The 117,585-nt window shown below is 36.7% G+C and overlaps 6 protein-coding genes across 6 annotated transcripts; 4 read left to right on the top strand and 2 right to left on the bottom strand.

The window, feature by feature from the left end:
• The first annotated feature begins 37,056 nt into the window (after positions 1–37,056).
• Positions 37,057–38,076, top strand: LOC108010271 (accessory gland protein Acp29AB-like). The gene has a single exon (XM_017075173.3). It carries the CDS (start codon positions 37,079–37,081, stop codon positions 37,976–37,978), a length of 900 nt encoding a protein of 299 aa, XP_016930662.3. The 5' UTR covers positions 37,057–37,078; the 3' UTR covers positions 37,979–38,076.
• A 14,411-nt stretch (positions 38,077–52,487) lies between these two features.
• On the top strand, positions 52,488–54,390 carry RFeSP (Rieske iron-sulfur protein). Its single transcript, XM_017090446.4, has 3 exons — positions 52,488–52,694; positions 53,575–53,954; positions 54,068–54,390. The coding sequence occupies exons 1-3, from the start codon at positions 52,601–52,603 to the stop codon at positions 54,284–54,286; spliced, it is 693 nt and encodes a 230-aa protein (XP_016945935.2). The 5' UTR covers positions 52,488–52,600; the 3' UTR covers positions 54,287–54,390.
• Positions 54,391–54,516: 126 nt separating this feature from the next.
• On the bottom strand, positions 54,517–55,743 carry LOC108021637 (myb/SANT-like DNA-binding domain-containing protein 4). The gene is made up of 2 exons (XM_017090444.4): positions 55,294–55,743; positions 54,517–55,061 (listed from the first exon to the last, which is right to left on the bottom strand). Exons 1-2 carry the CDS (start codon positions 55,655–55,657, stop codon positions 54,643–54,645), a joined length of 783 nt encoding a protein of 260 aa, XP_016945933.3. The 5' UTR covers positions 55,658–55,743; the 3' UTR covers positions 54,517–54,642.
• Positions 55,744–56,026: 283 nt separating this feature from the next.
• Rab3GAP1 (RAB3 GTPase activating protein subunit 1) lies at positions 56,027–75,495 on the top strand. Its single transcript, XM_017087433.4, has 5 exons — positions 56,027–57,431; positions 57,894–58,066; positions 73,738–74,279; positions 74,339–74,568; positions 74,624–75,495. Exons 1-5 carry the CDS (start codon positions 56,112–56,114, stop codon positions 75,122–75,124), a joined length of 2,766 nt encoding a protein of 921 aa, XP_016942922.3. The 5' UTR covers positions 56,027–56,111; the 3' UTR covers positions 75,125–75,495.
• haf (leucine-rich repeat and fibronectin type-III domain-containing protein hattifattener) lies at positions 59,130–117,252 on the bottom strand. The gene is given in 10 exon segments (XM_070995255.1): positions 59,130–61,212; positions 62,185–62,577; positions 62,814–62,938; positions 63,783–63,921; positions 64,809–65,494; positions 66,131–66,496; positions 67,355–68,305; positions 68,736–68,945; positions 115,226–115,599; positions 117,149–117,252. Coding segments are annotated over 8 exon segments (4,098 nt in total). The 5' UTR covers positions 68,928–68,945; positions 115,226–115,599; positions 117,149–117,252; the 3' UTR covers positions 59,130–59,966.
• On the top strand, positions 84,177–86,582 carry nis (no individualized sperm). The gene is made up of 2 exons (XM_017087445.4): positions 84,177–84,550; positions 84,778–86,582. The coding sequence occupies exons 1-2, from the start codon at positions 84,370–84,372 to the stop codon at positions 86,541–86,543; spliced, it is 1,947 nt and encodes a 648-aa protein (XP_016942934.3). The 5' UTR covers positions 84,177–84,369; the 3' UTR covers positions 86,544–86,582.
• Positions 117,253–117,585: the final 333 nt, after the last annotated feature.

The raw sequence follows: 117,585 nt of genomic DNA, 5'->3' as shown, positions 1-117,585 counted from the left end.
GGGAGAGAAAGAGAGAGAGAGAGAGCGCCGCTCTTTCGCTCTTCAAGAGAGGGAAAACCACTTGCGATTCCCGCTCCTTTTACGATATTAATCCAATTGGAATGCAACTTGCAATTGTCAAATTGGAGATGTGGATTTTTTTAGGTAAATGAAAGAAAATAGTTAGAAAATATATTATTTATTTTTAACAATTATTTTGCTTAGCATTCACTTGGTTTTAAAAGGATAATACCCGTTGCAATGCCTTTTTTGCATGTCTTTTTCTGTGTGTATGCACTGCCGCCCCAGGATAAAAATTACATATATCCTTATAATCCGGGGGTGAGTTTCTCTCACCCTTTCAGCTCTCTCTCTCTCTCTCTCTCTTGCTGCCGCTCTCTTTTGCAGGCGCAATTGCATAAGGCAAAGGACATGAGGTAATTTGGAGGAGCTCCGCTCAAGTGGAAAATGTTTAGGGAAATCTCGCCCAGAAATAGCAAAAGCAAACCTAAACTTGGTCTTAACCTATTCGAACAGCGGGGCATTTCCACCCAGGTGGTCCCTAAATACTAGATGCAATAGCAGTGGGGTTTGCATGAGGCGATTAGCGCATAATAGAAAGACCACTTTAAGACCGGCATAAACACACGATTGATTGAGTTAAGATGGGAATTCGATATGCAGTAATTATACAGAAATATTCGTAGAAAAAAGCCCAATCACAGTACAATTCATTTTTAATTTTCAATAAAAATAATTTGCATATCCCATGAGTTCTACGCGATTAAACAATTGAAATCCTAACAAAACCCCTCAAAATACTGGACATTTTACACCCAAAAAACTTCCCTTATTCCCACAAGTGTCACTATCCCTTTTTTGAATGCATTTCCCAGCAAAAATATCAAATTCCTAGACAATCGAAACAATTGTACTTCAAATTCAATGGAAATAAGAGTTGAAAAACTATTCTTTTGATAAATTAAAAGTTGATTCTTTACTGCCAGCAGGCATAGTAAAAAACCAACAAAAACAAAGCAAAAATTGGAAAGCCACACAGAAAAAATCCAAAATTTTAATGGAAATAAGTAAAACGCCGTGATAAGGTTACATTGCACAATCTTGTATTTTTTATATGATTTTTAAAAAGTTTTAAATAATAATAAATGTTTTGGAAGTTCTAAAAATGAAACGAAACTTTGATTAAAATGATTACTATCATATATCAAATTTTTTGCAGTGCAGCAATGCCAAAAACAATAACAATGCGCATTTGTTTTGCAGTGAGAAAAAGAGAGGGAGAGAGAGAGTGCTAAGCTTTTTGCGGCAGAACTTCCCCTCCCATCGCAAAAAATCTTAAGAAATGGAGAGCGCATGTCGTTCTCTCTCGCTCTCCCACGCTCTCTCTCCAGGAGAGCGGCTGCTGCTGCTGCCATTTTATGCACACACAACACAATGACAATTAAAGCTTGCTGGGTGGTTAAGGCGGTTGGGGGGTGGTGAGGGGGCCACCGAAAAATTTACGCAATTCAAGAAACACGTGGAGTGCCGACTGCGCTGCCGGCGTCGCTGCTTTTATGCTGCTGCCCAACAAAGCTTTTGCTTTTGCTGTTGTCTTTGCCTCTGCCGCACACCAATGCAACGCCTATGTGCATGCACGCATGTGTGTGTGAGAGTGCGTGTATTGCGTATTTTTGGCAGCATTCAATGGCCGCTCAGCCGACGCCGACTGCGACGCCGGCAGCGACGCATGACGCAGGGACGGAATTCCGATTGCAGGGCAATTAATGCCGAAATTGATTGGGGAGCGGATTTGGAGCCGCGGGCATACATTAAATTAATTACCAATAGGAAGTTTTAGGTGCACAGTTGGTTTTTAAGATAGCTTGGTCTTAGTTTTGTATACCACTTTTAGGATGAGATGTAATAATACTTTAAGTTTAGCTTCCTTAAAAATGTATTTGAAAACTAAATGGGCAACCATCCTTGAAAAAATCCCACACAATACATATATTTTTAAAACATTATGTTTTCAAATAATAGTTTTAAATGTTGCAACCATATGTTCTTCAAGAAAAAGGTGTGAAACTGGATCTAAATAAGAATCTTGGTAGTTGCATTTATTTTTATCAGTGAAATACATTTAAATGTAAATTCAAGATGAGATATTCAAAAACCCACTGTATATCTCAAGCCAAAACCCTTCTCATAACCAAGAATTTACTGCATTCTTTTGGTGGGGCGCCACTCGGACCACCTCCCACCCCCTAAATCCACCCCTGGGCATCCGCCCCGTTGGTTGTTGTTGCTTCTCTCTGTTTGGCTCTCCCTTTGCTTTTGCAGTACTGCACGCACTTTTTGGGCCTATCGCTCCCCCTTCCCCTTCATCACTCAACTTTTTGCTTAGCTACACAAGTTTTTGTTCAGCTCGGTACACTGAAAAAAATACTATAATCTTAATTTAAGAATTTTATAATTTTTCAATATTTTAAATTATAAATTTAAAAAAATATTATGCTTAAATAAATAAAATAAAATAAATAAATGAAATATTAGAATAAATTTATAGTAAATGCTATTAATTATATTTAAGGATTCATTTTAAATTTAAGTGACCATAATTCATTTATGTAGAATTCATTTTGATCATTGATTCATTCATTTGATCATTTTGAATTCATTTAAATTTTGTTTCGGTTAAATGAATTAAAAATGTACATATAAAACTTAATATTAAATTTGCTTTATTTTCAGTGCATTTTTGGGGGTGGTGGGTGGTAGGTGGTGCTGTGGGTGGTGGTCGTTGGGCGGTGGGAGTGGGTGGTTGTGCGTTATATGCTCCACTTTTTGGGCCTGCGACCACAGCCCCAAAATTCTGTTTTCGAACGCACTTTTGCAGCTTGCGTTTGTATGCTTTTGTATACACACACACACACACACTTGCAAACTTAGTATCTGTGTGTGTGGGGCGCGTGCGTTGTGGTTGTGTGGGTGTTTGCATTGGTGTGCGCGCATTTTTGGGTGTGCGTTTTTTGGTATTTCGTGAAAAATTTTAGCATTTATTTGTTATGTACTCAAACTGACGTCGCTGCAAAGTTGCTTTTGCTTTTGCTGCTGCTGCTGCGCTGCTTTTGCTGCCCTTTCTCCTTCTCTCACTCTCTCTCTTTCTCTCTCTCTTTCTACCACGTCTGTCTGTGTGCGTGAGTGCGTAGGCTCGCCTATGTACACTATTTGGCAATTACATTCGTCTATATATAAATATATACACTTGCACGGCTATATTTGTTTGTTTGTTTGTGTATTTTGTACATAAATATGTTTGCTTGTTTGTGCTTTTCGCTTCGGCTTTTTGGGGCCGCCAAAAAAAAATTCACTGTTTTATGTGTGTATACTGCATTTTTATGCCCCTGCAGAGGATATTACTTTTTTCGGGGTTATGCGATATGGTTGCATGGGGTAGAGAATCCTTATTAAAGGATTGTTCGCAGAGAAAAAATACTAGTTTTGATTACTGTGCAAAATAAGACAATAAAAACTTTGGTAGTTTCCGCCAAAAAAGATGTGCCTAGAATTACAAATGGTTGCCTTGTTCAACTTTTAAATAAAATAAATATATAATATATTTTAGAAACATCGTAATCTTAATATTTTTGTATCTTACAGCGGATATAAATCCAATATTAAATATTTAAACCCAAAATGTATGATATAGAAAATGGAAACCTTTGGGGTTTTCCAAAAATTGCAACATAAATAAATATTATGCTTGACTTTTGGCTTGATATTTGTGTTTCTGTACGTCAAACAAACAAATGTTCACACATTCGCCTCGCCTTTCATGGACATCCCACCCACTTGAGAAACCCACCTCCCCTAAAACACCCCACCCCTCCATTCTGCCATATCAATATGGTTGCGTTTTCAGATAAGATGATATCATTTGTTTTTGTAGCTTTGCCAGCAAATTCAATTCGCTTGTGTGAGTGTATGTATTTCAATGTGTTTGTTATTTTTCAGTTGTATTTTTTTATGTTGAGGCTGGAAATTCTATGTTTTTTGGACACTGCATTGAATAATGATATTCATTTGAATACAGTTTTATGGGGAAACTTGAGAAGTTAAACTCAAAATCGGCAGAAAAGTACCTTAAAATTGAAAACAATTAAAGTGTTTAATTTTACATCCCCGAACCGAAAATATATTACAATTGTTGTAAGTATTTTACCAAACTCAATAAAAAACTGTGACGCAGTCCCAGAACTTATTGCGTATTTAAGCCGGTCTTTATAGAAACCTCTTATTCATTCAAAAGTAAGGCGAAAATGAGCGAAAGAAAACAAACAATGCGGTGAAAAGGAAGACAGACAACAAAAGATAAAAAAAAGGGTTTCAAGGACATTTTACACATAATTTTTACTACCTTACAGGAGGGCCAGGGGGAAAAAGGAAAAGCCCCGGCTAATGTAATAATTTTTGCGCTCGTCTTTTGTGACCGGGTAACTCCTGTTGCTCTCGTCCTGATTTTGGGACCAAGTTGAATGCTCTATTACCCGCAAAAAAAGAAAGGGGGAAGTAGGGTGAAGGGACTTGGAAAGTAGAGAAGGAACCAGGATATAAGGCAAAGTTCTAGGACGACGACATTGATTGCCTTTTCACCTTCGACTCTTACCCATGCATATTATAAAGGTTTCTTTTTGTATACCCACTCTTTTTCCAACCTCATTTGTTTACCTAGCGCGACCCGGTGAATCGATTATTATGATTTGGGTGAATGAACTTGAGTGGGTTGACAACACTCATTTGCATATGAAAATTATATCAGCTTCCTTATTATTTGAAATTATATAAAACAGGGGATCTTTAAACCTTTTTAAATATATTATAAGGAATAACTGCAAATTCTTCTAGATTTGGTACCTACTCGTAATAGATATATTTGGGAATTTAGCAAATCAAAAATGGTTGTTCTTAGCACAATGTATTTTTCAAAAAGTTCTAAAATATTGCCATCCAATCCCAAAAAATCATGCAGTGATTACCACTTTTTCAAGTTCGTGCTAGGCACTTTAAAATGTAATACAATACTGGAACCCCATTAGAAATACATTCCATTTATTGTGCCGAAAAGAACACCCAATGTGTTCGATGTTAGCTGAATGAAATAGAGGGCTATGTGAATTAGAGCAAACAGCGGGTGGATGGATCCGTAGATGGGCAGGGGTAATGTAATTTAATGATGAGCGGCAAGGGAAACTGGGTCACTCACGCATGTTGTCGCTGCAGCAACAAAGCACACGCACTCCAACTAGATGAAGAGATACGTTAGACGTTCAGATACACATCATCAGCAATGCCAAACTACCAAACTACCGAACAACCAAACTAAATCCAACCCAAAAGACCCCAGACAATGCGACGCGATTGTGAAGAGAGGGGAAAGTGGTGCAGAGGTGAGGTTTTTTTTCGGGTGGTGGTGCATGCAAAATAGAATACAGGTACAGTGAGCTGTGGATTTGTAGAAAACCTTATAAAAAGAGAGTAAGAGGAGGTTTTTAAAGCCTTCACATTGTTCAAGAAAAAACAAGGAAATGCTGGATATTGCATTTATGCAATGCTAGAACCTATTGGGAATTATAATGCCACAGAAGGCATTTAAAATGAAACTAGTATTCTTGTGTCCTTTTTCTGAACTTATACTAACTTTTTGTGTAGCATTCTAATAGTACAGATACAGTAATCTCTGCATACGTAAAAAACCTATTAATATGAGAGTAAGAGGAGATTTTTAAAGCCTTCACAAAGTAAAACAAAAAACAAAGAAATACTGGATTTTGGATTTTTGGAACGCTAGAACCTATTAGGAATTATAATGCCAAAAAAGACATTTCAAATGATATTATTATTCCTTCGCCCGTTTTTTAAACTTATTCCACCTTTTTTTGTAGTATTCCAACAATAAAGATATTGTGATGTATGGATAAATATAAACTTAATAATAAAAGAGTAATAGGAGGATTTTGAAGCCTTTAATTGTACACCAAAAATAGTGAAATACTGTATATTGCATTTATGCGATGCTAGAACCCATTGGGAATTATAATGCCTTAGAAGACATTTCAAATGATAATGACATTTCGAATGACATAATTATTCTTGTGCCCATTTTCGTTTATATCATTTATGCAACGCTAGAACCTATTGGGAATTATAACGCCATATAAGACATTTTAAACGATATTATTATTTCTGTGCCCTTTTTCTCTTAGTTCATCATATGTAGTACCCACTGTTCTTCAATTTTGACTGCTTGTGACTGCTGCAGTCCCCTCGAGCTACCTTTCTCACTTCCTCCCCTTGATCAAATGCAATTCTAACGCACAACTTTTTGTAGTTCGCTTCTGGCTTTTTGTTGATGTCGTTTTCGTTGAGTGGAAAATTGGGTCACTTGCATATAATCCACATGTGAGTGCGTGTGTTTTTTTTTTCGGTGGATGTTGCAACGATGGCGCTGCTGCCTCAGCTGCTCACATTGATGATGTTGCTGCCGTTCTGCCTTTGATCTTTGGCCCGTTTGTTGTTTTTCTATTCGGGTTTGCCCTTGCCTCCCACTGGGCGGGTTGGGAAAGATTCTGAATGCAATCTATCAATCGCTGCTGTGTGCAACCACCGAGCGAGTTATGTAAGAGCCATATTTCAGAGGGGAAAAAGCTATTCAATGAAATATGTTAGTGGTAATTAGCAGAATGATCGCCACAATTAAAAGGTCGGTTTTAGTAATGGGTTTACTTGAAAGGCATTAATACAAATCCGGTAACTTAAAAACAAAGTGACTAATTAAAAAATAAAAACAATGTACATATATTTCTTCTAAAGTTTTCCTTATTCTCGCACTCTATATAAAATCAGCTTACCCGCAATTCCCTCAAAGCAAACGGAAAATCCTCTCAAGCTTGTCACATCATAAGAAAATCACATTATGTGGCCAAAAACAAGAACCTTCAACCCAATTAACCATAAATTAAATTAACTAAAAACCCAAAGAGGCTGAAACAAGAAGAAAAAAACCATTCGTATAATATGAAAGACCAGCGAATAACAATTTTAGCAGCCACAATTGTCAAAGGTTTTTCAGTTTTCCTTTTGGGTATTTTTGTTTTTCCGCTTTTCCTTTCCACTTTATTTATATTTATTTTATGCAGAAGAAAAGTTAAAAAGACTTGCACAATTTAATGGGCCCAAACAAAAAAAACGGCAGCCCAGGAAAACAGAAATACCGAATCAAAGACAGAGACACACAGAAATGTTCATAGGCAATTCTCAACATTTTCTTTATTTGTTTATTATGCATGAATTGTAAATGTTGAGCCAAATTGCTGGGTCCAAAGACTCGTAGAGGGGGTGGATGACGTAAAGTTTTGTGCTTGCAACAGCAACCGGAAGAATTCAATTGTGTGTCAGATGTTTAAGATATTGGCGAGGGGGTTTTGGGAATGGGGTTTATTTTTTGGGAAGGGGAGGGCAATCAGAAGGCAAAAGGCAATTGTGAATATTAAAATTTGGGCGGGAAAAACTGCTGAGAAAGGTATTATTTGCATGATGTTTTCACACAAAAATGGAAGATGCGGTAGTCAATATAATAAATATGGATTTCTGACCGGTAATCTGGACTTAATGCCTTAGAAATCAACAAAAATATTTTCAAACCCAAGATTAGATCTTAAAAAAATAAATAAAATAACACAACCAAAAAATAAGCAATTGAACTAATCTCATTTTACATCCTCTTCAAATATTCTTAAATACAATTTTATTTGTATTTTAATACTCATATTTTTAAAATAGAATGTATGTAAATTTTGATGATATCTGGTTAACTGCATTTCTTTATCATCATTATCATAGTCTTCATAAACAAAAAAATGAAAAAGTATATCAAAATGGATTAAGATATTTTCCAAAACATATCCCCTTAAATTACTCTCTTAAGATAAATGTACCTATTTAAAAGTAAATGTTAAATGACTTCCACTTCCCAGTTAAACTCAACCCACTGAGCAAATTGCTTTATTAATTTTTCCCTCACTATATGGTTAAGAAATTTCTCCGTTAAGTTCAGCTCATTTTAATATTTTCTGGGTTGGAGTTCGCCAAAAGATTCACTAAAAGTTTCACCGCGATTGGGGAAAATCGCAGGCAATTTCGATTCCCACGCGTGCACAGTTTACGCCTGCGAACTAATTGCAAATTAATGACTTTAGGCGAACGCAGAACTATGAGATACATATACATATTTGCGCATCTCAAAGATACTAGAGCCCTTGGGCTCGGGTTAATCAATCATTTTGTCTATTACATGCCTGGAGTAAGAGAAAAAAAAAGTATTTCTATCATATGTCTGTCAATTTGTGGTTAATTACTTTGGTTATTCTTTTCAGAGCGATCTTCAAGTGGTAGAAAGAGACAACTATAAAGTCCAGTATAATTGCAATTCTTTTTTTGCAACTTAATTGCTATCTCTTTCTGCCCTTCTTATCTCTGTGGGAATTGCATCTGTGTGTATGCGATTGATCGCGAGTGGATTGTGTGCGAAAGTATCTGTGTGAGAACCAGCTTTTTGCACATTTTCGCAACAACATGCGATTCTCATTGGATGCGCAAAAATGGCGATGGATCACGAGCCAAAAATATGCAAAAATATAACTTAACTGCAAAATGCATGGAAAATGTATAATTGGTAGTATATCTAAGTACTCTGAAGTAAATAAAATAAACTAATGTAATGTTTATAATATTACAAAATAACTAGTTTGTTCAATGAACATTAAACAGTTCAAAAATACTTGAATGTAGGTCAGGCCTAAAATATTTTCATTTTAATTTATGAATTCTGAAAAATGCTTTTAAAAAAATGTTTATGATAAGAAGTATCGAAATCTTTTACTGTGATTATTGTTTTTTTTATAAAAGATACTTTTCAGTTTAACATAAACAATAAGATACAATTTAAATTAAAAGTTATTATAAATCATATTTTTGCGAGCAGTATAAAAAATTTAAAAAAGGCAAGAAAATATATTCTTTGCAAATATAACCCAATATAACTACCTTGATCCTATGATCTGCAAAAATTAACAACTTAATCGAGTTAACAAATAAATGCCTCATTCACAAGCCTATTTGTATTTTTAAATCATTTATCAAATACTTTATTGAGATCGAGCAAAGCAAAACCAATAATATTTGCCGAAAAAAGGGAATATTTAATAAGGCGATATCCAAAAATACAAAAAGATGCGTGATCAAATCCAAAAACCTAAATTTAAACAGAATTTCCCGCAATGCAAAAATAGTGTTGAGCCCAACTGAAAAAATAAAACAAACACGTTTTCGACATTGTAAAAAAACAAAATCTTGGAAATTGTTGTAGCTGCTTGTCTTGTTGCTATTTTTGTTGTTTTTTTTTTGGTTAATCTTTGCCGACGAGCCGCGTGGACATGAAATTTATGGGATGTCAAAGGGCCATACAATCTGCTGGGGAGCGAGCGGGATGGGGCGATTGGGGGGCTTGGGGGACAGAGAGAGGTGCGTTGGATTTTTGGCGCGTGCAACGAGAGCCGCACTCTTTTCACGCATTCGCCCTCTCGCTTCGACTCACACATACGTAGCATACGCACACGCACGCACTTTGCCGATTACCTCATCGCAGCGAATGTCAGCACAAAAGCAGCAAGCAAAAGCACAAAGCACAAAGCAGAATAGCAACAGCAGCAAAGCACAGGCTTGGAATGCGTGCGCATTAATTTTGGAAAGGGGGAGGGGGTGGTGCCCAGCGATAGGGGGGGTATATACTCAAAGGCCATGCCCACAGTACTGCACATAGTTATAGGTGCTAGTAGTTTTCTTAATGCAGCACTACCTATTTTAGATAAACCTGAAAAACAAATTTTAAAAATTAAAAAAAATAACATTTTAAAATTAAAAAAAAATTAAAGTTTGATTTAATTTGAACTAACATGTAAGTAAAACTAAGATTTACAAACAGAAGTTAAAGAAAAACCCTATTTACGCACTAAAATTAAATAAAATAGTGTGCCCAAACCCACTTATTTTCTATGTTTCAAAAACAGTGTTTACTTAGCTTCCCGTTTTTAGTTGTCTTGTTATTTGCTCTAAAGCTAATTTACTTTACATCTTAATTAAATACTATTATACAAATAAATTAAAGAAAAATCCTACTTAAACTCTAAAATGATTAGCAACAGTGTGCCCAAACCCACTTATTTTCTATGTTTCAAAAAGAGTGTTAACTTAGTTTCCCGTTTTTAGTTGGCTTGATATTTGCTCTAAAGGTAATTTAATTTATACTTTAATTAAATACTACTGTACAAATAAATTAAAGAAAAATCCTATTTACACACTAATATGAATTGAAACAGTGTGCCCAAGCCCACTTATTTACTATGTTTCAAAAAGTTGTCTTGGTATTTGCTCCAAAGGTAATTTACTTCACATTTTAATTAAATTCTATTATACAAATATGTAAGCTATAAATATAAAATAATCCTAACTAATATAATCTACTAATCTTAACTAATTTCAACAGAATAAAGGATTGGTATACTTAAATATTTAAGAATTTTCAATAGTTTCTTTATTGGTTTATTAAAATTATTTAATAATTTATAGAACATGTATAATTCTTAGTATTTTCCCCATTTTTACCTCCTTGGTTGTACTATAATTTCTGCCTGCTGCGATCTTCATGTGGCTGGCTTCTGCCTTTTTCGATTTGCTTTCTGGCTTTGTTGTAAGTTTTGGAGCCCAAGAACTGGTTCGGGCAGCATTTGAATTAATGGTCCATTGTTGTTGCCGCAGCGGCGTCTTGTTCTTCATCATTTTGTGCTCAGTTCATGATGTTTATTATTTCGGTCTTTGTTTTTTTTTTTTTGGTTATGGGGTAGGTCATTCTGCCTGTCTTGTAAATGCCGGAAATGTAGCCAACTAGTTTTGTAATTTTTGATTACAAGACAAAGTTCCACTATTACACTGGCCTGGGTTTGACCATTTTGCATTTTACTACTTCTGGTTTTTTTTTTATTTTGCGGTTGAGGGCCAATTAATCAAAAGCGACTGAAGGCATAGAAATCCCATAAATCACACAACAAAAGGGTGTGTGTAAAAACAGCTGCACTCCTTGGCCACCTTTCATCGGCTGCTCTTTTCGGTTTATTTCACGCAATGCGGAAAGTATAACATAATTATACTAATTTGCATTTCTAGGACGGTTGACTATGAAATGTGGAAAATGTGCGTAAAAACTATTGTAATAATAAATCAAACAAGTGGGGACAAATCGAAAGCAAGAAATCTCTGATCGAATTTTTGTTACTCTTTGAAAAGTGGTTTAAAAAACTCCAAGCTCATGAAAAATATTTAAAAGCATAATGAACTTAAAATTCTAGCTTGATTACAAAGTTATCAAAATAAAAATGTATTTTTAAATTCTAATCCCATTTGGCATTAAAATCAATTTTACATAAATAAACAATGCCAAAATTTGGTAAAACTTCTTAGTATTACAAAAATTAAATGTTGTATGGCTTAAAAAAAATAAAAACTGTTTTTAAACCTTTTAAAAATCCATTACAAAGATGTTGTGTGGCTTAAAAAACACAGATAGTTTTTAATCTTGTTAAAGATCAATTACAATAATATTTTATTAAATATAAAAATGAAAAAAAAAATTATAAAAATTAAATGCTGTGTTTTTAAAAGCACAAAAACTTTTTTTAAATCGTTTGAAGATCTTTTAGACTGATGTACTAGCTAATATACCCATTCATATCCTCACAATGCCTAAAAAATCTCTTAATTTACAAAATCATATATCAAAAATTCAGCAAAAGCTTTTTCTGGTACGTGCACATATGTAGCTGCGCCCACAAAAAAAAAACCCACCAAAACTATAATCAAAACCCCAACAAAACCGAAACCAAGGCGGCGTATGCGTAATATAATTCTTTGTTTGAGCACGCAGGTCACCTGCTGCTGCAGGACACCCCCACTTTCCCCTTTCTCCACATTATTAGTTAATGGCCAAATGGCATTCAAAATCATGGCACACATACGCCATGTGGGTCCGTTGGCCAGCCCACGGAAAAAGTTCCTTTTAATTTTATTATTTTCACATAAATTTTTGTGTGCCTCGACTGTAGTTAGTTAGTCCTTTTTACGCTACCCTCCTTTTTTTTTTATTGCATTTTAATGGAAATTTTTTGGGGTAACATGCATGAAATAATTCGCCATTCTTGTTGCCTCCTTCTGGGTTAATGCGCACAAGTGAAATAAAAATTCATTACAAAAATTAAATAATTTAATTATTGGCTGCGTTTCTCTGGGTTTGGCCCTTGCTCAATGGATGTTTTTATAGGGAAATTGCGTTTTCATTTATAATTTTATGTTGTCGTGTCTCATCAATTCGGGTTAAAGGAGGTGTAGCATTGGAATAATGGTTATTTTAGCTGGTTGCCGGCTGGTAAAAAAGATATACATAGTTACAATGCCAAAAGATAGTATTAGTTGGCGCATTTGCTGACAATCTATCGTTAAACGTAATCGAAATGAGATTTTAATCGGTTTACTGATAAGATAAGAGTTGAATTAACTTGAAGTTTATAGTCTGGTAAGTAATCTATGTCTGCTGTATAGGGTTTTTACAAGATCATTTTAGGTTTGAGAAACATTTAAGCCGATAATTTTTTAGGACAACATTAAAACAACATTTTTTTTTATTAAAAATAAATTTAACCAAAAAATATTCATATTTTCTATAAAAATCCTGTTTTAAACTAGCATAAAAAGGTAAATTTAAGGTTGGTCTGACTTCAAATATATATTTTTAAAGAACTTGTTCCTATGTATGTCCTAATAATGTTTTTTGTCCATTTTCATCATAGCTTTTTTAGCTTCTTGGCTTCCTTTTTCCTGATTGTTATTATCATAACCAAGTAAAATTAATTTTACTACAAATAAAACTATATATAACTCAAAATTTGCTACCTATAAATAGTTTTTTATGTCCATTTCCATCATAGTTTTATGGGTCCTTTGTTTTCTGCTTCCTGGTTCCATATTTCTACATTTAACGATTCTAACAGCCTGCTTTTCAGCCAAACAAAAATATGATAATAAAGTTAAGAAAAAAATGGTATATTTATGCCCAAGCAGGAGAAAAAATTCATTCAAATTAGTTCCAAGTTCTGCCCCTCCAGAAAACAAGCAAATGATGTGAAAAACAAGCCAGTGAAAGGGAAAGGAAATGCTGGGGCCATCCAATCCTAACTGAAAACCGAACCAGAAACCAATCCAATCAGACGGAATGAAATGTGCAAGTGAAGGCGAAAATCGCTGACTTGGAGGAAACCAGGCCAAAATACCACGGGAATTCGAAGAGGAGCTGGGAAACTATCAGGCCTATAGGCCTATGGAAAGCTATAGGAAGCAGGAATCCTGGCGCCTACTGACGGCCCATAAAAATAACACAGCACAAATCTCATCTATATAGTTCATATATACATTTTTGTGTGTGTGTATATTTCTTATATTTTTTTTTCTATTTCATGCGCTTGTTTTTAATCTTTGACTTGTTTTTCGCCTACTTTTCTGGTCTCCAGACAATGTTATTGCATTCTGGCGACGCTGACAACTTTTAGGATCTGTGGGTTGGGGGGTTTAATGGTTAACTCACAGCCCAAAAATATATATGGTATAAATATATACATAGATCTGTGTCTGTGGTGCACTGTGTCCTCTGACATTGCCCTCGAGTTCTGTTTGTGACATTTGTGGGAGATTTTTCTTTTCAGCCGCCTTGTTTTTGGGCCCGGCCCCGCTGACGCCAGTTGGCCATTAAATTGATAAGCGAAAGGCCAAAACAAAAAAAAAAAAAGAATGCAAGGAGGGTTTGTGAAAAGAAAAGGGGGAGAAATGAGGGCTCTAATTCGATGCCAGTCGGCTGATAGAGATACCAGCCAGGGAAATCCAAGGAACTGCTTTTAAGAGGGGTGTAAATGGAACTTAGAGGGAGTAAATAAGATGAAGGCATAAAGCTGAGATACAGTTGGGTGCAAATGGAGGTCACACTACTTTAAACGGTATAACAGAAAATTACAGCAAATTAGAAATACCAATTAAGGTATAATTACCCATAACAAATCTATTTAAAATCAAATATGAAATACCAAATAAGGAATGGTTCCCTATAACAAACCCATTTCAATAGGTATCTTTGCATCAAGTATATTAGTTCTCCACGCAAAGCTAACAATAATTTTAAAAAAATAAAAAAAAGATTAAATACTAGTTTAAATGATATTATCCATTTATTTAATCATAGGCCAGGCATGCCCAATAAAATAAGATTAAATGAAATGGGAAAACAAACCACTCCACTCTGATAATTTTTTTAGGAAGTTTTCATTTTTGGTGAGGGGACACTTCAAAAAACAACTTGCCAATAAATGTCAAAAATATAAAACGGCAATAAAACCAGGCTGTCAAAGGCAAAAGTTCGCCTGACAGTTCTTAAGGATCTTGGGTCCTGGCTGAAATCCTGGCACAAACACATTAACATGTGGCACACATTTCCCAGTGACCGCCAAAGGCAGGAAGCGAAAGTCAATGACAAAGTAAACCAGAGGGATATAAAAGACTTTATTTCAATTGAGACTTTTTTTTTTAGGGGCGGGAATGAAGGAGGTCCCCAGTTATGGTAGCCAATACATTAAGTACTTTCTGGACTAACTTAGCCCCATTCTGGTGTCCATCCCTCTACAAATTGTCGCCTTAATAATGCCAATGACAACTACAAACAACAAGGACAATTGACAGAAACTTATCCCCCTAAAAAAAAAAGAGAAAACAAAAATGTCAGCTGATCAATAAGGATAATGAATTTGGACCTTACTTTGATGGGGCAGGGGTTAGGGAATTAAACTGAAAATTTCTCGTTAAAGGTTTTGATTTTAATTACTTTTAAAAGATGGTCCAAGAAATAAATAGAAATTTTTAGTAAATATAGCTTTATCTTCATCTAAATTTTATAACTATTTAAGAAAATGAATATATCTATTTTAAAACATTACTTATTACTATATTTCTTAAGATTCTTTATTATTTTCTTTAGATAGAAATTTAGGATATTCTTTTTTTTTTTTTTTTAGGTAGGTACTTAAAATATTTCTTTAGTTTGTTAAAAATCTATTTCTTTTATTATTAATAGTAACAAAAAATGTACAATACCACTTAAAAATTTAGATAGAATAAAAATAAACTAGTGAGTTGCCAAAATCTCTTATTTTAGCCAATTAAGAGAGTAGCAAAAATAATCTAAGAGTGCAGCGGATTTCGTCAAGTTCAACGAAAGCAAAAGTGTGCTGCGCATTCGTTAAGTTGGTTTGCAGCTCGAATAAGTTTTCGACGTTGGGAATTCAAAAATCTTCAAAAGCCAATAAATTGCAGCAACATTTTTAAGCCCAAAATTAAGACTGTAAATTGGTGACCAATTGAAATGCGGAAATGTCGAGAGATTTATTTATTGCTGATGTATCTTTTGAAGATTTTCTCAGGCCCTAAGTTTGCAGCGCACAGTCATACGTATACATATATATATTTTGCTATATAATTACCGGTTATTGTACGCTGAAGCTGCGTCGACCTTACGCACAAAATGCGTGTTGAGTTAACAAAAAAAATATAAAAAAAACAAATCTTCAGGCCCACATAAAGCCAACAGATTTCAGGCCTCTCTCACATAGACAAACTCACTGACGCTTGGCAACACAAATGCTTGAACAAAATATATGTATTTCTGGTTTTTTCGGGCCTCTAGTATGTCTTTGGGCCCAAAAACTTAAAGCCCAGGTCGAACAAACAGCTGGAAGAGGAAGAGTTCAAGCTCGAGGAGCAGCCAAAAAACCGCACGCAGAATTTTATGCGCTCGGCAAAAGATTTCGATTTCGTTGTCCCCCGGTTTTCTATCTTTTGTCCCCTCTTTTTGGCCCCCTCGTCATTCGCATTTCGCTTTTGCGCTTCATTTTCGTAGATCGCTCATAGGCTTCTATTCCAAAGATTCGGCTTTGGGGGCTACGGAGATCAGCTACTCTAAATAGTATCATAAAATTACTGAGTTTTTTGTTAAATATAAAAGGGCTAAAAATTAATAATAATTAAAAATATTAAACAATAACCTCATTGAAATCTAAAAAAAAAAAAAAATAGAATACTTTTTAAAAAAAAATTAAGTTTTAAGAGTTAACAAAAGTGAAAGATATTAAGAAAGTAATGCAGTATTTTTATTTCAGTACTATTTATTTTTGTAATAAAACTAAGATCTATGTAGATCTCACAATTTAATTTTTAATTTAATATGATGTCCTTAGTTTCTTAATTTAAATCTTCGGAGCTTAAGTTTTAGTTATATTTTGTTGGATATTAAAAAAGGCAATGCAGTAATTTTGGTTTCATAGCCTTTTTAGGAATAAAACTAAGATCTATGTAGATCTCATAAGAAACAGAATTTAATATGATGTCTTTAGTTTCTTAATTTAAATCTTCGATACTTTAGTTTTAGTTATATTTTGTTGGTATGCCTATAAAGATCAATTTCTTTAAAACTTTAAAAATATTTTAAAACTTTTATAAGCAATTAAAATATTTTAGAAGCGCATTTGATGGGCTATATGACCACTTAAATAAAAGCTACATCGACGCATAATTTTTGTACTTTTGTTGTTGCTAGTTTTTCGGTTGCCATCGCTTGTAAATTGTATCTGTGTTAGTATATATTGTATCTGTGTGATTCCGCCTCTATCTTTTAGTTGAGTGCACAAGTATTTGTGTGCGTTGCTCATGTGCGTAACGCATTTTTCACTCACCATCCCGCTCTAACGCATTTTAGTTCGACAAAAGCTCAACACAAAAAAAAAATGTATGAAAAAAATTAACGAATCTTTAAATAAAAAGAGCAACAACACCTACAACTACAACCACAGACACAAGTCAACCCAACTCAAGGTTATGTTCAGGGCTATACGCATCGCATCGACAACTGAATTTCAGTCGCTGTTTTCTCGTTAGCATTCGGTTTTTTCGGCTAGTGCGTTTACGCATTTTTCGTTGACTTTAGATTGTACATATGTATATATATATATTTTGGTTTTTTGTGTGTAGTTTTTGCAGCTGCTAATCAAAATGCCTAATGCTCTTGGTTCGCTGACTGAAATTTATAAATGCCCAACGAGCTAGTTTTTTTTCGGTTTTTTCGGGGGGAAGTGGCCAGCGATACGCATTATTTACGCAACTGATTTTTATTTGCACTGCAAACTATATATATTGCCTGGCATTAGCTTATATAGGGAATATATACTCAAGTACAAGCATATATCATATGATTTGTGGCTATATAAAACCCCAAACCATTATATTTTGAATTAATATGTTCATTTATGGAGGCACAATTAGAAATATATTCATGTGCTGGGGTTAACTACATTTTGAATTCTGACTTTAATTGGAATGATACACAGAATTTTGGAGAACAGGTCTGGCACTCAATTAAAATTGTAATTACCTAGTTAGTTTAAGGTCTTACGGCCGTACTGTTAATAAATTTCTCTAAACTTTAAATCACAATCAGATTGATAATATTTTTGAAACATAAAAAAATAATATACCTATATACAAATTAAAATCAATAAATCACAAAATATAGTAAAAGAAACTATGTATCTAAAAAGTAAAATTGGAATATAATTAAGCCGTTTTACAGCCGCGATTTAATTACCATTCTTCCAACCTCCAATTCGTTGTAAAACTCCAACTTTTCTAGCACTCCATCTATTTCCATATCCGATCTATTTCCTTGAACAAAACTTTTAACCATTTTCCTATACTATAATTTAAAATAAAGCTTACAAGCCCAATTACCGTAATTAAAATCTTGTTTACCTGACCCAGCTAGTTGTTGAATATTTAATGGAATCCAAAGTCGCTTCCCTTCCTCGATCATAAATCGAATTCCGAATCATCGTGTAATGAGACGCAAATGCATGGAACCATAAAACTTGGATAAACAAAAGCTTCACATAATCGAATAGAGCATTAAGTAAAATTCAGATATTGATACGGGATACCCCCGAAAAAACAAAAACAAATACTAGACTCACGTGCATTGGGCATTCCAACGGTTTTTCAATGGCCCTGCATCGCCAGAGGTCACAAACCGAAACCAAAAATCCATCAAGAGGCCAATCGATTGCCAACCTTGAAAACAGCCGACAGGTTACAAGTTTACGGCTCAATTTAAATATTTTAACAGCTCAAAAAATGGTTAAAAAGGGGGGGGGGGGGGGGGGGCTTCAAAAGTCATTACACGCTACAAATTTTGGTAAAAGGAAACCCGCATAATTTTAAGGCGTTCCCAAGTCAGCTGCTCAGGCTCCCAAGGAAATTATGAAAAATATATTACGTTACTAATTGAACATATCTATTTATATTAACTGTGCATGTTAAAGGGGAAAGTGAGAATTTAAAGGTTTACAGAATAAATAAAAATATATCTAAAAGACATTTTCCAAATGATTGCTTGATTGATGTCTGCAAAGAACACTATTTTTGTAAAGTTTTATAAGAAAATAGTTTGTACAATCTTCACTAAATTTAAAAATTCTTTTATTTTCTTCTGTTGTATACTATTATGTGTTTTTTTACAGCCAATAGTTAAGATTTGAAAAATGTATTGACAACCTAACAAATTATTTTGATTTCTTTATCTGAGAACAAACAACAGTTTGGATTTTGATAATCATTTATCATTATTACATATTACATTGACTTAGACAACTGTTAAATCTTTAAATAATTAATAGATTTTAATTACCATAAGTCAATATAATAAATTTTATGTATGAATCAAAATGAGTTTCTAATGCTTATTATAATTTTAAGTTTGATTTACGTAAAGACCAGACTTTTGTGGCCTGGCAAGTTAAACGATTTCTTTGTTAGGCATTTTCCAACTGAGAACGCTACCGAAAATTATTAAATATTGTGTTGATAATTTTTAAACAGCTCTAATCTCGCACAACAAAAAGATCGTGTTTTGAAAACGTGTTCAGAGTCCGAGTGCGGAAATGAGTAGGTCCAAATGAAAAATAAAAACACGCACACACACACATTTTATTGAAGGGCTAAGGTCTCCAGCAACTACAACAATAAATTTAATTGATATACCCATTGATAGTATGGCAACAACAACATCAACAACAGCACCCATTTGTCGATTGTTTCTGTTGATTTTATTTGGTTGTTGAGTTTCCGATGTGAAGGGCACTTTTTATAGGGTTTTGGTGAGCGAGAACGGGAGGCAAGATATGGGGGCCCTTAAGAAAAATGCTCGGGTCTATATATTTGAGTACGTGTTGTGGTGTTCAAGGTCACTCCATTGTCGATTTTTCATTTGTAGCTGCGTTTCGAGCGACTTTACGAACAAACACAAAGACAACAAGCAAAATTAAGAAAAAACTTGCAGCTCCAAACATCGGTGAGATCATTTTACAAATATTTTACATTGCAAGGCCAGATTTTAGTGGGCTTTTTAAGATCTTTTTTATGTGACAAGAATGATTATAGGTTCAGAAGATCAGCTTTAATCTTGAATAACTATTGAAATCTTATCTTATCTTATCCATATAAATCTATGTATTAAAAATGACCATGGTAATGCAATTTCAGAATAAATAATGTTTAATAATACGGCTTGGCTTATGTATCCTAAATAAATAACTAGAATTAAATACTATAGACTTCTTATTATTCTTTTTTAATAATCTTAACCTAACCGTTTAACTTTTTAGATACTTTTCTGATTTATATGACTTCCACGCGAGCGCTGAAAGGTAATCTAGAATCTCGAGTTTAGAACCCTTCCTTTTCGCGACTTCATCGCGACTGTCAACTGTAAATCAAAATCCCATAACTCAGGGAGACACTCGACCCGTAATTAGTGGGTCCGTAATTAAGCCGTAAACAAGAGCCACAAAAAAAAAGAGCAAGAGGCCCAAATAACAATGCATTTTGGCCGGGCCAAGACACGAAGGTCCCGAGCGTTAAAGAAATCTGCCCACGCACATGAATATAAATATGAGCATATATATTCGTACATTTGTCACCATTAAATGTCGTTGTCCAAAGCGGAGCTCAACAAATCAAAGTCAAAATGAAGTAGCCGAGAAACAGAAGCTCAAAAATGGGCTTCATGGACTGACAAAGGTGTACAAAAATTTATAGACAAGGGGGGCAAAGAAAATCGCGTGCTTGTCACACCTACAAAAATATGCAAAGCAAAAGGCAAGTGTGAATGTGTAATTAAATTTTATGAAACAGTCGTTTGAGTGTGTGAGTGTCTAATTCCACCCACATTTCCCTTTCCAATTTCGTGGGTTTCCCCTTTGCCCAAAAACCTTTACAATTCAGGGAGATATACGAATGCGGGTTGAATAAGAGAGTCTATCTCTAGGTATGCAAATATGTTCGTGCCTTTGATTTGTGGAAGTGCTGTAATTAAAGCGCGATAAGCAAATAAAATAAAAACATATATTTTATTTATATATATATTTTTAAAAACTTTGGAATCTAAAATACAAAAATTAAAATTTAATAGAAATTATAATAAATGTTATTTATTTAAAAATATGATCATGACATTGAAAATAAATATATGATACATCTTCCTTTGTTATTATTGGCTTATAAATTGTAGATTTTAAAACGATTTGGAACAAAATTAAATTAAAATAAATATCAGATACACCTTGCCTTGTTATTATTACATTATAAATTGTAGATTTTAAAACGATTTGAAACAAAATTATTGCTTGAATATAGAATAAATTAGGTAATTCTAGCTTCTTTAAAAAAAATATAAGACGTCAAGATCTTTGGTAAATTTTCCGATATAAATCACTCGCATGTTTCAAAATAAACACAACAGACCACCCCATAGACAAATACTATTCACCACCCAATAATATTTTGTCACTTGTCTCTGCCACTTAGGAAGTTCACTAGAAATAGTCATTTAAAATTATACAAAAAAATATTGCAAGACTAAAAGGAAGGCAAAATAAGAGACGGAAAAGGCATTAATCAAAAAACCAAACCTTAGTGAAATATTCGACACCTGTCATTCGAGACAAGCATTTATGTCTTCTTTTTTGGTTTAGTTTTTGTTTCATGCAGCTTACGCACTTTGCACACTATAATAGAAAAATGTAAATAACGAAAGCGGATGTTTTTAAAATACCAAAAATAAGACTAATAATAATAGAATGAATTAGAAAAAAGAAAACTAAATAAGATTAAAAAAATGAAGTTATAATTTACATGAATGAAATAACAAATCTTTCATTATGAACAAAGTACTTTGTTCTTTAAAAAGTTGATCAAAATATCTGGTAATTTGTTTATTAGATTTTTAAAAAATATTTAAATATATCTTTAAATAAATATTTCTTTTCCGACTTTTGACTCATATCCGTTTTGCAATTTTCTCGCAATTCCTGATCCGGATTCGGATCTGTCTAAGTAGTACAATAACATACGGATGTGTGTACATATATTTATCATGACTTTGGCTTTGAGCACCCCGCTGCGTTCCATTATCAAAAAAGCAGCGACGCACACTCGGATCATGGATCACACGCACTCTAGCCCCATAGAACTTCCAAGGTTAGGGGGTTACTGACTTTGAAAATGCGATAGAGGCAATTTCATTCTTTTTTGTTCTCTATACATTTTTATTTGAATTTTTTGCTGCTGCCTTCTGTCAGCAGCAGCCGAAATAACAACAATTTAATTGAGCCTTTTCGCATTTTTCGATTCTTCACTCGCAGTGCGTGGAGAACGGGCAACAAATGTATAAAAAACAACGAAATGTCATAGAGCAGCAAAATAAAAAAAGATACGGGAAACGAGAGAGAATATGGAATGAAGGGAAACTACTAAAAATGTATAAGAACATTAGATTGAAGGGCTCGAATCTATAGTTCCATAGATATGATGTTATTTATTTACAAAATATTGCCGAGGAAATGTAACTACAAATTTTTAGAGAGAGTAAACGTATATTTTTTATTTAAAAATCTATAAATGGATAAAGTTTTAATATAATAATACCTATTTTCTTTTGTAATTATAATTATAACAATAAATATAAATAAAAATAACAAAACATTTTTATACATTTTAGACAAATGTTAATAATTGTACCAATTCAAATTCTATAATTATGTATTCTTTTCTTTTAAATAAAGAACAAAATCGTTATTATAAAATATTTCTTGGCCCTAAATTGAATTTAGAATGTAAGTTATGTATTTATTTTCCTAAAAAGATACTCTCTGTAACTCTGTGATTACAGGGTACCAAAAATCGGGCGCAAATTATAATGACAGGTAGTTTGTCTATGAGTTTTTTACGAAGGTGTGTTTGTGTGGGACGCTGCAGGTAGCAGATATTGCTTTGTTCCCCCCAACATTGGTTGTTTACTGGAATAATTCTCATTGCCTTCCCTTTGCACGCACTTTCGTAAACAACTTTGGAGCCAGAATTCAGGTATTCCTTTTTTTATGGCTTAGTGCAAAATGGTTGCCGAGTTCTATGTTCACTATGTATGTGCAAGGGAACGAAAAAAAAGAAGGGGGAACTATTATATTATTTTTTTGCCGGGCATCATGTGATGTTGATGAATGCGTGCGGCACAAAAATGAATCGGGGTGAGGTCATTTGTAAAACGAATTGCGATGTTTTATACGAATTTTATGGGTTTACAGTTCTTAGAATGATAATAATATAGTATATAAAATTTAAATCAAAGTAAAAACAAAAGAACCATGCTTACATAGCCTTTGCATTTTTTGAGATAAGCCCTTCTTACACAGATAGAAATATTTAAGTACATTGTTCTTGATTTGAGAATATTCGGTCTTACAAAACGTATAAGTATATTTTGGTATCAATTATCTCAATATTATATGGAAATGGTGAGAAGAGAAAACTTAAGTAGAGTTTATTAAACAACTTTTCAATAAGTATACACTACTGACTGGACTAATAGTTTAGTTGTTGAATTTAGCATAATATAAACATTTTCATCAGAATTCTCTCTGTGTACACATGTCGTATGAGTGATTGCAGGGAGTGAGTAAGAAATCACGCATACGACGGGTTGAACGGCATGTTAATTGACCGATAAAGTGAAGTTTTTAAAATAAAATAAAAAAAAACAAACCGAAACAAAATTGTTTTTAATTTCTAAATAAATTTCTATGTTAAATAATCAAAAACTTACTTTATTTAGACAAGTGCGTGAAAATCGGGGAAAAACACAGATCTACTTAAAAAATAACTCATACGCCGCGTTGGCTGCACACAAATAGTGAAAATATACAAACTACTTGGCCAAATGTCAAGCGATGACTGCTCAAATGCCGAGAAATTTCGCCACGAGGTTATTGCACTTTCTAATGCTCGAAAGAAATAGCAACAATAAAGCATAGAACAATCAGGAAAAAAAAGGCAAAAAATGAGCAAAAAAAAAAGTCAGTAGGCGACGCAGCGCAATTAAGCGCGGCAAAAGTTTTGCTGCTGTATTGGTGCAAAATGTATGAAAAAAATTCCATCCATGATCAGCATAAATACGCAACACGCGCACGCACACCAGCACACGTGTGTGGTAGAATAAAAAACAAAATAAGAAAAATATAAAAAAATAAATAAAAGCAGCAAAAGCGCAACGAAAAACGCACGAAAGCCGAAGCGTTTTTTTTTATTTTTATTTCCCGATTCTTGACGAACGCCTTCGGCAAAGTTCTGGGTTTTCTATGTGTGTTTGTGTGTGTGCGGGAGCGGTTCATTTCTTTGGTGGTGTGCGGAATTTGTTTTTCTAAATTTGATGATGCAATACACGCATTTTGCCGACGCCACGCCGCCATCAACAAAGTGGCGGGTACAGTGAAGCTTGGTTAATGGAAATTATTGTTTATAAATTTATTGTAGCAAGCTTTAGGGGATCTCATGAAATATTCCTATTTTTAAATCTAAGGAAAGTAACAACGTTTTAAGTTTTAAAACCGCTTAAAAGGATCCTCATTTTTTTAAATTCTGTAGGAATACTATCAATATTAAATATTATAAAACGTTAAAAACTATATATGTATTTATAAAAACATACGATTTTTAAATTTACGATTTCTAATCACCACAGATTTTAAAGAATTTATAAGACCCTGTTATATAACCAAATTTTGAGCATTTATAGAAACCTATATTATAACTAAATTTTAAAAAAATCTTATGAAACATTCCCAGTTTTGTATCTAAGGAGAATACCAACATTTTAAGTTTTAAAAGCGGCTTAAAGTACTGTAATTTTTTAGAATTTTGTGGTATACTGTCAATATTGAACAATATTGTATCACTTTTTTTAAATATTATGTTATATATTAAACGATAAAAACTAAATATGTATATATAAAAACCTCATATTTTTTGAAGTTACGATTTGTGATCACCACAAATTTTAAAGATTTTATAAGACCCTGATATATATTATAACAACATTTTGAGCATTTATAAAATCCTATACAATAACTCAATTTTTTTTAAAATTTTAAAACCCTGTAATATAACTACATATCTAACATTATTAAATTATAAACTAAGAAATGACTTTCATTTTATGTAAGCTTTCTAGTAACATTAATAAAAACATAAAAAAAGATAGTTAAAGAAGTTATTTTTTATTAAATGTACGTATTAGGTTTGTTGGTCTAAATTGGTATATACTATACTTGATATACATATGTATGTTTTTTACATCGCCATTCACACACACCTTCATCTTGTGTACATATGTTCCCCAACTCGTTCATCGTTTTTTATTTTTGCTGGCTTCTTAGCACGCACTCTGCACTTTGATTTCAGCGACTTTTGTTTTCTAGCCTCCGATATTTGGGATTGGACCTGGAAAATGTGGGGAGGGGGATGGAAATTGGGGGAGGAGCAGTTAGCATGAATAATAAACGATGGCGATTCATCAAAGTCCAAGCTGAACAAGTTTTTTGCATTTGAAAGATACAATAAAATTAAGAAACTATAAAGAATGGGGAGAATAGAAAGAGGGTATGGGTTAAATGATAGAATAACCACCTAGAATTATTGGGAAAATTAAAATGTAAGTTATTAATGGCTTCGGAAATATTATGATTCTTTTTTAGAATTTGTAAATTCTACTAGCTTAAAAATAAAGCAATTAGTCAGTCATCAAAAAATATTCCACTAAGGAATGTATGTAAATTTAACAGATACATATGTAGATACTTATGATTATAATGTTTTCTATTTCTATCTAGATATTTTTATATATTTTTTATCAAAGGACTTATTATGAATCGAAAAATGATTTAAATGAGAATAATAAGAGGGCTGTGGGTAAATGATAGAATAATTTCCTAGAAATATTGGACAAATTAATATGAAAGTCATTAATGGCATTGGTTATATTATGATGTTTTTAGTGATCTGTGTAAATTCTACTATCTTAAAAATAAAGCAATTAGTCAGTCATCGAATAATATTCCATTCATAAAAGTATTTAAATTGAACAGATACGTATGAAGATACTCATGATTAGAATGTTTTCTATTTCAATCTATATACTCTTATATTTTTACTTATCAAGGGACTTATTATGAATCAAAAATGATTTAAACCCATGACCTTGAATACTTATGGAGGCCCCCCGAGTTTTATGTTGAGGTAGCAATAGAAAGAAAGAGTGTAAGAAAGGGGGAAAAGGGGTGGGGAAAAGGGGGAGGGGACGAAAGAGAATGTATAAGAAATAGAAAACAACTTTTACTCGGATTCTTTGTTATGATTAGCCATTCGCGGCGTACGCACATAAATTCTAATTTTACTTTTCGTACGCACACAAAAAAAAAACCCTAAGATACAAAAAATATATCTTTAAGTATGTTTATATCTCAGACAGTTAAATGTGTAGTTTAGATTTTATTTTTACCCTTTACGACCTCTTTTTTGGGCCAGTGATAAATAAAAAGCATAACAATACTGTCACTTTTCAAAGAGCTATGTTTACTAACATTTCAGACTAATCAATAGATTTATGGTGTAGTATTTGTATCTATAGTATTTTGGGCCCGCTAATAATTCAAATTTATTGTCTCCCACGCTCGTGTCAAAATATTAATTTATGTTGATCATTGTTATTGCTGTGTCAGCAGTCATTGCACTCTGACCGTAGAAACACCACAAAAAATGGCAATAATAAATTGGCGCTAAAAAAGAGATAATACTCGAAGCGAAATTTCGCGAAAGCAGAGGCAAAAAATTACCGCATCGTGCATAGAAAAGTTCATTGACTTCATTAGAAATCCAGCACATGTGTTTGCACAAGTCTGTGTGACCATATCTCCCTATATATACGAGTATATTGTTATTTTTCGACGTGGGTTCGCTAACTTTGATGTTGTTGTTGCCGGCCTGCACCAATCAGCATTAAAGCACTTCCTTTCTTAAAAGCCAAATCTCTTTTCTCGGTTCTCTTTGCCTGGCCTCATTTTGGGGATCGCACACGAACTGCAAAAATGACGGAAGATTCTGAAGTTTCCATAGCATAACAAGTCCTATCTATTTAGATAAAGAATTATTCAAATAAATGGAAAAATACAATTTTTAAACCGATTTTATAGAACTGCCTCTCTATAAAAGCTGTTATATCACCAAATAATTGATGGATAGTTTTAAATAATTCGGTCGATGATCAGTGTAAACTATTCCTTTTTGAATTTAGAAAACATTCTTATTAAATTTTTTTATATTTATTATAGGTAATAATATTATTTTTTTCCCCAAACGTCTCTCTGGTTCTAATATTATTCAAAAAGTTCTTGCAACACTCACTCAACGTTCAACAGGCATTCAATTAATGCCTCTCATTATGCAGATATATTCATTTGGAGGCTATTAGCAAGGCATAAATTTCAATTTGCGCTCAACGCCCACAAAAACAATAAGAAAAACAATAAATTGGTAGCCGCAGATGACTTCACGCACATTTATGCAAAATACTTTTTTCAGGACCATTAAAAAAAGTGTTAGAATCAAACAAGTTCTATTCTTTTCTGAACTTGAATAAAAATGTAAGAAAATAATTAATTTCTTCTAAATCTTTTATATTTCCCCCACCCAAAAACTTTTACTTTTCTTATAAATCATCCATAAATATTTTTAAATCAACGCACTTTTTGTATCCCAGACATTTGATGCGTAGGAAGTAGACAGCCCATTAATATCCCCCCTCATACTGCATACAAATCCATCTAATTTGCATATACATAAATGATTCTCCCGCAAACTATAGGCCTAGCCCAAGAGACCGAAATGCGATAACCTTGAAAACTGTACAAGCGATCATTCCACTCTATGCATACCAACTACAATAGAGGGCTTTACGATATCCGAAAATGCGTGAAGTTTGAATACAATTTGTTGCTGCGTTTGGTTCTATCGGCTGCTAAGCAATTAATTAACCAAAAGTTTTCTAAGCTGGCAAATTGATTGGGGGTTTATAGGAAGTTTCTAGTGCGTGGGTCTCACCATTTACTCGTTTTTTTTCTTTGGTTCTTGAGTGGCGAAGCACAAAAACTCATTGAACGCAATTCCAAATTAATGAATATTTTTGGAAGTGAAGCAAATTATTGATGGGCTAGATTAATGGAACTGGATCATTTATATGCAGTACAAAATTCTGAGTATTTAGATCAGAAAAGATGCATATATTGTACTAAAAAAACATGTTATTCCCACCTTTTTAAAAATTTTAAATTTAAATATTTTACAAAACAAATAAAGTTTAAAAGATCATTGCAATACATTTATGATATTATTTGATTTTCGATTTCGATTAATAAATCGTAGTTCCCGTATATTAATTAGAATTTAAAATTTCAAACTCAACTTTAAAGTGAATGAATTCTTAAATTACAAAACAGAATCTTTGGCTGCTGTTAAGACTTGAAAACGTGAAAACTGGGGAGTGCAAAGCATCGGCAAAAAGTCAAAACCTGTGGTAAACAGGGGTTAAGGGACCGGGGAGTTAGGAAGGGGGCAGCCCAGGTTCAAGAATAAACGCAGAAACAACAGAGCCCACAAAAATGACTTTTTAACCAGAAGAATAACAAGATTCAGCCAGAGCAAAAGCCAAACGAAGCGAGTCCAAAGCCAAGCCAAAGTTTTTCTAGCAATTCTTAGCTCCTCAGTTTCTATTCGCAATTCTCTATTTTTGCTGTTCTGTGCGTGGTCTCCATCATCTTCCATCTTCCATCCTCCATCAACTTGCAAGCGATGACTCTTTCCTAATCGCCAAACAGAAAAAGCAGATAGAAGTTTAATGCACTGTGAAAAATATAGTAATATAAATAATAGCGCATTATATTTTTGAAAAGTTATTTAGAATATCACACGCAGTGTGGGCTTTCTGTGGAAAAATAAATCATACGCAGTGTGGTCTCTATCAAAAAAAAAAGATCATTATAAAATGCATTGTAGAAATCAAAAGTTTTATAATCATATATATATTGTATTATAATATTGTATATTGGTTGATTTAATTCAAAATAAAATATATAAATATAATACATTATGTATTTGTACTTAATTCTACATAAGAATTAGAACATCACACGTAATAAATCTTTCCTTGGACTTTCCTTAGATCTTAAGACCTTAGACCTTAAGTAGACTTCAATAATAGAATAATAATATAAACATTGTTAATCCAAAATTTAAGGCCCTATCTGCCAACATTTTAATTACTAGTAAACTCTTTATAAAGAATAGAACAATATATAAATAAAATATATTATGTATTTTTACTAAATTCTACATTAGAATTAAAACATCATATAGAATTAATCTTTCCTTAGACTTTCCTTAGTTCTTAAGCTTTCCTTAATCTTTCTACCTTAACTAGACATAAATAATAGAATAATAATATAAACATTTTAAATCCTAAACTGAAGGTCCTAGCTCCCATTATATTAATTACATATGTATTCTTACTTATTTCTAAATTGGAATTTGGTTTACGATAACTGAAAATGTAGGGTCTGTTTGTATCATAAGATTGTGATTTTAAAAATATGGTAAAAGAGTTCTATTTGTAAAAATCCTTTGATTGGTAAATATTTTGTTTAAATTTTATATTCTGTGAAATATCTAAATAGTTTAAAATATCTTAAATAAACTACAATAAACAAATTTAAATAAAACTTGATAGTTGATTTTTTTCTGTGCATGCGTATGTGGATTGTTGTTGTTTATTCAATCCCAATCACACGCTCCCCAGCGCACACACACCGAGGCAAACGCACCGAAACAAACACTCACACTCATGCAGAAGTTCCTGTTCTCCTCTCTTTTTTTTGCAACTTGCCTCTGCCGACGTTCTCTCTATTTTCACTTTGACTATTCTTTCTAGTTTCACCTTGAAAAGTTCATTCACGCCAAACGCAACGTCCCAAGTCCAAAAAGTGGAGGCAGTCGAAAAACTTGCACAAAAATAACATAATTTATTTGGACGCAGAATTCTCGACGGACTGTTTTTCATGTTTCTTTTTTTTTTTTTTTGGGGGGCCCCTTAAAAACTTGGGCTGCACGCAAAAAAAAAAGGAGAAACGCTTACACACGCATATCAGATGGCGCGAAAGAGATGGCTAGATGGTCAACATTTTCAATGCAAATATATACGCATTTTTTGTGCCACCATTCCTTTTGACTATTTATGGCCGCTTTTTATTTTTTTATTCGCCTTTCGGGCCAAGTTAGAGGGTCTTTGGAGTCTTGGAATCGAGAATGGGGCTAGTAAGAACACTTTCGGTTCTTGGAATCGGTTGTAGCTTGATTTTAATATTCTTTGTTGTGGCCAACTAGTCTCGACTTTCAAGATTTATGGCCTTTAACCTTCGGACAAATAAAGATTTGTTGTAAGATCAACGATAGTTGAGTTCGGTTTTAAATATGGTGTCTATAGGGTGGGACTCAGACTTGTAAATTATTTTATTTGGTATCTTTAAATAAATTAAGTAACAATTTATTATTCCATTGACAAGTGACTTTTAATCCATTAGCATTACCATAAAATCAACCATAGTTAAGTTGGATATTAAATATGGTATATTTAGGGTGGAACTTGTAAATTTCCTTATTATATTGGTACCATAAATAAAAAAACATACACAAATGAAATTACATTTTATTATTCCATTGATATGTGACTTTTAATCCATTACCATAAGATCAACGATAGTTAAGTTGGATGTTAAATATGGGATCTTTAGGGTGGGACTTTGACTTGTAAATTATTTTATTTGGCACAATTACAATTTATTATTCCGTTGATATGTGACTTTTAATACCATTACCATAAGATCCACGATAGTTAAGTTGAATATTAAATATGGGATCCTTAGGGTGGGACTTGTAAATTATCTTATATATTGGTACCTTAAATAAAAAAACATACACAAATGAAATTACATTTTATTATTCCAATGATATATGTCTTTTAATCCATTACCATAAGATCAACGATAGTTAAGTTGGATATTACATATGGGATTTTTAGGGTGGGCCTTGTAAATTATCTTATTTAGGGTACCAATATAGTCCTAAATAAAAAAACATACACAACTGAAATTACGTTTTATTATTCCATTGATATGTAACTTTTAATACATTACCATAAGATTAATGATAGTTAAGTTGGATATTTAATATGGTATATTTAGGGTGGATCTTAGACTTGTAAGTTATTCAGTACCTTTTATGAGATATACATAAGATAAATTAAATTAAAAGTTATTATTCCATTGATATGTGATTAAATAGACTACTTCATTATCATAACATTGTCTTTCCCAATCCATAACCACATTTATACTTAGCATCTTAAACTATTATTAGAAAATCAGTTTTATTGAGCTTGTGAGTCACAACAATCAAATCTTCGCCTTCCCCCTTTTTCAAAATAAGGCATCCACAAAATAAATCATCAAAAACTATTTCGCACCAGCAACAAAATTGATTACGATCCAGAGACTATGGAAAACACTAACAAATTCGCACACCCCCACGCATGAGGAGCCAAACAATAACAAACTATCAGCATTCGCGAAATAGAAATGCGAAAAAACACACAAATTTACAGCAACAACCACATGTGCGAGTGTTCAAAACAAATGGCAAAATTCGGTGAAGTTCAAGGTATGAGCCATTAAAAAAAAAACAACCAAAAAGGCAACCGGAGAACTACAAAAAATAAGCTATAACTATTGTTGGCAAGGGAGAACTATTCATGTGTGTATAATTCTAGATAAGGATATCTATATTGTCGGGGGAGTGTAAAAGAGAGGGGTGATAAAGATAGGAGAGAAATAGAAAGAGACCCACTAATAGGTGCGTTCGATCAAGTGCGAATTTGTAAGGTCAAAAAAGCTGTAAAGCAATCTATAAAAAAAAGATCACTTAAAAATTGATTTAATCTTTTTAGAATTTGTGGAGATCATTTAAAACTTATATCGATTTATTTTACAATTCAAAATATATTTTATTAGGTTATTATTAATAGGTGGCCTTTTTTATATTTTACCTCAGCATTTATCTTTAAAAGCTTATCAAAGAAAAACTACTAAGATATTTTGACTGATTTGTATATGTACTTATAGGTATATTTAAAAGTTCCTAATATTTTATTAATTAAATCCATATAAGATGTAAAATAATCTATAAAAAAAGATTCTTTGAAAACTGATTGAAACTTTTTATATTTTTACAGATCTGTTAAGTATTAGAGAGATTCATTTTAAAGTTATAAATATTTAAGTTTTTTTATATTATATTATTAAAAAGTATTAAAAGTGTTAAATATTTTAGCTCAGCATTTATCTTGTAAGGCTTATGAAAGAAAAACTACTGTTAATTTATTTATGTATGTAATCATATATTGGCTATATAGGTATATTTAAAAGATCCTGATATCTTATTAATTAAATCCATATAAAAACTTTTCTTAGTGTAGCATAAACTTGCGAGAAACTTTGGAGCGGAGAGCAGAGAAAATGTGCGTGGTTCGATCGAGGCTTGAAGACTACGTCTCTCTTCTATGATTCTCTATATAAGTATGTAGGTATATTATAAAAACCGTCTGAAAAAGCAAGCCCACACCAAAAAACCGAATCTTATCTGGCCGATCGTGCGTTCTATTTCGCCGACAACTACTACGATTTTTTTCTCGGGCAAACGCATGTGTCTATATGTACACAAATGTATGTATTTTGATAGTTTGCTTAGTTTGCTGTTTTGGATTATTTTTCTGGGGCTGGTTGACGAAGCGTGTGGCTGATTCTATATAATCTATGATGATTATTATGTTAGTCTAGGTCTGGCCACCGACGAACTATGCGTATGCTAGCTGCCGAATGTCATCTGCTGGTTATTTTTATCTAGTTTTTAGCTTTGACATATATTAACCATTTTTATAGGTTGAGTTGGCAGAGACAGACGGCAGACAGGAGGGCAGATAACGATAAATTGGGGGTAATTATATGCAATTAACAATGGATTATAAAAAGGGGCTTAGAAAGAAAAACAATGTAGATGTCTATATGAAATATTTTAGTTATTTGTGAATTTTAAATTTAATCTGACATTTTAACAGATGTTTAGGAACAAATAACTATGTAGTTTTTACTTGCATAGTATTTAGCTCTGATGTATACAAAAACAAATTAGTTTAATTTTATAATTTTAGTAATATTTCAAACTATTATTTAGTATAATTAATTAATTTAATAATAAATTGTATTATTTATTTATGATAATATGATTAATTGTTATTCTTGCTTAAATTGCTTTCAACCAAAAAGTATGCTATACTTTTTGCCCAGCTAAAAATCTGTAAAAGCAAAAAGAAGCCCAAACCAAGGCAAACTTATTATGGTCACATAATAAAACTTTTAAATTAACCTGATTTTAAACGCACACATTAAATAGCAAGTAATTATCCTTTTATATTTCAAAATGTAGGCAAAATGTGAGGTAAAATAAAACTTTTTTTGCTGACCGAAACGAAAAAACAAATTATAAACACAACTGGCCCATTATTATTCACCTATTTTGGGCCACAAACAGCCAAAGGGGTAAAAAGGGAATGGCCCAAAAAGGACTTGACCTGAATTTGCTTATCAGCCAACAGCATCCGAATGACTTAAATATCTCATTTAACGCCAGACCAAGTACGGTGGAATTTTGTGGGGGGGCTAGCACGCACACGCATATTTACAACTAAATATAATAAATTTCAACATGTTTATCCCCTTTATTTTGAACACTTTTTTCACCCATACGCAAACGGGTTCCTTTATCCCAGTTTTTGGCCAGGATAAGTGTGTCTTCTTCCTACCATTTCTCTTTTTTTGCTGTATGTGTGCATGTACAAAGTGTGTCAGAAAGTTTTCCTTTTTTTCCTGGCTATAACTTTCACTACTTTCGAGTTGAAGTTGTGCGTTTGCGGTGGTAAAAGTAAAACTGTGTTATGGATTTCCTTTTATTTTCTTACTTTTCCCTTTAAGGGTTGGCCTTTTCCTCCCCCTCCTCATTAGCTGTTGTTGTTGTAGCTGTCGTGCTTGTAATGCCACAAATTAACGATGTATGTAATTAATATCTCAAATTGGCTTACAATTTGCTAAAAATTTGTCATATTTGTTTTACGACAGTTTTATGGGTTTTTGGTGAGAGGTTAGCAAGTTGTTAGGGGAGAGATTTCAGTCAGAGATTTGGGGCGTGACTTTGGGGATAGTGAGGTTATCATAGAAATAAAATCTTTTATAAATTGATTTGTAAATATACATATACAGGTGATTAGCGAGATGTGATTTTGTATTTGATTTATTTATTAAGAGATTGTATAGGTTCTTTACTTTAAGTCCTTGTTTTTTTTTATTTTAATACAAAGAGTTTAATTTTTGATGTGGTGCTAGCCACATTTTCTATTATTTGTATAGTTTTTTGACTGTATTTGCCAACTACAATTTACATTATTTTAAAAGTTTTATCATTCTTTCAAAATCTCAAAGTTTCTTAAAATAGTATCCCTATTAATAGCTATTTTTCCTTAAAGTCCCTATCTAATTGATTGATAAATATTTTAAGTTATTTCGCTTTGACTACAGATTTCCACACTCGCATGCCAGTTGTCGTCCCCTGTCAAATTCAGAAAATCTTCGCTGGAGGATGGAAATGAAGCAGGAAACGCCGAAGAAGCCACTAAAAACTTATCGCGCATATATAAATATATAAATTTTAATTAGAGCTCGCGCACACACACACACACACACAAACAGTTAGAAAGTTAGAAAGAGAGGCAGCGAGAGCGCCACAGATACTTTCCCTTTTAGCGACCTTAATTAATTTTTGGCCCAGTGACATTGTGTTCAGAGTGCAAAAGAAAAGTGGGAGGGAATTGATTTTCCTTATTACGAGCTATATGTATACCAAAGACGGAAAATGAAAGCGACAGTGAAAGTGCAAAAGCGCAGCGCGCAAAAGTATCTCATGGATACAAAAAAGTTGGGGGATGAAGAGGAGTCGAGTGGTTTTCGCCTGCTTTTCAAGTGGCATGGGTAGTTGTTGTCAAAGTAACGAGTGGGCTGTCAGACTGTCAGGATTCTCGGCTTCTCCCTCCCTTCAGACGAGATCTTTCTTCCGACCTTTCTCTTGCTTTCTCTGAAAACGCCTACCATTCAGTCAGTCGCCATTGCCGTCGCCCCTCCTGTCAGAAGTAAGTAAACTAAAAAGACAAAGGCCTCGCCTAAAAGTGTGCTACACATAAAGAAAATAGGGGGGTTGATTGTAGAGAAGGGGGGTCTTACGGACAAGTATATAAAGAAGCTGCCAGTAGCATATCTTTCTGCTTTCTGCTGCCACTTTTCCTGCTTTTTTGTGGCTGTGTTGCTGCTGCGTCTCCATCTTTTCTTGCTTTTTCAAAGATGTTGCCACTGCCGCTTTTCCTGTAGTTATGTTGTTGTTGCTGTTGCACGTTGCTGGGGCAACATGGACTTTCGGCCACGAGTCCGCCTCAACAATGCAAAAAAAAAACAACAGCAACTTGGGCAGCTATAAAATCCTCAGAAGAGGCAGCAACATGAGCAGGCACAGCAGCAACATTGGCCCAAACAGCAGCAACAACAGACATTTTTTGGTTATATTCGGGTTGCTTCATGCCACACGCAACTTTTGCTGCTCCCCTTGCCATTTTTAGAACCCCCCCCCCACTTCTCCTTCTTTTTATTCACCATCCAAAGTTCGTTGGAAAATTCGAATGTCAGTTGTAATAGCTTCGGCATATAAATCAATAAAATGATTGTACGCACCTTTGGGGCTCTTGCCCACCTCCTGGCCACGCCCCCTTCTACCTTTCTCCTTACCTTTCACCTTCCCTTTTCTGAAACCCCCTCATCCTTTCACTTTCTTGCAGCTTCTGTGTTTGTGTGCGTGCTGCCACTGCTGTTGTTATTGCAACGTTGTTGCCGAAAATATTCACAAAAGGGGTGGCACTGCGAGGGTAGCTCAAGAGCTTTGAGAATATCAAGCTTCAACCTTACAGCTTAAGTAGAATTTCGCAAAAGTTGTATAATATAATTTATTTACCATTAAGAATAGTTCGAAAATAACCACACAATTTACTCAAGGTTTGGTATATTACAGGCAAAGACATTTTTCATCTTTCAATTTTTTAAATATCAACAGAAACTTAACTAGTTTAATTTTATTTATAGTAATTTTTGATTTCAGAAAAAAATTCTCCTAAGCATCGATTCAGAAAAAGCCTGGAGAATTGGTCAACCTGATAACGACGAAAGTAACGGAGATTGCGTTCATCTTTCTTCTTTCAAGATACAACATAACTCATTGAACGATTTTCTCTGCACAGAGAAACTTTATTTCATTTGCCAATGAAACGATGAAGTTTAGTAAATCAAAATAATGATTTAATGTCATTCAGTTTATCAAATGACTCTTAGTTGGATGTATCTAATGGCAGACTTGAAAATGTTACAAATATAGTTATACTGCATGTATTTCCGTTTTTTGATATTTGTTATTTGCAACAACGAAATTAAAAGTATTGCCTTTTAATTTTGTAGTAAAACCAAAATATAGCGGTGTGAAACCCCCCTTTGAGGAAGTTAAAATTCCGTTACTGGTTTGAAAATCAGAGAAAAGAAATCACGGGTTTTTTTTAAACTGTATCTAAAAAAAATCAACAACTTATTCAAGAGCTTAAATTTCACATGAAGGCTTATTTAACCAGATTAAATGCAAGAGAGAACGGAAGTGCCCCGACTACCAGGAACCAGCAATTAATTTTAAAATATTTCTTATCGCTATTGCAGGCCTCTTTTATTCACATAAATAACAAGAAGTAACGACAAAGTCGAATGCATCGACTATGATGTACCTGTTACACACTTTACCAACTTCAAAATAAATATACCTTCAACTTAAGGCGAAAACATTGATGTTTTAATTTTTTATTGGGCTAGTTATCATGATCAAGAATGTATTTATTTTATTGGATCGGAAGCAATTCGATCAACCTTTTACTTTCGGAAGAATACAATATACCCTTTCACTCTGTATATATATATACTGGTAAGAAGAATTTTAATTTGTTATCCATAGTCAAATCAGTTATTTATTCTACGTAAAAAAAATGCTTTCTTGTTTTCCGTTTCTAAGTAGTATGACTTAGAGTTTTGAAGTCATTATTCGGATTTGATGAATCATTGAGTTTTTGATATTGGTCTTTTCATCAGTGCAGGGTTTTATAAAAGCTAGAGTGTTTCCAAGTTTATAGTCAGTTCAGTTTTGAATTTCGCCAATAGTGGCTTTCAAGTATACAATGTTCAAATTCGATACGTACATTATAGTGGCATTCGTTGCCTTGAGTCTAAACGTAATCCAGGCAAAGTCCTTGAATTCGGATCAAAACCACACGGGCAAATGGTTAAACGAAATATTCCCATTGCTAGATTATGTCGGTACTCAGTATGGACTGTGCACCAGCAATACCTCAGATGGCTTAAGGAAAACACTTTCTAAATTGGCGCTGGTGGAAAGCAAATTGACAGGGGTGCAGGATCAACATAAAGGTATACAGAAGTCAATTAAAGATCATTCGACCGAAGAGAAAACATTGCTGGAGAACATCGAAATGAGGCTTGGAAAGATTGAAGATCATATAGCAGAAAAAAATCAGACACAATTCCAACAATGGTCCATACTGGAAGTTGGCAGTCCACAGGACTTCAAAGCAGTTCTAGATAGGATGGAAGAACTTCAGATGTACATGCAAAGAAAGATTGCAAACCAGCAAAGTGTGAAAATAATGAAAAAAGCTCTTAACGGAATGGCCAATTTTAAAAGGATTGGCACCCGATACTTCTATATCGAGACAGAAGTGAGGCAAAATTGGTATACGGCTAAAGAAACGTGTCGTGAAATGGGCGGTTACTTAGCTTCCATTAAAGACTACAGCGAACTTGAAGAACTGGATAAAAAACTAATTAAATTAGAACACTACTGGCTGGGCATCAATGATTTGGAAACAGAGGGCAAATACGTATCAGAGGCTACCGGTAAAAAAGCCACATATTTGCCCTGGAGAAGTGGTGAACCCGACAACTTAGTAGACGAGGATTGTGTTTTTATTTCGTCCGTGAAAAATCTACGGAAATCAATGAATGATCTTCCTTGCTCCCAGCAGCATTATTTCATTTGCCAATTTGACAATGAAATTTAGTGAGCAAAAATATTAAAAAAATTTTCTCAGCTTATATAAAAAAAAATTTTTAAAAATATGTACTGAATTGTGACAGTTAATTTTTTCCTTTTCTTTAAAAGTGTTCATGCCTTTCATTTATTAAAATATTAAAAACGAAATATATTTTGTATAACAATTAAATAATGTGTTTAAATGTATTTCTTTGGCTGGAGCGTATTTGTTTGTTTTATTTCAGAAAACTCCAGAAGCAACCCTCGCTCAGAAAATTGTGAGCTTCAGGTGCGCCTGCTTGTTGCTGCCCCCTCAAAAAAAATAAAAACCACCCACCTCCGCCTGGGCCATTTTGCTGACTGTTGATGATGATAATGGGCCTTTCCCTATATATATACTTTTCCTTTCCTTTTTTGGTTGGGGGCTTGTGGGCGTACCTTATCCTGTCCGATGCGAACGAAGTAAAAATTTTTACGCATTTTTGATTTATGGCCCCAGCACAAATAAATTGTCGACGTTGTCAACTGTATATTGAAAATGCATTGGGCGCCGAAAGAGAAATGTAACCCAGAGGTGGAGCAAATATCTTAAAGCCAGTGATTCCGCCAGCAATCTGGAGCAATAATGTTAATGATTATAGCCGGGAATTGAGGTAACAGCTGTAAAGTTGTTGCCGAAATATTAAAAGCGGATGGGAGATGGGGGTTCTTTTTGGACTCAAGCACCTGCGGTTCACATATGCAGCAGCCCAGGGGGCCAAAAGGTAGACTATGCTTCGAAAAAGGAGCCCTGACTGTTTTGGCCATTAAAAGTTTTTACAATGCAGACACACGCACTTCGGTGGAGGCCCAAAAAAAAAAGAGAAAAAATTACCAGTAGGTAGGAGGGAAAAGGTTTGGGGCCAAGTAACGTGGCACATTTCACAACACAACGGCTACTTTTACCCCTAGCTCAGTTTTTGCTCTTTTCCGTAGGTTTGGTTTTGGTTGGCAGGGCCAACAGTGCGCATACTTGATGGGCCTCAGCCATCGTACTTCCCTTACTAACATTCTCTTTTTTTTTGTTGAGGACTCCCTCCTTCCATCGTGATGGAAGACCACAACACATGCGAACTAAAGTTGGGGTTTATAACTCCCATTCCGCTGACTTCTTCGCTTGGCAACAACTAGGACACGTCAAGTGGCTCTTGAGCTTGGATTCCAAGTTTAAATTGCAGGATGGTAGGACCTGGAGTTCTTGGAGATAAGCTACTTAAAATTGTCTCATAAAAAGCTATGTTCCAAGGAAGTGGACATGGGCATTTTAAGGGATTTTATGGCCATATTGACAGAAAGTGCAGGCGGGCTATTAGCAAATTGCAAATTTCTCTGAATATTTTTAGCCCACAAGGATAATGTATCAAGCTAGGATTTTCTAAGAAAAGTATTTTAAAATCTATAGAAGAATAAAATAATACACAGAGAGAATTCCAACATTCTCATCTGAGTTGAAAATTGAAAAAAAAATTTAGGCTGAAAATATTTTCATTGTGCTTGAATCAAGTTGAATTGGCGTTATTTACTATTAGTCCAGTCAGTAGTGTAAACTTATTAAAAAGTTGCTTAATAAACTAAATTTAACTTTTCTCTTCTCACCATTTTGTTTAAATATTAAGAACATTGATACCAAAATGTAGTTGCACGGTTTTTAAGAACGAATGCTCTCAATTCAAGAACAATGTACTTGAATATTTCTTTCTGTGTATATATATGTGATACAGTCTCAGCTAAAATGGATTCCAAATAATTTTAAATTTACAAGAAAGGTATTATATAAATACAAGAATCTAATTTTAGATTTTCTCAGAATGTGGGTTAAATCTTGTAGAAAAAATCTCTTTCCTCGTCCTGGGATTTTTTCCATAATCCAGGCAACACCTCATTAAAGTTACATTGAAGCCATCTCACATCTTACTAACGAGCCATCCACTTTAGCCTGCATATATGGCTAACCCAGCTCCAACTCCCCCTGTTTCCACCCCCTTACACACACACACGCACCCCCATGGGGGTGTCACCCACACAAACAAGAATATATGGGAAAGGAAAAAAAACAAGGATGGACGGACATCGGCTGACGTTGCTGTGACAGCAAAGATAACGCAATAACAACAGCAGCAATGTCAATGCATGTGGCAAGCAAATGACCAGCAGGACCTCCCTCACACACACACACCCAAGACCACACACACACTCACGCAGGAAGACCCGCTGAGCATGTGATCTATGCCTATCTGATGTATTTTAATGGTGCTCACATATATTTTTCATTATTGCTCCAACTGCCTGATGACCAGGAGGTAAGAGATTTATGAATAAAATATAAACCGAATAAAGAGATACTCTATATATTTTAATTAATTAAAAATAGTATAATAAAAAATATAATTGACAAATAACAAGGCATAAAATATGTAATCACTAAACCTGGGATAATGTGTTCAATCATTTGCTGATCTTCAATTTTCCTTGTTAATTTTCTTATACAGAGAACCATAATTGAAATAAGATTTAAATTAAATATTAGCTTTTGAACTTTGTACCCAATTAGGTATAACTGTAATTTGGTAGTAAAAAATGAAATTATATATGTACAATCCACTAACATATAATTAATAATAATATGATATAATATATATAATATTCATATTATCATAATTGTAACATATATATTAACTTTTTTAAAATTTAAGAGTCCTTTCGTTTTATTATATTATTATAACAAATAAGTACCCCATATTTATTGTTATTTACTTATAGAAAAAATATTTAAACGGCACAACTGTGCATAATTAAAAGTTTTCTTCCCTTATAAGTAACTTATATTTAAACCTAAAATAATTTTTCATAACTTTCAGAGTTTTTGAGCATACCCTAGACATACCCTTTTACCCATCTACAAAGTAATACTCTCGTTAGCCCCTCATTTACCAGCCCCCTGATTTTTCGCCTTCACCCATTCCATTACGTACATTACGTATACGCAGTGTCTGATTCTTTCCCCTTGCAGCATAGACCAACAATTTATTTCTATACACTGGAGGCCGCGATTTTTTCCAGCTACCATGTGGATGTGGATGCAACGCATTGAGGCCGCTGGCAAAAGGCCACCCGCACCCAGATCCTGACCCAGTCCCAGTTAGAATCCTGGCTTCCTAACCTCTCGTCCTTTTTTCCTTACCCATTCTATTTAGGATTTTTTTTTCCCCTTATCTGGTCGTGCTGCGGCATTTTTTCGTGATGATATGCGATGGAGTTTGAGAGGAGGTTCTACACGGACAATGTTTCGGGGGCTGATATTTTTTATGGCACGTTGAGATTGCAATTTGAAAATCGATAAATTGCAATTAATTTAATGGTCATAACGACAAGCCAACAAAAAAAAACAATAAAAAATGCGGCTGGTAAATAAATCATAGATGTTGCAGTGAAATGTTGTCAAAAGTTGTTAAATAAGAGCCTTTAAGACTACGGGAAAAGATTATTTAAAAAGAAAATTGTACATTTTGAAGAAGCTGCAGAACATCCACTTAATTAGCCACAAAAATGTGCCCCAATGGCAGCCATAGAAACCAATTTAAAATGCTGAAGCAAAGAGAATTAGAAAACTGAGGAGAAAACCTAAAAACATAGTTATAGACTTTAATCCAATAATATAAATTTCAAACTTAATTTGTAATGCAACTCAAGCCTTGAAGTCGCCAAGTTTTAATTAAAATTTCACTTTGACCGGGAACATATTTTCCAAATGCAGCAATGAAAAAACAATTTCCACATTCCTTATTATAGAAAATTTACGCCGTCGCTGGGTATTTGCATAATTTCCACCACCCATCCGCCCACCGAAAGGCAAAACCAGATCGACTGGGATTGCTGATTAGCAGTCCCCAAGCATCATCCCCCTGCCATTTTCAAACCCCACCCCTGCCTTTTTCCACCTTGGTAACTGCGGTCCAGCCGGCCAGCATTTAATTACCTTGGAGAAAAAACGTGGAAACCGAGAGCAGAGCGCTTCAGGTGTACGGGGAAAAGCAAGGAAAACGAAAGGCATAACCTAATTTTCTCAAATTTCCCCAGCAACGAGATGTGGGCAGCAAAACTCTGGCTGGAATTTTCAGATTCGGTGCTTTGGTTTCTTGCCAAATCTGTGGAACAGTGTGTTCGGGGTGCTAAACATGCAAATGCACAAAATGAATATTCAACAGGAGAAAGTCTCTTTCTCCCCGAGAAAAAAATCCTTAAAAGAGTATGGCTATTGAAAGAAAACAAAAGAAAGAATTAACAGAAAGATCATTGTAAAGGATCTATGGAATATCTTTAAATTTGTCAGTTGATCAGAAACGTAAAGTCCCTAAACAAAGTACAAATTATAAAAAAAGTCTTGACAAATATTGAAAAATAAGATATACTTAATATATTAATTAAGGAAAATAGAAAATATTTTATAGTCCATCAAATCTATGTAAATATATTTATAATTCATAATAGTTAATAACAATATAGTTCATAATTAAAATATATATTCATAGATGTGATGGACTATATAATCTTTCGTTATTTTAGTTCTATATTTAGAGCTAGAAATTTAATGGAATCGGAAGGTAAAACAAAAATATTTCAATAGGACATAGCCTAGAGCATAAACACGTCTCACCCTTGACCTTTTTTCCTAACACTAACAAAAACAGTAGCACACATTCAATTTTGCATTATGCTCATGTACACTACGCATAACAACAAAACAACAAAGAACAACAGCGACGAACAACAAAATACAAGCAAAAGCAACAAACAATGATTTTCATGGTACGTAAAATTAATTAGGGCACTGAGACAAAAATCCTCAAATTTCAATTGAGCCGCAGCGCCCTGTCAATAGCCAGTGGGTGTGAAAGAGATAGCTGTCGGGGTGGAGAAAGAGACGGGGAATAATACTCATGCACTGAAAACAAGGGGGCGAAGAAGGGGAAGAAGCTGCCCAACTAAAAATACCAAGGACTTAAATGGGGGTGGGGGGTATTGGTGGTATAAGAAGAAGAAGATGCTGGGGAAACATAATTACTCTGCATCTGTGTGAGTTTGGTTGCTATTGTATTTGTGCGTAGGCCGAACAGAGGTTTCACCTACACTGAAAGAAATAATAATACAAGAAATAATAATAATAAAAAATTAAAAAAAAATTATAATAAAGAAAATTAAATAATATTATAAATAATTTAATACAATAAAAACAAAAACCACAGACTCAATTATTTAGTTTTTGATTATTCAATACTTACGATTCCTAACACCTCTGTTATTTAAGAGATTAGCTGAAATATTTTCTCTATTTCGATTTAAAAAGTAAACAACAAATTTTAAAAGAACCCCACATAAAATATTTAGAATAGAAACTTTTATATTTTAAACTGTACTATTTTTAAAAAAATCGGATTATTTCGTTTTTAAGGAAATTGATATTTAAAGTGCTTTATAATTTCGTCATTCCTAAAAGCCGAACAACTTTGGAATTTTTTTAAAAGCCCATTTTGAAACATTTCTAATGTTTTTATAATATTAATTTGCTTGGGGTTTTAAAAAATAGATTATTCAAGGTGACATATATATTAATTCTAGCAACGTGAAATTTTTAGTTTTACTTTTTTAGTTTATCTATAAAATTATTTTTCTTTTAGTAACTAAGGAGCTTGTAAGGAGTTTAGTAACTAAGGAGTTTGAAATTTTAGTTTTGAACCCATAAATAATTTTCCAAGTGTACATTTCTTGTCAATGCAAGCCTGCTTCTTGTGTTTCCTGTCTGCGTCCTTTCCCTTGACTCCCCTATATATAAGACCAAAATCTTTTACATAGCAGCGGGATTTTCTATGTATTGCAGACCTCTGATATGGTATTTGTGCGTCTGCATTTGTGTTGTTGTTTGTTATCAGCCCAGGAGCAATTACAGCAGCAGCAGCAACAACAACCTGAGTCGCAGCATCAAAGCTCAAAGGAAAACGAAAGGCAAAGACTGTGGAAAACTCGCACAGCATTTTCAGCTAATACATAATTACAAATACATTTAATCCTGACGATTTTTTAATTGTCCTCGGTTTTCGCAGATGGAAGGGTTGAGATTAAAATGGGAAGATGGGGGCAAAAAGACAGCAGGCAATGTTGTGATTGACATTTTACGTGGAACTGAAAGTGGAAAGTCAGGAATAGCTGAAAAGTTTGGGGTGTCTTTCTTAAATCGTGATTGGAGGGGATGGTAAAGGCAAAATGCAACATTTGTACAAATGGAAGCACCTAAGGAATCTGCTTCTACTTAATTAATTAAAAACATCAGCAGGAAATGTTCTCAAAGAAGATATTCATAAGTTTAAGTTGAAGTTATAATGGGGAAATAATTGTAACAATCGATTTCCATTGTAATATCTTTCAATAAATGTCTTCTTAATCTAGGTCTTCAGAAAATTAAAACAATAATTGTTTAAAACAAATTTTGTGAACCAAATCCTCAAAAAAATAATAATATGTTATTAAAAATAAATCAAAGTGGAAATATAAAGCCCTTTTACTTTAAATATTTATTTCAAATATTTTCCTAACTTCGAAACATTTTTCCATTTTTTGAAGTAATGATTTGAGGCCTTTTACTTCAAATATTTATTTATATATATATATTATTATTATTATATTATATTATATTCAAATATTATATTTACAAAAAAGAAAATTTATATCTTCTAAACAACTCTTATACATTTTATATTTAAACCCAGTTTATTTGACTTCCCCTAACTTGGTTACCATTAAAGCTTTAAAATTGCAATTAATTTTCGAGTTAACCAAGCCTACAACTCATTCCACTCGCCCAGGAAGGCACTTTATTAGAAAACCGTGGAAACTGTTTGCAAAAAAGCAAAGATGATGAAGAGGAAACGGAAGTAGAAGTGGGAGAACTGACAACATAAAACCTCAAACCTCAAAGAGAATTTTCACCGCTGCTCGGAAAACCAGAGGACGCCACAAGAAAAAAAAAAGAAAACATCATGCTTTGGCCGCAACTTGGAAAATTCAACCGTCACTCCATTTTTCAACCCAAAAGAAGAAAAAACTTTAAACTAACGCGCCGCAACAGAAAACATTCACAAACACACACTCATCACTATGCATTGCAGGAAAACCGTGAAAACACGAAGAAAATACCGAGAAGAAGCAGCAGACGACCCACATTGATGGAGGCGAAAAAACAGCCGAAGGCGGAAAATGCCAACAAAGAAACTTTGGGGGCCGGGGAAAATGTTTTCGCTTTTCTTGCATTTCCCACGAAGGAAATAACAAAGACCAAAAGGCCGAACTACGCAATTTGTGGAAAAGCTGGCCTGCAACACGAACAAGAAAATGTGGGAGCGGGCAGTTGGAAGACCAAGAAACCCAAACTTCTATGTACCACAACTCCCTGCGCTATATAGTATATGCCACATAGAACCCAACCAAGAATAACCGCAGTGGAGGCGACGTCACTCACATAACACTGAAGAAAATATGTCTGCTGCACTGAAAGAAAATGTGGGAGCTGTTAATGGGTTTTTACAATTTACAGAACATGATTTAACATTTATAAATATTTGTATACATATAATATATAATCTTATATGATAGTAAAAATGTTATAGATCCCAGGAAATAATAAAAATAATATTAGAAAGGTATTTGAGAGGTACTCTACAAAATAATTAAAATAATATTAAAATGGTATTCAAGATGTGTATGAAAAATAGATTAGTGTAGTATTTATTATTATTTATTTCCTATTCTTTTGAATTTTCTTTCTAATAAAATCCTAAGTTAGGGTTCCTAACTATAGTCTAATAAAAATCAACCGCTTAAGAATTAATGTCCGCTGTTATAATAAATGACTAAGGGTATAAAAGACCTTAAATGCCACAGAATAAGATAAATCACTAAGTATTTAATATTTAACACTACTAAATATTTGTAGTAATTTTTCTTAAAATTTAATTGAGAAACTTCCGCAAACATAAGGATTTCCACTCTCTTTATTAACTATCGGTTAAGCCTTAAGTAATCTGACATTTTTTCACTATATCCCCGGCCATTACGCATCGGAAATGCCTCCACGAAAATATATCAAATTACATTCTGTCACTGTACAATCCCCGAGCTGCCAAGGAGTCCCAATTTTCCCTTTTCCCCAATTTCCACCAGACCATCTTGCCATAGCTCCATCCTTCTTTTAGCCCTATTCCATTTCCAGCAGTTCAGCCGCTGCACACGCACAAAGGCGCCAAAATTACAAACGCAGCGAGTGGTCTGTGGATGTCTGTGGGTCTAATGGGTGTGAGTTTTCCCCCACGCCCACTTTCCCCAACCTTCTTACTCTGCTTCTTTCTTTCGCCCATAAAGGACTGCAGTAAATTCCATGGCCCCCCGAAAAATTCACCCAAAATACACCCCCTCTTTTCCCACTGCCACTGCCAAAAAGAAAGTTTTATATAGGCGCCGGCGCACGCACATCTGGCCAAAATATATATATACGTATAAAGTACATAAAAGCTGCAGCCGAAAAAAAAACACATTTTCAGGGAGGGGGGTTCTAGAAAGGGGGGCTTACCACCCCCACTCATACCCAGCTACCCGTGTCAAAGTCATCCTCCCCCAGAAAACTCCAAAACGCCCTGCATTTTTTTCTATTTACTTTACTTTGGCTTTACTTTTCATTTCCCTCCACCCCACCCTCTTTTTTTGGCTTTGTTTTTGTTTTCGTTCTTGGCCGTGGATTTTCTTGAACGTCCTTGATCCTTGCAACGCACAGCCATAATAGAAGAAGAAGCAGAAGTGGCGCCTGCTGGTCGCCTTGGAAAAATGAGAGAGAGCAAAGCATAGCATACTTTTTGGGGCGGTGCGGGCTCGAAGGACCAAAAGCGCCGGCAGGAGGCCTTATCAGTTGTAAAAACAAAACCGGAAGCCCACACAGGAAGTTGAGAGATAGAGAGGGATAGCTATAGCCGGCGAGAAAGAGAGGCACTCATGTCGGCGAACTTTCAGGGTGAAAGTGAAAGTTGAAGGCAAAGGACAAGGCAGCCGAGGAAAGTGAAAGTTTCCACAGAGAGAGAGAGAAAGAGAGAAATAGAGAGCCAACGCAAGCGCATTTCCCCCAAATAGTTATAAACAATGCAGAAAATCCAAAGAGAGAGAGAAAAGTTGCAGTTGTCTCAAGAAAAGTTGGCTACCAAAGCTTTCGCTGCTACATTTTTAATGGCCGCAATGTCCTTGGCTACTTGCAGGGGGAAATGGGTTGGCAAAGAAATGGGGGGGGGGTGTGGTAGAAAGCAGCGCAGTCGACGTCGTGCATTTACTTTCACTTTCCGTCGACACCCCAGGCAAAAAAGTTAAGAGACCCCAAACCCCCCATTTATAATGCCACCACCTACTTTACTGCTTGCATATAATGTACTTTCTACCTTTCTTATTTTTTTGGGAACAAAACTTTTGCCCCAGAGCTTTTGCATTTTTGTTGCTGCTTTTGCGCCTTCTTGAAAGTTTATTTTTGACAGAGTTTTATGTGCCTGGCGGGCGTGTGGAAAAAACAGGACACCGAAAAACAGGACACTGCAGCGGTCGAGAAAATCACCAAAGGGAGGGTAGCCCGCCCAAGGAAAATGACAAAATAATGTAATTTGGGGACGTAGATTTATGCGTGCTGCGCCTCCGCAAAAAGGAAAAGAATTTTTCCCATCGGTTGGGGAAAACGCAACGTTGTCGTTTCCTTTATATCGCCTTCCTGCCCTTTTCCTCCAGTAGGATGCTTTCCTGCTGCGCGTGCCTCATGCTTTTTTTGCCCGCTTTTCCTTGCTTTTTATTTAAGCCGCTTGGCCGAATTTAGGGCAGGTTTCATTCGCGCTTAAACCCAACGAAATAAAAACGAAATCCTGCCGGAGGAACTTTGGTCTTTTTACCTAGCCAGCGGCAAGGCGTGAGTTGTTGACAAACTTTCAAGCCGAGAAGAAGATAAAAAGATATAGGGATGGGGTAGGAATAGCTATAAGGATCGGAAATGGATATGGACAGTAGATTGCTTGGGTAGGGCTAGAAAATTGGGCGAAAAACACAAGATTAAAGGTTAGCTAAGTAGCTATAGGTTACTTTAAGTACTTTCTTAAGAAGCTATTATAAATTTATTAACCTATATTTATATATAACATGTGATATTTTAATAAAAAATAGTTTTTTTAGATACACCCAAGAAAATTGAGAACGAAAAAAGTTCAAGAACATGAGATCTTAATTTGAGGATTCGTCTTCTCACTTTTTCAAGAAGAAACGTTTTTGAAATCAAGACGAAACTATTCTCAAGTTGGTTTTTCAACATAAAACAGTCTTGAAAGATAAGCAATATAGAATTTGTATTTCAAGACAGTTTTAATCTCTCAGTTTGGGAACACATCTTCTTGATATTGGAAATTTTTTTGAGAATCTAAAGAACGGTTTTGTAAAAGTTTTTTTTTCCTGAGTACTATAAATATTTCCTAATCAAACAAGTATCTTCTTCTTAATTAATTAATTAATAAGACAAACAATTGATGAGCAGCATTTACACTACTTCAAGGTGGATTAGCCCTCCCCAGCTTCAAGCTGAACGCTCCAATCATCAATAAGACGTTAAATACCAGTAAGAAATACCATGAAATGTGACGGGCTACCAAGAATACCCGATGAAGGATCATTATTCACATGCCTTAAAGCCACATCCCTCGACCCCGACCAATAATAAAATATGAAAACAAACAGGAGCCCATTGTCATGGTCACCTAATCCGACTGGCCAAAAATGGCCCGACTTGAGCCTCTTTCAGAGCCAAAAAACCGGAAGCTGGAGGCTGGGAAATAATCATTTCAAATGCAAAAACCCAACCGGTGGAGATGGAGATAAAGAAGTCGGCTGAAGGAACAAATAAATGACCGCCAGCTGTGCCACATTTTTGGATACAAGCACCGCTGCACATGCTTCGAAATTCTCCACAATTTTCCGAGTTCCTTGCGGCTTCCTCGCCTCGCTGATGCTGCATAGATGATTCTGAATCATTTAATTTTCGTTTTTGTAAATGGGTAATGCCGGTGAAGAGAAGGGGTATACTTTATATATATATATATAGGATGTCAGTAGGCGTGGCTGCGCCTCCGCATCTGTGAAAGACTGTCAGTCAGGGGCCTCAGAAAACTTTTGCCTGCCACGCACAATTTTCCACTTTCAACTTTTCCAAGGGGGTGGTGTTCGGCGAGGCAGAGGGACTCTGGGTGGGTGGGCTCAGCTTTCTGCTTGGCTGATGTTGCGATAAGCAGGCTATGTCGTCGCCGGTACACAGTTAACATAAAATATTAACAATAAAATATTAATAAGAAAATATTAACAGAAAAATATTATATAATATTTATATAGTAAGACAAATTAATAATGATATAAACATAAGTTAAAAATCAATTTGTTGTATTTTCTTTTGAAAAAAGAAATGATAAAATATGAATTTTTTTTTAACCTACCTAATACTATTGAAACTAAAAACTGGCTCCAAAGAGTAATGATAAAAATTAACTTGGGATTGAATAATATACTTTAAAAATCTTAAATGTAAGCTCACGAAGAGCATTGAGAACGGAAAAAAATAAAGATCATGAGATCTCAACTTGAGGATTCGTCTTCTCACTTTTTGAAAAAAAACGTTCTTGAAATCAAGACGAAAATACTCTCAAGTTGGATTTTCAAGATCAAACAAGACAAGAAATATCTTAAGAGATGTAAGCTCACAAAGATAGTCTTAATTTATTAAACCTTTTTAATTTTTGATGATTTTTTCTTTTTTTATTTATTAAATAATGAGTAAAATAATTATAAATTGGTATTTTTATGTAACAAGACTTGTTTGCTTATTAAGTATTCAAATTCAGCATTAAATGGTTATTAGAAAAAATTAATAATATCGAAAATAGCTATTTAATTTTTGACTTTATTCAATTTATCTATTAATTAAATGCGTAATTATTTTGTATGATATTTTATCTCAGTGTATCTTGGCTTTTGCCACTGCCTCTGAAGTTGTTGTTGCTGCCGCAGCCGCAACGCTGCACACGCCACATAGAAATGGGTGAAATGGGGGCGGGGGCAGGCGGTGGGTGGTAGTGGCAGGCGGAGGGGGTGGGGGATGCCCTGGGGCAGGGTTGAAACGTTGTTTTTGTTGCTGCTGCTGTTGTAGTTGGCGCCAGTTTCCCATGTAAAAGTTGCTGAAAAGTGTAACGCAGTCGAAGCTTGACAGAGTTAAATTCGGAGTGGGGATGCGGTTGAGTTTTTGGAGAGTTTGGGGGCGATGTGGTGGCTGGGAAATTCGGGAGTGGGTGGAAAATCCAAAGGAAAGGGCAGATGCCGTTGCCACGTCGCCTACGCGGCATAGTTTTAACTTTTCTGGCCTACGCACTGACAAAAAAAAAGTTATCTGAACTTTTACAAACAATAGGGAAATGTTTAATATAAATATAAAATATCTTAACATCAAGAAATAAATATTCTGTTTATACAATATATTTATATAAAATTTATAAAATTGCTTTTTCCTGTGTTTATATTTTTTGTTTAAAATTTTTTCTACAAGCCCAAGGATTGATAAGTGTTTCAAATAAAAGCAGAAACAAAGATAAATAAATTACATTTTATAAATAATAAATTTTAATATGTAATTTTTTTAAATAACATCAATATCAAAATTTAGTTTTTCTTTATGTCTTGTTATTACATAAACGATTATACTTTTTTTACAAGCTCAAGAATTTTTGTAATGTTCCAAATAAAAGCATAATCGAAAATCCAATATTAACATTTTATCCTATAAAAAAATATAAAATTATGTAATTAAGTTCCCTTAAAATTATTATAAAACAAGAATTAAGAATATAACAAGCAGTCTTATCATTTTATTATTCAATAAGCCCTCACCTGTCCAATAAAATTTATTAGTTTTTTAAAAAAATAGAGTATTCCCCTGCCTCAAAACCTAACTACATTTTGAAGTTTGTTTTTGTTTTTGCAAAAATTCACGCACTTTTCCGTAGTGCCCTCCAGTTTTATATGTGCGTGTTTTTGGGCAAGTACATAGAGACGCCTTTATGTGCGCAGATTTTCCTCCTCCGGCTGGAAAATAGATGAACCTCTGAGCGGACTGAGGGGTTCACTTTCGCCTTCACTTTCACTTTCACTTGCCACCTACCAAGTAAAAGCGAGGGAGGCAGAGGGGTGGCAGCAAACTTTCGACATCAAAAAGAACTACTTTCGATAATCACAGGACTGGCGCCAGAGGAATTACATTTCAGCCGGCTGCGGGAGAGTTTTCCACGCATTTTACTGCCTCCATTTTCGGGCCGCTTTTTTGGTTTTAAAGTTTTGGCCAAAATTGGGCTGCCAACTTTTATGCGCATAACAAATTTCCATGCTCCAGCTATTTTTTATGCAATTTTTTATGGGCATTTTATGCGTTAGATGAGATCAGCTGAAGAGTATAACAATAATTTAGGTTCACTTATTAATTAAGCTAAGCGAAACAACCCTGAATGAAATAAACAACATCAATCGTGGGCTAATCAATGACATCATGATGCTGCTGGGGGTGGGAAATAGAAAAGTGCAGTGGAAAACTGGCTTGCGAAAGTCCGGTGGTTGGACATTATCTTTCCCTTGAAGTTGGTGGTGCTTTGACCAACCGGTTTGCCATGGAAACCCCTTTTCATCTGGGGAAAATCCAAGCCGATGCATTTGCCCATTCAAAAGGTAGTTTTCACTTAAACAGGGGTGGAAGCTGTATAAGCCACCTTTGGGGGAAAGGGTTAAACGGGGTTGAAAGGATTGAATGGCAAGGTGAAACAAATGACATTTTATTCGGAGAGGGATTTTCTTTTCATAGAAATAGAAATTAAAATAATTACGGTGGAATGGGTCGAGTATTTATAACACTTTAAATTTATGAAGTATATTTATATATGAACGTTATTGTAACATTTAGGATTTCAGAAAAAATATTGAACATTTGCAGAGAGAAAAAGGAAAAATTAATAGGTATCATTAAAATGTTTTTAAAATTTAATAATTTTAAATTTGAAGCCTTTTTTTTCATAAATTTAAAATCTAAAAAGTTTATTGAAACCACGCCTACAGTAAATATCTATGGTTGAGGCCATTAGAGAATATGCTAAAAGTTTTCCACTTTTTATATTCCTGAGAAATTTAAATTTTGATTCGATTTAAAAAACCGTTACTAATATAGTTGCTAGCTCTTAACAGTAAGCAAATATACTTGTATATGATTAACCTTTTGACAGTCAGCACTTCGCTTATTTTTGCTTACTATCCAAAGCTCTCCACTTTTAAAGTGTTAGTGCTTACTGTCGAAAGCAAGAAGCTACGTAAATCGCTGAATCTAGCGGGAAAGTAGCTAAATGGGCAACACCTTACCCCCAGTCTGGCAGCACTGCTCCCCCACAATCTGGCAACCCTGTTCTCAGCAGGCAGAGAAGCGACAAACGTTGAAATTTTCGTGATAATTTAGATTTATACGAAAACATACAAAATGATGAACGCCGTGTCGCGTGCTTACGTCAGAGGCGGAGCCCAGGCCCTCACCTCGGGATTGAAGGCGAGCGCAGTGGCCGTCAACTCGATGGGTAAGATTCTGCGAGGTGGATTCTGCAAGGTGCCAGCGAAAAACACAACCATTACATAATGAACGCAGCAGGAAAACACGGAAAAATCATATTTTAATGGTGGGAAATACAGTCAGGATACGATTTGCAGTCAGCTTCAAGGAGATTTGCCAAATTTCCTTACGTAATTTCAACATAACCTCCCACAATAACAACAATTGCAAGGCTCACAAGCACACCCAATGTTACCATTGTATTTATGGTTTAGCGACATCAGATTTTAACGAAAATTGGGATACAGCATCTCTTAGATTCATAATAATAGTCTCCAAAGTTTGGTACACATATCTTTGAAAACACCAAAGATATGACCACTTAGATTTTTCAACTTCAGGGACACTTAAAAAATTCGAACAGGTTCTATTAGGAACCGCAATTTTGGGAACCATCAAAACAAACAATCGAACCTCATTCAGAGCAATGAATACATTTAAAAAACAGAATACAATCTAATAATCCAGTAGTACATACATTACATGCACTACATACACTACGTCTATAAGGATATATTGGGAACCTTAAAACATAAAATCGAACATCATTCAGAACAAGGACTCATTGAATCTATTCAAATTAAGTGAGAAAACTATGTATAACCTCTATATAGAAACAGTTTCTATAAGGAACTTCAATCTTGGGAACCATCAAATCAAGCGAGGACTATTCAAATTAGTTCAGAAAACCAAACAACATAATTTAATAATACTACAATCCTTTTCAATTTTCAGTACATTTTTGGCGGTATAAACTTTAAAATAGTTCGCGAACCCACAGAAGATAAACCAAATAATCCCTCTCCAATGATATCAAGGATAAATAATGATTCCCTCTTTTTTTCCAGCCAACCGCCAGGCACACACCGACCTGCAGGTGCCCGACTTCTCGCCATACCGCCGGGAATCCGTGAAGGACAGTCGTCGCCGCAACGAGACCGCCGAGGAGCGCAAGGCCTTCTCCTACCTGCTGGTCGGAGCCGGAGCCGTGGGTGGTGCCTATGCCGCCAAGGGTCTGGTCAACACCTTCATTGGATCCATGAGCGCCTCCGCTGAGGTGCTGGCCATGGCCAAGATCGAGATCAAGCTGGCCGACATCCCAGAGGGCAAGTCGGTGACGTTCAAGTGGCGCGGAAAGCCCCTGTTCATCCGTCATCGTACCGCCGCGGAAATCGAGACCGAGCGAGGAGTGGCCACATCCACGCTGCGCGATCCGGAAACTGATGATGTAGGTGCTATAGAGTGGGACCTCGAGTTTAAGCGGTTGAAATCGATCCCCTCTATTATGGATCTATATATTATGACCACTTTACTAATATTGCTTTTCTCTTTCCCTTTTAGCAACGCGTGATCAAGCCCGAATGGCTGGTGGTCATCGGAGTGTGCACGCATCTGGGTTGTGTGCCCATCGCGAACGCCGGCGACTGGGGCGGCTATTATTGCCCCTGCCACGGCTCCCACTACGACGCCTCTGGAAGAATCCGCAAGGGACCGGCGCCCCTCAACCTCGAGGTGCCCACCCATGAATTCCCCAATGAGGGCCTCCTGATTGTCGGCTAGAGGAGCAACACACGTAGCGCTGTTATCGTTTAAGCCCCAACTACATAGTGAATGGATCGATGTAAATTAATAAAAACAACCAAACAAAACGGCCGAGCATAAAACCAGAATTCATTCGAATTATGGAGGGATACACGACGAAACTGGTTAAATTACAACTGTTAACAATGGAACTATGTCTGGAGATATCAAAAACTAATATATTCCTTTTAAAGAATTAAACCCGTTGATTAACACATTAATATATGAGTTCTGTAATTTGTATCTTATGTGAGGACTAGGTATATAGTATATACTATATAAATTATTTAACATTAAACCATCTTACTGTATAAACTAATTTAGTATATATATAGTTAGTTAGGAACAACATCTTTGAATTTTTCCCGTCGTTCCAAAAGTTCCATTTCAAGAAGTTCGTTTTTCAGGCGAATACCCTTTAGTTCCTCCTTGTTTTTCTCCACATCCAGCTTAAACTTTTCTATCTCGATTTTCCGCTGTTCCAGGTCCAACTTGTGTTTTTCCATATCAAGTTTATGTTTCTCGGCTGCTCTGGCGTTTTCGCATCTGTAAAAATCCTGTTGAAGCTGAAGTAGATTAAGCTTTTCATCGCTCGGAAAGGTTAAGGATTGGATGGGATCCATGGGATCGTTGGCGGGCTCATCTTTTATTTGCAAAACTGAGTGAACAAAGTTTTCCGATTGGAATTGTTGATCGCTGGAGGTGCTCGATAAGGTGTTACTGCGATTGTATTCCGGATCGAAATCGGTGCTACCTGGTTAATAAAATATATGAACTTTATTTTTAGAACCTTGATTGAAATTTTACAAATATTTTTTAATTTCAATGGGTTTTAAAATGGAACCACTGCTTTTGAGGGACAAGATCTATTAATGAAAATTGCCATAACCTATTAGTTTTTTGAGATTAGTGTAATTTAGCTAAGAACATGTTTTGAGAACTGGTTCTGTGCCTTATAATAGGGTTTTCCCGAGTTCCAAACTTACTTTCTTCCTCTCTGTGATCCCCCGCAAGCGTTGAAACTGCTGCGATGGTTAGGTTTCCATTGTAAACCTTTGTATCATCCATTAAACCATCTTCGCCCCTTACATTGAGGAACCTTCGTCTATTTAAACGCTGATTATTCGTATATTTCTCACGCAAAGCCTGCCAAGGACGTTCCATTCCAGATTGTAAGGCAAAATCATTGGCAATTTGCTTCCAGGCGTCAGCTTTTTTGGTCCACATCTTCGAATCATTCTGTTTGCTGTTTATAATATCTTTATGATAAAAGATTAGGTTTTCCAGAATCCTTTCCTCTTTGGGTGTGAAGTTTTTGGCCCGAACTCTTGGGAAATTCATTGGGTTCATCCTTTTTTGTTTGATAATTGTTGGATAGTTAATTTTGTAAACAAACGTCTGCTCTTTTCTAGGCGAGTGTTGCCACGTTATGTTAATTTAATTACAGGAATGGATAATGATAAGTCAAGGTAACTCCATGGTGAACCTGGATTTTCATCGGTTGAGTTGCTAAGCAACATTTCATATTATAATGTATTGTTTTTATGTTAAAAAATATTATTTAAATTTATTTAATAGCCTTACAAAATGTCTGCTCTAATGTATTGCAATTTTCTTTAAATATAATTTAAATTACATATATATTGAAAATAAGTTTAACAACACTACTTTCCAGGGCTGCAGTGGCAATCAGCTGTTGCAACCAATTCCACAGATCTGGCAACGCCAGTCCATTGTTGTCTCCGATTTTAGTTTGTTGTCTTTTGTTGATATACGCATTAAGCTCTTTAAAACCCCTTTAAAAATGGCCGAGGAAATCGACGATAGTGAATTTTACCGGGAGAACTTCAGTGCCGATTCGGATTGGGAGGTGTTCAATGCCCAGCTGGGCGAAATCCTCCAGAAATGGGATGTGACCGCCGAATCTGACGTGGGCAGAAGTCTCAAAGCCGAGGAAATCTACACCTGCAAGTGGAAAGTGGCGAAAGAGACGTTGAATATGTTGAAAAATGGCATTCAAGTGGAGCACCATCAGGCCATCCTGCCGGACGAGGAACTGGCCAAGGAGGAGGTCAAGGAGAACACCTGCCTGCAGCGAACCAATTGCCATCATGACCTCATTGCCAATGGAAATAGCTTTGGCCCGCCAATAAGAAGCTCCCAGGATCTGCATATTCTGGCCAGGATCTACGGACTAAGGCGCTTCATTGTCCTGCATCCCGTCAATCCCCAACTCAACTACATGAAGTCCACCTCGGAGTTCAATTTCTTTCTGAGCGCCATTGCCGTTGTATCCGCAGAAGTACAGAGTGTGGTTCCCATCTTTGTGCAGATCTACGATCCCAAATGGAACTTCTACACGGGCGTGGCCTTAGCTCCCGCACTGAGGACCAATTTCCGGCTCATTGGACTGGAGAAGGCCCCGACCGAGTGCCGTTTCCTGATGGGTCTGCTCACCCTGTTCAGGGAAAAGGTGCCCACTTCCTATCCCCAGGCGGCCATGATCTCCGTTTGCACCACATATGCTCTGGACACCATGCGCATCCGCATGCCCATGTATGTGCCATTCGATCATGGCCTCAGTTCCGAGGATATAGTAGTCGACGGAGAGGTCTCGCACCTGGAAGTTCAACAGTTTTGCCCCCTGCCACATGGCTATACACCCGAGTCTTGCACGGAGATCTATCTGGTATACACCTGGCCAGAGTTATCCGAACATGTGGCCTTCGATAGCGAACAGAGAAGCGATTTTGTGCCCTCCAAGGCGCCGCTGGGTAAGGTTTACCTCTCCGTGGAGGCTTCATCGTATCTTTCTTGCTGCCTGAGAGATTATCAGTCTGTAGCCGGGGTCACCAGATCCCTGGAGTCCTTTGTGGGGAGGAACTTTTCGGGAATAAGTAGCGGAGCAGAGGCGGCTTCTAATCCTCTTGATCGCATCACCGAAAACAAGTTGTCCACGCGCCGGGAACGAAGTTACGAGTTGCCCTCACAGGCGGGATTAACAAAACGACTGCCTGGTCCCATGACCGAAAGCGAATTAAGCGAACTTTTGGCCTATCTTTTCCCAGATATGCATCCCGAAATGGCGCTGTTTCCCTATTCCAAAAAGAGCTTCAAGGATAAGGTGAGTTTGGGATTATTTGATTTCCTTAGCCACAAACAAGACAGAGAAAATTGGTTACCCATAACATAATCCAATTAAATTTATTTATTTTTATTTAATAATAGTAAAGGGTGATATTATGTTATATATCATATATTCTTAAGGCCCCAAATAATGCACAATGCAAGATTCAACTTTTTTGGTTAAAAAATGTGATAGCAAGTCGAATTTAAAATCAAAATTATGCGATCTTTAAGAGGTTCTGGAAATCCTTTAAAGCCGAATTTCACAAAATGTTTTCTTAGTGCAATACTTCTTTAAATCAGGATTCAAAAACAAGTTCTTCCATAATTTTAACTTTTGTGCTTTGGGTCTTTAAAAGCAATTAGGATTTATAGAAATTATAAGAGCAATCAATTTAAAAACTATAGCCATTCAAACATATTCTATACTTATCCTTTTTTTACCATGACACTTTTTTAGTTCGATCCCATGCGAATTAAGAGCGCTGTTCCCGATTCCTTGGTCTGTCGCCTCAGCTGTCTCCTGGCCAACTGCCACGCCCACTTGGGCGGTGTGGAGGGCATGGCTCAAGTGTGGGCGGCCTTTACCCGCCAGCTGCGATTGCTGTGGGATAACTCCCTAACAGTTCCAGGGTGAGTAAAACACAATATCGCGCCAACAGATAGTAACAAAAATATGCTTTATTTGGAACTTGATGCGTACAAACTATAAACCAAAAACGAAAGGTTTCGTAAATTTTCTAGTAAATTTAGTTTGCTAATCTGTGAAGCCGCAAAGTTAACACTTGAATTGGTTTTATATTTAACAATATAACGCACATTTAATATGGGATCGTGTACTATAAGTCTAACTTTTTGGGTTGGTGGTGTTGTCTTCCTCAAAATCGGTTGGTGTCTTCGTTTTCAGTGTGATGTCAGAGATGAGCTTTGCTTTAGCTACTATGCCTTCCTCCAGTTTAAAGATATATATATTATTTTGGTTGGCTGGCAGTTTTGGTGTCTCCGACTATCATAAAATATTACTCATCTCTTGGTTTCGTGTTTCGTTTTTTTTTCTCAAGTGCAGCTAAACTAAATTGAAGCACGTGCTTTCGTTTTTGTTTCTTCATCGTTCTCAATGTGCTAAGGCAGTTTAATTAAGTTTTAATTGTTTAACACTAAATTTGATTTAAAGTTTCTTACACTAGTGTCGGATATTTGTTCCTCTACTTTTCCTTTGCTTGCTTTACAAGTGAAACATTTAACGGAAAATTTCTTTGAATTTATTGCCTACGTTGTATTGGAATATTTGTTTAGTGGTTGTTCTAAATAATTGCTCCCGTTTTCCACCTAAATTGTGCTTACTGTTCTAATGCTCAAAGCCTTGCCTATAACTGGGTTTCTTAGGGATAGAGTATAGAGTAAATATAGAGTAGATATTAGCTTACATCACTAAGTATCTAGTGCCAGACATGGACGTGTTGTGGATCTCTTGCGAAATCCTGTCCACGGGCACTAAATATTGTTAACTGTCAACTGTGTTTCGCCCGGACTTATCCGGACTGTTTGTCCGGATTTGCCCCTCCAACGATAATGATAATGATAAGGCTAAAACCAAAATCGTTTCAAACGCTTAAGCCTACGAATTTCTATATACAACGATGTACAGGCGCTCGACTAGGAAGCAAATAAATAAAAATAAAACGAAACGATACAATTTCAATATATTTGTTTTATTAAAATCTCACTAAAAATTAGAAATCATAAACATAAGATAGAACTTAGCACGCAAATGTTTCGATTGAAGCTTCTGTACAAAACGAAGTGAAACAAGTCGAGACTAAAAATCGATTTCGAACTGAAACGGACTTCAATATGAGTTAAATTAAAACTGTTTAGGCAGTAAAATGGTTTGGTTGGTTCAAAAACTACTGGAATGGGTAATCAGCCCTAAGGCTGGGATAGACAAACACAGAGTGAAATATAAATGAATTGGGAAAATGATAAGAGGTCCAGACTAGAGAATGTTGTTGGGAATGCTTTAAATGTTTAAAGTGTGTGAAGAATTGATTTGACCTATTACAACTGGTTATTTGGCTCTTAACTATCTTGAAACTCTTTAAACTTGAATTACGCTTGTGTAAATTACATACATCTTATAGGACTGGTTTTTTTGCTCATTCTAAATTATATACATATTGCTTTTTTGTGCTCTCTCAGCGACTTCTATGCCTGTCTATCCCAGCATTAAAACGACCTTGCCTCCTTACACGCTACACATTAGTTAATTCGATATAATAGCTATTAAGTATAATTAGTACCATATTGACTTAAGTTTGTAGTTCTTTGATTGCTCAACATTATATCTCTGTTCCAACTGAGATTGCAAGAAAGAACTAGGGAAAGTTGTATTTATTGCACTCTAAACAGCATATAAAAATATCTATTCTCCTCTGTGTCTACACTTTAACGTCTGCCCATGCAATTGTTATGCATTATGCAGATTCCGAGAGGCCCCGGTGACAACAGCAGCAGCAACATCAAGGAGCTGCACTCAAGGCCCGGCCCTGTCTGCAGATGTGTCTGCTGTTGCTGCTGCTGCTGCTGCTGCTGCTGCTGGATCTGCTGCACTTTCTGCCCCAGTGTCAGCCAATGTCAAGTTCAGAGACAAGGACACTTCCTGCTGCTCCTCCTTGGGATGATGTTGCTGCTGCACTTGTTCTATGCTCGAGACCGAGGTGCTGGCCAAGGATGAGCCGGCTTCCTCCTCATCCTCTCGAGATGCTGCTGCTGCTGCTGCTGCTGTTGTCACAGGTGCCATCTCCTCCTCGCTTAGACTACAATTACATGTACAATTACAGCTATCACTAAACGTATGCGCCTTATAATTGCCAATGTTGCCGGTTGCATCATGGTTATTACTGATATTATATAAAATATTGTTAGTCGCTGCCGCTGCCATTGCGGGTAACTGTAAACGGAAGGCATTGCTGCGGGGAAGTTGGCGTGTTGCTGTCGTGTTGCTGTTGCTGCTGCTGCTGCTGTTGTTGCTACTTTTGCTACTGTTGCTTGTGGGATGATGATAAATGATTTCCTGACGTTCATATTCGTTAAAATAGTTCTCAACAACAATGCCACTAGCTGTTGTTGCTGCTGCTGCTGTTTCGCTAGATGTTGCTGCTGCTGTTGCATCTTCTAGCGTTGCTGTCAACGCAGCCAGCGGCGATTGTTGCTGGTTGCTGATGCTGCTGCTTCTGCTGCTGCTGCTGGTGATGATGTTGCTGTTGTCAGTAGTTGTGGTATTGCTATTATGGAAATTGGCTGCCCGGGGCACCACATCGGGGGGCGAGGTGCAACGCTCTGTCTGCGGCATATAGTAGTGTAATCGTTGATGTTGCTGCTGTGCTGGCTGATATGGCTGCTCCAATTGCTGATTGTTTCTGTGTCGTTGTTGATGTCGCTCATTCCTCAACTGTTGCAGTTGCTGCTGATGTTGCTGATGTTGCTGTTGCAAATGTTGCTGCTGCTGTTGCTGCTGCTGATGCTGCTGCTGCTGACGCCGACCATGCCCCCTGCCCCCTTGCCCCTCAATGGCCGGCGTCAGATATTGTCAGAAGATGCCGTCCCAGTTTAATACAACATTGAAATATCAGGACAACGTAAGTCGCCCTCATAATGGCACTAAACCGTTTCGCGTCGTCGGATTGCGGGCCATATAGATGTCCATGTCGTGATCCGTCCAATTGTCCGATGTATCGCAATAGTTGTTCAACGTGTGCGTCGATCCCGCCTGCGAGTATCTGAAATGGGATTTATAGCAAACCATACCAGTTGGTTTTGTATCGATTATATCAGAGATTCACTAGTCCCCACACTAACGCATTGCCCAATGCGTTTTGTGCAGTTAAAAATTGCTCGTATCCCAAGCGAAACGCAATTAAAATTAATGGAATCAGTGGAAAATTTATACAAGGGGTGTTAGGAGGGGTTTTGGGGGGACTTTGGGTTAGTGGTGAAAGGAATGCATGTACACAATGTAGTTACAGAATTTTTTCGTACATGGATGAAAGTTTGATTTGATTGCGGCGATGGATAGTTGCCAATCAAGGCTGAATATAAAGCTCGCCGAGGAAGTTGTTCGAAAGTGTTTTGGTTTGGGTTTGGAAAAGTTGGCGAATGAATGGGTCATTTACTGCATCGGATTGAAAACTAAATGGGAATTGTAATTACTTTAAAACAGGTCAATCGTTAATCGATTTTCAGGAAAAATGAGCAATTGAATAAAATATATTTATATTAATTTAAGGTATCTTTAAAGTCATAAATCATTTAGAATTTAGCGAAGAGCCATTTATTATTTATGATGATTTCAAAGTTCAAGGTTAAGATTAAATTAAAAGTTGAAAGATTACCTCCAAAGCCATTAATCAATATTTGTCTATTTTCCCACGATTTTTGAGAACTTTCCTTCGTTAGAAATCTTTAAGCTTGACATTGAAATTTTTCTGAGACGTTCTCTAATAAATCAAAGCCCCGCCCAAGGCATATAAAAAGCTGATTAAATTAATCACCAACGAAAGCCGTAAACCAATGAGTTAAAAAAAGAACTTTCAACGCAAAAGTTGAAAACAAGAATCATTAAAGAAAGAATTGAAAGTTTAATGTAGGATGTGTGATTTGTGAGCCGTGATAATCGTCTTGAAGTGGGTGTGAAGTGGTTTTAATTAGGTTGTTTGTTTATATTTGGGTTTACTATGGGAAGTTCTACTTACCGACTTCCTGGTCGATGGTTATGTATGTGGGTGGTGTTCAGCTGTTCGCGGGATCTGGAACGCGGTCTCGATCTTCGGGCGCTGGAGGCGATGCTGGCCGGTCCGCCGCCGCCCACCATGCCGCTCATGGCCATTAGGCTGCTCACGGGCAGTCCGTTGCCGCCTCCGCCGCCTCCATTTCCGCCCATGCCACCACCTCCTCCATTTCCGCCTCCATGAATCGATCCCGCATACGAGGCACGGGACATTCGCTCCGAGGCGGCGGCCAGGGATTGCCGGGATTGTCGCAATTCCGGTCGGGAATTCACCAGATTCGAGGGAAACGCACTGCCCAAATAGCCACGATGCGAATTATTCGAGAAACTATGCTGCGACTGTCCATCCGCCAGGGATCTACTGTAGTTACATGTGTTTGGGTGTGGTGTGTGCGTTGTATGTTGGTTTTCGTGGGCGTGTGTATATGATGCATTATGCATAATTCATAATCAAACAATGAAACAATCGAAACGAACGGAATAAATAATATGGAAAATAAAGGCCTTGGTAAAAAATGCAAGAAGCTCGGAATGCAGGGCAAGCAAATGTTTGGTTCGCCGCGAATTGCTGAAGGTTAAAAATGGGTTACTCACCTTGATTTACCCACTTTGCCGGGCATTCCGGAGAAATGGCTACGCATATCGTCTGGCTGTTCCACTGGATAAATCCGGGGCCGCGGTATCGAGCGACCACTGTAGGCCGACACTTGATCCCATTCCTGATAAAATGAATCATTGATAAAATGTTATTAGTAATCATCAATAATATTAAAAATATAAACAAAAATCATTTAATTCCCTTAATGGCAATCTGAATATTTATAAAGAACGATCTATTGATTTCTGATAAAATGAGATATCATAAAAAAATATAATGTCATTATAATATATTATTTTGCTCCTATATTTTCGCAATAAAAAAATGATAGTAAGAATATTAAAGTATTAACCAAAATTCATTAATTCCTTTAGTGACAATCTGAATATTTCTAAAGTTTGATCTTTTTTTTTTACTTTTTATTAATTATCATAAAATATTTCGACTGCAATTTTAAGATTTAAGTTTACTTTCACTTCCTACTTTCTCAAGTTCAAAAAGTTTTCCATTTCTAGACTATTTTAAGTATTTTTCCCGCCAATTTCAGTAATCAGCAATTATTTACTTTGAAATTTTTGGCTAAGCAGCCTTGCCAAAAAACCTCAAAACAGAAGATGGCAAATCTGAAATACTTTGTGCACTCGATCCACAATATTTATCTGAGCCGCGCTCTATTTAATTTGTTGTCCCCCATAAATACAATCAACAGTCATCAAATCGCTTCGCTGCCAATTTCCCGTAGTCATGGTCTAAGCCATCCCCAGTCCCCTACTTCTCCATTTCCCAGATAGCCAACTATCTGACAATACGGACAGCCAGTCAGCCCCTCAGCCCCAGTTATATAGTTAGCCAGCCAGTCGGGAGCCAGAAGTGGCAACAATTTCTTGGCAAGCTCCTCCACCAGTTAAGCCAAGGGGTTATTGAGTGGAGTGGTATAGAGTGGAGTGTCTGGGGGAACTACTCACCTTGTGATTGTTAAACGCCGATAGCGTTGCAATGGAGCCAAGTGGTCCCGGTGAACCGGTCGGACCGCAGCAATTAACGGGCAGACCTCCAATTGGCAGCGGACTCTTCTGCTGGCTGTTCTGCAGTTTGCGGGAGCGTCTGCAAAAAAATAGGATAGGGAAAGGATGAGATCTAGAACGAAATAGGGGTCCTAAATACCCTTGCCAAACCAATAAATGCATCGTTTATCTTGTAACAATTAGAGAAAAAACATATACTAATGCTCCACAAAACGGAATCTCTGTTGCAGTTAATTAAGAGTCTTTAAAGTGGGTTATCCATTCAAGAAATTTTAATAAGTAAGCCCTTTAAAATTCGAAAAACTTACTGATAGTACTTTAAAAAAATATCTTATCCAAAATCTTTAAAGCTGGGAATTTTTTTTCATATAAAACTTTACATTTAAAGGGAAATGTTCTTGATAATATTTCTTGGAAAAGGAAATAATATCTGTGGAATGGGAGTAACAAAATGTGGTATTAACTATCCGTTAACTTCTAGTATAATTTTTGTCGAAAGTATTTATAGGAACATTTTAAACGCTGGAAACTTTTTGTTAGCTTCTAAAAAATTGTTGTTTTGTTGAAATTCTAAAAAGTAATTGTACATGAATATAATATAAATATATGTATAAATATATATAAACCGACTCTTATTTGTTCGATAACCCATGAGCATTTATAATAAACATCCAGTAAAAATTACACTATCCCTAACAAGAGTACAATGGGGCTGCACTTGGAGATGATTAAGTGTGAAGATACTATGGAGAGCATAAAGCGTAGCAAATTCTACGCAGTGCGATGGGGCCAAAATAGACTGTATAGAAAAGTGGCAACGACTTAAGGACCTGCAATAAATCAGCCAGCCACTTTGCACAGCAATTGGCTTTGTCCGTGGCTCAGTTGTTGGGTAATAACTCTTTGGTGAAAGGGAAAGGGAAAAGTCGGGAAAGAAATATATATATACTATATATAGGGACGCACCTGCTGGCAGCAATGAAGACAATCACGGCCACAATGATGGTGCCACAAATGGCCGCACTGGCCGCAATCGTTATCTTGTCCATGTTGGAGGCCTGCGAGGCGACTGTGCGGACTTCTCGGCACTGCTGATAGGGAACCGTTTCCGGGGTCACATGGAGTTCCTCCAGCGAGATGACGCACACAATGATGCACTCCTGGGCGGGGACATTCTTGATCTTGAACTCGCGTTCGCTGGACTCTAATGGTGGTCCCTGCTTGAAGGCCTTCTCGCCGAACAGTCGATAGACCACCCGGAATCCCAGGATATTCGCCGTATCCGAATCCCACTGGATGATCACGGAACTATCCTGCCGGAAGGCGTGCTTCACCTGTACTTCGTTGGCATCGTCGATGCGAGTTCCCCTCTGGGGTGGATAGCCCAGGACAAGTGGTGGCCTCTGCGGCTTGTGAAGGCCTCCGGTTCCTCCGGCACTATTGCCATTGCCATTGGTCACTCCTTGGCGCCATCCTGGAGCCTGTTTGCCATTCCCATGACCGGTGGATGTGGATGAGTAGGAGGAGGAACTGCTGCTCGTGGTGATGGAGGTGGCCTGAACTGTGCCGGTTCCGTTCACGGAGAGATTCGATGTGGGAGTTGCTGCTGTGGTGGCCGATATCGTTGTAGTTGCCTTGGTCGGAGGACGAGTCTGTAAGGGGAAATTTTTAAAATATTTGGAAGAAATAGGACATCAATAATAGAATTTCTTGAATTATTACACTTATGTTTATACATTTTATAAAGCTTTAAATCATACTTAAGTCTTAATTTGCCTTAAGAAAGTAATATCCTTTTCCCGGCATCTAAAATTTTCAAAATCTGAATCTAGGATATCATTACTTACTTACTCCCCATAAAAACTTTTTAAAATTTGTTGTTGAGCTTTTAAAATTCTCATAAATAATAATTTGCTCACATTCCGCTTAATGTTTCTTGATTTATGAATATTAATTATTAACTTACTGAATACATGATATCATAACATATTGCTTATAAAATCATATTAATTAAAATATGTTTCCATAATTACTCATAAATTAATTAAAATGATTTAAAGGCTTTCAACATGGTTCTTTAATATACGACTTTAAAAATAAATAACTGACACATCCCGCTTGATGTTTCTTGATTTATTTGACAAATTGTCGCTGAGGAACCGCCAATGTACAGACACTTTATGCCGCCACCATGATACACTTCTCCCCCTCTATTTTATATTTTATTTTATTTCCCCCCCAATTGTTAACTTAACGATGCCTCCTCGTTTTATCACCTGCCCACTCACCGTACTCCTCTTGGTTGTTGGCTCCGGTGTGGTTGTCGTTGTGGTTGTTGTGGGTGTCGTTGTCGAAGTGGAGCTGCTCACACTGCTGGTCACCGGAGCGGAGGCAGCAGTGCCAGTGCCCACTGTACCCGTACCCACTGTACCCGTACCCACTGTACCCGTGCCCAAGCCCGTTTCATATTCCACCGAATCGGGCGATGAGGAGAGAGTTGGCTTCAGGTTGTCGGCCAGACCGACGGGTCCTCGGAGGGCGGCATCGGCAATGTCCGGACAACTCAGCTCCTCCGGCTGAATCGAGTAGAAGCCCCGGTCCCGGAAACGTGGTGGGGTGCCACAAAACTGGGGATTCCGTTCGCGTGATGTAACCTGGGGGTGGAGATGGGAGTTGGGGTTGGGAAAAAGCAAACCAAAACACAGTTGCCGAGTTAATGAAACGAACGTTAGCAAGTTTGCCAAGCAAAAGATCCAATCGGAAATGGGCCATTTGACAACGAGTTTTATCAGGGTCTCATAAAAATATGTGGGTGCTAAGGTCCGCCACGGAAAACAGGCTAACATCTGTCATTTATGTTTATAATTTTATATTTAAACGATTTTTTTTTCAGAAAAATTCTTGTTTTAAGTTTCTGAATTTATGTGTACACAAATTCTGAGGTTCTCATCTGAATTCAAAATGTTCTTAAAAATAGAACGACATTTTTGAAGTTGAACATATTTTCATTTTGCATGAATCAAGTTGAATTGGCGGTTTTTACATGGTATATCTCAACAAATTATCTATTAGTCCAGTCAATAGTGTATACTTATCATAAGTTGATAGATAAACTCAGTTTAACTTTTCTCTTCTCACCATTTTGTTGTAATATTGAGAACAAAAAGTTCTTACACGGTTTTTAAGAACGAACGTTCTCAATTCAAGAACAATGTACTTGAATAATTCTCTCGAATTAAGAATTTTTAGTTGGCACATATAGGTAAAATATCTTTTTAAAGGTTTTTATGTGAATGCTAAGCTTAGAAAAGTCCTGATACAATTCGTAGAAAGTTCTCTTTATAAAGATGTTTATAAAAATATGACTTTCTAAACCATTTTCATTTTCTTCTACTGAATATTCTTGTTTTTGTGGCACCTAGATGAGATTTTTTGCTTGGAATTTAACATTTTAATACAGATATGCATCCCCGTAGAGCGCAATTCCATCAGTTTATCCGGCAGCCACTCACCTGTAAGTCACCATTCCGAATCCACTCGGCCACCCATCGCAGCTTGCAGTCGCAATGGAGGAACCTGCCTCCGAGGGAGAGTCCACGCAGAGTGGCGTTCAGATGGGCGAAGGCGCCTTCGGGCACGCTGCTCAGTGGATTTCCGTCCAGGGCCAGCAGCGTGATGCCGGGATTTCCCCGGAAGGCGGCCTCCGGCAGGGTGGTCAGCAGATTGAAGCCAATGTCCAGGACACGCAGCTCCTTTAGCGAGTGCACAGCACCGATGGGAAATTCAGCCAGCAGGTTGTTGAGCAAACTCAGTGAGCTCAGTGTTTTTCGCACACCTGCAAATGCCGTTTCGCCAATACTCTGGATGAGATTCCTTTCCAGATTCAGGGCGGTCAACGCATCCAGACCATCGAACACTCGAATGCCACCCGCACCGGGCAGCTCTTTGATGCCATTCTGTGAGAGATCCAGAAAAGCCAGGCTTTTCAGACCCCTAATACTTTCCGGCACCTTTCGCTGTTTGGTTCCCTTCAGATTTAGGTTCTTCAGACTCTGTTCGAGTCCCCTAAATGCATTGGCAGCCAGGGTAACATTGTTATCGTTCAGTTTGAGTGTGGACAGCTTTGTCAGGCCCACAAAGGCATCGTCGGGAATGTGGCTGAGTTGATTTTTGGACAAGTCCAGCAAGTTCAGCTTGCCCAGGACTTTGAGTGCCTCCACTGGCACATCGGCCAGGAGATTATCCTGCAGATTTAGATTCCTCAGCACCGATTCCTGGCCCTTGAAGGCACCCGTCGCTATTCTCTGGATGCCACAGCTCGAGAGTTGCACATTGTGCAGGCTCAAATTGCTGAAAATGGCTTCGGGCAACTCGGTTATCGTGGAGTTGTTCACGTACAGCAAATCCACAGGCTTCAGGCGGGCATGGCTGTTCATCGCATCCAGCAGTTGCGGGAAGTCCACCTAGAAAAGGGATGTAGTTTGATAAAATCATCATATTATATCATGTTAAAGTTCAAATGCCCGAGGTTAGTCCTTGTTTATGGTCTATAAGCTGGGGCTTATCTATACATGTTATTGTGCTAGTACAGGAATTATGTTCTTAATTTAGTAGGATTTTCAGGTACTTTCTTAAATTATGGCAATTTAAAGCCACTTAAGGTTCTTTAAATTAACTATAACGTTTATTTTACTTTAAAATATTATTCTTACATATTTTTCCGAGCCATATCAATTTATATATCATTAAATCTTCAGATATTATGTATCTTTGTAAATAAATAAGCCAATATAACTGCTTAAACATTTGTTTAAATATTTATATAACAAATACCATTGAAACATGATATTTTACCTATAATATCATTACATGGAATAACGTATGAACTCTTACCTGATCACATTGCACGGATAGCTCCCTGCCCAGATTGTAGGCGCAGATGCAGCTCGTCTGCAGGTCGGGCACATCCCTCTGCCAAGGACACTGGGCGTGGGCCAATCCGACCCTTCCCAGGATTAGTGGGAGTAGCAGGAGCAGGGGCGTGGTCGCTGCTGCTATAGCTTTTGTCGTTCGGCCTGGTCTCATCTTGGTGCCGGCATAGAGCTGCAAATAAACAGGAGAAGACGTAGTTTCAGTTAGAGAGAGTGAATCTGGGGGCTCAATGAAAAAGTGAAGGTTGTCTGGTCCAGTCGGGTCATAAATTACCCAATTAATACTGTCGCCTGGCAGGCAAATCTCCGCCCCTGTATCTTAGTATCTTCCATTGGTCAGTTGGTCAAGGATTGGTATGGGGTAAGTGTATAAGACGGGAAATCCACAGAGAAAAAATCTAAACCTTTTTGGGAATTTACTTAAGAGGTGTCTGAACATCAACATAAAAGCTCTGAATATTCCCAATGATAGGTAGATAGCAACAAGTATATTAAAGAGCATATTTTATATATATTTTTGGGTGTTTAAATATTTTAGTCGTATCATTATATTTATCATAAATTATTTTACTAGCTCAGCCATAATTTATTATATTTTTTCTCAGCTTGGAAAATGCAAGTGGACGAGCTTTATCAATCAGTTTTGGCAGGCTACTTTCAATTTCATTTTCATGCTCGTTAGACAACAAACAGTGCGTGAAAGAAGAGTCCCCTTCCATTGCCGTGATCTGATCCTTGGGGCATTTTAGTTTTGATTAATTTGCCCGTCCGCCTGGCTGCCCCTGTCAAACGAGGTGCTTCAGTTCCCAGTCACTTTTCCGGCTCCTCCTTCGGGCCATAAAATAGGCATAAAAACCGGGGATGATGAACGTAGCAAGAGTAAATCCTTTGCATCCCTTTAGGGACTCTTTTCAAAAAACCAAAAAAAAAAGGACCAACCGCCAAACGTACCAAATAAAAAAGTGTTGCGCGGCGTAGCTTTTTGTAAGCCATTTAATTTAATTTGGCCGACTCATAAAAAAGCCAAGCACGTGATGTTCCCCCCTTTTTCTCGCCTTTAACCCCCTTTTTCACCCTCTTTTCGGACACCATGCAAACAATAGATGATGACTTGAGGGTCAGCAAAGAAGCTGTTGACCTTTTTGCATAATCATGAGTTATGATGACACACACTTTTCTCTTTTTCGGTTGTTATTGTTTGAGACAATTTTTTATTCTCGCTGGTCATTGTTATATTATGTGATTTCAAGCAGAAAAAGAACAGGTGAATGGACCTTCATTCATGTTTTTTTTTACAAATAAAGATAGACTATTATAAAGGCTTCATAAATCATTTTCCGTTCAGTTAATCAATTTAATTGTCGAAGATATACAATTAAAATCGTTTGAAAATATGTTGCATTAAAGTTTTCGTGCCCTAATCAATCAAATCTACTTATACAGATTTCCCGTATAATTTGAATTCAAACCAAAGTTTATGGAGATTTTACCCAATTGCAAATTAAGTTCCGCGACCACTTTTATGCCTCCTCTGCAACTCCCGGATAAACCGCAGAATAATAATTAAACTGCACGCTTCGCTGCATTCCAAATAATAATCAACATTTTGTCTTTTGATTGATAGTTTTTTCTTCATCTCGGCAGCTGTGTCACGCCTCCCTGAATCCATAAGATACATTTGCCCAGGGGGAAGGAGGCTGCTGAGGTTGATGTTTCAATTGTCCGATGCGCCTGACTTCATTTTTCATGGCATTTTGGGTTTTTTCTTGGGTTGTCTCTCTTCCTTAATTCAACTTATAAATTGCATTACGTGGCTAAAACCGAACGAAAAAAAAAAATTATAAAAGAAGAAGGCAGAAAAATATTTCAAGCTCCACTGTGCACTCCACACTTTTCCAGCTCTCGTTCCTCATTTCTCATTTCTCACTCAACTGTCTGGCCACAAATTTAATTAAAAAATTCTTGCACCATTTTATTCCCTTTCTTTTATTCGCGCCGAGTCGCCTTTGTTGTTTTTCTTCTGCGTATTAATTGCATCACTAAATTTTTTAATGCGCGAAAAGTGCGAAAATTGCAGCTGGAAAACAAAGGAAGAAGTGCAGCCCAACTACTGGCCGAGTGAATAAATGAAAAACAATTGAGTACAGTTGCGCAGCAAAAAGGCAGCTACAAAAATATTTCTAGGATAGGTTTGTTTATTTAAAAAAAATATATATTTTTTATTTATAGTTGGAAATGTAGCTTTATATTTAAAAAATATTTTAAAAAGATGTTATACAAATCTGTCTGCAAAAACTTTTTTGAGACTAATTGATGTTATTTGGCTAATTTACTTTTTAATGAAAACAGTATCAGTATTTTTAACCAATCAAAAATGGGTTAAAAGCGGCAATAATATTTTTTTTTTAAGAAATTAAATAGTTTGGTCAATATACATCTTGTGATTTATTATCGTTCTTAACTTGCTCTATTATACTAAAAATTTTAATGCAGGTTAAGAAAACTTTTTGTTAAAGACATATAATATTTTAGCAAATTATTATTATTATTATATTTATTAAAAAATAAATTTAATTAAATTGATTGAAATCAGAATGGCTAAGATCCCTCAACATTTTATTCTAACATTTTTAAACTCTTCCCCGGGGTATTTAGAGAAAATTCAACTTTTTGTTTTCTCACCCAAAAACTTGAAAGGTGCAAATGATTTTTCTATCCCTCTCACTCAGTGTTGTTGTTTCTTTTGTTGGGGCCGCTTAATTATTCACTCTTTTTTTAATTTTTTTTTTTGGTGGTCGGTGGCCTGGCAAATTTGCATTTTTAGACAATGGTCGAGCGGTTAATTTTTTTCTTTCTGTTTTTGTTTTGCCTGATTTTTTTTCATCCACCTGCCTTTCGGGCCAAGTTGGGCAATCTTCTGCTCCCATCACACACCTCTAGGCACAAAAATGTTTTAATTGAAGTTTTATTTAACAAAAGCCGGGCATACTTCTTGTGGGCGTGGCTTTGGGGCGGCTGTGGGCTTAAGGTCACATAATGCTGTTAAGCATTTAAGTGGATTAGAATTTCTGAGGTTGAAAAAAGTGAATTTGCTTTGCTCTTGTGGAAAAAGTTGTCAATTGAAAAGTTTATATATAGAAGGGATTATATATAGAACTGGCTGGGTTTTTTTCTTTGGGTTGGAGTGTGGCTTAGGTGTGAGTGCGTAGGTTGATCATCTTTTGGGTCAGCTTAGCCACAGGAATTAAAAGGCGACCAACACGAAAAATTGGGTTGTCGTTTGAGCTTGAGCCGATGAAGTTTGAAGCCCTTCTTAGGGCATATTAATTTTTAATTTCTAAGGGGGGAATTAACTTTTACCTGGGCGTTGGAAGGGGTTAGAAAGGTATTTTGGTGTATTTAAAAGGGTAGCCAATTATGGGACATCGTTTTTAAATAATGAATATTAAAGCGTCTTTTGTTAGGGCTTGTAAAATGTTTAAAAAAATACTAAACACTTATAAAAGCTTATAGAAACACAACTTCTTGATTGCCTTATCTCCGACCGCCTGGCTTATCCCATAAATTCCTTGAAAATCCTTGGTTGCTTAAATAAATATCCCCAACTAAATCCCCTTTTAAATATTCCAGCTTTTGTCGTCTCATTTTGGTGCTTAGGCAAAAAAACAAACCATTTCCATTTAACCGCAGCTTATCCTTCTGGCCATTGTAGCCCACTAAATTGTTCTGTTGGCCACACAAAAATAAACGTAACTCTGACTAGTTTATTGGACCATTTTAATGATGATGATGTTGGGGGGGGGGGGGGGTGGTACAACATAGACATAGAATTAATGACTTGAAGCACATTTGATGTTTTTATTTTACTGCAACTAAAATGAAAGTGCCGAGAAGATGGCCAAATACTAAGAGAATGGGCATTGTCAAGTGGCCAGCATTAGGTCAATAAAAGCCAAGTGCCATTTGTCAGCTAGCTGTGGGCCTCCTGCTGCCATGTTGAGTGCAATTTTAGCCACTTTAAAAACCTTTTAAGCAGCTGCTCCCTTCCTGCTGCTGCAGCTGTCCACGCAGCCACTAATAAGGCAACTTTTATGCAAATGCCAAGTGCAGGAGCTCCAGGGCTCTGGCTCCCTTTTCCTATTTTTTTTCTTTTTGGCTTGGCCAACATCCGCTGTCGTGGACCAAATAACTCACTTCCCCCTTTATGCTGCACATGTAGCCATGGTACACACTCGACACTGTGCTCCAAAAGTTCACCGAACTCTTTTGGCTGAGTCACCTCCACCACCGCCACTTCTCGGGCTCATTGGCTATGCAAGACCAGAGGGCCACGCACGCGTTGACAGCCATGATGAGCGTGAATATCAATTGGTTTAGCAGGGTGAGCAGCGGGGCCATACATAGATATGGATACACTCCCATGGTTTGGCCTGATATATGCATGGCAACTTGGCCTTTTGTCGGGTTTATTGTCAAGGCACAGTCTGAGATTGCCCCAAAGAATGTGACTGATATGTCCAAAGGGCGGAGGAAGATGGGGCCCAGGTGAGGGGCAGGCCCAGGCAGTCATGAAATGTACCGATTAAGACGCATGATGAAATCTTAAACGTAGAATGCTCAAACTGGAGACGGTGATTCAAAGAATAAGTCAACACTGAGGCTCCAAAAAAAAAATATAATCAAGATTGTTATTATATCTTACTAAAAGGTTAAGAAGCTAAAACACAGTGAACTGTGTGTATATTTAATAGTAAAAACCACCTTACCAGGTATTTTCTTTCAATAGATAAACTTAATATAAAACAGAGTTAAATATTTAAAGAGTTGCTTAGTTACTGAAATCAAATAAAGCATATAAATAGCCTCCCAAATACAACATAAGCCTAATTAATTAAGTGAATATATCAATACCTCTGGTTCCGCTCAACATGCTAACACCTCCAATTCCTCTGAATTTCCCCCAGAATTTCCGCCGGCTTTCCCGACACGCGCACCTGTCTGCTCCACCAGAAACTACAGATGCTCAACGTTTGCGTGGAACGTCGCGTGCAACGGGAGGCGAATAGTAAACGAAAATCCGAGGGTCTGGTGAGAAAAGCCAGTTCCGAGGAGGATGAAGATGAGGATGAAGATGACGACGACGATGAGGGCGAGTTCTTTGACTGCGATGATCTGACTGCCGGCTCTGGTTCTCCAACGAAATCCGTTCTTAGCTTTAAACCCGAGGGTCGACTGAGGCGTTTGAACGACGAGCGATTACTGGAGGAACCCGAGGAGTATCTATATATACCAGAGACCCAGGATCCGGTTCCAAAGACCGAAGATCAGCTGCAGGACGATGCCGAGGTCATGCTGAAATTGGGACCTGGTTCCGGCTTGACCACCCAAATGATGTGTACTTCCCTGCTTTCCGATATGGAAGCCTTCAAGGCTGCCAATCCCAGGGGCGCCATGGAGGACTTTATACGCTGGTATAGTCCCAAAGATTGGGAGGAGGTCACTGATGGTAAGGAATTTAAGTGTGATTTTGGAAAATTGTATTTACTTTAGTATTTTTTCCTATAGAACTGGGTCAGGTTCATCATCAGTTAAGTGTACGGATGACCACTGAGGGCAATACTTGGCAGAAAGTCTGGGAGCAGGCTCAAGCGGTTCCTATAAGCAGGCAAAAAAGACTCTTCGACGACACGAACGAAGCTTTGAAGGTGCTTCACTATTTGGAGACTCGAAAAATGCATGAGATCTACAATCTGACCATAGTACCCTTGCTGCATTCAGCTATACTTAAACTTATAGTAAGTATAATAATAATCTCAAGGAAAACAATTATAACTAAAATTTGTGTTTCAGGACATTCTGAGCAATGCCAAAGTGGAGGATTTATTTAGCCCTCAGATTGAGCAACTTCTCGCCGATCTTTGCCGCCTATCACGCTCTCATTCGGATCAACTTCCCCCAATAAAGCCCTTTTTGGATGACTTTGCCGAGTTGGAACGTCGCTTCTATCAATTTAAGTGCTTCGAACGGCTTTCGGGATGTCCCAAAAGGAGCTCTCTTCAGCAAGTGAAACTTCAGTTCGAGGAGATCCTGCGCAATGAGAACTGTTGTACAATTGTAAATCGAAGACTGACGGCAGCTGGGGATGGCACTTTGTACGATATTCTCATACCCAAATTGGAGGAGGATATGGCCGATCGACTGGTCAGCAAGGATTATATCATTAGATTGGATGGGGATACGAAGAGCACAGAGAAGGGATTGTATTTGGGTCCGCAGTTCATGAGGGCCATTGTTACAGGCGAGAAACTGAGACTTTGTGGAGCCTTTACGGAAAGTACAGCTTTTGTTTAAGACTTTATTCTTACACTAAAGAAATGAAAAATTTTTTTATAATTATTTAAATATTTAAAAGTTAACTATAAAATAACTAATCAAATTAGAAGAGCAAAGCAGGACTTAGTTTTATTTAAAAAAAGGAACTTCATAGAAGATTTTAAGAGTGAAAGTATAACACAAAGCAATAAAAATCAAAACGGAAATTTACAAATGTTACAATGAAATAACCTAAAAATATTGCATTTTCTTCTCGAAATTCCACACAGAAAATAAAACTAAACACATACTTTTTATAAAAATAATATTAAAATCCATTATTTACTATGCTACTCAAATTGGTGTTATTGGTGCTATAGAAAGGAAATAAAATTATTTTTAATCAACCACGTTCTGGAACATTTCCTTACAATCTTTTAGCCTTCATCTCTCATCATAATTTTCGGGGGAATCGCCCTCTGAGATCTTGGGCCACCTATAATCACATAATCACTTCTGCAGCCGCAAGTCTTAAGGCCAAAAGAAATCCGCATGGAAACTCGACTTGAATGACAGGCAAGGAAAGCGAGGAAAGCTCTTCTGCTACTTTTCTTGAACCAGCAAACTTTGGGCCAGGCAATTGCCGAAATGCGAGGAAAATGCCAGTCTGGGCCATAAGCAAATTGTGGGCCATGTTTAACTGGAATTATTTTAAGCGCACACTTCAAGTGGAAAAGGAGGAGGCGGGCCAAGAAAACGCTGGAGAAAGGGGCGTAATCGAGGGACCCAAAAACACCAGACATAAAACATTTCTACTCGTCGTTTGCTCCTCGGGTTTTTGGCTGGTAATGTTTTCTCCACTAAATTACCTACGGGCAATAATTGTTTTGTGTACATGTCGGCTGTTGTGCCTGCCTGTTGTTGCCTCGTAAAGCCTGCAACACTGTTGCCAGCCGTACTATCCTATTCCCGCCGACGCCAAAACTACTGCCTCCTTGGCCAACCAAAAATGTAAGAGTGTAAAATAAATTTGTATTTACTGCATTTGAGGGCAGGAATTATGTGAGTGCCTGGGCTTTTCGGGGCACTTGCCCCGGTGCTTAAATGCAGGGGATCTGCTGCATGTTAGTGCTCAAACCAACCGGCTTCCACATTCCAAACTCGCATCCATTTAAAGGCTTAAAGTTGTTGGTAATAGGATGTGGGATGCAGATTAACTTTGCAACTTATCGCTTACTAAATTTCGTGTGAGTTTTATGGCAAATATGTAGTTTCGAGTTGGATATATTTCGAAATTGCGGACAACTATTATGGCTGATTATATTAGGTCTTAAGAAATAATACTTTACTATTATATCTTTACTGCCTAAAATTTCCTTGTTAAATTATCCATTTTCTGTTAGTGAGACACCTTGCCAATGATTTTATGACGCCATCAATCGATCCACCGAAGGACCACAATCAATGAATTTATTGTTGGCTGCTTTATGCGAATTCATTGCTAGTGGCCATTCAATAAATCAAAGAATAAATTGTGCATACAGTAGTAAGCCAAACATATTTGTAATGATATTCATATGTGAGGCAGCCAGATATGTATATTGTGTATATTCAATAAAATAATATTGCAAAAAAGCCAAAGCGAAGGCTTAATTAAATTCTTGCATTCAATTTGGCATGAAATGGTTTGATTTGAAAGGGGGGTGTGGGTGAAAAGTGAAGTTCGCTTCCAATTGATTTGCTGGCGGTTTTGTGGTCCACCTCTGTTTGCCTGTGTGTGGATGTAACAATCTTGCTGATGCAGTTGAATTTTAATGAAACTTTTCCCCTTTTTATATCGAGGAGAAAATTGAATTATAGCGCACACACACACACTCGGTCTGAGATTTTCAATTTTCTATTGAATCGACTGGGAAACGGAGAAAGACATCTGGAATATATATAAAAAAAAATCATAAAAGTAAAACTCTTCAAGTCCTTTTTCGAGCAACGAAGGCGATTGCATTTCTCTTCGGGACATGAATTATTCAGCCAACAAACTGCAATGATAAGCACTCTTTCACTGCCCCACCCACAGACCATAATTTAGCTCTAAATTCTCTCTCTGAAATTCACAATAAAATATGCAAAAGCCTCGCCAAGTGCCAGAGACCTTAAATAATAATAGGGCATAGTGAGATATCCATGGAAAAGCCGGCAAAGTAAGCCCAGACCCATCCACCATCGCCGCTAAGCTGCACAAATTTGCATATTCATTGCAGAAAAGCGAACTGAAAAAAGCCGAGCTGAATCGCCACAGATTATAAGTTTCACAACTCAATAATTAAAAGTGAGTAATAAAAGAAGAAAATCGCGTTGAGAAACAGAGATAAAAGTCAACAAGTGGTGGAATTTTAAAATACTCTTTGGTTTAAAAGAAGATATGAATAATAATTTGGAATGAAAAAGAAAAGTTACGTTATTCAAAAGATATTTGCTTTTTAATCCCTAAATGGGTTATAACTTTTTTAAATAATTGCTAAAATATTTCTTTTTAAGTTGATAACAAATTGATAAATTTTAATAAGTACAAAATATTTTTTTTTACTTTGAGAATCAAATCAAAACAGAGTTAAGTATCTTGTATAATACCTTAAAGAAAAATACCTTAATACATTTAAAAAAAACAAATTTACTTAAAAGGTGTAATCAAAATTAAACAATTTTAATAAATCAATATTTTTTTAAAAATATTTTTTCCCTATTTTGGGGAATCTCATCTTGAAACCCTTAGCCACACATGCTTGAAAATTAAGCTCAAATCTTGGCAGAGCACCATCAGCAATAACAACAAAAGTGGCGACAAATTCAGGTGAAGGCAGGTGGGATTACCCGATGTCTTCTTTCATATTTTCCTGTCAACTGCAGCCCCGTCTCACCTGTGAACATACCTTCATATATAGTATGTAAATTCGTATATTTGTGACTGCAATCTGGGGGAGCACGCGTCTTAAGCGGCTTATTACAAAATTTTCAGTTGTTGTATGCATAAGTAAGGCGATGAAGATGAGTTTAAATTATGAATACTCGTAGGCGAATTCAAGTGCCTCACCTGCCCTCGTATTTTCAGATTCCCTGCCAGACAATTGGCTCTCGAGCTCTGCAAAGTGATGGTAAATAATTGTAATTGAAGACGGCAATTGTTTGCCACCAATTAGCCTTCTTCAAGTGATATATCTCCAATGATGTATGCTAAATAATGGGTATTTTTGTGGGGGCAGCGGATGAACGCCTTCATCTCTTTTTTGATTTCGAAGCATTTCTTGAGGCTTCGATGAAATCATCTCTTTGTATGGCAATATGTTAAATAGGGTTGGGCCATTAAAAAATATAAATTGGTTACTAATATTTTTGAAGCAACATCCGCTTGAGTAAGTGACCTTAACTAATGTGCTATGTGGGGATGGGACTCATCGTTTGTTGTTAAACCGATTTTCGTAAAATTTAATGACAGAAAAAAATTTAAAAAATAATCCAATTAAGTAAGCATAATTTACTTTCAAGTCGAGAATTTATAATTATTATATTAGTTATAATATTAAATATGTGGTAAACTATTTTATATAGATATTTATTTGCTTATATTTTAATCATTACTGTTTTTCCTAACAGTTAGTGGTTGAAATTGGATTATAATAAGCTTCTTCATATATCATGCTCCCATTTAAGTGTCATTAAGTTTTCCGCTCGATTATTTCTGTCATGCCAGCACAAGAGCAAAACAAATTTAATTTGGTTTGACTGCTGGGGAAATATTACTTTTCTCGTGTTGAACCGATTTTCCAGTTGCTCAAGTGAAAACCAGAGTATCTGCCAAAATGGGATTATTGATATGAGTCTTGTAAACCTTGTTCGCTTGTTTGTTTGTTGGGTTGTCGTTGTTTTTTTTTTTGTCCCCCCTGCACGCCTGAAGCAAATATTTGCAATTCGGATGGGAATTGTTTCGCTCAGCTTAAAGCTTTAAAAAAGTTTGTAATATCGCATCCAGTTCGCCTTCTTCTTGCCAGACAGTCGAGATGAGGACGAAGTTAAGGCAACGCAGATCAACTCATCTGTCAGGAGGTTGCCATGAAAATGGTTTGCGGATGGTTGGCCAAAGTCCGGAGGCTGAGACGCAGACATTTATTAACATGGCTTGGGTGTGGCGGCAGATGCTGCCAGAAAGGTGTTAAGTGGCAGATTCTGGGGAGGCAAAATGATGATGAAGCGAATCTCACATATCAGCATAAATAAATTTAAGTGTCGACCGCCGAGGCACAAAGAAATCTGCGTAAATTTCGCTACCATCCGACCGATGTGGCATAAATATAAATTACCCGCAAAGGCGGGCATCGCTTTTTTTAATGATAAAAAATATTGTAAGTGTGTGCCAGTGGAACAGACAAAATATTTATGGAAAATATGCGGCGCGTGTCCGTTGATTTTTCTGCCGGTTCAACGCGGCTTCTTCATTTTTAATGGCTAATTAAATTGGCAACGTCGAAAGCGGAGTGGAAAAGTTTAAATTTCTTTTGCCGAGAATTGAATGAAAAATGAAACGAATCAATGGTCAAGGAAATTGGAAATCCAATTGGAAGGGCTGTACAACAACAGCAAATCCAGCAGTAGACAAATAAAGACTCTTGGTTAGATATGTATGTACTGGCACAAAAACACACATACGCACTGTTGGCTGGGGGAACACTTGGCCTGGCAAACATTTGCGCCAAGTTAACTGCGGTCGGATTTTCGGCTACTGAGTTGGGTTACACTGCTCTTAAATAGCGGTGGGAAAGGGAGTGGGTTTATTATAAAGGGAAATAAATTAAAAAATATGCAGAGCATATATTTAAAAGTATAAAATGTTGTAATAATTCTATTAAATCGTAATATAAGTTGTTAAAAATAATATAGTTAAACTATAAACATCTTAGAGCATATCGTTTGTCGTTTGTAAAGATAAAAGGTAATAGAAAAATTGTATTTAAATTTTTCTTTGTTCTATTTTGTTTATATATTCAATAAAAATATATTTCATTGAAAAATTTAAAACATGGTTGTAAATTATTGTGGATAATAAATAATTCCTTAGGCATTTCTAGACTAGCAAGAGAAAACAGTAAAAAGCAGTACATTAAACTCAAATCAATCCATCAATCAAGCCTATAAAAGTACGCTGACCCACTTCCACCGAATCCACCGCATCATAACTCGTTCCCTCACTGACCCATTTTCAGTTTTTGCCATTTAAGTTTTTGCGTAACGCCGAACGCACCTTACTACTGCCAGTTTGCAAGAGCCACTTGGGCATCTCTAATAGGAAATGCATTTGGCGATGTTCAAGTAAATTACGTCAGCGGCTTGCCGCACAAACAGTGGGCGAGGGACTAAGAGGGGTAGAAGACAATGTGGAATAAGTGCCAGCATGGGCTGCTTAAAACACACAACACTACACAGAGAGAAATACTTTGTACAAAATTAGAACTTTTCTAAAAAAAACTTGAATGTAAGAAATAGCACAATAGATTAAAAATAGTGTGTAATAGCCTTGAACAATAGTATTTTTGGTGTTTCTTATATTTTATCTAAGTAACTTATACAATATCCTATAGGTAGTGATAAAAATGTGATGATCTTAAAGGATTATAATGAAGTTAAGGCAATTTTTGCCATATCTTGGGATTGAGCTAGAAATATTTTACATAATTATTGTGATGTTATGGGTACCCAATAAAGTTTAACTTTTGGAACTTTAATTCCCTATAAATCTAACTATTTTTAGTAATGTTTCCTGGAGAACACCTATCCTATAAATAAGTATATTTAAATTTTATGTTTTGGATTAAGAATGTAGAATTAAGATGTTTGTCCCTACATACTGTACAATGGATGCCCTAAGCTAAAAATAGGATCTTAGAAGATATTTAAAATTAGAAGAGATACAATTTTTTATTCTTGATAGTTTCTCTCAGTGCACTGTCTTCCCAACATTCTGTGCATGTCTGTGTGTGCCTGCTCCAAATATGGGAGCAGAGACAAAATGGAATCGCCGTCGTTGTTGTTGCTGCGGCGATTGAATCCGATCCGTTTGAAAGAGTTGATGTTGAGTTGGCTGGGAACGCGCTTCAATACGAATTGGGTCAACTGGCGCATTTTTGGCCCGAAGAAGAAGAAGCATAGGAAGCCAAATGGGGGTGGGAAAAAGGGGTTGGGAGTGGGCCAGGCTAACGGTTAATGTTATTGCGACTTTGCCATTTATCGCCGGCCATTGTTCGCCACCAACTGAGATTTCCAGCCAACTTGAAGTTGCTTTTGCTTTTGCTTTGCTTTTGGGCTACTTGCTGTGAGGCAGAAAGTCAAGTCGTTTGACTTGGCTTTACGACCCATTGTAACGATAGATGGTGAAGAAGAAGCTGTTGAAAACATAAAACCAGATCGGGAATTAGCTTCTTCACTGCGCTTTTGACCCAAGTGGCAAATGCAAATCATCTCTAATTGTTCATCTCTTTGCCGAAGAAGTCATTGCTGCACAGTAATTGACAAGATATGGTGTTCAATTTATTTATTGCACAAATGCCTGAAAGGACAAGATTTACTTTTGCTGACAGAAACATAAAATCATAGACCTAAGCAGGAGTGCCATTGACAAATTAAATTAATTTACTCATGTGGAAGGGCAAACAATTGAGTGTGATATACAAAAAGACTGCTGTCCTAGCCAATTGCATGCGAAAAATAGATTTTATAATAAAATCAACATTTTAAATCTTAATCAGAGTCAACAAAACAGTTTCAAAAACTCATTTAAAAAAGTATTAAGGAAAACTCCAACGCAGTCCAGGCTGGAAAACCGCATAATCAAGTTTTAATTATGCATAAATTGTTCGCACACACTTCCAGCAGCTTTATCAGACACTTGCATAATTATACAAAGTTTCTCTATGACTTACTTTCCATTCGGCAAATCCTGTTTGATATTAAAAATTCGCCCAAGACAAAGAAACATTTGAGGCAAACTCAAACAGTGAGGAAAACTTGAGCAGTTTCTGAGGCAAGTAGAAGAAATGAAAATGACAAGGAGAAGTTCCTGTTCTGTTCGCTTTTACTCTCTTTTTGTTTTACCAGCAGACATTGTCTTGTTGAGAAATTGCGCATATTTCCGTTTCCGTTTCCTGCATAAAAGCGAGTATATGTGTGTGAGTGTGAGTCTGTCTGGACGTTTTTGCCAACTCTTTTTGCGACCTGAGCTGCAATTTTGGCTGCCTTCCTGTCGCTTGATGTCTGCGCATAAATTAAAGGCATACTTTAAACAGAATAACCGCATGGCATATAAATGAAACTTTACGAATTTCAATTTGTAATGAAATATTTGCCGTAACCATGAGTTATTTGCTCAAAAATTTATTTATATCTTCTCAACTTTAAACCGGTTGTCCGACATCATGAAGCTTATAATCTGATGACAGCAAAAACCTGACACTTTTTAATATTTTTCGATATTGGGCGGAGACTTTTTTGGCCGTTCGGCATTTGATATTGATGAAATTTAGCTTGCCATTGGTAAAAAATTTGTTATTTTTGATGGCCACACAAATGGGTAAATATATATATATATGTGATGAGGGGATGAGGAATAGGGGTGTACAGCTTTCAGGCAGTTCAATCAACATGGTTGACGTTTGCTGTAAAAACCTTTCAAACGCATCTCGCAGATAACCAGGGATTTTCGACATTTTTCATGATACCCTGTTGGTCACAGGGTTACATCAAATGGGACTTAAACAATGATAAACTATGAATATAAAATTTTATATCAAAATAAAACTATTGTTGAAAGGGAACAAAATTAAAAAAGGAAATTCTTTTAATTTTATATAGTTTATATATTAGCTATGTTAAAGGGTATTTCCTTAAACGACACCTTTAATTTCCACCCTCCTTGATTTTTTCTTTTATTAGACTTTACTATCCGTGTGAATTTTTACCAATATGTGGCATCCTGTTGACTGACTGCCGACTGATTGCGTATACGCGATGTGACAGTTTGCTGAAAATATGTTGCGCATACGCCCAGTCTACCGCCACTACATACAATCCCTATCAGCAATAGTTGAACTGGATGCGCCGGAATGTGTACCCGGTCTGTCTGCCCGAATCAAACCGAATGTGATTTTTAATTCTACAATTTTTGACATTTGCGTTTGCATTTAAATTAGATTTTACGAGGCCACAAACATTGACTACCAACCAATTTGAGGGCTGTCGATTGAGGGAAAATGGTTTGCGTTTGCAGGCATGACAAATGGGAATTCTACCCCCAAACTATCGCACAGAATGGGCTGAATTTTTGGTTTTCTTGTAGAGGTAATCAAAACAGTTTCCCACTTCAGTGGCATAAATCTGTGTGTTCTTGGCCTTCTTACCACTAATTGAAACATTAATTTTGGTCAAATGTCTCAATCGGATTGAGAACAATCACAATTTGCTAGACATTGTCTTGGCTGCTCGCCCAAGGCTTTCCCACTTTTGGTTGATTCAACTTAATTGCATCATCTTCACTCACACACCGCAATCATTTTGCATCTTTGTTTGCTGCCGCTGGTTCCAAAAACAAGGGGAAAAAATAAAAACAACAGAAGCAGCTTCATAAAATTAAACTTAACCGTGTTGATGATGTTCATTAAATGAACGTAATCATAATAACTGCCCGGGCAGCAAATATTAAACACAAAATGGTGTAAAAATTAATAAAGCCCTAATAGCTGTGAAGCATTTTTTCGCAGCCACAAAACGAAGCTTGAGTAAAACGCATTTCGTATTTACCCACACCTACCTAATAATTCATAATTTAAATCGTTACTGCGGAGTTTACCGGAGATTGAGTAACCTAATATTAGCATCTATAATTAATAACATTATTTTTTTTATGTTCAAGTAATTTTGATTTACCCCAGTGACTGCCATAATATTTCGTTAAATGAATTAAAGGATGGTAAAATATTTTCTGTTAAAAATGTTACAACAAATGTAGCTTTTTATGTCAATTTCATTTCCTGAAACAGTTTACCATATTTCCCAGTAAACTCCTTAAACTAACTGCTCCGAAAACACCAGGCTCTGAATTTTCCATCAACTCTTTATATAATTTTGTATTCCACTTAACAAGCTCATTCTGTTCAGTTCACATTTTGTTTATTTGAAATTTTCCGGAAAGGAGAAAAATTCATTGAGAGAACTGCTTCTAAATTCGAACATTTTCACACAAAATGACTTTCACCTACAAGGAACTTATAGACGTGGCCATTGGCTCCCCGGAATCGGGACATGTTAACTTCTACGCACTGCACGTATTGCTCACGTGCTTTGCCCAGCGATTGGAGGTCCTGGATGAGGTCGTCGAGCAGGAGGACTATATGGCGGCTAATGTGCGCTTGCAAAGCAGTTTATGTGAGTAGAGAAAGGACTCATACAACCACTTTTCACAGTAGTTTGCAAGATATTATTATATATTTTTAAAAAGGGATTAGATCTTAAATTTTATAATTATTGGTTATGTGAATAGATTTTTCTAGACTTAAAGTAATAATTTATTATAGTATACCAACAGCAAAAATAAATTAACATACTAGTTTTAACAAAACATTTAATATGAATATTTTTGTATTATTTCCTAGTGACCTTGAATAACACCTCGAAGTTTCGACTATTTGCTGGCGCGGATGCCGAAGAAGGAGCCGCTGCTGAGCCGGCGGATGAGGCACCAGCTGAGGAGGCAGAAGCTCCACCACCACCTCCGCCCGCTGAAGAGGCCCCTGAGACACCTGCTGCCCCAGAGGAAGCTGCTCCTGAGGAGCCTGCTCCGGCAGAACCAGCTCCGCCCGAATCCGCTCCGGCGGAAACTGGAGGGGCTACGCCAGAAGCAGTGGCTTCCACCCACGAGCCTACTCCGGCTCCCACTCCAGCTGAACCTCCGGCAGCTGAAACAGGATCAGCTAAAGTCCAAATGGAGCAGTCAGCCGAGGCCAAGGCAGAAGATTTGGTCCCACAGGCTTCGCGGGTCTCCTCCAGATCCTCCACTCGCGAAAAGTCCAGAGTGGATGGTTCGCTAACCAACAATCTAACGCGTCTGGAAAGACGTCTCTCCAAGATCGAATTGCAAAAGGAACAGGCCGCCATGGAGATGCAACAGTTTGCTAGCAATCTTACCGGCCAACTGAAGATCACCATGGAGCAGGTGAACAATGTGACCCATTTGCTAATCGATCGCAAACCGAATCCGCAAAGGATAAAGATACTTCGTCACATAGCCAAGCAATTGAGGGTTCTGATGGGAACGACCGGGGATGAGGTTTCGGTTAGTTGGTCCAGTGGTGAGATTGTGGGGGCCGAGGAGGAGGAGTGCCTGGAGGAGGAGGAGGTCCAGGAGGAGTCCAGTGCACCCACCGAAGTGGAGAAGCCCGAGGAGGAAGAGGAACTTGGCCTGGAACAGCCCCTTTGCTATTCCCCTGAGAAAATGCTAAATGAGCTACTGGATCTAAAGTCACAGTTTTGTGCCCTCACCAATAAGGTTAATGAGCTGGCAGCTGCCCTACTAAAACAGGACTCCCAGAGACTCATGGACATGATGAAGGATCTAGGGGAAACAGTTAGGGATATCAAGCTCTATATGGCCAGCAACAAGGAGGTGACCAGTGGCATGATGATTCGTCTCAATGATTGCGTGAGTCAGATACAAAACTTGAAAAAATCTGCTGCCCATTTGGATGAGGTGAAGATCGATAAGACAGAGGTGGAACTCCTGCTGGCCGAGAAGGTGGACTTCCAGCAATTGGCCACTAAGGTATCATTGGAACAACTCGAGGAGTACAAAGCCAGATTGGAGCAGATGTTCTGCGAAGTGCGCCACATTGTGAGTTTGAATGAGAAGAATGTCCTGCAGATTATAGACAATCTGCGTATGACCTTGGGCATTGACGCTTTGGAGTTGAGTTTGAAGGACTTCCGGGAGATGATCGAGCGGCGGGTGCAGATGATAGCCGAGGCATTGCAGAAGTACATGGAGATGACCAATGATGATTGTGCTGCGGCTGCTGGGAGGGTCAAGGTCATGCAGGATTTGGCCTGTCTGGCGTGCGATACTACATGTGTGATGCGAACTGTGGAACGATCAAAGGTACCCTCTTTGCCGAATGCCAAGGGCTCCACCGGTCTGGGACCCATTGTCACCTATGAGTTGGGTCAGATCCGCAAGTCGGGCATTATGGGTTACTATCGGAAGGACGAGTTCCCCCACTCGACGAGTGCCTGGACCAAAGGTGCCTCCGGTGTTCCCATGGTCAAGTGCACTCCGCGTCATGCGGGCGGAAGTCACACCACCCACACCGCCGACGAGCACATGCAGAAGGTCGTGCTCTCCAAGAAGAACACTGGATGGACATAGATTCTTACCCTACATACTAATTATCTCATTACTTTTTGGTAACTAAACAAAATTAAAGAGATTGCTGTGCTAAAATCAGTAATTTGTCTTTTTATTGGAGCTTAAAATTAGACTAAAAGGGGACAGATTTTAATCTTCTTAAGAGTGTATTTTTAGGAAGAAGATTTAAAAACATTTCCCAATTTATACATGCCACTTGAATTAGGCTTTCAATTGATAGCCACCATGAACATTTGAGCTTAAATATAATTTATTGCATTTTGCTAATTGAAATTTATTCAATCAATTTGACAATGAATTTTCATTAAATTTTTCATGGCTGGCATATTTTTGGTTGATATTAATTTCTATTCAATAAAAAAAAAATTTTAAAGCCTTTATAATACTGTTAATATTTCAGAAATATTTTATTTCTGTAAAGTAGGCATTATATATGTTTTATAAGTCATCCTGCCAATTGCAGCTTACACAACTCTTACAAAATTGACGACAAAAGATTTCCCTTGTAAAATAATGAATATGCACAGATTCCTTTGCTCTAGATCCCATCATCACATATTTTAATCTCGGAACACACAAGAACACTACACTTTAGTATTCATTGCATCACCGTGTAATTCCATAAGAGAATTAAATAAAATATGTTGACTGTAAGCGATTTATGTTAATGGACTTTTTGGCCAAGAGCATTAATTTTCAAGTTTCCATGGCTGTGTGCGACACTTTGGAATTATCATTGATTGCACTTTTTACTGTGAGGTTTTAATTGACGCAGTTACCTACAGCCAATGTGTGCATATATGCGAGGAAATATATTTTAAAACATTTATTTTCGCTTTGCGGCTCATTTAAATTTGGCTCGCATTGCAGCATTCGAAGCGTGCTTGTGGCAGGGATTGATAAACATTTTTTATTGTTCACATCGGGTGTGAGTTTGTTTCTGCTTCCGATTCTGGGCTAAAAATGAATGACTTGAATGGACTGCTAGGGATCGTTTTAATGGGCTAACGATTAAATGCATAAAATTGCCATAAATTGAAACAAGCTAACGGTTACAAAACATGACAGGAATAAATATAAATACATTTCTGGCCCAGCTTGGTTAAAGGTTATTGGCAGGAATGTAAAAAAAAGGACACCGCAAATATGGCAAAACTGTCATCTGCCCTTTATTCAAATGTTAACAACAAGGGCGGACTTCCTTCAGCATAAATTTTAAATTATTCAGCATATTAGTCAGATGCCATTTACATTTTGAACATGAATAATTGAATTGAAAATATTTAAACAGCATTGCTATGATGCAAGAATTTATGTTTAATTTTATTTAATTTTTTCTTCATGAAAAGTATATTTACTCTTTAAATCGTTTTAAAAGTAGTATAAATTAACATGCCTTTTAAGAACATTAATATAAAACCATTTGACTGCTGAAAACAACTTTCATTTGATGTTTTTAGTTCCCTTAAATGGTAAAAACAAGTGCTTGGCAGTAAGGCCACATAAGTGTACGCGCAAATTAATTAGAGGCTGCAATGTGAGCAGAATGAGAAAGAGAGACAACGGCAACGAAATTTTAATGAAAACAGGTCAGTGCATAAATTGCAAGTAAAACGGGCGAAGCCGGAAGGCGAAATGTAAACAGAAATGGACTAAGTTTGCCAAATGGCAGAAAAAACAGCGAATAGCAGCATTACACAGCGAAAAAACCATTTTGTAAGAGAAAATATAACTAGATTCCCTGGCGCAGTGTGACCTTGCATAGTGACGGAAATCCTTTCCAGCCGCATGGTCACTCTGCAACTTTATATGCTTTAAAAGCAATTTATATTTTAGAGCATTTGGTTTCCTAAATGATTTAAACATTCATTTTGTGCATCGATGACAGACGTCTTAGACAAAAGCGGCAATAACGTCAACTGGAACTCCATGAATTGTGCAATGGACACCGCAGATGGCGAGAAAGGCAAAAAAGGCAAACAGAGAGAAAAACAAAGACGTCGGACAAATAAATTAAAATGCAAATTTAAACGAAAATGTGTAAACAGTAAACACTTCAGATTGGGGTCTGAGTGCAAGGCTAAGACGGAAGTCTCTCGATCTCGACATCGTGGAAAGCAAAAGCCAAAAATCAAATCGCGGAAATGACCCAAAAAAGTGGCAGACACCGCGCCGGTAAAAAAAAAAGCATGGGAAGAGAAGAAGATGCGCCATTGTTGTCGCTCTTTGAAGGTCACACTTGGAGTGGGCGGAAAATATGGGCGGTGTCTGGGGGCTGGGGAAAGTGTTGAGCTTGAGCCAAATTGTTGAGCCAATTTCCACGTCTCACTTACCCCATAACCAACTTAGATTGCGGCACTCTGTTATCTTTGTGCGATTTCCCAAGTTCCAATAACTTTAAAACTTTACAGACATACCTATAAAGAAAAGAAGTGATTTTTAGTGATTAACATTAATAGTGAATAATAATAACTTTTTGATTTGCTATTTAAAAAATCTAAATACAGTAGGCCACGCCGGAAAATTATTTATGGCATGAGGGGTTGTATAGAAATTCTGGGTAGAGTGGAAAATATGTTGCCCGCATTTCCATTTTGCGGTTTTTACCCTCCCCACAACCAAAAAAAGACCGGCAACAGGAAAAGTTTTGCGACAAAATTCCGGCATTTCTACACAAAGCCCGATAGAAAAGTTCTTTTGTAACTAAATCGTGATAAACAAATAAAAAATAAAAGACAACTAATTTGTGCAAAATGTTTGTGGTTAACCTAGGGAAAAAAGTCAAATATTTGTAATGGAGAAGTTTGCATTGAATCGGTCACAGGACTGTAAATAAAATACTTCTTTAATGCATTACTTTGATATAACATCGAGTATTGACATGACAAAAACGAAACCAAATAGAAGTCAACTTTTCAATTTCCTTTTGTGTAAAAGTTAAATCATCAGCTCAACTTAAATTTTTGTTTCATTTATTGAGGGAAAAGTAAATATACATTTTTAGGACTTCACACATCATGTGTTGAAAAACAAAATAGAAAATTGAATTGAATCAAACCAATCTAATGAACAGAAATTCAAAGTTGGCTGGTAAAAAATGTAATCAATATCGCAGCTCAGCAGGCAGGCTTACATAAGCAAACACAAACACTCTCCCGTATGCGAAATCGTTTCCATTTCAAAATAGCCAAATGATGTTTAAGTTGGAATTCAATTTGAAGGCAATAGAACGTGGAGAAAGGTTTTCCATCAGAGCCAGCCGAGAATGGAAGTCAAAATGAATTATTGCTCTTGGGCCAAACTCATTTTGGGCTTTTATGTGCGTATGTGTGCGAGTGTGTTAAATAAACATAAGAGTACCAAAAAAAAAAGTAGAAAAGAAAGGCATTTGAGGCATTATCTTGGCTGCTATTTTCAACTTTTTTGTGGCCTAAAGTAAAATGACTTGGGGCTAAAGACGAAATAGCCTTGAACTGCACAGTTTGACGCAGCTGAGAAACATTTTACTTGAGGTCTGCTTGTATTTTCTGCAAAATGTTGTTTTGTTTTCTTGCCAATATATTTCGTTTTATACGAACTCTTACCTAAGCAATCGATTGATATATGATTTATGACGAGGTTGTGGATAAAATCTTAAATTAAATGTACAAAAACAAAATCGATTGTTTTTTTATCTTTACATTTTATTACTTTCATTTAAAGATTACCTAAGGAAACATGACCTGCATTCTGGTTTATACAAATTGGACTGCATTCCTTAAAAATTTCTAAAATATTTTTACCCGCCTTGTAGTTAAACTCGTAGGTCCATTAAATCCTTATTTATTTGTATATTTTTAACACAAAGATATACAAACGAGAGGCATTTTTGTGGCTGTTGCTCTGCTGTTATGACTTGTTTGGGTATTTTTCTGGTCTGAGGGACATTTGCATAAACCGCAAAATCTGCTTGTTTTGAATTAGCATTTTTTGTTGTTGATGCTGATGTTTATTTTTCTTCTTTTTTCGGGTGTTCAGGTCCGGCCAATAATTTCTTTGGCTTTGGGCTCCTCATCTCTGGTGTTTTGTCTGGCCTTTGGGCGGTTTAAAAAAATATATATTTCAACGAGCTAACTTAAAGGTTTTTTTTTTGTTATATTTTTATGTGAGCCACCACAAAAGTGATATATTCGTGGATTTAAATCTGTGTTTTTTTTGTTATTTTTTCAGGCTGAAACCTGCTGCTGGGCAAGTGCAGATAAAACGAGAGGCGAAGTTGGGGGAAGTCTTCCAGCTGGCATCTTGAATATTTATCTTTATTAGCCATTCACTCATGCGTGACTCAAAAAACGAGCACACAAAACTTTTGCCAGCATGCAAAAATTAGATAGGGGCGGGCCACGCCCACATCTCACGCAGACAATAGGCAACTTAATAAGTTATCAATCAAATTTCGTCAATCGTTTCGGGTCAAAGCAATCAATTTGCGTGATAAAGTCAAATGCCTGAACAGGATCCGGTGAGAGATATCTTTCATCTGCCACGCCCTTTTGTACCCACGCCCTTTTGGCCCCTTTTCCCTTTCAAACATTTTGGCCACAGTTTCTGTTCAATCCTCTCTTGGCCATCAGTTTTTGGCATTGTTTGTCTGACAGTTGTAAAGTGATTTGCTACGTGAATTGGGCGATGCCTTTGGGATCTAGGGAGAAAGGGGTTATTTTCGGTTGGAGATGAAGGTTACAAGCGCTAGAATTGGAAAATATGATTTGTATACATTAAGAGATTTGCTGTCAGCTCATGGACAACCAAAGATGATTTATATTGATGTAGGGAATGTGACAGAAGATGCATTATTTGGGCATTGGTCGAGCTATATGCAAAACAGAATAAATGAATAAGTTATTGGATGCTGTAGTTTGGTGTTGGTCTAATTAGATCCCTGGGGGAATCATGCTTTCAGTTTGTAAACTTTACAGTACGAGTATTCGTAATTCATGTATGGTGACAACGTTAAGCCAATCGATAGAAACTAAGTGCACATCATCTGCATAAAACATAATTACAAGCAAGAAGCTTACAATTTAGTAGTAAATGTAGAATCTGCAAACTTATTGGCTTATCGTAGAGAATTTGAACAAATAACAACAAATTAAGCAAAAGTAAAAAACAATTCCCAAAGAAAAAATACAAATTTAATTAAGCCGCAAAAACCGATTAAAACGTTGACCAGAAACCAAAAAAGCTACAAAATGGCACGAATTCCGGTATGTGATGCTAATGCTTAGAAATAAGATGGGGCTTTAGATGGTTAAGATGCTGGTCAGCTTTGATGACGAACCGAAATGATGTGGGTAGATCATAAGAAATAGGTAAGTACACTAAGGTTCAGATTTTTAGGGCCAATATATAAAATTATTAGTAAACTTAAAACTTTTTAAACAAATTTTCAAAATGTGGAATCAGTTTTTATGAGTTTGACAATACTTTATAAAGAAATATTATGTGAACGCAAAAAAATCAATATATGATAGACTATGGTTATCGAAAAAATCGATTCATTTTCCAAAGCCTATCGATTTATTTGGTTTTTAGCACATTCCGGATCAAAACAAATGAAAGTGGCCAGTTTTCTATTAATCCTAAAGTTATGGCTCTCAGTGTACCCGAAAATATTTCGAGGAAGCGCTTAAAACTTGAGTTTTCAAATTTTTTATCGATTGAATCACTAGACAAAGCCAAGGTCAGCATCTTTGACAACTAATCAATATAAGACTGTTGAGGCATCAACGAAAACGGCAAATAAATTATGCTGCCCGTTGAGTGGAACCTCTTGAGAGGGAAACTTAAGCGACTCTCGTGTATCTTGAAGATGCCAAGACGATGAAGATATGGATGGGAATGGGATTTTGAGGCGGGTTATAAAGATGGGAGACCGGGTCAAGTGTGACCAGCCAAGTGAGTTGTAAACAAATGTGCATACCTTGTCGCTTATGCTTATGATAAGTAGCATAGTGGGATTGATGTTGCCCAATGGGCTGGGCTCCAGTTCCTATTATTTTCGGGTTCCCCACCATATCTATCCGTTCATCATCCCAACTCTTTTTTATTCCATCTTGGTCGGCGCCCTGTCCCCAAGCAAATAAACTTAAGTGCATTGGCTCGTAAGCTTCAGCTCCACTTGAGTGCTTGTTAAATGTAAAGTATATATGTACGTAGAAATTTTAGAGTTGGGAATGCGTTCGGGTTCATTTGTTGGGGAAGCTGTTGTATTTTGGTCTGTCTAGCAGTTCCTAAATTGCTTCTGAAGTGCGTAAGAGTGTACATCGATGTAAGTGTCATTGATGACACACAAATTGAGCGAAGTGAGCAAGGAAACAAATTGAGCGAATGTAAGGACAAGGAAATTAAATTATTATTTGGAATTACGAGTAATATAAGAGGCTATATTAATAATTATTGAAGATTATTATTACTAACATTTTGTTTCACTTATATGCAACTTGAATCTTGATTTTAGCACCTCTGTTATTTTCACCTGTGCATTTAGATATGAAAAACTAGTGCAATTTGTACTTGCATGTCCCAAATCACTTTCTTTAATCTGCAAACTCTCCCATCATTTGCCGCACTTATGTCGGATCATTAGTGCAAAGTATTTCTTTTATCTGGCGATCAAAGAAATTAACTAATTTGCTGGCATTTGTGCGGCAGAGCACTGTGAGATTGCCATTGCCATTGACATTGAAAGTCGTGCCAAATGTTAATTAAGTTCATCAGCAACGTAAAAATAATAACCCAATAAAAAAAGCGAGTGAGCTCGCACAATGAAGACATCAAAAAGCATTACAAAAATGTAACAGCAAAATAAAAAGAAGATGCGAAGTCAGTGAAAATAGCAGAAATACAAAGCGGAGCAGATGGACAGACTCTTGACTTCACTTTTGCTCTTTATTTTCTTGCTTTACTTTTGTTTTTACCGCCGCGGCTTGAAGATGAAAGCAAAATTTCACTGAATGTCAGTGAAATGTACTAAAGTGAACTGAAAATGAACTGCGTTGATCCAGCGATGAACTGCCATGAACCAAAAAATGAACCAAAGTAAGCCGCAATTACGCTGAATAACAGTATTTTCATATTTATGGTACCATTTTGCAACATTTTTTCGTTGTTTTTGCTGCTGCTGGTGCTGCTGCTGTAATGACAGTGCAATTTATGATAATTTCTGGCCAAGGCCACCGTGCAATAAACATAAATTCCAGCTAAGAGCCAACATTTAAAACATGGAAAAAAGTGCAGAAAAGAGCATAAAACAAAGCTGGCAAGTCAAGAAGAGGTCAATAGCGTTGATAAATGTCCATGCCTTTGGGGCCAAACTAGGTAAATGTAAACGTACAAATTTTCTCGATGTCAAATTATATTGAAACTAATAAATTTGACAGGCCATAACGAGCTTTCTGTTGGGCGGAGACCTATACAAAAATTGACTTGTAAATGGTTCATTTTGGTTTTTTATTTTCATGGTTTCGTTTTCGTCTTGTTGTGGTTCAGTTTATTGTGTGAAACAAGTGAAAGTGTCAACGCCAGGGAAAATGATAAATGACTGAAGGAATATGCTGGGAAATGGGGGAACCGAGGGTGCAGATAGATATAGTACCGGGGAATACAAAGAGTGAGAGGGGAAAAAGAGGTTTCGGTCCAATGCGGCGTATACGTTATTTATGTCCTGGACAAAAAACTGCAGAGGGAAATTGCGTTATGCAAGGACTTTCACTAGCTAACAAGTACATGGCGTTTTGACGCAGTAAAATTTTTAAAATCGTATTAAAATAAACAATTTCTAGTTCAGGTTTAAATTTTATTCACACCTTAAAAAATTTAAAATGTATTTAATATAAATATATCCCTCTCACTATAGCTACAATTAACACCAAACTTAAGTTTACGGATCATTAAGAAGAAAGTTTCTCAAACGTTTGGGGGCTTTGCCTAAATCTTTTAGTTTCCAAAAGCCAACACTTGCCTTAATAGTTATGAATGGCCTACTGGCGACCCATAAAGGAATCCTGTCGCGTTTTCACTGGGGTCACACATTGTAATAAAGTAAATACGCCAAAAGGGACGGGGCTGCAAGAGGGTCCTTATCTAGGACTAGAGCACGGGTGCCCAGATAACCCAGCCACAAAACTCATGGCGTACGCGTGCTCAGAATAATGAATAGAGTTTCGAGGATATAGTTAGTGGGTTAAGGGGGAGGCTGGGTTAACTGGAGAGGGAAATTATTTGCCAACAGTTGTCAGTCTGAAGTGGAACACACTCGTGCAAAGGTAACTTAAATGCAAAATAAAATCCTTATAATACCTCACGAACATTTAACCTTGGTAAATCCCATTTGTACAATATAAAATGTATAATTATGCTACGCACTTGCCGCTGAGTAGGTGGAATGCGACTTTATAATTTGCAGATCCTCTTTTTGCACTTTGTCGACATTTTCAAGTGCTAATTTTTGCGGCCAACTTTGTGTGGCCATTCACAATTCTTAGAGAAAGTTTAACAAAAATCTCTTAAAAGCAAATCGTTGTGAAGGTGCTAAAGCTTCGCCCTGAAATGTTTGCTCAGCAGATTCGCGAGGTGAAACGAAATGAAATCTATTCAGCGTAAAAATGTCTTGTTAATGAACATCGCAGTAAAAGATCTTTGAAAAGATCTTTGGTTGTCAACTGGCAGACGACATGTCTTCAAAGAGATTTCACTAATTTGATTGGCAAATGAAGGCTTTGCTCAAGGAAAGTGTTTAGAAAAGGTTAAGAGAGGCCAGCTGCAACATTGTATTAATAATTAAGTTAGATATTATCCGATATTTAAATTTAAAAAAAGGTTTCTTATCTACGTTTTATAAAAGATTGTGTGAACTTTATAAAATATATACAATTTTAATTGCGTTTAAAAAAGAAACGAAATGTGATCTCTTTATTTCCATCAACTATTTTCTCACCTGAATAATTTGTAGATAAAAAAGTCATAATAAATATGGGAACATGAATTTCAGAGCAATGCGTTGGCCCTTAACCAAAAGACCCAACTTAGGCCTAACGCCGAGTCTTTGACCCGATCTCTGGCGGCGTTAACAAACAACTCCCCCCTTTTTGAGTACACCCTCTCGTTGGCAATCAAAAGCATCGTTTGTTTTGGACTCATAGACTCTTCAACTAAGCGAGATGGTACAATGAACTTTGCTAGACTGAGCTGAGTGGGAGATTTGGTGGGGGTTTTGGGTGGAGGAGCGGTAAGGCTTGTCGACTTGTGTAATGCAAGGCAAGCAGAAACATCACAGAGGAAAAAGGGGGGTAAAAGGGCGAAAACGCGAACAGGGCAAGCCTGCACTGAGAAAAATAATCATTATAAATAAAAAGACCATGCAAATACCATTTATAGATTTGGCTAAAGTTCAAAAAATGTATTTCAAGGAGTAAGAGTGACCAGGCGTACGAGAAGAGCTAAGCAAAACAGATATGGTAAGTAAGTGTGACCAAAGTCTAATTTGAGTGTTGCTAAATCTCTGACTTACAGGTTGCTTATTTTTTTATACTTCTTAAAAGGGAACGTTAATATTTTTCCCAGAACTATGTTTTGTATTCACTAATTGACTCCATTTTTTAGCCAAGTGTTCCGGCAGCTTCTTCTTTTTGCTGCGTCGACTGCGGCTGTTTGCATTTAAATTTTTCACATTCAATTCATTTGAGGCTCGGCACTGCACACAAAAAAAATTGCAGTAGCAGCAGTAGAAGAAGAAAACAGCAAACAAAGTTACAAAGGCAAAAGGGTAACGAGTGGGGAAGCGGGCTGAGACAGGGGGCCAAGTTAAATGCTGCAAAAATGAAGCTAATACTTATGTTGCAACTAGGGCTACTCCGACCCCTCGAACGCCCCCTTTTCATATGTCTGAATCCCTCACCTGCAATGACTTGCGGGCTTCACATCATCATCATCATCATCATACTTTTTTCATTTGCCTGTTACCTATTGTTTACGCCCTCCGGTGTATTGTGTGGGCGTGGCAAACACATGAGAATTCAACGGCCCAGCTAAAGTGTGTGTGTTTTGTTTGTGCGTGTTCCCATTTTATTCATTTCGCTAGCTTGCTCTTTTGTGAAAGATGGGGCTGCTCTGGCTCCCCTTGCGGTCGTTTGAAGACTCCAAATGGTCCATCAGAATCATTTTCAGGGAGCCAATGAAAATTGTCTACATGAATTAATGACCAAAGGTGAGTCTCAGGTAAGTTTAGGGAGTAGTTAGAGTGACCAGAGGCAAGATAGAAGCAGATTATGAAAATGGAAGGCAACAAAGTAATTAAGTGGAAATGGATACAAAAAAAGACTAAATTGACAACGGTTTGAGTGTGACCATAATATAGAACTTCAAGGAACCAGTGTGACCGTAAGGTAATATTTTAGGGAGTGTCGTTGGAAACGGGCATTCATGAATAAAGCTATGTTTGTGTTAACAAATCCTCTTAGTTAAGCCATTACGCCATGAACTCTTTTTTTTCTGGCTAGAAATTGAAACATTTCTCCTCTTGCTTTTACAGAGAGTTTGGGGTTTTTGTCCCCCTTTTTTTTGCCAGATCTCTTATTTTCTGCACCTGAGAGTGAGCAGAGTACCGTACACTCTGCAACTGGCTAACAAGCCAACTATGTGTAGCTAACGTTCAAATGGGCACACACAGAGACAACAAGAACAACAACTGCAGCTACAGCAATGTCAGCAGAATTGGAATCAGGATGAGGAGAATAGTCGGACTCCCACTTTTGGCCGAAAACCCCCTTTGCAGCTTGGCTCTATTTCAGCGGCAGAATGGCCATGTGTATGTGCATAGAGGAGGCCACAACGGTAAATCATCACAGACACTCTCAAACACACACAGAGCTGCATACACTCAACTGGCAAACACACGCAAACCTCGCGGTTTGATGACGACAAAACTCGCCAGCTGCCACCGACTATCCCCATCACCTTTACATGCTCTTCGGCACAGTTCAATGTTTATTTATACCAAGAGAAAAAAGGGGCAAAAAGGAAACTACGAACCACAAATACTCTTCCAAAGAGTTTTACACCAATTTTTATAAAATTAGTGATTATGACAACTTTAATGAATTTTTAATTTAAATGAACAACTCAGAAATGTATATGTAAAAGTGCAAGGTTTGGTACAGTTTCAAAAAGCAAATCAAGAAAGATTTTCCATTTTTCACAAATTTGGTGTGACCAGAGTTGTATTTGAGTATGCTTTTAAATAATATTTGCAGTTTAGAAGAATTGTATGGGTATATAGCATCTATCAAATGTAAAGTGTAAGTGTAACGTGTTACTTTTAAATATAAAAGAAAACTTATTAAATAAAGTGTTCAGATTCCGTCAAACATTCGTATTTAGACAAGAAAATTTAAATTCCACCCAGATAAAGTTATCATTTTAGTGCCTTAGCTGCCCCTCGAAGTGCTCCTTTGGACCCACTTGAGCCCGGCTCTCCATCAAAATCATAATACTCCGGCCACTCAAGGCCATCAAACGAAAGAGACGGCCGAGTGGGAGCGGGATGGGGCGAAATTGTGGCAGAAAGAGAGGGGGTTAAAAAGAAAACAGTTCGATTGAATGTCTTTTGTATGTGGGTCAGCTGTGCAGTCGACGTCGGCTGAGGCAGCGACTGTGGCCGAGAACGGTTAAGCAAACAAGTGAGTGGAACTTGGGTGGACAAGTGCCGGTGCCCATGGTCCCGAAAAGGGGGCGGCGGGCGCAGGAGGGCGTGGCCGTTGGGGGAAACTTGTTTTTAATCGTTGTCAATGGCCAAAACGTCCAGTATCCCGTTCGCTGACTGCGGCTTCTGTGGAAGTTCAGGAAGAGAACACATGGAGAAACTCTATTTGCTGTCCAAATAATCAAGACAAATTACATACTTCACAGCATATTACTAATTTAATTAAATTAAAAAAGTTTAAATGTTTGTCAGAAAAACTTAGTATAACTTTATAATGAGTATTCTAAAATTAGTATTGTCGAAATTAGGTGTAATTGTACATTTTTTTTAAAGCTGTAGATCCTTTTTTTCAGCTACCCATGAATTATAAAACTGAATACATGTAAGTTATCCAAAAATTATTTTAGTGTTATGGGTCCCTAAGTATATAAAATTTGTTTTATAGATTAAAATATTTTTGGGTTATATCTTTTTTAATTCCCAAGAAATGAAGAAACTAAATACTAAAATAAAAGATATCTAAACTATGATCCTTAATAAGTCCTTTGAAAATTGGGTGAAGTGTGCGAATTTTAAAAGTGGAGAATGATCCCCAACTAAGTGTTTCTCTCGGTGTATTCGCATAAGAAATAAAAAGATTTTAAGAGGTGGATGAGAGGGGCAATGGGATTTCTCTGGCTATTTGCAGGCCAATTTTCAGGCTGCTGCAGTTGGGGACTTGTTTTCCGTGGCTCAAACAGGTTGCACTGTTAGTTGCACTGATTTCGTTTGCTGGCTGATCGCCGTAAATCAAAGATTGTCCCTGTCCCCCTCCGAATGGCTCATGTCAAATGGAATAATTACACAAGTGGCACAATTTTTTGCCCCCCATTTCGCGAGTGAAAGATATCGATGGCGATAAATGTGCCGGCTCTAATATAGCTGTATTTAGTAACATGAATCACTAACTGCTATCGTTTACGCTTAGTTATACCCCATCCATACACATAAACTTTTAATAGTGACTGCACACACACTCTCCGGTTTGTTTTGGGAATTTTTTACTTTTATTTCTTTATTTTTTAGTGCCTTGCTTTTGTATTTCCAAATGATTGCCTGCAATTTAGTTCGTGCTCGTCGATTTCGGTCTTTATTTTTTCGGCTCCCCTTGCATTTGATTTTGGTATAGTTTGTTTTTTTCGTTTTTCCATGGTATTTAATACGCATGACTTCAGCTTGAATTTTCGTAGCTTTGGCTTTGTTATTTATTTACGAGTATGTTGTAACTCCTGTCGCATTTGTATTAAGTGTTGGAAGCCCTTTTGGTGTTGATTGGATTATGTAAAAAAGGTTGGATGGAGAAAATAAATTCAAAACAGACCCATAGGGAAAATAACCAAGTTTATCAACAAAATTGGATTTAAACTTATAATAATGATAACAGAATAAGTAAATAACTTGGCATGTTTAGAAATGTTTTATTTTAACACACTTTTTTATGATGGTGTTTTATAGTTTTACACTTAACAACATTTATTCAATTACTGTGCCCAATAATTTAAGTTGTAAACAGCTCATCAGATCCTCAAACTTTGTATAAGTTCTTCTGATTTATTTACAGAACATTGAAACTATTTTAGATACAATTGTATGTAGCACACGTTTCTCTAATTCCTAACATTGTTTATTCCTCGCCTGTTGTCCATTTCAATTGCTCCTTAATGAGTGCCATATAAATTGCATTCCCCCAGCTCATTTCGTTCCGGAATATGTATGCCCCTGGGGTCCCCGATGGCCCAAATACACAGAAATAAGTGCAGTCGGCTTGCAGGTTCCAAATGCCCCAACTTCCCCAGACAGGCAAACAGGCCAACTAGGTTTATACATTCGACTTGCGTTTGCAATGGCTGTACAAACTGTACAAGTCAATTGAAATTGGAATCGGAGAATGAAGCCAAGTTGAAAAACGGTCTCAAATAGGCATATAAACATCGGCAAATTGCCAATGGAGTAAACGGCGGCACGGAATCTCATCTCAGTTACCGCATCATCAAACATCATTATTATGTCTTGGCCGAGTCAAAGAGAAGAAAACCCGAATCTCAAGCAAAAAAAAAACAACGAGTCAATCGAGTTGGGGAATTGGATAGCTCTTTAGCTTCGAGCAACTGACCAACAAACAAGTTGAAAACGTTGCTGGGAAGCGTAACTAAATGCCGAAAAATACCGAAAATCAAAAAGCGTGGCAACAACGCTTCACGAAAACATCGGTGGCATCCAACACTCGTGGCCATTAACGGTTAATCTGGGCTCTTCAGCAATTTACGGGCCATACGCCATACGCGCCGGTCGAATCTGCCAATCCGTGTCACATACCAAACTATATTACTTATGTGCGTGCCCCATTACACTCGACAAAAGAAAAGGAAAGAGGCGAAAATTGGTGGGAAAATCGAAAGCATTTCGAATGGATTTTTTCAGGTCCATTTGTGGAAGTTGATTTCGAACAGATCGATACAGGTTATGAGAAAAAAATGATAATGGGACAAATCAAAATTGCTAGATGACACAGGTTATAAGAAAAACATGTTAGTATGCCAAATAAAATTTCCAAGATGGTGTAGTACAATTATACTTAAGTCATTTCATGAAAAAATTATTTTCTTTAATGTTTTTTAAGTTATGTAGAATAGTATTTAATCCAGTGGCGGATCTAAAAATTTGGACTAAAGTACACATCACATATATTTTTTAACCCGAGTGGGGGGATCCATCCCCTATATCTCCCCATGTATCCGCGCATGACACAATTATAACTTTTATATGAGATAAAAAATTCGAATAAAATGTTTTTAAATGACATGAAAATATCTATCTAAATGTATTTAATAGTATTTCATAAAAGTATGTTGACCACTTGTAATCCGGAAAAATTTTTTTTACATTTAAAAAAATGTTTAAGTACCTAATTTCTTCCAGTGTAGTGTAGCACAGCCCATATTCGAATCAGAACCCCCAAGTGCCATTCCGCACTGACATGACCTGACCTTCTGGCGGCATTCCTCTGGCAATTAGCCGCGTTTATGGCTCTGTTTTGTTGCCAGTTTGCCCGGTTGTCGTTGACGCAGCTTCTGTTGTTGTTCTGCAGTTAAATGTTGCATGCCACATTTGGCACACATGACAAGCGACATGTGTTTCTGATATGCCAATAGCCAATGGACATTTCCGGCCCCTTATTCCGCCACGCCCCCCTGCGGCTGGGCGAACCATTATGGCTAATTAATGAATTTCGCACTGGCTTTTCCGCAGGACTTTTCCCCGACATCCCGTCATCGTCGCCGCCTTAATTGGTTATTTATTTTGTTTTATGCGCAATTTTAGTGTTTCATTTGTGTGTTGATCAAATGTTTCTAATTTTAATTTGGTTTCCCTCTTGGGTTTCTCGCTTTTTTCGCCATCTTAGCAGGGTCATTGGGCTAAATATTAATGGTCCAGCTTAATGGGTCATTTGAGAGAAGTTCGTAAAAGTGACACACACACTCGTAATTAGTTGAAATCTCTTTGGGATCGCAGTGGGTCAAAGTTTGGGTCAATGTGGAGATTGTGTCTACATTTTGGTTTAAAGTTAATGGACTTGTTTAGAGGGTTTACCTGTTATGTTTGGTATTTTTGTTGGCCTGTTTAAAGAAATTTACCTAGAAAGAGAAGAAAATAATGAAAACAAAATTAGTAAGAATATTAAAAACCTAAATCTTTATGACTAAACCCATATTTTTGGTTCGCAAATTGTTTAGCAAAATTTTCCTTTAATTTAAAAACGTAAACAATACTCTGCTATGCTAACGAAAATCTACAATTGTTCTATAAATTTTAAAACGAACCCAAAATTTACATAAAAATTGCCTTAGTCGTTCAAGCGTTTTTCACTTCCATCAAAAAGTCCAAATTGAAATTTCCATCTCTGGCTCAAAATGGCAACAACAATGAAAACAATTTGACGTTGCATAACACTTAATGACAAAAGGGTAAGAGTTTTCTCCGTCAGAAGAAAGCTACCGGCATATGGCAAAAACAAAAAAAAATGAATAAATTTTTCGTGCAATATGCATATTAAATTCAATAAATTTCCTACACAGAAAGCAGGCAGGGGAAAAGCAGAAGGCAGGGGCGGCGTTGAAAGGGGGGCAGACAAGCTGCCGACAGTGAGCTATGGCTAAGGGATATGCACAAGGATAGCAGCTTTCAAATTGATAGACATCTATATGTAGCGAAGGGGGAAAGGCGATAGATGCTTCTAGTGGGTTGCGACTTACTAAGCTGCTCTGCACAGGGAATAAAAATCAGGAATTGGGTACTTAAAATATCCATTTCGGAAGTTGATTGTCAGAATGATTGCGTTATAAAAATTGAAATATAAAATGTTAGCTTGCTTTAAACTTGCAGAAAACACTATCAGGGCAAGGAACTTTGGGATAAAGATTTAAGTAGACGTTTACAACTTGATAAAATGGTTTTTTTTAATTTATAAAAATGTTAAAAGCTTTAAAGTTGTTACACAAAAGTATTTTTTGTAGTTTTATTTAAGAATATCTGTGAGACTCACAATAAATGTTATTAAAAAAGTAATTTCTCACACTTAAAAGTAACTCTCTTTAAATTTTTTTATGACTGAATAAGAAAGTGTTTGCATTGCTAACTATATTTATTTGGTCTTCTAAGTATTCTTTTTTTTCGAGTGTTCGATTGTCAAACACTTTTGCTCTTTTGGCCGAGCGACAAAGTTTATTTAGCCCTTGACTTGGGAATTTTTAGAATTTTTTCCTGCCCCTCTCTCGTCCTTGAAGGAAAACCAACTAAAAAAAGAAGACACTCAAGAAAGGTGAGTGCCACTATGTCGGTGAACCAAAAGGAAATATGATGATGGGCACTAAAAATAGTTGAAGCAAATGGTTGATTTCTGCATTTCCATGGAACCAATAATCATTAACAATCCTGTGGCTAATAATAGAGCTGCCAAAGTCGCTGCCACGCCCACGCCTCAATTTAAGGTATAACGAATTACCAACTCCTGTTCTCCTTCGCAAAAATTCGCGAAACATTTAATTAAATAACAAAGAGCAAAGGGGTAAAAATCTGGATGCGCATTCATTGCTTTGTGTGCCCCGCGTTTCCGATTGCTTTGCGCTGTGCGAAAATAGTTCCGACTCGAAAATTGCAAAATTCAAAATAACAAATTGCATCGCCTGGTAGTGTCCTCCAAAACCAGGGGAATCGGGACTTCTGGCCCCCTTCATTTCCGACTTGATTCTGTTGTTTTTATTGCCTTTCAATAGCTGCGCTGCGGTCGTCAACTTTTGCCGATTGGCAGGCGGCAACCGCAATTGGTTCTGCTGCTGCTGTTGCTGCTGAATGTTGCTGCTGTATATTGCTGCTGTCGCCGCGATGTTGCTGCTGTTCAAAGCTGCGACTGGACGATAGTCTCTCTCTACCCCCTTCCCAAAAAAAAAAGAGGGGAATCAAATAGAAAACGGCCAGCGAAACAAAGCAACTCCTCTTGGTGCCAGGGGCGTCGTTAGCGAAAATTTATAACATAGAAAAGGCAAGCCGGCGATAACATTTCTGCGGCGGACTGGAAAGGGTTTCGATGGGCGGCGAAATCCCAATCAATGGCCAATGTGAGGTGCAGGAAATGGGTTCTTTGCCCGATCATCTGCTGGGGATTCGGTTGTGACTACAGATTTGCTAGGGTATTTAAATGGGCGGAAGAAGCAGCAGCAGTTTAATTAAAGGTCTCATTTATTAAATCTTTTCCCATATCTAATCGATTAAAACTCTCCTCGCTTAGTTATTTATTCATTAAAATGTTGTTATATAATTTCCAATTAAAGTTTTTGGTTATATTTTCCATAATCATGTTTTACCATTGCTAAATTTTAATTTTGAATAAAAGTTTGGTCAATTTAATCATGCTTAAAAATGTACTTAATATTCTGGCAATTTATTTTTAAAGGCATGTAATAATACCTGTTAAAAAAATGGTTTTAAAATATCGAAATATTATATAACCAATTTATATGGCAGATGATGGTCTTCTATGAGCTGAGATATAGAAAAAAAAATATAATCTACTTCTTGGGTCAAACTTTTTCTAATGTTTGATTAGTGGGAGTACAAATTTTTGGAGCTTCAGTACCTAATTTGCTTTATGCACTGAATATTTCGGTAGCTCTACAAAGCACTAATGTGAAAAATTCATTGGACCTTTTAGGGCCTCTTCTAGTAAGCCCCTCACTTCAAACTCCCCGGATTGCACTCCATAAAGGGCTTAAATACACGTTTGCTTAGGCACTCGTACACTCGTATATGTGAGAATTCGCTCCTCTATCTTTCTATTGTGCAATCATAAATCAAAGCGCCCAGTTGCCGCCCACTTTTGATGTCCGTTGTAATCCGGGGCTTAACATTCTCCACACTGTGCTGGGAGTTTTGCTTTTGCACATGTGAAGGCGGCGACCGAATCCGAGTTTCCAGCCCCGAAAATTCTGACAACGGCTTAGAGTCTCTATGGTTGGGTCTTCGTTGGTCTTTGGTCTGAACCGCGAATGCAATTAAATAGAATATATCGCCGCCTCACAAGGTCGCCTGCGCCCTGTCGCCCAGTTCCTGTGGTTGCACACACTCCCCACCCTTTTAGTCTTTTAGCCTGGCCAAAACTGAAACTCAGCCGACTGGCAATAACTCAAGGGAGTTCCTGCTGCTGCTGGACGTAGTATTTTTTCTCATATTTTTTTTCGGCCGCTTGTTAAGTAATTTTGTTAATAGCTGCACCAGCAGCAACGGCTTCAATAAATCTTTTTGTGCGGCTGCCACAATTCGTTGCACATTTCATGCTCTCTTTGCCAGTGCCTCTTGGGCTATAACTATTAAATGGAAACTAGTTCACTCCACTCTAGAAGGCTCAATCGAGTGCCAGCACCTCCCACAAGGCATAAACCCAAGAGAAAAAAAAATAAAACGAAATAAAACAAGCGGCAAATATCTGAAATAAAATACAACTAAAATCGCTGCACGCATACGAGCGACTGCGAAAGACTAAATTACTCTCCACTGACTTTCACCAATTTTTAGCAAGCTTCGATTGCTAAAGAAAAAAAAAATAAACTGGCAACCAGACTGCAAATAACAATACTACAAATTATAACTTTGTCTTGCCAGCCCAGAATAAACACAACAGAGGGAAAAATAACAAGTGCAACGGGCTGCCTAATTGCTCTACTCTATTTGGAGAGAGTTGTTTGATTTTCATAAAAAAAGGCTGGACACAGAAAAAGAGTGAGAGTAAAGGTGATGTATTACATTTTCTATTTTTCAGTATTTAGCTCGCCATCGACTCGTGGCAGTCTTCGAAATCACGATCATCTTTGATCCCTGACTTGAAAACGTGGTCTGGTCATCTCTACTTTACTTTTTCCTTATAACATGTACGTAGTATCGTGAAAAACTATTCGCACGATTGAATTTTAGAAGAAAGCAATAGAGCGAACTATGATGACTTTTAAAGGTGTCGAAAAAAGTATGGTATAATAGCCGATTTCTTATATAAATTTAAGATTAAAAGTTTTTTTCCGACTTGATATAGGATTTAATATATAAGGTATAAAAAAGAACACCTACATTTTTTTGATAGAAAAAATATTCTTTAAAAATATTTTAAGTTTTTCTAAAATCTTAGTAAGAGTAGAAAAGAGTTCCATATTTTTTTGATAAGACTTTAGATTTCTCCCTTTCTTCTCTCACTAATTGCATATCCGATATTACAGAAATAATATGCGATTTTTCATTTGAATTTCGGAAGTTTTTTTTTGACTTGATATAGGACTTGATGTAATAAAGAAATAACTGAATTTCTATTGGTATAAATAATATTATTGCAAAATATTTGAATTTTCCTAAATTTTAGCAAGAGTATTAAAGAGTTCCATATTTTTTTGATAAAATTTTAATTTTATCCTTTCTTCCTCTCACTAATTGCATTTCATAACTTTGTATCTCCGCTGTCTCTATTTTTTAACCCATTGCTATTTTTCCAGTTACTGACCCCTGTCCGTCTAGTTGTCCAAAAGGCTTTTTGTTGACCCACTGACGCTGACAAAATTCACTAATTTTCAGTGGCGGAAACGGATTTTGAGTTGCTTTTGTTTTCGCTGTTGTTTTTTGAGTTGATTGCTGCGATTACTGGCTGTCACCCTTTTTTTTGTAGTTGTGTGCCTGCCGCTGTCGTAATTTACACCTGTTGCACCTGCTGCAAACACTAGGTGCACACAAAAGTTTACACAAATTTTCAGGCCAGCATAGGCCAACTGTCGCGGTCTCGCAGACCTGAGTCTTGGCTAAATGGAATTTAATTATAAAATAATTACACGCTCATTTGTTGGCTTTGCTTTAATTGTTTGACGTTTGCTTAATTTGCCTCATTAGAAACTATGTTTTGTGGTTTTTTTTCGCTGCTGCTGTTTTCAGCGATTTGCCATTTGGGTCAGTTTGGATTCGCATAATTTTTCCCGACAGTTTTTATTTTGTTTTTCATTTTCTAAAACCCAACTCAACTCATTTAAATTGGTTTAAATCTAAGACTTTGGCCAACAGTTTGCTTTATTTGCTAACTTTTTGGTATTTGTACTTCATTAAAATGGGTCTGTTTTTGCTCGACTCTAGTATGTGGCAAGGTGAGCCAGGAAATAAATTAAATACGATAAAGCCACCGAGAATTGCTGACTTAATTGTTGCGTATACGCAGCGTTGCACAATGCACTTCAGGTTGGGGTTCAACCAAAGCCGCTTAGCCTTTGTTTTATTTTGTTTGTTGGTCTGTGCAATTGCAATGGGTTTTAGTCGATTCGCTTGGTATTTGGTATTGGATTGTTTCGATTTGCGTTGGCCATTGTTGTGCTTTGTTCTGGATCTCGATTAAATGTCGTTGGTTTAACTTATGAATACTGCATGCAGTTAACTGGCCGGTGCTTTGGTCTTTACATATTAAATGGTGGTCGAACAAGTCACCAATTTGCTATTGGCCATTTTGCACATAATAACTGCTAATTATTATTTGCCTTAGGTTATTAATTTAGTGCTTATTTAGTGGTTATAGCACGCTTTGTCGTTTATTTTTCGGACTCTTTAAAATAATCGGTCTTATCAACTTACATGGTATTTTAAGAAATTGAGTTGGTTTTTGTATAAATCATAGGGCAAATAAAATAAATTACAAAGTCTCCAAAAATGATTTAATTAGTATAAAATTATTTATGATTTTATATACATAGTTTACAATACCTTAAGCATTTTTCTAAGTATCTAAATGTTGGTACTTATTGTGATGAGACTTTTGTATTTAATGAAGATCCTGACTATTTTGTTGGCTTAATATCTGACTACAGGAAAGTGATAAACCCGATTTACCCGGAAAATTAACTTAACGGATCATTGTTTTCTTTTCCCATTGTATCGTATTACCTTTTTTATCGTGTCCAAAAAAAATGATCCTAAATCCAATGTCCATTAGATTGTCGATTATTTTTGGGTAGTTTATTGCCATAGCTGTTTCCTCCATTTATTGGCTTTTCTCATCACTCGGCCCCCCTATTTCACTTATCTGCTAATTAACTAATTGGCACAGCCAAATCCAATTGCAATTCGCCGAATCGAAGAACAGAATAGCGTGGCCAGCTAATTGTGGCCTCCAAGAGGATGGATAGATATATGGTTATGGAAATGGAATCGGAATTGGAGGCGTAACGGGAAATGGGATCGTAACGGGAATAGGCCCGACTCAATACGCTGATTGATTGTGAATAATCAATGGGTCGGTGGTTATGAATCGGTGGGGCTATATGTACAGTGCCTGGATGCATAACTAAATTAGGCAATGCCCGTGAACGTGAGGGGCATTTTAGATTTCAGATAGCACATACATATGTATGTGAGCCCTCTCTACTTCTTCGTCTGAACAAATCTAATCCGAGTTATGTAATAAAAGAACCGACAAAGTCCGGTGAAATATTAAGCAGTCAGCAGTCGCCATTTCTGTCTGGGTGCATCTATAACCATCCCGTGGTGGAGAAATGGGGCACAATGAAATGAAATATGAGTACGGGGATTCCCCCGTTAACTTGGCCAAGCGAATTGTCAGCGAAAAATGTTTTTTTTTTGGCAATGAAATGGCGTGCAAGGACTTCCCCCCGTCGGAAGGAAGGCGAAATGGCCACCTTAATGATAAAACACCCAGCAGACAGTGTTGGCCAAGAGTTCCCAGCCACCTTGAAACGAAGTACTGGAAAGCACTGCAAGTGGAGATAAACTTAATCGAGCGACTGTATGCGGGCTGACAAAGCGACGAACATGGATAAGTAAGCATAACAAAGGCAGTTAGTTTTGCTGATGTGACAAGCTCCATTTATTCACACGAATTTAATACTAAGATTGTAGAGTTATTGTTCATTATTATATAGTTAATTTGGGGAATTTATGGTTGTAGATTAGTGAGTCAAATGGGAAAAAATTATATGTCCTATGATTTATTTTATAAAACTAGTTACAAGGATTTTAGGATGTTATTTCAACCAAAATACCTTTATTTCTATAATTTAAAAAGCCATTAAAATACGTTTTAGATTGTATAGAGTTTACCAAAGGATTTTCGTAATGCGGCTAATTGAAATCGCAATTAGCTGAAACATTTTGAGCTCCACTCTATGGGTTCTATCTTTCCCCACTCTCGACCTCTTTTTTCATTTGGCCCTGTGTGTGGCTCTCTAATTAACACGCTTTTTTAATTATTAATTGCTGAACTTAATTTATAGGCAACACTGGAGACCCCAAGCGAACATCCTCCCAGTAAAAACCAAAGGGGAAACCATTTAACCCCGCCTCGTAGGCAAAGGCACAAATTGCAATTTGTTTCAAGTGTCCTGGCGGCAGGACAAAGTTTCTTCTTATGCTTTTGTGTGTCCTTGGAGGAAGTGGAAAAGTGGGTGGTTGGGGGACAAACTGGGGGTAAAACTATCTGCTAACTGTGATTTTTGTGCCTCAAAAAGTTGCAATTTGTCTTTTTACCTTTGCTCTATCGCCGCCTTTGTTGCTTTTCTTTATTTCTTGTTCTGCTTTCAGCTTTTTTTTTTTTCGTTTTTTTGCTGAAAAATAAATTGAATTGTAAGTTGAAAGTTTTGCCATATGGATTGCAGCCCTACAATTTTGTGGGGTTTCTTCTCCATTTTATTTGAAAATTAATTAAGTGTATGCAGTCAGCATAACGGCTGCCTTCCCAAGAACCGTAACCATTTTCACTTCAGCGTTTTCATTTTCATTCTGATTTATTGATACAGACCACAAATTTTAAGTTCTTTTATCCATTCTCACCGTTTTCTTTTGGGGGATTATCCAAAATGAAATGAATTAATATAATGCAAATGAGCCACAGTATAAACTGTGTGGCAGAGAAACAGAAGAGAGATAGCAGATAACAAAGCTACAAAGTTTTTCATTTGGCTTTTCTTGTTTCCATTTTTTGTTTTTCTTACCTCGATGAAGGGAAATGCCCTGCAGCATATTCTAGATTGGTAGATGGATAAATGGATGATGCAGCTGCACTTTTTTCGGAAAGAGTGACTTTTGAAATAGCCCCCGGCGATAGACTTTTCTTTTAATGAGAGGGGGAGTGATATAAAACAATGGTCAGAGGGTTGTAATAAATTGTATTTAAGATAATACTATTGTTTTAGATCAGACAAAATAATAAAAGATAATGAATATTATAACATTAGAAATAATAAAACCTATTTTGTTAATAATCTTGTTATTTAATACGGCATTCCATAAAAAATATTATAGGCAATTTGGTTCTTTAAAATGTTATTAGTTGTTAATTCTGCTACTTAGTTGTTATTAGATGTTAGAAATGGATTCCTGGTGGCTTTAAGTACTACGAATACTTTTGTTATGGTTCCTATAAAACTGCATGGTTAACCCGGCTTAAACGAGTTTAAGTTGACTATTTCCAAGCATTAAAAATTTAACAAGAAAAAAACCGTTTAGTTGAGCTTAATAGTTGCCATAAAAGTTTCAATTTCGTTTGAAAGAAAAAAGTTAAATTGTTCGTTTATTTTGGTTTTATAGATGAACCGTAAAAGAGTAATTTTCTCGTGCCCTGTTCACATATAAAAGATGTATTTCTCCGCTGGATTAAACTGAAATAAAAATAAAATCTAAAGCAAGACAAACATGGATCGCTTAAAAAAAGCAGGGAGCTAAAAATAAAATTTAAAAAAAGCGGTCAGAGAATGAGAAATAGAAGCAGATGCGAAACTGCCAACAGTTTTTCCTGAATAAAAGGATGGAAATTCCATGGCAACTGAAAATGCATTTTTCTGTCGCATTTCCTGCCCCAGCGTGGAGCATAGAATAACAGCAAAGCAACATAAACACGTGCCAGCCCAGTCTAATGTCGGCTATTTCCTGTTGGCCAAAAACCGTAGGCCAAAATGGGAAAAAGTAAAAGAAATGGCAGGAAAAACGGGCATGCATAAAAGCAAGCGTCACCGGCAGCAGTAAAAGAAGCGTGGAACGACAGTGAGAAGTTTGGTCAGGGGATATTCTGGACCCAAGTTGGGCCCTTTTCCCGACAGCTTCCACTTCCCCTGCCACCTTTTTCCCTTTTTCCAAACCACTGTGAATGGTGGGCGCAGCGAAGGAAATGAGGACAGAATAAAACCGCAGAATAAAGGGAGCAAAATACAGGAGCAGTCAAAAGGATTCGCCCAGGGAATACCCTTCAAGAACTTTGGTCTCATTACAAAAGTGTTCGAATACTTAAAAATAGCTTACTAGGTTAACGAGGGTTACATCTACTTTTCACTTTTACAGGAATTTATTTTAAGGCCAATGGTTCTCATAAGACTTTTAAAGTCAACATTAATATCTCTGTTTTTCTAACTAAGCTGAGTACTTTAAGTAATTGCCCAAAGTATCTAGACAGTCTCAAAAAAAGTAAATAAAAGTGAACTAACAACAAAAAGATGTGATACACAAAGATCAACACCAACTAAGGCCATAGCAACACTTGGTAACAAAAAAAAGGGAGGTGGTTAGAAAGGGAAAGAGAAATATGTTAATAAAGTCGGGGGATGGGGGTTAGGCATAGCATAGCGTGGTAAACGCTGGATGAATGACCTCTCTTTTTCCATATTACTCTTCTCTGCTTCTTCTAGCAACTACGTTTTAGTCAAAAACAGATGATGCAGATGGATCTTAAAGGTGCACTTGGGAAAACATGATAAAAGTTCTAGTTATCAACTGCAATTGGAGATTAGATAATGCTTACTGTTGATAGGAAGTCCCTCTTATATGATATCGTTATTTAAGCATTTTTTTTTTTGATTTAAATTCCGATAATTTAATCAATTTATAATATTTTATTATGACATTTTCCCTAGTGTAGACCAGCATTATTTTGCAGCTGCAGCGCTGAAAACTTTTTGCCCCTGGCCATCCTTCTAATAGGCCAACCAAAATCTCAGCTGTATAATGATGCACTGACAACTGCAGTTGCATGCTGCGTGTCCTGCCGTCTCTTTCGCTCGCCCTGTTGCCGTCTCTTTCTTTCGCTGTTTGTGGCAGTTACTTAGTTATGCATGCCTCTTCTACCACTTCTTTTTGTTTGTTTGTCTGCATTTCTTTTTCGAGTTCATTGCCGCGACTTATTCTTTTTTCCTCCTCTTGCTCTCAAACATTTTCCATTCGCCTCTGAGTGGCAGCATAATCATCATTATCATAATGAACACCTAAATCATTATCACCTAGCTGTTGGCCCTGTCTTCTTGACTCACTCGACTACCCTTCAGTTTGTGTTCATTAGCTTTGTAAGCCCCGCTTCTCCCCACTTGACACACTCCCCGATCATAATTCAATTATCTGTGAGGGAACCCCTCTGACAGTGGGAAAAATCTCGAGGAAGTGGTTATGACTTTGGTGACCAAGTTAGCCAAAGGAAATGCTTTATGACTTTTGGGGGAAACACTTTGACTTATAGCTAGATGGATTGTTAAGTTCTTAGAATGCTGAAGAACAAAGTGATGAATTGTGAGAGCTAAAGAATAAAACTGTATTTTATATCAATTTCCGAAAGTTTGTATCTTTTAAAGATAGTAGTTCTTCTTTAAAAAGGTTGTAAGATTTCTTAAAAGAAAAAAAATTAAAACTGATAAAAAAGGTTGGCTAACTGTTGAAAATAATCTGAACTGATGTATTGCCAATTTTTCTAATTTAATAAATAATAAGAAATAATATTTTTAAAGATTCATGCTTAACACAGATTACCGTGGGGAAATACCATTTACCCCTTCAATTACTATTCAAACCAATGAGAAAGAAGTACTCTAAAGCGTAGACTTTAGTAAGAGATAAAATAATTACCCAGCAATCAAAATTTAATTCCACCATTAATTGCTATATCAACCACTGTACCTGAGGAGTACGAAATTCGATGGAACAGGTGGTGGCTTGGTAGGCCGTCTTCATCAGTCAGGCACCCAGTTTCCTAGAAACCATAATTTGCACGCTTTCTTCTCAAAACCCAGACACGAGTCTCGAAAAACCCCCGCACTCTTCACTCGTCTTTCTCAAATTCTTGGCCATGGCTTTAACACATTTTCTAAATATTTTCGAGTTCACGATCAAGATCAACGAAAGAGAATACAAACTGTATGGCCGCTAATGAAACCGGCGAAGATGCTGTGAGAAGTAAAGCGGAAATGGGGGGACCCCTTTTATACTTACTATATATATAACATATAAGAAACCCCCTTCCCTGAAACCTTACACACACATTTTGACTTTCATTTCTTCATACACTTTAGACACTTTTATTGTGTTTCACATTACTTTTGTCTGTGCGAGTTGGTTTTTCCTCGTCTTGTTTGCCATACGTTTTGTTACTGTTTGTGTTTTTGTTTATTCTGACTTTTCCTGAATTTCTATTTCCAGCATAGATAACCATTTCTATAAGCAAAGTGCGATATTTCACAAGAGTCTCGCCGGAATCGAGTTGGCTACAACAATACGTTGCGCATTATTTCTGTTCTTTCATGGCATTGTTTTTCTTTTTGAAATACGTTTTTCTTTTGTTTTGCGTATTTTTGGCATTCCTTCTGATGCTTTTTGCAACTTTTCCTGGTTAACTTTACTCGCTACTTCAGGAAGAGTTTCCACCAAGGTCAGAGGCGTGGTGAAAGGGGCTATATTTTATGTTTAACAACTAAAAATGATAACATATGGCTTTGCATATTCCGATTTATTGTATTTGTAATTTCTTTGGACTAAAACCCCTTCTGGAAAAACTTTTGGCTACGCTTATGCTCGCCATAATAGTTCTGTGTGTGTTTCAGGGTGAATTTGCTTAGTACCAACAGAAGCAAATATAAATTGCCATAGATTAAAGTTGCAATCGTGACTGGGGTAAGCTAAAGAAATGTAGAAACGCCAGCGGAAAATGGAAGTCACCGGTGAGAAGAGAATCAAATTTGGTCTCAAATTACTCAAAGGAAAATTTCAATTGAGATAATAGGAACTGATTTGGATTCAAATGAATGGCAATGCAGCACATGGATGGTTTCGATTCGTGGAAGTCATTTTCCTTTAATTGATGGAAAAAATATTTTTTAATTTCATACACACACAAGATTTAATAAAAATGTATTTTATTATTGAATCATAAAGCAGTAGTGTATTTTTCTCTCTGTTTTTTCTTTGACAGACTTAAACTCAATTTTCATCAAGAGGAAAAAACCTTTTCTGAATTAAATTAAGCTCTTAACACTGCGTGGAAAACCGAAACAATGTGCCACGCTGGGCTCGGTTTTTCTTTTCTTTTCCCCATTTTCACACAGACAAAACTCGCGCCCATTTCCACTCGGAGATTTCGGTAGAAACTCGCTGGGCAGACACTTGTGCATATTAATTGCTTATTGAGCAGGCTTCCCTGTTTTCAAGGGGGGAAGTCAAATGGAACAAAAACCACCGCGGCGCGAGAGAATTGTTTGGGAAAATCCTCGTGCACGAGGAAAGCCTTTTCTATAATTCTTTATCAGTTTCAATCACTCCATCGCACCCTGCACTAAAAATAACAACAGTGGGCCCTCGTAAAGTAACCTTGGTTTTCGTTTCTTGAGAGTCTTAAGAATTTTCGGTGTAACAATCTTAATGAAAATTTAATCATGCACAGAAAATACTTGAAAAAGTTGTAGGTGCAAAAACCGGGCTGGAAAGTTTTAAAAAGTAAAAGGCTTTAAACAATTTTTTTTTACTCGGGCAGTTAAAAACGTTTTATTTTACTTTTTAAAATGGTTTGACAATATACTTGCACTAAAATCGTCGAATTTTTAGCCATATTTCTCTCTGAGTAATTTTGAAAATACATTTTTTTTATTTTACTTTTTAGGCCTAGCACACTGTTTTTAGGAAATATTATTTCTGCAAATTTTAAAGTACCATTTTTATTTAACTGTTCGAGGATATATAGACTAATATTTTTGTAAAGCATTTTTTAAAGAGCTTAACTTATTTTCCATAACATGAGTTTTATTTTTTAGAAAAATATTAACTGTGCATATTTAGAATAATTATGGTATTAATTTTGTTCCTACAATACTACAACTATTTTTTTCTCTATATATCAATCCTTATATTCATAAACACTTTGTAAATTACTTAATCAATTTTTCTATAAATCTTATTTTAGTATTCGAAAAACTGCATCTAAGAATTCAGATTTTCGAGTGATCACTGTACCGGGTCGCAATACTCAGTTGCGGCTTTCATTCATTCAGTTCGACACACCCGCCCTCCCTCAATGCCTCATTCCCTCACCCCGGCATTCATTCATTCATTCATTCATTCATGCAAGTCTCCTTCTCACCTGTTTGTTTTGTTGTTGCTGCTGCTGTTGTTTCTTGTTCGCCGTCTCCCTCCCACGAAGTCGTCCTGTCTCTTTCGTTCGCGTGCTGAAACAAGCGTTTTCCGGCCAAAAGGTAGATTTTCTTTCTTTTTTTTTTTAGGAGGGGTGTCAGAGGTCGCGGGTTCGGTGGTTCGGTAGAACCTTTGTTGCAGCCACTTGTGCGCCTCTCCCTGCTTTTTTCCTTTTTTTTTTGTTGTTCGTCACTTGGCCCTTTACTGGTTGACAAAATGCCAAACGCTTGAAATTCCTTTATATCCGTTTTTTTTTATTTTCCCCCCGGTTTTATATTCGAATTTTTTCAGTTATCGCGCGGTTTTAAAATTTGGTTTATTTCTCTGTGTTTGATCAAAATGAAGGGGAAAAAAAGGGAAAAACTTAATGCTGTTACCGCTGCTGTTTGCTGTTTTTTTATTTTGGTTGTGTTGTTAACCTTTTCCGTTCTGTGCACGTGTTTGATTTTCCCTTTTGGCGTTGTTGCTGCTCTCGGGTTTATGGCAACCTGTTTGCCACCGGAATGTTTTCGTGTGGTTTTCCCAAAGAATGAAAACTCGGCAGGAATGCTACGAGTAATAATTATGATTGCATTCGAAAATTTTAGTAATTTCCGCTCTCATTTTTTTGGCCTTTAATTTATGAACCAATATTTATGTTGGTGAGCATTTATGAAAGGGAATTTTTTAGTTGGTTTTCAGCTTTGGTTTTTATTTTGATTATCTTTGGCATAATTTTAATGCAAATGGAAAGAAGAAATTAAACCAATGTAACACTTTTTAAAATTAAGTAAATCAATGCAAAGCGAATTTAAATAAAAGTAACTTATGAGTTAATGTGGAAATAACAAATACAAATATTTTTGAAAGGGTTTGCATTTTCAACACTTAAATACTATTTAAAACACAATAATGGCATTAAAATTGATTAAATGTTGAATCAATTTTATTGTTCTTTAGCTAAATAATTAAAGAACAATTTCTATAATTTAGTTAAAAGATAAGGAAAATGCATTTCGTATTTCCGAAATAAATAACCTTTAATTTATGGTATCAATAAATAAGAATTAACTGTCTGCCAAAAATCTACACTGTTCACACATTAAATTATTATTTTAATTTATAGGCATTCAATTACGAAGAAATACAATTCCTGTGTGCCACATAATTATATGCAAACAAGCCGCCAAAGGTTTTTCGTTTTATTTACACTTCTGACTGAAGTGTTTATCCAATTTTGCGCAACAATTTAAACAACAAATAAACAAATCAATTAACGGATTTAATACATTTCTGTTGGTTTCGCTGGAAGAAGAAGTCGGTCAATCTGTAAAAGTCTGGCTTTAAATTTAATTAAGCCTTCCACTGCCAGTTACTGGTTTTTGTTTCTAAGATCTTTTTTTCTCTTGATTTATTTAGTAGCCAAAGATGGAGAGACTAGGTAGTCAGGTATATGTGTACCATACGATGGATTCTCTGGCTTTCTAAACCCAGATGATGCACGCTCCGTTGGCGCTGCCCACTCGAGAGCAGCAACAACAACAACCAACTAGACCCGCCGCCTAACGGTAAACCAAATGAAAAACTTCTATTGATAGAGTCTCTTCTTGGCCCATAGACTCTTCTTGGCCAAATCCACGCCATAGAACTCGGCGACGTCACGGCGCGCGTTCAAGAATTCTGGACCAGACCAGCTGGAAACCGTTGTTCGCCGTCGCCGCCAAATCAAAGCCAAAATAATACAAAACTGGTTTTCAAACAGGATTTTGGTGTTAACATCATTTTTCTTTTTTTTTCTTAGTTAGCATAGAATGCATTTTTGCAAGTGCAAATGATAAGAGCGGAAAAGCATGCAGAAATAAACACACAAACACACACACAAAACCGTACGCACTCTCGTGATTTTTCCCTCTTGCGTTTTCCCGGAAAAACTCCGTCGACGTTCGTAGCGCTTGGGCCTTAACAGGTGACTGAAAGCCAAGAATCGGGGCTCTGAAATCGAGCCCGGTCCACTGTTAACACTTAACAGCGACGTTTCCCGAAGTGAAAGCAGCGACGCAACAGAGGAACTTCGGTTTTTTGCGGTGTTAACCGGCTTTTAACCCTCTGCTAGGTTGGCCAACAGGCATTTCTTGCATGCCAAGTTAATACCTTATTTTTTGTCGGCTTTTTCGGGGGTGCATTAAACCCTCGCTAAAAGTCAGTTTTCGCCTTGCTTCAGTGGCCAGACATGCAGGCCAATTTATTGGCTTTCAATTAGCTAACAAAATTAGCAAAGTGCTGGTAATAATTTGGCTGCAGGAAGCCGCTGGGCAGCCATTTGGAAATTAT

This window comes from Drosophila suzukii, chromosome 2L (genome assembly GCF_043229965.1).
Source record: "Drosophila suzukii chromosome 2L, CBGP_Dsuzu_IsoJpt1.0, whole genome shotgun sequence".
Classification (NCBI taxonomy): domain Eukaryota; kingdom Metazoa; phylum Arthropoda; class Insecta; order Diptera; family Drosophilidae; genus Drosophila; species Drosophila suzukii.
This window is presented reverse-complemented; position numbering and strand designations above follow the sequence as displayed.

What these genes read in the sequence shown, in the direction of transcription:
- LOC108010271 (XM_017075173.3), top strand. Translation starts at nt 37,079, where the DNA reads ATGTTCAAATTCGATACGTACATTATAGTGGCATTCGTTGCCTTGAGT.
- RFeSP (XM_017090446.4), top strand. Translation starts at nt 52,601, where the DNA reads ATGATGAACGCCGTGTCGCGTGCTTACGTCAGAGGCGGAGCCCAGGCC. An exon ending in AGTGGCCGTCAACTCGATGG is followed by an intron (nt 52,695 to 53,574) that starts GTAAGATTCTGC and finishes CTTTTTTTCCAG; the next exon opens with CCAACCGCCAGGCACACACC. An exon ending in GCGATCCGGAAACTGATGAT is followed by an intron (nt 53,955 to 54,067) that starts GTAGGTGCTATA and finishes TTTCCCTTTTAG; the next exon opens with CAACGCGTGATCAAGCCCGA.
- LOC108021637 (XM_017090444.4), bottom strand. Translation starts at nt 55,657, where the DNA reads ATGAACCCAATGAATTTCCCAAGAGTTCGGGCCAAAAACTTCACACCC. An exon ending in GGATCACAGAGAGGAAGAAA is followed by an intron (nt 55,062 to 55,293) that starts GTAAGTTTGGAA and finishes TTTATTAACCAG; the next exon opens with GTAGCACCGATTTCGATCCG.
- Rab3GAP1 (XM_017087433.4), top strand. Translation starts at nt 56,112, where the DNA reads ATGGCCGAGGAAATCGACGATAGTGAATTTTACCGGGAGAACTTCAGT. An exon ending in AAAAGAGCTTCAAGGATAAG is followed by an intron (nt 57,432 to 57,893) that starts GTGAGTTTGGGA and finishes ACACTTTTTTAG; the next exon opens with TTCGATCCCATGCGAATTAA. An exon ending in CAGCTATACTTAAACTTATA is followed by an intron (nt 74,569 to 74,623) that starts GTAAGTATAATA and finishes TTTGTGTTTCAG; the next exon opens with GACATTCTGAGCAATGCCAA.
- nis (XM_017087445.4), top strand. Translation starts at nt 84,370, where the DNA reads ATGACTTTCACCTACAAGGAACTTATAGACGTGGCCATTGGCTCCCCG. An exon ending in GCGCTTGCAAAGCAGTTTAT is followed by an intron (nt 84,551 to 84,777) that starts GTGAGTAGAGAA and finishes ATTATTTCCTAG; the next exon opens with TGACCTTGAATAACACCTCG.